The following is a 144,179-nucleotide window of genomic DNA, read 5'->3' as shown; positions in this document are numbered from 1 at the left end:
TCTCTGGTTAGTTATCACTTCTGGTTGGTTATTTTTGGGTTCCCAAGATAGTTCTTGTGCTTACTGATTGGTTTTCCTTCATTATCGACATGATTCTTAGCATGTGGATCCATATTGGGTCTTGTCCGATGTTTTTTTGCATGTGGCTGACCTTCCTGCTGAACCACATCACTTGGTTGTTATTTTCCAGAAAGTTCTTAAATTTTAAGGCTAACCTAATTAGACATTTCATTTTCCCTGCATTGGTGAATGTAATCATTTGAGGCTGACCCAGATATGTTCTAGTGGGTATAAATATGTGTTATGTAATTCATTTGTAGGGGGAGAGAAAGTAGAACTAAGAATAAGGATTGAGATTCGCATGTTGTGATCCGATTGATTCTTAGAGTCCTAGTTGGATTGTATTTGGCTTGAAGCCTGCATGTAACCAATTAACTACTGGATGTTATTTCATGATAATATGAAAATTGCCAAATAATTTCCGGAAGTTCTAAGGCTGTAATATGATTTGTTTATGTTAATTTGTTATGTTTTCTTACTACTTTTGATGTGTCTCTCTTGCTACATAAGCCGGTTGACTCTTTTGAGGGTTTTTACTGATCATGGTTGCATCAAAAGGGAAAAACAAAGGTTGAAGAGGTTAGAGAGCAACATAAGAAGATGTGGGTTAAGAAGGAATATTCAAATGCATAGAATGGCTCCACACTCGATACCGGTGTTGGAACCTCATCCGATAACTAAGGGATTTGGACCTTAGGGGGAATATTTTCATGTAGATTCTTAAAATCCCCTCTTGAGATCTATAACTGGCTGTAGAATGTTGTAGATGATTAAGATTAGTTGTGCAGTTGATATTAGGAAGATTACATGCCTATCTAAGAATCTGGCAATGAATTCTTGGGAAGAATGGTATCCAAAAAGATTTTTGGGTTGTGCATTTATTACAACCTAAAGTTAGTTTTTTGGAGAATGAAAAGGAATTCTTTAATTCATTCTTCACATTGGAAATGAAGAGAGAGTAGGAGAGAAAAGAAAACCAGATTAAGTAGCAAAAATAGAGCTAGAAGCAATCCAAGAGTGATTCCTTGCATCTGGTTGAAATTGAAAAGGTATTTATTCATGTTCAAGCTATTTTTCATACCCTATTTTTTAAATGGCATCATCATCTTGTGTAGAAACTCTGTTGGTAGTAGAGATTACTGATAGGGAAAGGCCAATATTCAAGAAACATCTATTCAAATTGGTAGAATATGATCCAAATGGAGCATTTTCTTCTATGTTGTATGGAGTGTTGCATAACGAGGACATTAGGGTATATATTCACTGCAAGATCAAAGAGCTTGGGAATATAGACATCTTATCATTATAAACTAAGCATATGATGGATGAGATGGGGAACCTGAAGCCTGATTTCAAATCACTACAAGACAATGGTTTTATGCAGTTTGTTCACTTTCTGGTTTTTGATGAACCTGAATGGGTCAAACATGTCTTGAGCTGAATCCATGATGACTTTATATGGCTAGATAGACATCATAAGATCACAAAGCAATCCATTCAACCGGCAAGGTCTGTTTAAATGAAACTAGTAAGATTATTGGTCTGAGACATGTCAAGAACACAATAGTGATAGAGGTATCTAGAGCCCAACATGAAAACCGACCGATGACAATAAGTGATATAGTTGAACATGATGTGATATTTGCTTCAATGGTGACATGATATATGGTGTACCATTCTAGCAGACAAAATTCAGTATCTGGTATTGCAATATATGAAACCTATCAGATACTCAAGGAGGACAAGAAATATGATCTGTGTGGAGTGCTTCTTAGTGAATTAATGAGAAATTTAAAGAAGATTAAACAAGATAAGAAACATGTTTTCAAGTTTGGTTATTTGATTGTCTATTTAGCATTTTACTTTTTGAATGAAATTCCTAGTGTAGGAAAATTTTAGTGGGCTTATGATAAACCAGTGGTAGTTCAAATTAAAGAAGATTTTCAAGGATTGGGTGATATAGTAGCACATAAATCTGCTTTGTGGGGTTATTTCAAATCATTTTAGGCTATGATGCAAATCAGAGAAAGGATTCCAAAGGACATTGTACAAAAATAGGAAGATACCATATTCTTTATGGTAGACAAAAATCAATGCCATATGGAGATAGAAGAACCAAGAATAGTTTGTATCATGCCCATGGGGTATAAAGTAGATTGAAACACACTTGATGCTTATGCACAATATCTTCTAAGTAAACTGGTAGATGAGAAGAAAGAGAGGTTTGGTAGTTATAAGGAGAAAATTATAGATGTACAGAAGAAATTCACTGAGCCCAAAAGGAAGAGGAAGGTTAGAAAAGAGGTTGAAGAGATTGCTAAGCAAATGGGAATAACCAAGGAAGTTGTTCAAAGGGCTAGAGAGAAGAACATTTTGAAAGAGGAGGACATGGTAAAGCCTAAGAAGATAAAACTAGTTCCCACTCCTCCCAAGAAAACCAAGCCAGGGCAGACCAAGTCAGCACCTACCTCTAGTGTTCAGAAGCATGTTCCTCCACCCAAGTTGTTGGCATTTTGAGATAGATATTGCATTAATGATATGTTGTCATTGATGTCAATTGAACCGGTAATGGTATTCATATTATTGTTGATATTGTTGTTTTTGATATTGGCTAGTAACTAGTATGAAGAGATTTGTGGAAGATGTTGTAAACCGGTATGTAAAGTTTGTGAGTTGAACCGATGAACTGGTTTAAAGGGTTAAACCTTTCTATGTAATGTAACTGGTAAACCATATCAGTTGTTAAACCCTAACTAATCAAGTTTGTTGGTTTATTATCTGATAAGCGGTAATGATGGAGACACGTGTGATCATTGTATGAGGATATGTTCAAATTATTTTGGCACGTTTTTTTTTATCTAGGGAAGGAGCAAAGTGGATTGCATCTAATTCACAATGCATGATGAGTTACAAAGTCCGATGAAGTAGTGATCATAGAGCGGATGTAATTTTCTTGAAGAATGTGAAGAGATTGTCATGATTTATAATGGTCAAGATTGTACCGACTTGTTTGTAATTTGGATGATGAGAATTAGGTTTTTGTTGTGTTATCGGCCTAATTGATTTGTATTTAAGGTCGATGAAGTTGTTTGTAAAGGTTGTTGGCAAGATTGATTGAAATTAGTTGAGTGTGTTGTTGCCTAATCGGTGAATGAATCTACACTTTGAGTGAAGGCACATTGAAGCTTAGAAGGATCTAATCAAACAAATATAGTGCAACTCAGTCAGATCAAGAAAACCTGTTGTTTTCTAACAATTACAATAGAAGTGAAATCCCTTAACTAGGTAATCTCTAACAAGATTGGTTAATCATTAAATCCTCTAACAAGGTGGTCCATTAGATTGGATTCTTAAATCCTCCAGCGAGGTTACTCCTAATAGGGTATTGTGTTTTTCATTAAGGCATATTTGTAAATCCCTTAACTGGGTGATTCCTAACTGGAATTAGTTCTTAACAGGACTTATTGTAAAGCTTTAACAAGCTTGACTCCTAACAGGGTGAACTTCAGAAGAGTTCAGATAGCTATCCTTGTGATTCTCATCTCATCGTGGTTTTTACCTATTTGGGTTTTCCACGTATAAACATTTGTGCTAAGTGGTGAATTCTTTTGTGGTTATGATCTTATTTGTTGATTTGGTTAACTTTTGATAAGGCATGTTAAGTAGAAGCATTAAGAGATGAATATGTTGAGTTATGATTAAGCATTGTTGATGTTTACAAGATTGAAGTTGTTTACTGTTAAAGTTGTCATAACAGTTAAACCGGTTGATGTCAAGTATTCTTATGAATATTGATCTTGACTGAGATATGTTTACTTTGTGTGACTGAGTTTGAGTTTGGGAACTTTGTATTAGTTTTTCAATATAATGATTCACCCCCCCCTCTCAGTATTCTACAAGATACTTATTCTTTCATCATACCATCAATTGGTATCAAAGCATCTCAAGTCCTCTTAATCTAAAAGCCTAACAACTTGAGGAAAAGATCTTGTAGATCATGATGAAGAAGGAAGGTCCAAAGTTCAACAAAGATAACTATAGAATATGGAGTGACAGAATGAAGATTTATATTAAGAGTCTTGGTAGTCAGTATTGGGATCATATAGAAAATAAGTATACTACACGTATTGGACCCCTGACTAATGATCAGAAGAAAGAACAACAAGAAAATCACCAAGTATTAGAGGCTATTATCAGTTCCCTGTCTGATGCTAAATATGTAGATGTTCATGGTCTTGAAACTGCATATGAAGTATGGAAGAAATTAGAAGAGATTGATAGCAGTGATGGACATGTTAAGATTGCCAAAGAGGAGAATTTAAAAGGAAATTTTGATGACATGAGAATGTCTGAAGGTGATAATATCCAATAGTATGGTCAAAGGATTAAAGAGATAGTTGGTGAGATAAAGAGTGCAGGAGGGAAAGTGGAAGATGTCATATTAATCAGTAAGGTACTGAGAACCCTTCTACCAGTCTATGATATCTGATTTACAGCTATTCAAGAGCAAAAATCCATTGACAAGACAAAGGTAACTCTTGACTCTATTATTGGCAAACTTATACTTTTAAACTAAATGGCTATGATGGTAGTGTATAGAAATTAGAATCCGCATTGAGAGCTTCTATCTCTAACCCATCTAAGAGAAGAAGTAGAGATACTAGCCATAGGTATGAATCTAGATCTAGCAGAGATGCTGAAGATGAAGAAAACTTAGTGGAACTTGAAGCATTGTTGGCAAAATGACTGCCTAGAGGCACTGGTAAATATAGAGGTAAGCTACCTTTAAAATGTTTTGCATGGAACAAGATTGGTCATATAGAAGAAAATTTCCCTAATGGTGAAAATGAATACATGAGAGACAAATTTAAGAAGTATAAGGGTAAAGTCAAGATAGATTGTCTTGTAGCTATTGACAGTGGTATTACTGATGAAGGATCTGATGATGATGATAGTGAAGATATTGTGATTGTAGCTATTAAGGAAGAAATATCAAATCAGAAGGCACTAGTATCCAAAATGGATAACTTTGATGATTGGATCATTGATAGTGGTTGTTCACATCACATGACTGGTGGTCAGAGAAAATTTATTTCCTTGAAGGAATTTGATGGCAGTGTTGTCAGATTTGGCAATGACTCACCCAGTATGGTTAAAGGTAAGGGAGTTATTTTGCTTAATGGGAAGAGCAGTGATGATGATCTCTATTAGGTTGAAGGCCTAAAGCATAATCTTTTAAGTGTGGCACAACTTAATGATAGAGGATACCCACTGGAATTTAGAAATGGAATGTGAAAAATATTTGACAACAAAGGTGAATTGATTGCAACTGGGAAACAAACTAGAGGTAATCTATTTCATCTCAATCCTAAAGTTAGCAACTATTTGATTGCAAAAATAGATGATAGCTAGCTTTGGTATAGGAGATTTTGTCATATAAATTTTGACAATATTGTTAAAGTAGGCAAGTCTAAGACAGTAAGAGGTCTGCCTCAACTAGACAAACCGGTTAATGCTCTTTGTAAAGAATGTCAACTAGGAAAGATGACTTCTTCAACTTTCAAGAGCAAGTCCTTCTTAGCAGAGCACTTGTTAGATTTGGTTCATATAGATCTATGTGGACCAATAAGAACAAGAAGAATTCATGGTGATTGATACTTCATGATCTTCACTGATGATTGTGTTATCATTTTTTTGACTATTGGGTGATTTTGTTCCCTAATCCGTTATAATCTACAAAAAAAATTGTGCATTGTACTTATTTTTCTGCCTCTGAGGGTTTTTGGTCTAAGGGTTTAAGGTTCTACAATTTACCCTTTTTATCTTGAAGTCCATGCGTTCTATTTCCGTGTTACTTTTTCCACTTAAGTGGAAGGGTCACTCCATTATGAAAAGAGGTCCCCCCTTTTACATTTGTCCTCGGTAGGTCCTTAAATATGTTTTATTTTTATGCCTTCCCCTAAGTTTTATTTCCTTGTAGGGATTCTTAAAGATTGTGCAAGTTCCAACTGATCTGACGGTGCACGTGATCTCGCAAAGGGAAGACGTGTGAAACGTACCTTTTGCAAAGCAGCGAAAGAATGGTGGACCCAAGCATGTGGGTTAAAGAATGAACTTAAAGACCGAACATGTTTCTCGAGATCCAACGGTCCATGTTAATTTGTGAAGTAAAGTTGCTAGAGATTTATCTTTCGCGAAGTGGCGAAAAGATGGTGGGCTCCAAAAGGTAAGTAAATCCTTCAGTTAAAAATCAATCATCTCCAAGAAGATCTGATGGTCAGCGCTATTTCGCCTAGCAAAGATGTCCAAATTTTACCTTTTGCAAAGTGGGGAAAAGGTAGTGGGCCCAGCGAAAGGGTTACTTGTAAGGTAAAAAGGGTGTATCTTGAGATATATCCAACAGTCCATGCTATTTCATTGGGTGAAATAACATGAGGTTTATCCTTTGCGAAGCAATGAAAGGATGGTGGGTCTGACAAATAGACTATTCCTGGTTTTTAAAGGTTGATCAACTTGGAGTTGATCAGACTGCCCATGTTGATTCGTAGCCAAAAGAAACATGAAGTTTACTCTTCATGAAGTGGTGAAAAGGAGCTTGCAGTTATGTGGCGGATGATGTGGTAGAACAGTTCAACGCCTAGCTAAGGTGAAAGGGAATCTGTCAGATAGACACCTGGCTCCAAAGGATTGTGAAGGGTCGACTCCGATTCAGTGGTGATGGTGATGAAATTCATGGCTAGGTAAAACACGTGGCAATTCAGATGTGGAGTCCGATGGAGTTCTTGAACGAATGAATGGCTAACACATAGGATTTATTTGTCAAAAATCAATAAGGCAAATGGATTCCACACAGAGGGCCCACTTTGAAGGATAAAGGATATTAAAGGCCACACATCTCAAAAGTGATCCAACGATGAGCGTTGTTTCACAACCTAAAGATGCAAGGTTTTTAAACTTCACAAAACAGTGAAAACCATTAGCCGTAACGACTTCATGTAGTTAGTTAAAAAGACTAGTGGTCACCGTGGATAGTAAATATCGAGCGGATGGTAGATCTAACGGCCAACGTTGTTTCTCATGAAAGAGATGCGTGATATTTATGCTTTGTGAAATAGAAAAAGGAAGGTGGGGCCCATTTTTAAGTAGGAGGACCCAGGTAAGGTAAGAAATGTGCATGTTCTTTAGGATCTGATGGACGACATTGTTTCACATGGAAAAGATGCGAGGTTTTAAACCTTCGCGAAATAGCAAAAAGCCAAGACACTGAGAATTTCTTTGTGGTCTATTGGAGCCTTTTTTCAAATTCAATTGTGAATTGATTGCTCAAGCATGTGGATTAATGTTTCAATTCAATGCTTTGTTTCCGTGTTAAGCCTCACATCAACTAAATTTTAGTGTCATTTCAAAGAGTTTTGCAGAGGAACCATTGCGCAAAGCAAATTTCTTCAGGCAACAAGTAAGTTTTGCACATTGTTTAACAGTTAAAATTCAAATTGATATCATTGGGTGCTTAAATTCTCAGAGGTCTATTTAAGTTCAAATTGAAATAGTTGTAATTCAAAGATGGCACCTCGAAGAGATTTCACAAGGAAGGTAAATTGTCAGGATAGAGCTATATGTGATGATTTCCTAGAACAATTAACCATGTCTACAAATGTCACTACTAAATTGAAAGAATTAGTGCCCAAGGCCCCCCATCTAAGAATTGGAGACAGTTTATATGACAAAGGGAACTAGTTAAGGGATTCATAGATAGGAATATCAAGTTGGGGACTCTTCAAAGTGGGATTTGGCCAAAGACATTCCCTTCCTCCAATGAACAGTATATGGGAGTTAGATGTGGGAAAGCTCATAGTCCCGAGGGTTTTCATGGATGTAGATTTGTTAACCCAGATTGCAAATAATTATGACCCTGTTGCCAGATGTGTTAGAAATGTAAATGGGGGAGCTTTAATTGAGATAAATGATGATGAATTTAGGAAGGTGTTTAAACTCAGTGAGGTATCAAATTATTTAGAGCCAATCAATTTTGATACACTTGCACAGGTCTACAATGTGCAGAGAGATCACCTCAGGAGTGGCCCTTTGAAATTTTTTTTGGTCAAAATAGGAGGATTAACTATTGTAGGCCCTAGTACCATGGAACCCTTCTCTTTAAATCTTTTTACTCTGAGGGCTGAAGGGATGTATTCATCACTATGTCAGATTTTTGGGGAAGATGCTGAAACCACCATGCCAACTCATTATATGCTAATGATAGCAAAGATTCTGAACCCCTCTCTGGCAGTAACTTTTGATTTTGTACCTTATCTCACTGATGCAATCCATGTAGGGCTAATAGGGATTAAAAATGGTAAGGTAGATAGACCTTTTGGGTGGTACTCTCTTCTTATGCACATGTTTTTGTCTAAAGGTGTTGATTATATTGCCAAGGAAATGGACCTAGTTAAGGAGAAGGATAATGAAGAGATGCCTACACAATTGTGGTGAACAAACTTGTCTTGGGACAAAGAGGATGCCAGTTACTTGAAGTTTGATAGATGTTTTGCATCTAGGCTTAGGATCCCTTGTGCTCACAAACCCCTAGGATCCCTAAGGCTCTTTTAGAATTTCTTAGGCCTAAAGAATTTGTTGAAGCTATCAAGATTATTCACATTTGGGGTGATATATATTTGTAGACACCTAAAATTGGTCAACGCTTGCGGAGTCATACTTTAACATTTGTGCATTGCCTCATTTTAGGTTTTTGCGTCGCATTAAAATTTCTCCTATGATTCGTACTTGGTTTTTATCATTTGCGAACATCGAGTCTTTCTTCTACATTCTTCATTTATCTCGCTCTCGAATTTGGTCTTGTCGACAACAATCTCCAATCATGATTTTGATCAATTTTATCCTATTGCATCAATGTGCGTGCTTATTTGTCATCATTTTGGACATCGTCAATCCTAATTAGGGTTTTGTCCTATCAATCTTGCGATTGATTTGTCATCAATCATTGTCCTCTTATCAATCTTGTCGATTTATCATCAATCCTTCAATCTTGTCATCTTAACGATCGATTTGTCATCAATCGTTGTCATGTTCGACCTTGTCATTTTGCGATCAATTTGTCATTGATCATGGTCATTTTCAATATTGTCGTTTTGCAATCTATTTTGTCATCGATTCTTGTCCTCTTGTCAATCTTGTCATTTGGCGATCGATTTGTCATCGATTGTTGTCTGTCTCAATTATGTCAATTTGGATCAATTTGTCATTGTTCCTCGTCAATTGGCGTATTTATTAATCAAATCATTTATCACATTGGTCATTTATCAATCCAAAATCAAATCGAATCGAGTCAATTATCTTTCATCAAGACCTAATTCATCTTCTAGGGTTTCGTGATTTAATCATTTAACCTTGTGTGTGTCATTTCTTCCTTTAGGATTAATAAATTGTTTATTTATCCTAAGTCTTCTCATTGCAATTAAATGTTCATTTAATTGGCTAATTATTCCTCCTTGTGAATTAATTAATAAATGATAAATTATTAATTAATTTACCTAATTTCTAATTTTCATCAAATTTCTTAATTCCTAAATTCCTCATTTTCTAATTTCTTAATTTTCTAATTCCTAATTTCAATTTCCTCCTATTTCTCTCCTAAATTCATGGAAATGACATAGAAATTTGTCATAATTTGTCATAATTGACAATCAATCAATCCTTGCATAGAAATTTGTCATAAATTGTCATAAATCCTTGCATAGAAATTTGTCATAAATTGTCATAAATCCTTGCATAGCAATTTGTCATATACATGTCATAAGTTTGCTATTCTTGATTTGAATTTCCATTCGAATCACTATCATGCTAATCTTGTCATCTCTCCAATTCTTTTATAAATTGGATGATCTTCATCAATCAAAGCTAATTGGTAATCAGACTATCGAATTTATGCTTCTAGTACTCTTGATCAAAAATCCCGTCTACTTGCTTTCAATTGTGTGTACACTTGTAGGTGAGATCCACAACTATTTGGAGAGGAAAGAAGAACAATGGATCCGCATGAAGGAGCATTCAAATCGTGTCTATGGTTTGCATAATTTCTTTGCTTTTGAATGTTTTTGTTTCATGTCTCTATTGAGTGTGTCTTAGGATAGATTCATTGCAATAAATGCATTTGTGATTGAGCTATTATGTTTATCTTGTTTTGTGATGATTTCCTATTTCCTAACCTACATTAATTGGTGAACCCGACATGAACACTAACCATCTAACCCTTTAACTATGTTTTGGAGTGCTTTCAAGTTGATTTTGTAGGCCAAAAACCCAAAAACAGGGTCGTGCAGGGTTTTCTGGAGACTTCTGCGCCTGTGTCCTTCATCCCGTGCTTGTGTTGAGCATTCTGCGCCTATGTAGAAGACATTCTATGCTTGTGTCCTACATTCTGCGCCTATGTCATGGGTTCTGCACCTGTGTAAAGTCTAGAATAGAGGTAAAAATGCAATGTTTTGCTTAAAAATTTGTTTGGTTTTTGCATTCTATTTTCTATTTTTTGGCTTTTGGTACTAATTATCTATGCAGAATATTGACATATGCATGGCAAAGACAATAAATCAAACTACTAACATGTGTTATGCAGAATCGATAGTCAAAGACAACAAATCAAACTTCTAACTCGAGTTTTTTGCAGGTTGCCTTGGAGAAACAACCAAACTTTGTGTTTGTGTTTTTTAATTAGGCACTTAGTGATTTTTAAATAGGTTGGAATGAATGTGTTTGTGCTTTGATTGATTGAGTGTGACTAGGAGAGTATGCTCTCATCCTTCTTAGGGTGATCAGAAATCCAGATCTTCGATACCATTCTCATGTTTTTGATTGTGTGTCTCCTTTAGAGGGCCTGCCTTCCCGACCACTTTGCTTTTGCAAGCAAGTGATATTCGTGAGAAGGGAACAACCCAAAGTGAGTACAGCTAGAATACCTTGGCATTCTAACTCACTATAAACAAATACCTAATGGGCAAAAGCTTTGAAGGAAGGGTTACGTGGGAATTGTAGTTACTTGGGAAGTGATGACCCTTGAACTCTTTCTCATATCAACATCTAAGTAGGGCCTCAAGGTCTAAATCGTGCTTGCACGACTACATTTGTTTTATATCTTGGTGGGCTTAATGTCTCAATCATGCTTGTGTGACACCAAGGAGTAACACTTAACAGAAATCCTTACTAAACACCTTGTATTTAGAGGCCAAAAATCCTTCTAGTTGCTTGAGAAGGACAAGTTCGGATACTTGGAAGAGATACTAAGTTCGCCATGGGGAGATTTCCATGGGGACTGATGCTTGGCTGCCCTGAGAAGTGAGTACCGTGGAGGGGAGCCCGTGGGGTCAAGCATCTATGTATTCTCCTTGAATCCCATAACAAGTCTACCTCTCAAGTACCTAATGTCCTTACCTACCATAAGAAATGTGTGAATGAGCATGATTGTCTTGAGTCTAAGTTGAAATATCTTGTATTCTTTGCTTGTCAAAAGTTGAATTGCATCTCATTTCAAAAACAAGGTAAAAACACAAGAACATTTCATCCAACAAAGTTCAAAACACCTTCAAACATGGCTATCAAACATTGTTCAAAATCTTGTCTCAACATTCATGTCACTTAGATTTAGGTTCATCCTAGGGTTGCATTTTGCAAAGTTCATTGTCAAGTACCAAGGTTAGGTTTCACCTAAGTCATATTCTTTTGCATATCCATAAAAGTCATCCATTTTGCAAGTGTCCTCTTGCATTAGAGTAATACCATTGTCATACATTTGCATTTGCATAACCTAGGTCTCTTCATCAAGCTTAGGTCATTATCATATCATATTAGGGTCACTTGCATAGTAATTGTCCCTTAGCATATAGTGTCAAAACTAGGTTTTGTCATACTTGAGTAATCCAAATCTTTGATAAACCCAAGTCATTGTTAAGAAGTCTAGACCTTATCAAACCTTTTCTCTTTTTGTCATTATTGTCATTTGGTCAAACCTAGCTTAGTATCCAAGCATATAGGTGAGACTTTGTCAATTTGTCTTATTGTCACTGGGTCCTTTTGTCCTTTGAGGTCTAGACATCATTTCAATTTCCTAAGGGTCTCATTTTTAGAATTGCATTCATGAGTTTGTAAAAATCTTCAAAAACAACCAAAAATAATAGATTGCATTCTTGCCATAGATTGCATTTTCACCTATTTAGTTTGCATTTAGTTGCATATCATATATTATCCTTGAAAAATTCCAAAAATATTGCATTTGCATAGTGACATGTTTATTGAAACAAGGTTCCAAGCACCAATGATGCAACAAAGTTTGATGTATCAACCGACAATGCAATCGAATTTTAATCCAAGGCAATCACAATTATATCCAACCCAACAACACAGCAACAGTGATCAAACTTTCTATGATGAAACAAGTCTCCAAATACAAAAACTAGAGGAGAAACTAGCTCAAGAAGAGGAGATATTGGAACAAAGAGTGAAAAACATTGAGAAGAGTAGATCACAAATGTCCAAAATGTTTCAAAAATTTCCAGGTCGAAATCTAAAGATTGAGCCAATTGATGTAAGATCTCTTCTTGAACGATCAGACATACTAGCTCTCCTCTCCCAAATAGAGATGATGAAACAATTTCAAGAAAGGAGACAACATCAATTTCAACATTATGTGCCTCCATAACAAGAACAAGAAGGTGTTTACTATCAATTAGATTTTCAACCAATACAACCAATGGTTCAACCTATGGTCCAACATATACAACCAATACATCAAATGGTCCAATTTCAACAATATGTCCAACCAACTATACAATGTCCACAAATGGTTCAACCAATGGTGGAATATCAATGTCAACAACCACAATCACCAAACATTCAAAAACAAAGGTTGCAACACACACCAACCCAAGTTTCAAACATGTCAGAACAATTGAACCAAGTCCAATATCAAAACATGACATAAGATCAAAACCAAATTATTTCCAAACAAGTTCAAATTCCAGATACAACCATGTCAAAACCTCGAAAGAAAGGTGGCTTTATTGCAATGCTCTTAAGGAAATTACCAAGTGAGTTCTTTGAGGAAGATCAAGATAATACAACTATGTCTAGCAATTCCTCATCCCCCCATAAACAAATTGACTCTTCGGTGGCATCTATCCCTACAGCTTTAGAAGTTTTGCAAGAACCTTCCATATTGTCCTCATCAAACAATACACCCAAGGATGAAATTAGCCAAGGGCTATCCATAATTGATTGCCAAAATAATCCAATTCATGATGCACATCCTTGTCTTTTATCAGAAATACAAGACCCAATGCCACCATGCACTTTATTGCCATTACCTAATTTAGAGGACCCCATTCGAAGTCCCTCTTCCTCATGTTCAAGCATTGATTCCTTGCCAGAATCCATCACAAATGTTGAAAGTGCATTTCCTTCATGCCAAAACATTGATTCCTTGTCAGAATCCTCCATGCATATCCAAAGTCCAACCTCATGTCAAGAGGATAATTTAGAGCATGAAGAAACGTGTCTTAAAACAAATCAAGATCAAGATCTTGAAACCTTATAATCCCATCCAATTGTTGACCAAGATCCCATTTCGCCAGACACTCATGATGATTCCCCTATTCTTGTCCATCATATCCAAAGTCCTATTGACACTCCATTCCTCGAGAAAGATCAAGATATCCCAATTCATCCAATCCCAAACGATCCCCTTCCATTTCATGAACACAATGTCCTTTCAAATCCCATTGACATTCCACTTCCTGAGAAAGATCAAGATATCCTTTCCATCCTTTCCGATGATCCCATTGAAAGTCAAGAGCAAAGCACCTTTAAAGAGGAGTCCAATGATCTTCCTCCTTGTCAAGATCAAATTATTCCTTTAAATCCTCCACAAGATCCACTTGTTCCTCCATCTCCTTGTCTTAATGCTCCATATACACTCCAAGATCGCATTTCTTTTGATGATCCCATTATTTCTCCCATTTCATCTCTTGAAGAGCCTATCATTGTACCATGTCCACTACACAATCCTAGTCCCCCTCACGATCCTAATCCCACTCATGATTCTAACATGTCAGTGCAAGATGTTCATGAACCCTCGACATGCACAATGGGTTCTTCCACTTTGGTGAAATCTGATCCACTTCAGGATCTCATTATTTCTCTCATATCATATCCACCTCATAGTGGACTCGCGTCTTCTTCCCAAAGAAAAGAGTATCCTACAAATCAAAATATTCATAAAGGCAAAGGGGTTGACCTTCATGAGAAAGAACCCCTCCATATCAAAGAAGATCTTAAGGGTCATGTCTACACAACTCACTCTCAAGATGTTGGTATCCCTCCATCAAAATCAAAACATATCCCTTCCCCATCATACCTTCCATCCATCTTAGGTCCTTATATCCCTTTGTCCTCTATGCAAGGTCAGCAAAGGCACACATCCTTGAGTAAATTTCATCAATCCAAAAGAAATCCATTTCATTCCTATCCATCCTTGCATTCCTTTTCCCCTCAAAGCAATTTGGATGCCAAGTATAAAAGTCATCAGTCTAGCAATCCACATGTATTCAAGGATCAACATGTCCAATATAATCGACATGTCAAAACAAAGAACAAATTGATCTATAAAGAAAAAAAAATATCCAAAAGGCCACAAAGGCCCATTGCTAAAAAACAAAATTCAAAATCTATATGGGTTCCTAAATCCCTTGTGCAAGCAATGCACTCCAAGGAACCACAAAAGCATAAAAAATCAAAAACCATGTGGATCCCTAAGCAACTCCTTGAAGCACAAAAGCCTAAAGAAACATCCAACTTGGCATCCAAAGTTTCTATTCCTCCATCCAACCATCTCAAATTTGTTCCTCCATTACCTTCTTCATCCATTTTGGGCCCTTATGTCCCAAAATCCATAGCCTTTCCTCCATCCAAATCTCACAATCTGAGATCCATTTTTTCTCCATCAGACCATCACCCCTCAAGGTGTGTGCCAATGTTGATCTTGCCTTCATCTCCATCCACTGAAGCCCAATTCTTCCAATACCCTACCTATTATCCAATGCATATTTTCCATCCTTCCATCCCTTTGATCCAATCCTTTGCATAAATCCTTGCCTTAGTTTCATCTCTTTTTCCATGTCCTTATCCTACCAATGTCTTTGAGCATACTTTTAAAGGTCATGGTACATTTTTTTCAAGGCTACTATCCAAACAATAATATGCTTGAGTCCTTCTTCCATCCCCTATCATGTGTCCATCTTCTATTGAAAATGTCAAAATCCAAAAAAATCAAAAAAAGTGAAAAAAAAGAGACAAAAAGTGAGAAAAGAAAAAAAGTAAAGGAAAAATAATTCGTCCACTGGTGAAAACCTGGTAAACAGGCACCTTGGGCAAGTACCGTGATGAAACCTGACAAACAGGCATCATGTGTAATTTATGAACTTCTTGCACACTACACTTGGGGGCAGGTTTTATCCTATCATATCCTTTTGTCCTTCATTGTTCCATTATCCTATCGAACCCCTGTCATTACCCTTCATATCCTATTGTCCCTCATGTCCATTTCTTCTTTCCACCTTTGATCTTTACAAGGCTAAGGATCATCATGAGCATCATGCATCTTGTTTGCAGCTTTTAGTCTATCATAGCTTTTGGTCATTTATCCATTTGCTTATTATAACCTTTCATCCATATTCCCTAGCTTATTGCAACTTTCTGCCACTATCCCTTAGCCAATCCCAACCTTCAGTCCATGTCCCTTATCCATTCTTGGTCTTGCTTATCCTATCCATATCTTATCACTATCCATACACTCTTTTTCTGTCCCTTGATCTTGATCTGACATAAGGACCCAAAATTTAAACATGGTTTCAAAAACCTCTTGACATGTCCCTCATGCCATGTCACTGCTTTACATTGTCATATCCAGTCTCTTGTCCCATCACGCAATGGCCCTTGGAAATTGCATCTGTATTGTCTCCATGATCAAAGGCCTTTGTCTTCCCTCTATCCACCATCATTTTAGCAAGCCTATTTATTCACCTGTCATATTCCTTTCCTTGCTAGACACTAGGGGCAAAATCATAAAAATTGAAAAATGTCCTGAAATAATTCAAAAAAAATTGAAAAATGTCCTGAAATAATTCAAAAAAAATTGAAAAATGTCTTGAAATAATTCAAAAAATTTTTTAAAAATGTCCTGAAATAATCCAAAAAAAATTGAAAAATGTCCTGAGAAAAATCCCTAAAAAATCAAATAAAGTCCTGAAAAAATTCAAAAAAAATTGAAAAATGTCTTGAAAAAATCCTAAAAACTCAAATAAAGTCCTAAAAAAATTCAAAAAAAATTGGAAAAAGTGAAAATCCCTAAAAAAAATCATAAAAAATGTCCTGAAAAAATCAACAAAAACATTTCAAAAACATTAACATCCAAAAACACGCATTTTGCAATAAAGGATCTCTTTTTATGCATAGACAGCTCACTAAGTATACATCCAACACCTCGCAATCGCACCTTGTGCTTTAATGAAATCACGCTTAAACAGATGAACTTTTTACTCAAACCAAACATTCAAATTGATCCAAATTGTCATATCAATCAAATATTACCATCAAAATCATTTGTCCTTGGCTCTACTATCATGGGTCTTATACAGGGTGTGGTATACTCGAAACCAAACTGTGTCCTATCTTAGACGGGGTACCACATGTCCTAAAACCAGACGGCATGATTGTCCTATCAACGCTTTCAACTTTTGACAATGAAGATCAATGTGTTTGTTTGATTTGTTGGAATTTGTGCATCTTATCTTTTTTGATTTATATTTGGCTTTGGTCATGTTCCTATGTTGCTCGATGATGTCACTGAGTGATTTAGAGTGATCGGGATGGATCATGGTCCCTTTTCTTGATTGTGATTATTGTTTGTCTGTGATGTGTCTGTCTTTTGCAAAAGGGGTTGCATTTCAGCTTTGGCCTTCAATGCCATGATGCTACGCATCCATTTTGCTACATAAAAATAAAGGTTCTCACCTACAAAGTGCATTACTGAAAGCAAGTTTTCTTCATCTTTAACTATCTTCTGTCTCATTTTCTTCTTACTAACATTTCTTCCATCAGTTCAGATAGTCAGTTTGGTTTAGTGCTCCGATTTCCCCGCACACATATGCTACATCCTGCATCCATTTTGTTAGTACATTTGCATTACATTCGCATCATATCAAGCATCTTATCCATTTCATATTATAAATGCATCAAAAATGCATAAGCAAAAAAATATATACATCCATACATATTCCACAAAGGTACATAAACAGTGCATAAGTCATCCATACAGGGAAAATCATATAAGTCATTTGCATCTCATCATATCGATGCATATCATATCATATGTCACAATAATATCAGAGTACAAAATCGGACTGTCTGTCCTAAGTATGGCTCGCAGGCTGACTACAAAATGTCAAACTACATAATGTCTACTGTCTGTCTAAGGAGCACGTGCCTCTGTCACTGGATTCTCCCTCAGTCCTCCTCATCCTTGCAATGTCTTGCGGATGATGTCCCTCTTGGTCCTGGCTGTGGTGGTCTCATCGGTCCACTCACCCCCATGCTGCTCAATGACCTCCGAGAGCGTGCCCTGCTCTCTGTCCTCGATCGTGCCCGATATGAAGGTGCTCTCTGCTCTGGTGGAACTGCACTCTCATATAGTGACCTCCAATGGCATATCTCCTCTCCAGTCTCTACCAGCATCTATCCTAGCTCCCGTACACTAGCATCCCGAATCGACCCAATATACTCCGTGACTCTCTGTTCCTCTCGTTGTGCCTGAGCAATCGCCGCATCTCGAGTCGCTGTGAGTCTAGCTATCTCCACTCTGAACTGATCATGCTCTCTCTCTAAAGTCTCAATGTGATCCTGCTGACTCGCTATGGTAGCCCTGAATATCTCCATCTCCTCTGTCCTAGCTGTCTCTGGCTCTATGGGTATGTCCTGTAATGCCTCCTGCTCCCCATCCTCATCTCTGTCCTCCTCATCCCCGCCATCCTCATCTCTATCGTCATCCCCATCATCATCCTCATCCTCATCCCCATCCTCATCCTCCTCATCCTCATCATCTCCCTCCTCCTCTCCTGTGAGTGGGAAGTCCTCCTATCGCCTCGGTACTGGAATATCCGGATCTATCAATGGCACTGGCCGCCATCGTGCAAACCATCTATCATACTCATCTGTCGTCCCAGCGTCCACCACCTCTGATCTCCACTCCCACTGTCTCTGTTGTAGCTGTGAGAAGTCCGCATATGCTGTGTGTGGCTGAATCATACTCCCCCACTGACTCGTCTCTCTATGAGATCGGGCAAAGTGTGCAGTCCTCCTGGGTACATCCTGCCTCTCTCCAAACTATCATCTGACTCTCTCTGGTAGGTACAACTCAATTACTCTTTGGCAATTCACTGGTCACCCAATTAGGTACCTCTCCTATCTACAATATGGTAGCTCATCATTGTCATCTGACCATCCCAAACAATCACGATATGGCCTCCATGTGAACTCTCTTAGTCTATCTAGCTCATGTCGCCAATACAATATATATCCAAAAGGACCCTGTCTCAATGCTCCCCCATAGCAATACACATATGGTTGGTGTGGTACTACCTGTCTATCTGTGATCAGTCGACATATAGCTATGTGCTCAAATGCCCATACCTGTAGCAATGTGACTCCACAGCTCAATGTCTGCACTCCCTGATATGCTATCTAATGCAGCTTAAAATAGAGCATCGCCAGTACACATGGTCCCCATGCGTACACTGTCCCCTCTGTCGCCATCCGCTCTAGAACTCTTCCCCATCCAATAGGGAATCCATGTCCTCGTCTATCCCCTACCAGTAGACATGCTATCACCACTGCTATCACCACATATTGTCGATCATACTCTGATGCCATGGTCTCCCAGCCAATCTCCCTCTCGACAATATCTAGATCATCTGCGTCACACTCAAACAATCTGCACAATGCCTCTCTCCCTGTCACTAGGTCATACTCTATCATCTCTCCATGAATCAGAATGCGGAGGATATGCCATACATCCTCCAGTGTCACCGTCACCTCTCTAGTCGCCAGATGGAATGAGGAAGTCTCTGAATGCCATCGCTCTGCCAATGCGGTCAGCAGTCTTGTGTTTGCCCTAATCTCAGGCATGAATGTGACATAGTATATCACAAGTCCTGCTAAGGTATCTCTCTCTATGCTCCTGAGTCTATGTCGTAGCATGAAGCAATCTGGTCAGTTTTCCTGTGTGATCAACGGATACTGTCGACTCTGCATCACAATTGGGGCAAATTTTGTCAGTTTTAGGGTTTGCTCCTATGGGTTGCATTTCCTCATTTTCATGTCTAATCAGGGTGTTTTTCATCTAATTTGACCTATCCTATCCTTGTCCCCCCTTTCCGGATCATTTGCATGTTATTTTGACCAAAATTAGGGTTTTCCATGCACTCTTGCGCCTGTGTCAAGGAACCTGCGCCTATTTCAGGTAACCTGCACTTGTGTCTCCCTACACAAGTGCAGAAGACCCTACACAAGCACAAGATTCACCCTACACAAGCGTAGAAGTCAGTTTCTGCATTTCCTGTGGGCCCCGCAATGTCCTGCAAGCAATCAAAATTCATGAAATTGAAAACATGGGTATTTGAGATTCATACCACTGCTCTTGCATCATCCGGTCATCTGAATGTGCGTATGCGTTCCCCGAGGTGATCCGCCATTGGAATGTTCGCCATCTATCTACAAGTGTCCTTGTCTAGAGCAACAAATCCTCCTCTTTGTCTCGTGCAAATGAGCAATTTTCACTCTCTTGGTCTCATTTATAGCTCTTTGTCAGTGCATAGATGGACGTGCATACTCTCCATCTTATGTTGGTTGTGGTCTTTTGCATCTTCAATTGCTTGTCCTTCATGCATCCGGTATCCGATTGTCAGTCCGTTTGATCCTATCGTCTCCTATCATTTTTATTGATCAATTGGCCTCTTTTCTCGACATTTCCGGCCAATTCCTCGAGGGGGCATGCATATGTCATTGTCATTGTCTGGGGCATTTTCATTACTGTTCTTTGAAACAACGCTCAAAATCGCATTGTCTCAAAGAGGGGCAAAATGTAGACACCTAAAAATGGTCAACACTTGCGGAGTCATACTTTAACATTTGTGCATTGCCTCATTTTAGGTTTTTGCGTCGCATTAACATTTCTCCTATGGTTCGTACTTGGTTTTTATCATTTGAGAACATCGAGTCTTTCTTCTACATTCTTCATTTATCTCGCTCTCGAATTTGGTCTTGTCGACAACAATCTCCAATCATGATTTTGATCAATTTTATCCTATTGCATCAATGTGCGTGCTTATTTGTCATCATTTTGGACATCGTCAATCCTAATTAGGGTTTTGTCCTATCAATCTTGCGATCGATTTGTCATCAATCATTGTCCTCTTATCAATCTTGTCGATTTATCATCAATCCTTCAATCTTGTCATCTTAACGATCGATTTGTCATCAATCGTTGTCATGTTCGATCTTGTCATTTTGTGATCAATTTGTCATTGATCATGGTCATTTTCAATATTGTCGTTTTGCAATCTATTTTGTCATCGATTCTTGTCCTCTTGTCAATCTTGTCATTTGGCGATCGATTTGTCATCGATTGTTGTCTGTCTCAATTATGTCAATTTGGATCAATTTGTCATTGTTCCTCGTCAATTGGCGTATTTATTAATCAAATCATTTATCACATTGGTCATTTATCAATCCAAAATCAAATCGAATCGAGTCAATTATCTTTCATCAAGACCTAATTCATCTTCTAGGGTTTCGTGATTTAATCATTTAACCTTGTGTGTGTCATTTCTTCCTTTAGGATTAATAAATTGTTTATTTATCCTAAGTCTTCTCATTGCAATTAAATGTTCATTTAATTGGCTAATTATTCCTCCTTGTGAATTAATTAATAAATGATAAATTATTAATTAATTTACCTAATTTCTAATTTTCATCAAATTTCTTAATTCCTAAATTCCTCATTTTCTAATTTCTTAATTTTCTAATTCCTAATTTCAATTTCCTCCTATTTCTCTCCTAAATTCATGGAAATGACATAGAAATTTGTCATAATTTGTCATAATTGACAATCAATCAATCCTTGCATAGAAATTTGTCATAAATTGTCATAAATCCTTGCATAGAAATTTGTCATAAATTGTCATAAATCCTTGCATAGCAATTTGTCATATACATGTCATAATTTTGCTATTCTTGATTTGAATTTCCATTCGAATCACTATCATGCTAATCTTGTCATCTCTCCAATTCTTCTATAAATTGGATGATCTTCATCAATCAAAGCTAATTGGTAATCAGACTACCGAATTTACGCTTCTAGTACTCTTGATCAAAAATCTCGTCTACTTGCTTTCAATTGTGTGTACACTTGTAGGTGAGATCCACAACTATTTGGAGAGGAAAGAAGAACAATGGAGCCGCATGAAGGAGGATTCAAATCGTGTCTATGGTTTGCATAATTTCTTTGCTTTTGAATGTTTTTGTTTCATGTCTCTATTGAGTGTGTCTTAGGATAGATTCATTGCAATAAATGCATTTGTGATTGAGCTATTATGTTTATCTTGTTTTGTGATGATTTCCTATTTCCTAACCTACAATATTTATACCCTATCTCTACTGTGTTCAAAGTTTATGGTTTCATAGGCACCCCATACTTTCTCCCCTATCAAGTCCCATTGAAGATAGGAATTACAGAGGTCCTGAGGCAAATCAAGGGTGTGCAAGAGGCAGAATTAACAAATAGGGGAAAAGGGACCATTTTCCCAACTATCACCATGGCTCATCAATTTGTAATCATCAAGGGTGGTTGGGAACACTTTGATAATTTCTTTCAACCATATAGGTTGTCTACTACAGTATCAAGGTTGTTGACCCTAAAGATTTCTTCAATGGTATGTTCAGAAAGAGAGTAGTATGCAAAGGCAGAGCTCACCAGTTCCATTTTCTTGAGGATCTGATCAAAAGTGAATTCAATTTAGATGAAAAGGAATTGAAAAAAGAAAAATGGATAGCATACAAAAAGGCTCTTGATTTTATCCACCAATTTGGTACTGGTTATGATCCTCTATCTAGTTTTACTCCCTTTGAGGATAAAATTAAATTCTTAATTCTTTATTTTGAAGACTTAATGCAAACTCTGAAGGAAAAGAGGGAAGCTATAATAAGAAATGATCCTAAAAAGGTTAAAGTAGTTCTATCCAAGCCTGCCTTTGCTAAAGCCATCCCTCCAGGTGATTATGTAATGCATAAGAAACCAAGGTACAATGTTCTAGTACTGGTAACTGGTGAGCCCTTTACTTCAAAAGGGAAAAGAGAAATAGAAGATGTCATTGATATACAAGACTCCCCTAAAAGGAAAAGGGTGGTAAAAGAGGTGCAAACAAGTGAACCTTTATATTCTCCATTCCAGTCCCCAATCCATGTGGGAGATGAACATGCAGTGGCTGAGCAGTTATTGTAGTCAGGGAGACTCGAGCAGATTGCCTACACTTATGAGGAAACACAAGAGGGAATGCTTGAAGAGCCACCAAGTGCTGAGATGAACTTGACTGCAGATGAGTTCAAAGGAAAGGAGTTAGACCCTACTATCAAACAAACCAATGAGGAGTTCCTAGCTGATAATAATTTTTTTACAACATGATCCTTTATGCAATTTATTTGGAAACAAAACATTGAACAATTTAAAGCAAGATGTGAGAAGAAAAAGAGTGAGAAACCCCACAAAGATGCAATTGTAGTGGAGGAGGAAGTGAAACAAGAAATGATGGTAGAGTTCAAAACCATTACTCCTAAAAAGGGGGGAGAAATGGTATCAAAGGCTGGTGTGCTAATTATTCTTGAATGGGACATAGTAGATGCCTTCGTGCTTGAAGCAGTCAGGAAAGAAACTAAGCCCATGGAAGGAGTCACATTCAACAAGGACAATGTTGCTTTGGTCATGTGGTCCTTAAAGAGGGATGAGATCAGAAGAAGGAAGGGCACTTTAGAGTCCAGCTACCTTGGAGGTATGATTGTCGAGAGAGTACAAGACATAGGGGTGGTAGAGGCTGCCAGCACAGTTCTAGAAACAACCAAATTCAGTGTGGTAGTGGCTGAGAAGGAAGCTAAGGAGAAGGTAGATCTCCAGGTAAAATTACAAACAATTTTAAAGGCTTATAATGATGCCAAAGGAGAGATAGCCAACATAGATAACATCATTGCTAAATTACAGTCAATTGGCAGGGAAATATCATAAAGGTGAGCCCTCTACTCTAACGATTGCATCTTCTCTAGCAAGACCTCCACCCACCAGTCCCATGATTGAATTTCCCTCTTCTCCTATGTCTTCTAGTTTTCAACCAGCTAAAACCTTACAAGATGAATTAGAAATGTTGAAACAGGCTTAGGCCCTATTTGCAAGAAAATATGAGGAAAAGGTCAGGGGCACAATTTTGAGTTTTGCTGACACAATAGGATCCTCTATTTTACACATTAATATGCAAATAATTTTGGATATATTGATTGAGCTGAATGGAGACAAGGCTACTCTGGAGCCAATTTTGAATAAGTGGATGCCTAGGGAGGTGGATTTAGAACTTATGTGTGCATCTTATGATGAGGCAGGGTCTGATGCAAATATTACATCCACTTGTGAGTTAGTAAAAGGCATGACTAGGCTAGTAGAAGGAAGATCTTGTGTAGAGAGGAAGGCTAACTTATACATGAAGGAATATATTGAACATAAGTTTGAACTGTTTCCTGGGGGTTTTGTCAGTCCAAATTAGTTGAAGGACAAACAGGTGTGGCTTGATGAGCTAGGAGCTAATTTGCCCCAAAGGGTGAATGAAGTCATCAATATAGATGACACATCTTTGTTTATCAAAACAATTGAAGAAATAGAGAAGATAAAGTCACATTATGGTTTTTTGGAATCAGAGGTTAAGAAAATAAGAAACACATGGAAAAGGTTGGATAAATTGAAGAAGAAGATTGCCAGTTTCTCCTGGCCTAGTGATGACGTGTTCCAAGAGTAGACAAGAAAATACACTGTGCAAGAAGCAAAGATTCAAGAAGATGTTGCAGCGAAATAAAAAACTAAAAGGCCACTAGGATTGAAAATAACTTGTAACTTCTTTTTGAAGAAAAATTGTAGTTGTAACAAACTATTCTTAGGAAAGTCCGAAGCTTGTGTTGCATCCATATTATTTTTAATGGATACTAGGACTTAACGATAGATCATCACAAGAATTTGTAAAGAGACTCTGCTGAAATATATCTAGGGTTTTCTAGTTCTCTTAGAAATTACCTTGAGTTATGTAAGATTTTTAAAGTGAATATGAATATATAGATCAAAGTTTTTTTAGGCCTAAATCTTTGTTGTCTTCTGGTGTGCATTCATTAGTTTGCTGGTTTCATTTGAATAATTTAGGGTTATTCGATTGAGCATGGATTGTAAGACAATCTTATAGATATATTTCTGTCTTTTCTCTTCAGGAGAGGAATTAAACATGCAGGAAATATTTTTGTCAGTAAATCAATTGTCTGCTGTTTAGAATTCGATAAATGGTTTTAGTTTAAAGGGAAAGAACTTATATAGATGTCAGGCATGTATAAGGTTTATGAAAGCCAAAGTGATGAAATGTATGAAAATGTTCAGATTTGGAACTCTTGTTTAATTTGGGTGAATCTGTAGCCTGGAGAAGGCACTGATATCATTTGTGGAATTCTCTCTATCTTTCTTGGGATCAAGACTGAAGATGAGTATAAGTTTTCTTTAATGTTTTAGTTTTATTGAGGTGATGTAGTCCATAGGTTTTTAGCATTGGTTTATTGTGGATTTCAATTTAAAAGTGTGAAAGTATTCACAAAAAGGTATACCCACCTGACCTTTGGATAAGTTCAAAGTGTAGAAGATTTTGTTGAAACCTTGTTATATGTTATTCTAGAATTCTATTTTCTTGGTGTCCTCTTCATATGCAAATAGAGTTATCAAATTTTCTTACAGGGAGGATAGGAGGGAATCAGAATTTGAGAACAACAAAAGTGGCAACTTTGTTGGGGAAAGTCATAGTGTGAATTTGTTATATGGATTGGCGCTTGTGTTAGCTTGAAATTTTGTTCAAATGTATGTGTGTTTGGTCATTGTAGTAGGCCGTGTTATCCCTCATCTGTGTTATTTCTCTTTCTCTAAAAATCTTCTTTTTATCTAATCCCCTGCAAGTGATTTGTCAAAGCTTGTTTTCTTATTTTCCCATATTTTTTTGGGTGGCAACTCTGACATAAGATAACCAATGCTCTTGAATAAGCATAATTAATTTTAAGGAAAACAAGTATAATGTAGAGAGAAAGGAACACCAGATCATTTATGAGGAAAAATCCTCATGAGATGTTGCAAGAAAGACTACCTGAGCAGGCATGAAGAGGCCAAAAAAGATCAGTTGCACATGAGCCATCTAGTGTTGCCTAGGTACAAAAGGGCATTCATACGGGTAAGTCATCTGATAGACCCATATATGCAAATTCAAATTCTTCTTCTCGTGAATCTGAGCAAGACATTTTGGGTTTCCATTCTAGTTTGTTTGGTAATAATGAGGATGTCCAATTATTAAATTAGAGGATCTCTCATGCTAGTTTATCTGGGAAGGATAGGAATAGTTCAAATGTTAAGATGGATTATGTACCTAGAACTGTAGATGGAAACATTAGTCTAATCATTATAGATTAAGTCAATATATTGGATTTAGAAGAGATCTTCCCTGATGAGGATAAGGTATCCCAAGAAATTGAGGTTCTCAATAAAAGAGTTCATCACTTGATCTCCCTAAGAGCACAGAAAGAAGCAAATAAAGAAAAGGAAGTGAAAGCTAAATTGATTGAGAGGGATAGGCTTCTAAGATAGATTGCTGATCTTGAATTATTCACCCAAAAGAAAACTAAGAGTGAGGATGAAGGTCTAGCCATCAGAGAAAATTTTACTGCCAAGATCAACCCTGCACACAAATTTGTTGTACAACCTAGTAGGGAGGTCCTTAGTGACCCACAACCTATTAGAAATAATGTTGAAAAAGAAAAATAGAAGTGCATGGAAGATGGTTCTGGGTCCAATACTACAACAAAAATCTCTCATATGTTGTCTGCACATGAGAGAGAGATAGATAGAATGAGGAAAGAGAAGGAAGACCTACAAAGGGAATTGGAAAAGGTTTAATTAGAAGAAACCAATAAAGAGGTTAAAAGAAAAATTAATTATCTAAAGGCTCCTCCCATAATTTTTCCTTCAACAGACCCAAGTAAACCTTTACCTCAGCATGCCTCACTCCCTCCAATCAAAATTCAATCAACCCTCCTTGTGAACACTGTTCCAGCTAATCAAGTTCCTATTACCAACCAAAGCAACCAAGCCTCTCCAACTCATGGTCCTAATGTGAGAATGAATGTGGGTAATAACCTTGCTGCGAACCAGTTCTAGAGAAGACCCATTAACCTAGAGTTGTACATGAATCTCTTCTTTGATGGAATCCTAGGGTACCCTAACCATGTTCCTACTGAATTGAGGGATAGGCTTCATAAGTTTGCCGACAATAATGCTATAAGTGTAGAAGAGCACCTAAAATCTTTTGGTGACCTGATAAATGACTATGAGATTGTAGTTGAAGATGTTATCATGAAATTATTTGTACAATCCTTGGTGGATGATGCAAGGGATTGGTATAGAGGTATGCCTGTGAATAGCATTAGCTCTTGGGAGGATTTTAAGAATTGCTTTCAAGAACAATATGGTGATAAAACAAATGTGAGTTTCATGCTCAATGAGTTCAATAACATTAGGAAGTCTGATAATGAAATTGTCATAGATTTCAATGCAAGATTTCAAAAAGCAATGCATAGGATTTACCAAGTGATGAGACTAGATGATAACATGTGTCTGAACACCTATTATAATGCTTTTGATTCTAAAATGGCTTACATTTTGAGGGATAAAAACCCACATAGCCTAAGAGATGCTTTTATAATTGCCATCAATGTGGAAAGTAATAGGAAAGAATCTGGAAAAGTGGGAAGGAGGATCCATGGAAGGTTGTGGCAAGAATCAAAACAATAGCCCAATAAAGTTTCTAGGGAAGAAGATAAAATAGAAAAGCTGATGACTGCTATGAAAGATCTTACTGCTAAGGTAAGTAAAAATGATAAGCCTCATTAGAATTAGCAAGATAGGCCTCCTAGATTACATGATATGCCTTACAACACTACTTGGAAGGATGGAAAACCTCATAATGATAAGTTAAAAAATGCCTCAAAGCCAAGACACCCTAGATCCTTTGAAAGGAGAAAATGTACACAATATGGAAAATACTCCTTGGTGCATGGCCTGTGATGGACCACATTCTCCTCACCAATGTGTTGTAGCTCAAGCCCTTGAAGAATCCATGAGAAAATAGGGTGAGCCTGATATTAACATGTCTGAGACTGTTATTGAAAGTGATAATGAGTCTTCACAAAGTGAATCTAGTGAGTGTAATGTGCTAAATTATAATAATTGTTACCAAAGGAAGCTACAAATTGACTGGCATCCCGCTTTAAATATGGTAACCATTGAAGATGAAGAAGTTCATCTTAGAAGACCCAGTGATGAAGAGGTAAAAAATATTACTAAGGCTTCCATAGCCAAGGCCAAGCACAACTACAATCTGAGAAGTAGTAAATGGGATGGAGATCAGGGTGAACCTAGCTCCTTGTTTATGAAAGATGTATCTCATAAAAGGATAGCAAGTAATGGCACCTTGCCTCAAGATGGTCATACAAAAGGTGACCAAGCCAAAGATGTAGTCAAGAGGGCAAATAATAACACTACTAGTGATTCACAAGGGACTGTGATAGCTAAGAAGGCAAGTCAGCCTAAAGTAGAAAAAGCCAAAATGAATAATGAGTTAATTAATAGTTTCAATTTTTATATGACTCAAGCTCTGACCCAAATGAAGGTTACAGTCCCATTGGTAGAACTACTAAAAATAAAAGAACATAGAGAAGCTGCTTTATCTTTATTTTCTAAAATGTCTGATAATGGTGTAGCTTTGCCTACAACTACCATGAAAGATGAAAAGGATCATGAGTTGCAAACTCCAAAGATATATGTGGGAACAACTATTACCCAAGAACCTTCACAAGTTGATCCTTTCTATGTAACTTTGTTAGTGAATAACAAATTAATTAAGAACTGTATGATAGACTCTGGTGCTGCTGCAAATGTGATGCCATATGGTGTCATGAAAGAATTGGGATTATTAGTAAATAGTATTTATGGGAAGTGCTATGCTATGGATAATAGAGAAGTACTTGTGATAGGTACAATGAAATATGTGGAGGTAAAGATAGCAGCATTTCCTGAAGTGACATATAAGATGGATGTCATAGTAACTGATACAAAACCTCATTATGGCATGCTACTATCCAGATAGTGGGCTGCAATAGTGGGGGGAAATGTTCAGTTAGATCTTTCATATGCTATAGTCCCAATAAATGGAAGCTAGGTTAAGTTGTATAGAGAACCACGTGCCCCTAGGGTAATTGAGAAGATAGACGCTAGTATGTTAAATTGTATGATTAATGTAGATCTTGATAATTTCATAATGCAACCAATTCTACCTCAGTTAAAAAATACAGATTCTATTGTGACTGAATTGGAATCTCAACAACAAGGTTTGTGGCACATGTATTTTGATGGAGCTTTCTCTAAGGAAGGATCTGGAGCAGGAGTTCTTTTTATGTCCCCATCAGGTATAACTTTCAAATACTCTTTTTTGTTAGCTTTCCAGTGTACAAATAACACCGTTGAATATGAAGCCTTGTTATTGGAGCTTGAAGTTGCAAAGAAGCATGGGATTTAGTCATTAAGAGTATTAGGGGATTCAGAGTTAGTTGTTTCTCAAGTTAGATCTAAGTATGCATCTAAAAATGATCGCTTAAAAAGATATAAACATGCATTTTGGGATGTGATCGAGCATTTTTGTGCATTTTCTATTAACTGGATAGAAAGATTAAAGAACATCATGGCTGATTTCTTAGCTAATGTTGCATTATAAAATGATGATGTAATGCTAACTAGTGTATCTATAGTTGAGATAAAAGCTAGGCCTATTATTCTTGATAACATATATAATTGGCAAGTGGGAATGGGTGCAAAGTGAAAAGGAGCGGGAATCCCAAATTTCAAATCTAGGAATGGTGGACATCCTGGGGAAGGCGAATTTCCTAGGGAAGGCAAATTTCCTGGAGAAGGCAGTGTTGGCAATATAACAAGGATATTGAGAAGGTTGTTGATGATTATGGACATAACTAATTAAAGATGTTTTACTGTCTTGATATTATTATTTTGTCATTGATGTCAAGAAATTGATTTTCTAATTCAGTATGATGTTGCCATATCTTAAGAAATATGATATGAAGATTATAAAGAAGTCGGTAAAGACAAAGGAAAGAATATGATGAATAAAGGGATAAGTTATTCAATGGGCAACTCTACCGAGCTAGACAATGATGAGATCTTGATGTTTTATATTGTTTTAACATCATACATATGTTGTAAAATGTAAAGGTTAATACTACACTATGTTATCAGCCAAAGAACCTAGTCGATAAACCCTAAGGTTATCACAGTCGGTTAATGAAGATAGAATGTCTACCGAGTAAAGTTTAGTATTCACCAAGTTGTAACCGAGCTATAACAGAATGCATTAAATGGTTACATGTGATATTTAATGAAAGAAGTTGATGAGCTAGAGTAGATCAATGATTGGCAAGCCATGGAAGAAGTTTGTTAACAAATCTAAGGCAATGGAAAGTTGGCAAGAAGATCTACAGCTCAGATTGAACCGCATTACCCTAACACAAGTTCCAAGATGATTGTGCAAGTTCTGAGGTAGGGTAAAACATTTTTCAGATCATAAGATACAATGAACCTGGACAAGATTGAAGATCTGATGGCTATGATTGATCATGGGAAATGAGATCAACGAGATTAAGCAGTTAGATGATTGTTTATAAAGAGGAAACTGTTGATAAATAATGAATGCGGGCAAGTGTATGCATAGGGATGCTACATAGTGATCACCGAGCACAGAAGCTTGAAAACCTATTGGAATAATAGAGTATTGATGCCTAGCAGATAGACCAGAATAGTTCTATGTCTAGATTGTATTGAACAAATAAGAATCTGCTTTAGCATTTTAGATGTAAAGTTGTAGATAGATTGTATTGCTGATAGCTTGTGAAAGTAATAGGAAATCTCTTAACTGAGTGGACTTAATAGTCTTATAAGTAAATCCTCTAACAAGGTGACATTCTAAATGAGTGTTTGAAATCCTTTGACAAGGTCACTTCTAACAAAGTCAAGATCCTAACAGATCTGAGGGAAATCCCTTGGCTGGGTCACATCTAGCGATGTGTTTTGTAATCTTTAACAGGATTGGCTTTTAACCGAGCATACTCTAGAAGAGTATATTTCTTAGTGGGTCCAAAATCCCATAATGGTTTTTCCCTATTTGGGTTTCCACATTAAATCTGGTGTTATGAGGTTTATATTGTTCATATGCTTTTGAGTTTACATGTTTGACAGTTTTTATACTATGACTGATATATGTTACCGACGTTGAATCTTATGTTTTTATTAATGATTAAGTTTGTATGATTCACCCCCCCCTTCTCATCTTGTTGGCTATCCGATCTGTACTTATATTAAGTATCAGAACTATAAATTGGTATCAGAGCTTTGGACTCCGAAAGGAAAGTTTAAAGGCACTTGAGTTAAAGATCCAAAGATGTATAAGAGGGATGCACCTAAGCTGAATAAGTCAAGTTTCTCTACATGGCAGAAAGCGATGAAGCTACATCTATCAAGAGTTGGAGAATATGCTATATACTATTTGGGGAATGATTTTGTTGCACCGAGCACCTATCCATTGACTATGGAAGAGATAAAGGCAAAGCAAGAACACATTCAAGCAATGATTGAAATAACATCTGTATTGACCGATTCTAAGTTTAATGATCTAGAAGGCTGCAATGATGTGAAGGCTATGTGGACTAAGCTCATATCTATATATGGAGGAGATGAATATGTTTAAAGAGAAAAAGTTGATAGTCTAAGAGGACAACTTGAATCTATGAGGATGAATGAAGGTGAGAACATAACCTAGTACAGTACAAGACTAAAGGAGACTATAAATCAAATCAAAGGAGTAGGAGGAACTATTGAAGAAAACGATGTGACAAGTAAGTTGTTAAGAACCCTTCTACCTGCCTATGCAATCCGAGTCTCTGTAATCAATGAATTGAGGTCTGTACCTAATATGCCAGTTTCCTTGGATGCTACTATTGGTAAGCTACATGCATTTGAGCTAAGTAATTTTGATAACAGTGGGTCATCGGTAAATAAAGTTGAATCTGCATTTAGTTATTTTCATCTGAATGAATCTAATGATTACAATGAAAGAAAGTATAAGTACTCTAGAGGAGATCATAGTGGAGCAAGTGAAAGATTTCAGAAGAACATGGAGGAGGTACACAAACTATATGAAGAAATCAGAAAGCAAGAAGAGTTTGAAGCACTATTGGCCAAAAGGTTACCAAGAGGCAAAGGTAAGTATAAGGGAAAACTACCCTTGAAATGTTTCAATTGTGATAATATTGGACATATGGCTTCTAACTATCCTGACAAAGAGTTCATTGAAAAGAGAGATTACCGAGATGACAGACAAAAAGATAATCATTACAGAGGTCATCGAGACTTCAGAAGAAGAGATAGAAAGACCTGCTTAATTGCTGATGAGGAATCTGAAGATGATAAATCAGATGAGACTAATACAGAGGAAGTTGTTTATGTGGCTATCAAGGATGGATCAGATGAAGAAAGGTATGAAGAAAAAGCCCTAATATCTCACATAAACATTAATGATTCTTGGATTATAGATAGTGGATTCTCACATCATATGAGAGGAGATAAACACAAGTTTGTTATGTTAGAAGATTATGATGGAGGCTATGTTAGATTTGGTAATGGTGCACCATGTCTGGTAAGAGGTAAAGGATCCATAACACTTCTTGATAAAGCAAGATGCAATGATGTTTACTGGGTTGAAGGTTTGAAATATAATTTGTTGAGTGTAGCATAGCTAAACAACACAGGTTACCGAATAGAATTTCAGAAAGGAATTATCAAAGTTCATGACAAGAGTGGAAAGTTAGCTACTACCGGGACACAAACAAAAGGTAATACATTTCACCTTGACTCAACTCACAATAAGTTTTTGCATGCAAAGATTGATAACACCTGGTTATGGCATAAAAGGTTTTGTCATGTTAATTTTGATAATCTGATCAAGATAAGTAAGAAGCATAGAGTAAGAGGTCTACCGAGTCTTGAAAAACCTGAGAATGCTATGTGCTGAGGATGCCAAATGGGCAAGATGACAAGATCTAGATTTACAAGTAAGTACTACACTTCTAAGGGAATTTTAGATCTTGTACACACTGATCTTTATGGTCCTATGAAAGTTCAAAGTTATTATGGTGATAAGTATTTCATATTATTTATGGATGATTATTCAAGGATGATGTCAGTAATGTTTTTTAAGGAAAAATCAGAAGCTTTTCAAATGTTTAAGTGGTACAAGGCTAGAGTTGAAAATAAAATAGGAAGACAACTGGAATGTCTTAGATCAGATAGAGGAGGAGAGTTCACTTCTGATGAGTTCAACCTATTTTGCAATGATCATGGTATTAAAAGACAAGTCTCTATACTGAGGACTCCACAACAGAATGGAATAGCTAAAAGAAGAAATAGATCTATTATGGATTGTGCTAGAACACTGATGATTGAGAAGAAGGTTCCACAAAAGTTTTGGAGAGAAGTAATAAGCACAGCTGTTTACACCTTGAACCAAGTTCAATTGAAGAAAGGTACTTTGAAGACACCTTATGAAATCTGGTATGGCAAGAAACCTAATGTAAGTTATTTTAAGATCTTTGGAAGCAAATGCTATGCTCATAAAGATGATAGAAATGGCAAGTTTGATTAGAAAAGTGAAGAAGGAACATTTCTAGGATATTCTTCTAGAAGCAAAGCATTTAAATGTCTGATCAAATCATCTAACAAAATAGTAGAAAGTGAAAATGTAAAAATTGATGAATTTGCAGAAAGAACTGATGACAGGAATTCCAAAGAACCAGAAGACTATGATGAATTTGTCTATGTCCAACTGAAAAGTCCTACCGAGATAACTATTGAAGGAAACGAGGAAGATATCTAGTTAGCAAGTGATGAAGAGGATCATACAGAGCCTGTATTAGCCAAATATGTCAGACGACATCATGCACCAAGTTAGATTATAGGAGATAAGGATGATCCAGTGATGACAAGTAACAAACTAAGATAGAACACATGTTTGATATCTGAATTTGAACCAAGAATAGTAAAAGAGGCATTCAACAGTGAAGATTGGATAAATGCTATGACTGAAGAGATTGATCAAATAAAAAAAAATGACACATGGACACTAGTCCCAAGACCTAAGGACAAAAATGTAATCGGTACAAAGTGGATCTTCAGAAACAAGCTAAATGAGAAAGGAGAGGTCATTCAGAACAAAGAAAGATTGGTTTGCAAAGGTTATGCCCAAGAAGAAGGAATTGATTATGGTGAGACTTTTGCACCTGTTGCTAGACATGAAGGAGTTAGAACATTGTTGGCATATGCTTCTTTCAAAAACTTCAAGGTATATCAAATGGATGTCAAATCTGCATTTCTGAATGGAATATTAGAAGAAGTTTTCATTGAACAACCTGAAGGATTTATTGAAGAAAATAATAAAGATCAGGTATGTAAATTGAACAAAGCTTTATATGGTCTGAAACAAGCACCTAGAGCATGGTATAAAAGACTACACTCTTATTTGATTAAGATTGGTTTTATAAGGACAAGTGAGAACAACAACATGTACATGAAGAATGATGAAAATGGAATACTAATCTCAACCATATTTGTTGATGATATTATATTTTGTGGAAATGACTCTTTATGCAAGAACTTTGGTAATGAAATGAGCAAAGAATTTGAGATGTCATTAATTGGTGAGATAAAGTATTTTATAGGCTTACAGATATTGCAAATGAAAAATGAAATTTTCATTACTCAATCCAAATACATAAAGGAAATCTTGAAGAAATTTGGCATGGAGGATTCAAAGCCAGTAAGTACTCCTATGACTATAAACTGCAAACTATCAAAGAATGATGAATCTGCATTTGTTGATGAGACACTCTACCAATCCATGATTGGAAAACTACAATATGTTGTTCACAATAGGCCTGCTATAGCACATGCAGTAGGTATTGTTGCAAGATTCTCTGCAGATCCTAAGGAAATACACATGACAACAATCAAAAGAATTTTCAGATACTTGAAAGGCACTGAAGCTTATGGCTTAGCATATCAGAAAGGAAATGATTTTGATTTGAAAGTCTATACTGATGTTGATTGGGCAGGCAACATTGATGATAGGAAAAGCACAAGTGGAGGAGCTTTCTTCTTAGGAGAAAGACTAGTGAGTTGGCCTAGCAAGAAACAAGGATGTGTTTCTTAGTCAATAGCCGAAGCTGAATATGTTGCTGCAACAGTTAATTGTACCAACATTGCATGGATCAAACAATTGTTGGAAGGTATAAATGAGAAAGTTACCGAGCCAGTAACTATATTCTGTGACAATACTAGTGCCATTAATATTTCAAAGAACCTTGTTATGCACTTTAAGACAAAGCACATATCTATCAAATATCATTATCTTAGAGAAGAAGCTCATGAAAAGAAAGTGGTGTTGGAATATGTTAACACAAAGGAACAAATAGCTGATATCTTCACCAAGCCACTACCAAAGGACACTTTTGAATATCTCAGAAGTAAGTTAGGGGTCCTACCCCTATCTCCTACTCACTGACCGAGTTCAATAAAAGCATCACTTCGATGAATCTATTGAATATCTTTTAGGGAGTTGATGCTGGAGTGATACACTTTTAAGAATGCTTTTCTAAAAGTGTACTAGAACAATATTGGGATAATATAGAAAATGATACAAGGAACAGGAATTGTAATCAAATGCTCTAACCAAGACTTAGTTGATACACATCAGCAGGAAATAACTTCTTATAGAAATAACTTATGTTTTAGTTCTTTTCTTTTTGGCATTGTTGTCAAAGGGGGGAGAAGACTACAAGGGGGAGAAGACCTACCCAAGGAGGAGAAGACTACTAGGAGGAGAAGACTTGAGAAGATTGAGAGAAAACTAGAAGAGAAGTCTGATGTATGGGGGAGAGCATTTCACCATTTTAGAATCACAACAATCTGAATTCTTAATGGTCAAATCAATTGGTTTTGCCATCAATGCCAAAGAGGGAGATTGTTGACAATATAACAAGGATATTGAGAAGGTTGTTGATGATTATGGACATAACTGATTAAAGATATTTTACTGTCTTGATATTATTATTTTGTCATTGATGTCAAGAAATTGATTTTCTAATTCAGTATGATGTTGCCATATCTTAAGAAATATGATATGAAGATTATAAAGAAGTCGGTAAAGACAAAGGAAAGAATATGATGAATAAAGGGATAAGTTATTCAATGGGCAACTCTACCGAGCTAGACAATGATGAGATCTTGATGTTTTATATTGTTTTAACATCATACATATGTTGTAAAATGTAAAGGTTAATACTACATTATGTTATCAGCCAAAGAACCTAGTCGGTAAACCCTAAGGAACCTAGTTGGCAAACCCTAAGGTTATCGCAGTCGGTTAATGAAGACAGAATGTCTACCGAGTAAAGTTTAGTATTCATCGAGTTGTAACCGAGCTATAACAAAATGCATTAAATGGTTACATGTGATATTTAATGAAAGAAGCTGATAGCTGGAGCAGATCAATGATTGGCAAGTCATGGAAGAAGTTTGTTGACAAATCTAAGGCAATGGAAAGTCGGCAAGAAGATCTACAACTCAGATTGAACCGCATTACCCTAACACAAGTTCAAAGATGATTGTGCAAGTTTCGAGGTAGGGTAAAACATTTTTCAGATCATAAGATACAATGAACCTGGACAAGATTGAAGATCTGATGGCTATGATTGATCATGGGAAATGGGATCAAGGAGATTAAGTGGTTAGATGATTGTTTATAAATAGGAAACTGTTGATAAACAATGAATGCGGGCAAGTGTATGCATAGGGATGCTACATAGTGATCATTGAGCATAGAAGCTTGAAAACATGTTGGAATAATAGAGTATTGATGACCAACAGATAGACCAGAATAGTTCTATGTCTAGATTGTGTTGAACAAATAAGAATCTACTTTAGCATTTTAGATGTAAAGTTGCAGATAGATTGTATTACTATTAGCTTGTGAAAGTAACAGGAAATCTCTTAACTGAGTGGACTTAATAGTCTTATAAGTAAATCCTCTAACAAGGTGACATTCTAAATGAGTGTTTGAAATCCTTTGACAAGGTCACTTCTAACAAAGTGAAGATCTTAACAGATCTGAGGGAAATCCCTTAACTGGGTCACATCTAGCAATGTGTTTTGTAATCTTTAACAGGATTGGCTTTTAACCAAGCATACTCTAGAAGAGTATATTTCTTAGTGGGTCCAAAATCCCACAGTGGTTTTTCCCTATTTGGGTTTCCACGTTAAATCTGGTGTTATGAGGTTTATATTGTTCATATGCTTTTGAGTTTGCATGTTTGACAGTTTTTATACTATGACTGATATATGTTACCAAGGTTGAATCTAATGTTTTCATTAATGATTAAGTTTGTATGATTCATCCCCCTCCTCTCATCTTGTTGGCTATCAGATCTGTACTTATATTAAGTATTAGAACTATTAGGCAATTTTTCTGGGATTGGAACTGGCAATCAGGCAAGAGGACAGGCATCTCAAGGGTCAAAAGAGGACAAGGAAATAGTCAAACCAGGGGAGGATAAAGATTCTAAAACTAGGGACCCACATGACAGAGGTAAAGGTAAAAAATGGTCTTTTCTCTTTGGAGTGAAGCCACTAGCTAAATCAGGGCTCCCGAAAAATACAAATATCTCAAATCCAGTTTCAGGGCTAAGTGTTATTTCTGTATTGGATAAACTGGTAGATCTGATTGTAGCAAGTTTAACCATGATTTTAGTGGGACAATTTTATGGCTTTAGGCCTAACATTGATGTTGTTAGGAATTTCATAAGTAGGAAACGGATTTTAAAAGGTCAAGTAGATGTGGCAGCGCTGCCTAGGGGGTTATTTTCCTTTTCTTTTAACTTTGAAGAATATATGAATAAGGCTCTATGTGAAGGTCCATGGATGTTCAACAAGTCAACTTTGCCTCTTCAGAAATGGGTCTCAAACCTCACCCTTGATGATTCCTTCTTTGTTTCTGTGCCAATTTGGACATGCCTCCCACGTCTCGCATTGGAATTCTGGAATGAAGAAGTCTTTAAGGGTATTACAAATTCATTTGGAGAACTTCTTTCAATTGACTCGATGATAGTGACTAAATCAAGGTTGGTCTTTTCTCGCATCTGTATAAATGTTAATCAAATGATGGATATGCCCCAATCTATAGATATCATTTCTAAACTAGGAAATTGGACCCAAGCTATTGAGTATGAATCACTTCCATTTGCCTGTTTCCATTGCATTAAATCGGGGCATTGGGAAAAATCATGTCCACTTAAGAAGAGTAAGGAAAGAAAGACTGATAGCAATGTCAAGTATAAAAATATTTGGCAAATGAATGATAAAAAAGGAGACTCATCACCTGACTGTGATCAAAATAAGGATGTAACGGAACTAGTTAATGAAGTCAAGAAGGCTAAGAACAGTAATAATGAAAAACAAGATTGTGTCTTCTCTAATAACCAAATAGAGAGTTATAAAGAAGGGGAGCAAGGTATAGAGTTGAACAACAAAAATAACCCAGGGGATTAGGAGGTTGGATCTGTTAGTCAAGAGAAGGAAGAGGCAAGTTCCAATGAAGTTGTACCTGTTTCTTCTTTCTCAAAATCAATCAAGGAAAACTTTACTGAAGCTCAAGAGTTTAACCCTTCTGATATTGAGCCCTTAATGCTTTTAACTAATAGAAGCCCAAAGCCTCCTCTATGTAAAACCCCATCACATAGTATGATTATGGATATCCTACAAGGGAATCTCTGGATTCTTGGTTCGAAAGAAGGAAAAATGAATAAGGAAGAACTCAATGGAGGGATCTCAACTAGAAGCAGGAATAAGAAAAAGGAAGATGTTAGAAGCTAGAACAAAAAGAAGGGAAGGCCATCTCTAAAACATCAAAGGGAACAGGACAGTTGGAAGAACTGCGCTAATGGAACACAATGTTCCATCGAGTCAGCCCTATCTCCGGTTAAAGTATGAAGATAATCTCTTGGAATATCAGAGGGCTAAATGCCCCTCATAAGAAGGATGTGTTACAAAACATCATAAGAGATCATAAACTGGATGTGGTCCTCATTCAGGAAACCAAGATGTCTAAGGAAAAAGTGGAAAAGATTAAAAATTTTAAGAATAATGGTGTCATGGGATCTAGCTCAGAGGGAGCTTCTAGAGGAACTGCGATTTTTTGGAACCAAAAAACCATCAAAGGTAAGGAAATTATCTTTTCTTTTAATAGGAATTCAGTGCAGATAGAGCATTTTAAGGATAACTTTGTTTGGGTGTTAACTAATGTCTACGCGCCTAACACCAAAACTAGGAGAGTTAAATATTGGAGAAGCCTTGCCGATGACAGACTTAAGTTTGCTGATCAAAGCTGGATTATAATGGGAGATTTCAATACTCCGCTAAAAGAGGAAGAGAAGATGAGAGACCTCCCCTTGCATCTTGATGGGAAATAAGACCTTATGGAGTTCATCAATGATCAAGCTCTTATAGATGTGGATCTTCAGGGCATTAACTACAACTGGACTAATAGAAGAACCGGACCTGACTTGATTCAAGTAAAGTTAGATAGAACTTTAATTTCTCCTGAGTGGTTAACCAAGTATAGCTTCTCCCTTTCTTCTATTATCAAAATTGGGTCAGACCATTATCCTATCTCTTTTACTGCCAACTCATTTTCAGCTAAGAGAAACTTCCCTTTCAGATTTGAAAAAGTGTGGTTATCCCATCCCTCTTTGGAAGCTTGTGTTGCTGATTGGTGGAATTCTAAGGTTGAAGGTACAACTCTCTTTAGAATAGCTAAAAAGCTCAATATTTTAAAGGCTAAAATTAAAATCAAGAACAAAGAGATTTTTGGGGACATTTTCAAGAGTAAAATTCAAATTAAAACTGAAATAAAAGATATTCAGGATAGAATCCAAGAGTTTGGGCTATCTGAAGAACCTAGGGTGGCAGAAAATGTTCTTTTGACTAAATACCACACCATTATTTCTAATGAAGAAACGTATTGGAGACAAAGATCAAGAGCCCTGCTCTTGAAGGAAGGTGATAAAAATACCCAGTTTTTTCACTTAACTTCTCTTAAGCATAGGGCGGCTAATAGGATATCCAGATTATCCTGTAATAAAGGGATCTTAATGGAGGATAATGATATTAGAAAGGAAGCTCTAGAGTATTTCAACACCCTATTGGGAGAAGTGGATAACTTGGATATCAGTAATCAAAACATCCTCTTGCAAGCTATTCCTTCTACCCTGACTGTTGAAGATAATAACTTTTTATCCTATATTCCCTCTAATCAGGAAATCAAAAAGGTGGTGTTTTCTTTTCAGGGAGATAAATCCCCTAGACCGGACAATTTTCCTATGTTTTTCTTCCAACATTTTTGGCACATCGTGGAGGCTGACATCTGCAATGGTGTTAAAGAATTATTTGGCTCTAGAAGGCTCCTAAAGGAATTGAATGCTACCTTCATTGTCTTTATCCCAAAGATCCCAGGTGGTGATTCTCTCAATAAGTTTAGACCCATTAGTCTGTGCAACTCTATGTACAAGATTTTATCCAAGGTTCTGACTTCCAAGTTGTTGGAAATTCTTCCAAGAATTATCTCCATCTAGCTTAATGGCTTTATCCCTGATAGATAGATTTTAGATTCCATCATATCTATTTATGAAAATATCCACCCCCTGAAAGTGGTGAATAATCAGGGTTTCTTCCTGAAGTTAGACATGGCTAAAGCTTTTGATAGAATAAACTGGCAGTTTCTCCTAAGGATCATGAAAGAATTTGGTTTTGGTGAAAAAGTTATTCAGCTTTTCTCTCAACTTATGGAAACTTCCTCTTCTGCTATTATTGTCAATGGTTCCCCATCTAGTTTCTTGAAAAGCTCTAGAGGCCTTAGACAGGGGGACCCCATATCCCCTATCTTGTTTACTATTTTAGCTGAATTCTTGGGTAGATTTATTCTTAAAAATGTGGAAGATGGCAATCTTAGGGGTCTTAAACCATCTTCATCCAATGTCACTTGTTCTCATGAATAGTTTGTTGATGATTCTATTACTATGGGGGAAGCTTCCATTTTGGAAGCTAAAAATATGAAGAAGGTGTTGAATACTTATGAATCTGCCTCTAGTCAAAAAATTCATTGGGATAAAAGTTCTCTATTCTTCATCAACACCCCTATTCAAAGGCAACTAAGGATTAAAAGAATTCTTGGCTGCAAAATTTTTGAGCTTCCCTCTTCTTATTTGGGGCTTCCTCTGTGTATTAAGCCTAAGGATTCTTTCTAGAATAAGCTGGTGGATAGATTTAACTCAAAACTTGTTGGTTGGAAAGGGGTTGTCCTTAGTCAAGTGGGCAAAGTTACTCTGCTTAAAGCCACTCTCCAAAACCTACATGTTTATGCTCTCAGTTTGTTCAAAATCCCTAGAAAGTTTGTGGAAGCTATTGAAAGAATCCAAAAAAAGTTTCTTTGGTCGGGGCTGGAAGTCAAAAACAAAATTCCCCTTATTGCCTAGAATAAAATCTGTTCTCCTAAGGCCTCAGGTGGGTTGGGTTTAAGGAATATTAGTTCCATGAATAAGGCTTTATTAGCCAAACAAATATGAAGAATGAAAGGGGAGGAAAGAGAATGGAACTCTATCTAGAAAAGAAATATCTTTATATGCAACCTTCTGAGGAAGAATTCTTAGATGATTCTTTTATTGTTGAGGGTTTAGCTATATGGAATGTTGTTCAATCAGCTAAAAGTTGGGCTGCTGCTGGACGAATTTGGAACCTTGGGGATGGTAGGAGAATAAGATTTTGGGAAGATAGGTGGATATTGGACAAACCTCTGGAGGAAGTTCCAATCCTTAATGAATGGAAATATTGGTCCAAAAGCAGGTTTGGAGAGCTGGTTAGAGACTACTAGAGAGATGGGAATTGGATTGATTTTAGCCAGTAGTGTCCAGAGCTTAAGTTCCTTCAGATAGCTCTCTCTGCTAAAGTTCCTAGAGACAACAAAGATGACAGATTGATATGGAGGGAAACCCCGGATGGGAAATATTCTGTTTCCTCAGCTGTGGCTATCCATAATGAATTTGTGGAAGAAATTCCTTTTTGGGCTAAAGTCTGGAACAAGAAGTTAGTTCCTAAGGTTAATATCTTTTTTTGGATTTTCATCCAAAATAAGGTTTTAACCTTGGACAACCTTCAAAAGAGAGGCTTTGTTTTTCCTAATAGGTGTTCTCTTTGTTGTAGGGAAGAAGAGTCTACTTGCCATATTCTTAATCAATGTACTTTTAGTTAGGAAATTTGGAAAATCATCTTAAGCAGGTGGAACTTGAGCTGGGTTTTTTCAAACTCCCTAGGGGAATCCTGGCAGCAATGGCATTACCCCAATTCTAATCCTAAGATTGTGGAGACTTGGAGACTTACTCTTCTGAATGTTATCTGAAATATTTGGAAAGAGCGCAACAATAGGATTTTTAGAGATAAAAGTGTTATTCCTGAAGTGGTGGTGGATAAAATTATAGGAGTATATTTGAATGTATCTATGGTACTGATTATGGACCAGCTGCTAAAGAAGACTTCAAAGATAGGTGGAACTTCTCTACTATTACTACTAGCAAGGAGAAGGGAAGAGAAGGTCTTGTTTGGTGTTTTACTCCTCAGGGGTGGATTAGGGCTAACTTTGATGGGGCCTCTAAGGGGAATCCGGGTAAAGCTGGATATGGGGGCATTGTCAAGAATTTTGCTGGAAGTTGCTACCTTGAACACCTTAATTATAGCTAAGAATCTTAGTCATGATAAATTATGGCTTGAGGGAGATTCACTTAATATTATTAAGTGTTTGAAGGGGGAGTTAGAGCCATCATGGTCAATTGAAAATATTATCATGAAAGCTAGGGAAATTATAGCTAGTTTTAAAGATATAATAATCTGACATGCCTTTAGAGAGAAAAATATGGTGGCGAACTGTCTGGCTAACCTAGGTGTTAATTTTGATTCTCAAATGATTTGGCATGGGGAAGATTTCAACATAAATATTAAAGAGCTCCTTAGAAAGGATAGATATATGGGGAGGGAAGGACCGCATAATCATGACAGGGATTATGAATAATTTATGCCTTGATGGTAAGGTAATTATTACCTGGCAAAGCGATAGATCCCCAACCATTTTTTATAATATGCCGCACGCTTTGTGGGTCACCCAGTTCAAAATCTTGAGTATCTACAAAAAAGAAGTGCGTAGTTTGAAGAGGAATAGAGCTGATAATCTGAATTCGAAGATGGGAGGAGATTTAAGGAGGGAGGAACCAGATAATACGTCAACATGGAAAGTGATGCTAAAAGTGTGGGCAAAGCTGGAAAAGGGTCCCTCATGAGCTTTATGGAGAAGCTAGTGGATTATGAGAAAGGTAGGGTAAATCTAGCCATTTCCAAAATTTATGAAAATTGGTGTAATGGGTCCTTTAAAATCTATGGGGTTAAGTTCAAGCTGGATGTGGGACTCATAGCTACTATGACTAGCATGCCCCATATTAGGCTTAATTTTTTTAGAGACCTTAAAGTCTCCGACAACATGGTTAATCTATTCCCACAAAAGGAAAAAGATGGATAGAATTGGCAAAGCCACAGGGGGTTACTATGAAGCTACTAATATCAAGAAAATATGGGGTTGGGTTTTGAATGCTATAATGGAATATATCACGGTTGAGGGCCGATTCTCCAGAGCCCACACCTACCACTTTGTTCTTTTAAACCATTTCAGACATGACAAAAAGGTATCTCTGCCCTACTACCTTTTTAGGTCCCTTTCCAGGTCCCTCAATAAACACAGTAAGAATCCCTCAAGTCCGGTTCTCCATTACGGGCTTTTGTTGCTTATTTATGAGTATTGTAAAACCCTCACCTTGCTAGAAAATAAGAGGTTGTCTGCCTCTTCGAGGAAGAGAAAGATGGAGGGAGGTGATTCCAGCAAGGAGAAGGCATCTTCTAGCAAAAAAAGAAAGAGGGCCCCTGGGATGGAAATAGACGAAATTGAAAAAGAAGGCAGTGAAATGGAGACGGATGATTCTAATGGTGAAGATAGCTAGAAAGATGAGGAGGTGGGAATTGAGGAAGAAATTGGTGATAATGAGTCTGATAATGAAAGCCCTATCCACAGTGATTACCTTGGCAAGGACAACAACCATCCTATGGAGGATGTGGAATACAAGGATAATGAGGAAATAGATGTGAATTCTAAGAGGGAAAGGAACAAGGAACCTGAGAAGGATATGACTAAGGGCAGTTTAAGCAAGGATAAGGAAAGTGTGGGTAAAGGGTTATTCCTAGATAACCTTAAAAAACTCACTGAGGCGAGACTGGATTATGATAGATGGACCTATGAAATCTTGAAGAACTTGGAAAAAAAGGGAAAAATATGGATGAGAAGAGGGAGGATGACGATAGGGAGCAGATAAAATGGAAGCAGGATATGGAGGAGAAGGTTAAATCATTGGAAGAAGGGAGAGAGGCGATGAAACATTTGTTGGGAATTATCCCAAATATCCTGTTAGCTGTCACTAAAAACTTGGAGGATATTTCTAAGGTCTTTGATCATACCAACTCTCCTAAACTGGTAGTGGAACTTGACATGGATGATGAGACTATCCAGATTGGCAATAGTGAAGCTACTCTGGTTGGTGGTGCTGCTAAGAGGACCAAGGTGAGTGTCAAGAAAGTTGTGGTTGCTTCTGCTAAGGATCTCCCAAATCTTAGGGATAACATCAAAGATCTACATGGGATTAGCAACACCTTGGCTAATGCTCTGAAAAAAATTAATTAGTCTCTCTTCTTGGGTATGGCTGGTTTTGCTAGCTTTGTGGGGCTTTAGCCAGTTTTCTTTGGTTTTCTGCTAGCTTTTCGTTGGCTTGTTCCTTTTTGTCTCTTGTTTCTTTTTCTGTTAAGCTCCGTTTGAGGGTTTTGGGGCCCCTTCAAAACCTATTTTTACCTTAATCAAAAACATATATAATTGGCAAGTGTTTGCGGATGATGAAGATATTCTCAAATTCATATAGTGCATTGATGAATATGATGGACAGAAAATTGATCGCAATGCATTAGTAGAAGTGGTGGAAAATAGAGAAATAGTGTTTGGTAATGACATGGTCTAGTTGGAAATGAATGAAATCCCCAGAGGATTGGTAGAATTGGAAGGTATGTTTAGTCATAGTGATAGCCATTTGCATCAACAGTCAACCACCAAATTAGAAGAATTAGAGGAAGTGAATTTAGGGATAGAATCATCCCCTAAGTTGGTCTACATTGGGAAGAACTTGTCTCCTCACATTAAAGATAACCTTATTAATTTATTGAGAAAGTATAAAAATGTTTTTGCTTGGTCTTATGAGGACTTGAAGGCATATAGGCAAGATATTTTTCAACATGAAGTCCCTTTGCATCTAGATGCTAAACCTTTTCGATAGAAGCAAAGACCTATCAACCCCCTTTTGGAAACTAAAATGCAGCAAGAGTTAACCAAGTTGAGGGAAGGGGGGATCATTAAACCTATATGATATTCATCATGGGTGTCTAATTAGTCCCGGTTAGAAAGAAGAATGGGGACATAAGGCTTTGTGTTGATTTCAGGAACTTGAATGTTTCTTCCCTAAAAGACAACTATTCTTCTCCCAATATGGAGGCGATGTTGCAAAGAGTAAATGGTTGTGACCTATTGTCTATGATGGATGGTTTTTCAAGATACAATCAGGTATTAGTGAAGGAGTCTGAACAATTCAAGACTGCGTTTACTACCTGTTAGGGGACATATGTATATGTAAGGATGCCATTTGGTTTAAAAAATGTTGGAGCTACCTTTCAGAGAGAGATGGATGTAGCATTTAAGGAATTTATCAACATTATCATGGTTGTGTACTAGGATGATTTAACATGTTTCTCCAAAAGGGCAGATGATCACTGCAGGCATTTGGAAAAGGTTTTCAACAAAGCCCTGGAGTTTGGTGTCTCTTTAAATTAAAAAAAGTGTCATTTTATTGTTACTAAAGGGAAGTTTCTTGGGCACATTGTCTCCAAGGAAGGGGTTAGGATAGACCTTGAGAGGATTGAAGCCATAAACAATGTACCTGAGCTAAAGAGTGTCAAAGGTATCTAGTCTTTCTTGGGCAAGGTGAATTTTGTTAGAAGGTTCATTCCCAACTTTGCTGAAATAGTCAAGCCTATTGTTAGATTGCTTAAGATACAAATTTTTATTGGGATGAAGAAGCTTCCAAGGCTTTTGGTTAAATTAAAAGGGCTATTCAGGAGGCACCAGTGTTAAAATCCCCTGATTACAGTAAGCATTTTTTCTATTTTCTTTTGCTTCTTATCATACAGTGGCTGCAGTCCTTCTCCAAAACAATGCTGAAGGATATGAACACCCTATTGCTTTTTATAGTAAATCTCTACAAGTTGCAGAGCTGAAATATGAAATCATGGAGCAGCAATTATATGCTTTGGTTAAAGCTGTAAAAGCATTTAGACCATACCTTGTGAATGCACAAGTAGTTGCTTATGTCCCACATGCAACTATCAAGGACATCTTATCTCAGTCTGAGGTCACTAGTAAAAGATGCAGATGGATGACTAGAATTCAAGAGTTTGATCTAGAGATTAAGATTACTAAATTGGTAAGAGGTTTAGGTCCTGCTAAGTTAATGGCTGAATTAAATCTCCTTGATGTTGAAGTGAAAATGTTGAAATTGAGAATATCTTGGTCACAAGTATTGAGACACAACCCTGGTATTCAGAGATAGTACATTTTCTAAGGGATGCAACATACTTGGAGGGAATGACTCCCAAATAGAGAAGGAAATTAAGGCTACAATCTCAAAAGTATATCCTTATTCAGGGTGATTTATATTAGCAAAATAGAGATGGGGCATTGTTGATGTGTTTAGATAAATCCCAAGCTAGAAAGATGTTGACTGAAATGCATGATGGAGTATGTGGAGGCCACTACTCTGCTAAGACCACAGCTGGCAAGATAGTTCGGGCTGGATACTATTGGCCTACTTTGTTCAAAGATGCCCATGAGTATGTCCGGAGGTGTGACTCGTGCTAGAAATTTTCTTCCAAGTTAAAGTACGAAGGAGCTTTGCCTCTTAACCCAGTTACAATGGAAGCCCCTTTTGTCCAGTGGAGGATTGATTTTATTGGGGAAATAATTGAGAAGTCAGGAAGAGGTCACAAATGGATCATAGTGGCCACTGATTACTTCACTAAGTGGATTGAAGCTATACCTACTAAAAGAGCCACTAGTAAAGTTGTCATTGAATTTTTGATGGATAAAATTATAACAAGATATGATGTTCCTATGAAACTGATAATGGACAATGCTATGAGTTTTAGATCAGAAGAGTTCACTGAATTTTGTACCAGTCATGGAATAATCATGTCTTATTCTTCACCATACCATCCACAAGGTATGGACAAGCAGAATCCAGCAACAAAAGGCTTTTGAATATTATCAAGAAAATCCTTGAGGAAAACAAAAGGTCTTGGGATCATAAATTAAAATTGGCCTTATGGGCATATAGGGTTAGTGTTAAGAAAGAAATTGGTGTATCACCATTTGAATTGGTTCATGGCACACAATCTAGGGTGTCATTCAATAACCTTCTTCTTGCATACAAGTTCCTACAAGCTGAGGATATGGAGTTGTGAGAACCCATGGAAGACAAAATGATTCAAATGGTGGAAGTGGAAGAAATCAGGACTTTAGCCCATAAAATAAATTTGAAGATTCATTTGCAATCCAAATATCTGTTTGACAAAAGAACCACATTAAGGAAGTTTCAAATTAGTGCCATGGTTCTTCAATGGAATGCAAGAGGGCAAGATAAAGGAAAACACAAAAAATTTGAGTCACTATGGATAGGCCCTTCTATTATTTGTGATCATAATGGAAAAGATTCATATTTCTTGCAGACAATGGATGGTGAGGTACAGGAATTCCTAGTGCATGGACAATTCCTGAAGCATTACTTCTCTTAAGTCCATGCACAGTAGGTTTTAGTCTGTATATAATTAGGTTTGTTTCTCTTGGTTGCTTTTGGGCTTGTTTTTTGGTTTGTTCTCCAAAGTTTAATGTGTTCTTGCATTGATCTTGCAATCAACCATCCCTAGTCAGAGCCGCTGTTATCATTTTTTTTAATATTGGGTGATTTTGTTCCCTAATCCGTTATAATCTGCAAAAAAAATTGTGCTTTGTACTTCTTTTTCTACCTCTGAGGGTTTTTGGTCTAAGGGTTTAAGGTTTTGCAATTTACCCTTTTTATCTTGAAGTCCATGTGTTCTATTTCCATGTTACTTTTTCCACTTAAGTGGAAGGGTCGCTCCACCGTGAAAAGAGGTCCCCCCTTTTACGTGTTGGCATTTTGATAATTATGTTGTGATTGTCATTGATGTACACACACTTGCTATGAAATCACTTTGAGAATGTATGAATTATGCTCAACCAATAATTGTTCCAAACTGGTATCACGTTGTAGTCTTTAGACTATTATTGTTATGCAGAAAGTGTTTACCAATCTCAAGTGGTATAAAGACCCAACTGGCATAGAGAGATCAAGAAGTTTAAGGATATCAAGCAGAGCAGAGAAAAGGAGCCAGAAGCATCAGTTATCTTTTTCCTAGTCTTCAATTTTTGTCAACCGGTAATCCGTTAAACCAGTATTACTCTGAGTCACCAATCGGTAACTAGAAAGTTAGACAAACTGGTAATACTCTGTGATGAGTTACAAACCAGTATATTTTTGTGATGAGTTACCATCCACCGACACTTTGACGGTGTTTTTGTGTCATGTTATCAAATGTGTCTAGATACAATGAACCTAGGAACTTGTAATGAAATCCTATTGGACCAACATGAATCAGATTCCTTTTAAGGACATCATGTCTAGGGTTTTGAGAGAGAGAGAGTATGCGAGTATAGCTGTTAGGTTTTGTAGTGGTTGAAAAAAAACATCTTGAATGTGCGATCTTAACTGAGAAGATAAAGTCTATGAATTGTAATAGAGTAAGGAGTTATTGAAGACTAAAGTAATGCTGAAATGCATTAGCTATGAGCTTCAATGGATCTAATCAAGCAGACTGTGCCATTTTCTAGATCATTCACTTGTTGATTACTCACATCTTTGACAAGTTAGAAACCCTTAACTGGGTAGGCCCAAAAAGCCTTTGTAAATCCTCTAACAAGGTGGTTCACATTTGTGGATCTGAATCCTTTCACAAGGTAGTCTTTAATTGGACTTATCTCCTAATAGAGATTGAGATTCCTAACAAGATCTATTCTAGTAAAGAACATTGTATGACCTTAATCGGTTTGACCTTAACCGGTCTGGTTACTATTTTGCAGATAGTTACTTGTGAGTTTCATCTCACCATGGTTTTTCTCATTTGGGTTTCCATGTCAAAATCTCTTGTGTTATGGTGATTGTTCTTTTGTGGGTGAATGCATTATTTTCTATTTGGTTTCCATGTGTGTTAACCGATTTGTTTGCTAAACTATTTTACCGGTTTACTGCTAGACTATTAAAGTGTTTAAGTATAGTATTTTTTGGTATACTAATTCACCCCCCCTCTTAGTATTCATCAATTGGTATCAGAGCCAACCTTTCTATAAGTCTAACCACTTGGAAAGAGATATGGGGGAATACACTGTGAGGGAGCTTACTCATTAGCTCACTTAGTCTAAGCAAGCCTATGATGAACTTATGGTCATATATAAGGCCTCTCAGGCAAAAAGAAGAGAGCATGCTGAAAAACTAATGGAGCTAATTGAAAACTGTTCTTTTGATGAAGCAAACATGGAAAACCTAATTCAAGAAGTTGAAAAATTGAATGAGTCCAATGCCAACCTAAGAAGGGAACTTGAAGGCCTAACTATCAGAATGTGTCAAGAGCTTGAGAACTGGAGGAAAGCTGAAGATCTAGTAAAAGACAAATATCATAAGATTGTAGGTCCCAGAGACAACTGGGAGGGGGGGGTGAATCAGTTGTCTAATAAATTCAAACCAAAAACTTATTAACCAACTTAATGCTTAATACTGGTAAATTAGTTAAGTATGCCGATAGACAGTGTTAACAGTAAATTGCTATACCGAAAAGAATTAATGCATGAAACATAAGCACAAAGTCATCCACAACACATGACACCAATATTTGTACGCGGAAATCCTATAAGGGGAAAAACCATGGTGGGAAACCTTACCCACAATCAGATGATACTACTATAGATAGTAAGTGTACAAGAGGGGTCTGCACATGCAGAAAGGCCAACAGCCTAGAGCACACTGCTCAATCACAAGTGGGAGTCACACTGACTATAGTTGGATGGTTAAATCCACTAAGAATGTACTGCACAAAATAGCATCTTCATATGCTGGATTCAGTGCTGGTTTAATGCTGATATGCTTCTACAAAAACCTAACTTCACCTTCAAATGATGTCTTTGTGTATGCCTCTACTTTATCTTGCATATATCTTTTCTTAAATCTTTTTTGCATTCCACACTTGATCTTACAAATAAGATCTTACATTTATACCATACCCTAAGACCAATTTTAGTAGGTCATCTCTACAAGATATTACAATAAAAACATTTTACAAACAATACAATATCCGATGCAATAACTAATTGAACATGTCAACTTAATGCATTTACAACAATAATAAATCATCTCCATAGCATGCCATGCTGATCTAGAAAAGATAAACCTGACAGTGTAACCCTAGATAACTTGGACCTTTTTGTCGGTAAAAGCAAATATGTAAATAAGAATATACCAATGATTATTTCTTCAAAATAAAGTGTCCACACGATATCTTCGACATTACCAAGTGTCTTCCATGTCATTGCTGGTACCGATGAATATTATATCCTACCTGTTAATCATATACCAGTAACTATTGCACAGTTTAGTGTTTGCCAGTGAATGTTGCTAGATCTCCAAAGTAGGTGTATTTAGTAGGTGTTGACCTCAATGACAAAACCATACCAAAATACCAAAAATCTCCCCCTTTGGCATTGATGGCAACACAAGATGGAAAAACCATCAAAGTGCCAAAACAGAAATGCCAAGTGTAAAACCAAGAATCTCCTCAAAGTGACAATCTCTCCCCCTAGAAGGAACATGAGTTATTTTATGTTATCCTGTACCAATTTTCACCATGGATGTCTCTCCTTAATTGATAATGTGTTTTTTCATATATCTCTCCCCCTTTGACATCAAATGCCAAAGCTATAAAATTTAAGTCCATACAAAAATACCAACTACTCCCCCTGAGAAGTAGCTTCCTCATCAAATACCAGAATAAAAGATTTGTCCATTTAATTATGTCGGTTGATGACAATCATCAACTATCTAAGTCTCTATCGGTGGAGGTATGACTCCAAGCTGATCTCTGAGATACTCAAAAGTTTCCTTAGGCAAAGGTTTTGTGAAAATATCTGCAAGCTATTCTTTAGTATTCACATAAACCAATTTTATCTCCTTTTCTTTAACTTCTTCCCTTAGAAAAATCAGTTTGATAGAAACATGTTTTGTTTTAGAATGTAATACTAGATTCTTAGATATATCAATAGCTGCAGTGTTATCACAATATATAGTAATAGGTTCCTTGCATTTTACCTTTATGTCTTTCAACATTTGCTTAAGCCAAAGTACCTGTGTACAGTTTGTTGTTGTTGCAACATATTCTGATTCTGCTGTTGATAAAGATGTACAACTCTGTTTCTCACTTAATCAAGAAGCTAATCTCTTTCCAAGAAAGAATGCTCCTCCAGTGGTGCTTTTTCTATCATCCACATCTCCTGCCCAATTTGTATCTATGTATGCATATAGATCAAAATTTTCATCTTTAGGATACCATAATCCAAGATTTTTTGTGCCTTGTAAGTACCAGAAAATCCTTTTTACTGTTGATTCATGGTTTTCCCTAGGATTACTCTGAAATCTAGAAACTATACATACTGCATTCATAATATCAGGTCTGGTTTGTGTCAAATATAGTAGACCTCCTATCATAGATTTGTATGTAGTTGGATTAATAGGTGTAGATTCATCCCTTTGAGATAATTTTTCATTTGTAGTCATAGGTGTGCTTACCGGTTTAGAGTTCTCCATCCCAAATTTCTTAAGTAGTTCTTTCAAGTACTTAGATTGACTTACAAATATGCCTTTATTAGTCTGTAAAATCTGCAATCCTAAAAAGAATTTTATTTCTCTGATCATAGACATTTAAAATTTTTACTACATTTCAAGAGAAAATTCTTTGCATAATTCATCTTCTCCTCCAAATATTATATCATCAACAAATACTTCCATAATCAAGATGTCATCATTAGTTACTTTGTAATATAAATTGCTATCTGCATTCCCTTTAGTAAAACCAATCTTTAAAAGATACTTATCCAATCTTGCATACCAATCTCTTGGAGCTTGTTTTAATCCATACAAAGCTTTTCTTAATCTACAAACCATATCATTGTCATCTGTCAAGGAAAATCCATCAAGTTGTTCAATATAGACTTCCTCTTCAAGATCTCCATTCAAAAATGCACATTTAATATCCATTTGATAAACTTTGTAATCCTTGTGAGCTGCAAAAGCCAAGAATAATCTAACTGCTTCAATTCTGGCTACCAGTGCAAAGGTTTCATTGTAATCAACTCCTTCTTTCTAAGAATATCCCTTACACACTAGTCTTACTTTATTTCTGACAACCTTACCATCTTCATTGAGTTTGTTTCTAAATACCCATTTGGTTCCAATTACATTTTTATTTTTAGGCCGAGGAACTAAAGTCCAAGTATTATTTTTCTCAAATTGTCCTAATTCTTCTTCCATAGCTTTAATCCAAAATTTATCTTCACACGCCTCATTGATAGATAATGGTTCAATTTGAGAAATAAGACATACCTCTTCATTTGCCAATCTTCCTCTTGTCATGACTCCTTTAAATTTGATTCCAATTATCTGATCTTCAGAATGATTCAGTCTTACATACCGGGGTGTCTTAGTCTGTTGTTGTTCTTCAATTACTGTGGAATCCTCTAATGATACCGGAGTAACTAGATCATCATTCTGTACCGGTGGATTTATTATAGGTCCATTTGTCATAATTTTTGTTTCTGGTTCAGAGTCTATATACCTTGAAGTTCCTCTAAATTGTTCATCAATCTTTACATTTGTACTCTCAACAATTTTCTGTAATCTTTTATCAAAACATCTATATGCTTTACTCTTAGATGAATAACCAAGAAATATTCCTTCATCACTTCTAGGATCAAACTTGCCAATATACTCATCTCTTCTAATATAACATTTACTTCCAAAAATTCAGAAATACTTAAGAGTAGGAGTATTACCAAACCATAGTTCATGAGGGGTCTTACTGGTTTCACCTTTGATGTGAACTTTGTTGAATGTATAGACAGAAGTTCTTACTGCCTCTCTCCAGTATACATGTGGTAGATTTGCTTCTGATAACATACTTCTTGCTACATCCAAAATAGTTCTATTTTTTCTTTCAACAACTCCATTCTGTTGTGGTGTCCAAGGTGCTGATAACTGTCTTTTGATTCCATTTACTTCACAGAATGTATTAAAATCTTTAGATGTGAATTCTCCTCCTTGATCTGATCTTAAACATTTAATTTTCTTACCGGTTTCATTTTCAACCATTGCTTTGAATAGTTTGAACTTCCCAAGTGCTTCTAATTTTTCTCTGAGAAAAGTAACCCAACACATTCTAGAATAATCATCAATAATTAGCATGAAATATCTATCACCTTGTAAGCTTTTAGTTCTAGTTGGACCACATAAATTAGTGTGAATTAAATCAAGGGCATTATTGGATTTTTCTGGAATACTGTTGAAATTAGCTCTAACTTGTTTTCCAAATTGATATTCCTTGCAAATTGTATTATGAGGTTTCACAATTTTAGGTAGATCTCTAACTGCCTTAGAAGTACTGATTTTTACCATGCAATCAAAATTTACATGACATAGTCTTTTATGCCATAGCCAACTTTCATCTATATGTGCAATTAAGCATGCCTTTTCACTATTATTCAAATGAAAGATATTACCTCTAGTCTGATTACCGGTTGCAATTTCCAAACTAGTTCTATTCATGATTTTGCATTTTCCATTTTTAAATTTTAACTGAAAACCTTTCTCAACTAATTGACCAACACTTAAGATTATGTTTTAATCCTTCAACATAGTAGACATTGTCAGTGTTATGTTTACCATCAAGACATATTGAACCCTTACCTTTGATTGAATAGGCTTTGTCATCTTTGAATCTTACTAAACCACCATTGTATTCTTGAAAGCTCAAGAATTTACCTTTGTCTCCAGTCATGCGATGTGAGCGTCCCGAGTCGATAATCCATTCATCCTTTGATTCAACTTTAGCTGCTAGGGCTTGTTCTACTTGTTGAGCAATAGGTACTGGTTGATCTTTTGTTATAGCAATAAAGACCCATCCATTGCCTGTTGGATCCTCCTTAGAATCATCAATCACACCTTCATCAGCAATGTAACAGGATTTATCTTTGTTTTTCTTAAATCTGTATCTCTGATATTCAGGATTAGGTTTGTATGTTCTTCTAGCTTCTTCTCTTAGTCTAGCATGTCTATCAGGGTATCTTGAAGCCATATGACCAATCTTATTACAGTTAAAACATTTAAAGGGTGCTTTACCTTCATACTTACTTCCAATTGGACCTTTTGGCATTTTTCTTGCAAATAGTGCCTCAAGTTCTTCAAGCTCTTCATTCTCCTTCCTAGTTTCTTCAAGTTCTCTTGCATAAAAGGCTCTCCAGTCTGATTTGTCAAAGGATGGAGCAGATGATGTTGATGCTTTGAAGGCCAAATCAGTTTTTATAGTAGTAATAGGACCAAATTCCTCAATTTCAAAAGCTGAAAGTTTTCCAATCAATGTATCCCTAGTTACTGATGTATTAGGCATTGTTCTCAACTCATTTATAGTAGTAACCTTCATTTTATATGCTAGTGGAAAACCTCTGAATATTTTTGAAACAATCTCATCTTCACTCAAGGTTCCTCCACAACATTTGATACCTAAAACAATTTCATTTACTCTTTCTATAAAAGAAAAAATCCTTTCATCTTCTTCCATTTTCAGATGTTCATACCTGACTCAGAAGCTTTCAAGTTTTGCAATTTTGACTGTGGATTCCCCTTCATTCAGTGTTTCCAAATGATTCCAAATAGATTTTGCAGTGGACCTATCTGATAATCCCATGATTTGTTGATCTGATAATGTGCTCAAGAGTGCTTCTCTTGCTTTGCAATCATTTTCTTCATCTTTAGCTAAAGTAGTGGGTGTAGTCTGACCAGCCATAGCAGTAGTATAACCATTCTTAGTAACATCCCAAATGTCTTTACCAATGTAATTCAGATGTGTCTCCATTCGGATTTTCCATATCCCATAGTTGGTTCCATCAAGTTTAGGACTATCCTTTTTAAAATAATTAGTAGACATTGGATCTCCTCAAGTTGTTTAAACTTCTGCAAAAAGAGGACTAGGCTCTGATACCAATTGTAGGTCCCAAAGACAACTGAGAGTGGGGGGGGTGTGAATCAGTTGTCTAATAAATTCAAACCAAAAACTTATTAACCAACTTAATGCTTAATACCAGTAAATCAGTTAAGTATGTCGGTAGACAGTGTTAACAGTAAATTGCTATACCGGTAAGAATTAATGCATGAAACATAAGCACAAAGTCATCCACAACACATCACACCAATATTTGTATGTGGAAACCCTATAAGGGGACCACGATGGGAAACCTTACCCACAATCAGATGATACTACTATAGATAGTAAGTGTACAAGAGGGGTCTACACATGCAGAAAGGCCAACAGCCTAGAGCTCACTGCTCAATCACAAATGGGAGTCTCACTGACTACAGTTGAATGGTTAAATCCAATAAGAATGTACTACACAAAATAGCATCTTCATATGCTAGATTCAGTACTAGTGTAATGCTGATATGCTTCTACAAAAACCTAACTTCACCTTCAAATGATGTCTTCGTGTATGCCTCTACTTTATCTTGCATATATCTTTTCTTAAATCTTTTTTGCATTCCACACTTGATCTTACAAATAAGATCTTACATTTATACCATACCCTAAGACCAATTTTAGTATGTCAGCTCTATGAGATATTACAATAAAAACATTTTACAAACAATACAATATCCAATGCAATAACCAATTGAACATGTTGGCTTAATGCATTTACAACAATAATAAATCATCTCCATAGCTTGCCATGCTGATCTGGAAAAGATAAACCTCCCGGTGTAACCCTAGATAACCTGGACCTATTTGCCGGTAAAAGCAAATATGTAAATAAGAATATACCAATGATTATTTCTTCAAAATAAAGTGTCCACATGATGTCTTCGACATTACCAAGTGTCTTCCATGTCATTGCAAGTATCAGTGTACATTATATCCTGCCAGTTAATCATATACCGGTAACTATTGCACAGTTTATTATTTGCCGGTGAATGTTGCTGGATCTCCAAAGTAGGTGTATTTAGTAGGTGTTGATATCAATGACAAAACCATACCAAAATACCAACAAAGATCTCCAAGCTGAAGTAAGAGATCAGTGCACTTACCGCTCATCTTCATGGAAGCAAAATGGAAAAAGAAGAAGTGTAAGGTGAACTAAACATGGCTATCTTTGAGAATGCAACCTTGAAGGAATCCAATGCTGCCATTTCCAAAGAACTCACTGAGTCAAAGGAAATACTTGCCAAATTCAATAAGAGCTCTCTATCAAGCTAGAGTAGAAGCTTGAATCAGCTAAACCAGTAAAGAATACCAATGGACTTGGTTTCTTTGAATATGAGGACGGTGAGACCTTTGGAACAAAAAGTGGAGCATCAAAGAAACAACCGGCATCAAAGGATAAAGGTAAGCAAAAGTTCAAACCTATTTGCTTTAACTATCTCAAGGAAAGACACACTGCTAATGTATGTAGAAGCAAGGCTTACAATAATTTTCCTTATTTTCTAAACGATAAGCCTAGATCCAATAGATTCAATAGTAATTGTTATGCATGCAATAAGTTTGGGCATAGAGGATTTGAATGCAGGTCTATCATGCACAATACCAGAAGGTATCCTCAAAGGAATCAATGAGTTTTTCCTCAACCCTCTGCAAACCAGAACCCAAACCAGTTTAATACCTATAGTCATCAGTCAAGTAGTGGTGGCTATCAAGCAGCAACCGGATGGAGAGAAATCTATGTGATTTGTCATGGTCATGGTCACACTACTGCAACATGTAGAAAGAAGAATGGAAACATGAATAATGGACCTTGGAGAGCACCTGGAATAGTTTGCTATCACTACAACAAACCGTGTCATACAACAAGATTCTACAGAGCAAGAAAGAGTATATCGGATGATATACCAGTCAATCCTGAAGGAAAAATTAATGTTGAATTTTTTCAAGCAGATATGAAGAAAACCTGGAAGAAGAAGCCAGAAGAAGTGATTCAAGAAGAATCGGTTTCGGCACCCAGTGTGGAAGTCACTAAACCGGAAAACTAAGCATCAAAAAAGATTAGGGGGAGCAAACAGTGAAATATATTGAACCCCCAGTTGACACCAGTAAAAGACCTTAACTAGTATGAGATACCTGTCAGATTGGCAGAAGACCGAAAATGGTATAAGGCAAAATTAGGGTTTACACCCTAATAGTGGAGCATTTATTATGGTAGGTGGAGAATCTGTTTAAAAGGAATTTTCAAATCATTTCTCACTATCATTTTTTGAGCAAAGAAGTTTTCAAGTGCAGAGCGAAGAAAAGCGATTTACATTGTGATTCAAAGAATTTATCAAAATCCTAAAGAAGAATCTGAAGAAAACATCTGTTGGAGAAGTGTAGAACACAAAGCGGTGTTTCAGCAACCAAAGGAGTGTGTAGTGAAGTTCAAATTGTGAAGCCCTAAATTTTGATCTACGAAGGTATTTTTCAAAATTCTCTGTTTATCATGGCTTCAACATCACATGCTAGATCTAGTGCACCCATTGATTCTGTAGACTTCATTCAATGGAAGGCAAAATATGATGCCCTATCTCAAATACCCACTAGTGTCATAGTGGAAGAAGGCATTTCAGATTTTATTGACTACAAGATTGAAGACCTAGGATCTCTAATGATCCATTCCTAGTTGAGTCTATTCTATGGAAAGGATAAGAAGATTAAAGTAGAATTTAGCATTCTAGAAAAGAAGAAACTTCACAACGCAGCCTATTTTCTTCAAGAATTTTTGGATGATCACATTCGAATTAATTTGAGTAGAGTACACAGTGATAAGATGTACTTGGAGTGAATGGATGATATCACACCAGAAGCAATTCATGCCATCACTAGTTTCTGCAACATTGGTGAAGTGCCATCCCTAAGAAATATTAGCAAGACAGAAATAACTAAGAACACCAGTTCTATGAGTGATTCACGGGGAATGACTGTCAATTCAATCAAGGATGATCTTGTCAAATATGCATGTATGGTGATAGGATACCGGACATTCCATGCTAGCAGAATCAACTATGTCTCTATTGCAGTGATAAATACTGCCTATAGGATGATCAAGGAAGATGCATCATTTGATCTATGCACTGGTATGCAAAGACAACTTCTATTGAACCTCAAGTTGATCAAACAGGACAATACCCTAAAATTTAAGTTTGGACAACTATTGGTTGGGTTGTTCTTCTACTTCCAAGGCTATTTTATAGGAGTAGGTGATATTCAGTGGTCTGCTGACCAACCGGTGACAAAGAAAATTAAGGAAAGCCCACAAGTGGTAGAAACTGGTTATCTGGAAGTGCTGAACAAATATTTTGATGATTTCAGATGAAAAATGAACCAAAGAGTAAGAATATCTATTGATATTGTCAAAAAGTATGAGGAGGACATCTGCTTCACCATCAAAGTTGATGAGTGCATAATGGAGGCAGTTGAGCCTAGACAGGAAGAAGTGGAACCAATGGGATATGAGGTAATGTATGACATGTTAGATGGGTATGCCTCTACCCTAATCGCCTCGCCCCTTGATACAAAGGAAAAGAGAACCAACACCTATTTGGAAAGGGTTACACCGGTTCAAGAACCCTCAGTAAAGAAGGGAAAGACAGTGCCTTCAACATCGGCACCTATTACTCCAGCAAGTCCCAAAGTGACCAAGCGGTCACCAGTAAAGAAGAAACCAAAAGTGACAGCTACCGAAGTCTTTGAGAGGAAGTGGAAGAAAAAAAGCAATACACCAGACTCAGAGGACACTGTCTCTAAAGAACAGCCTAAGAAGACCAGGCAAATGAGGAAGAAGACAAAGAGTGAACCAGCAACATCTGCACCAGTAAATATTGATATTTCTCCTTACAAACCTTTGACACATTGTCAAAGAACAATTAAGAATATTAGAAGAAAAGTACTTGGTGATTTGAAAGAGTGCTTTGATGATATTAATGATGATGAAAAGAAAGAAGTTGAACAGGAAGTTATCAATTATTTATGTATTAATGACTGGTGGCCATCAAAAATTAAATCTAAGACGCCTGATTCTTTGTATAATTCCTTAGACAACAAGTGGCGCATTGCCATAGAAAAGGAACTAGAAATAAGAGAGGAAGTATTTGCACAATACTTTCTTGATGTGCCTAAAATAGAATTGTATGAAGTGGTGGAGAGATCTAAGGGCCTCTTCTTCATGAGAAGAAGAAGACTCCTGTTATTGGAAGGAAAAGTTCTAGAAGTGGTCAAAGATACCCACTCCCTTGCTCAATCAACTTTAAGACTACATGAAGTGGTTGAAGCCAACAGGAAAGAAGAGCAAGAATCGGAAATCACTCAACTAGATGAAGTATACAAGAGTGAAGCAGAATCAGTCACCACTCAAATGGAACCGATTGATGTTGATGACTTAAATGGTGACAATGTTACTCCGGATGCACCAGTAGAAATAGAAGAAAAGGAGAAACAAGAGGAAGACAAGAGAAAGTAGGTAGAGGAAGAAAAGGAGAAATAGGTGGAAGACAAGAGAAAACAAGCAGAGGAAGAAAAGAAGAAATAGGAGAAAGAAAAGACAAAACAAGCAGAATAGGAAAAGAAGAAAGAGGATGAGAAGAAAAAGAAAGAGGAAGACAAGAGAAAAGAAGAGGAGAATAAGAAATAAGAGGATGAGAAGAATAAGAAGGAAGCAGAAAAGGAAGAGGAGAAGAGAAAGGAAGAGGAGAAGAAAAAGGAAGAGGAGAAGAGAAAGGAAGAGGAGAAGAATAAGGAAGAGGAGAAGAGAAAGGAAGAGGAGAAAAAAAAGGATGAAGATGAAGAGAAGCGGAAAGAAGAGGAGAAAAAGAAGGTAGAAGAAGACAAGAAAAAATGCAAAGAGAAAGAAGAAGCGGCACAAAGAACTCAAATGGAGACTCCAAAGGCAACCGGTAGTCAAGCCAAACCGGCTGACATTACCAATCCTATTGACCTCCAGTCTGCAAACGAATAGGAGCTACTGCAGAGCATTAAGATTGCTCAAGAGAGATTGGATGCTCTAAGGAGGAAAAAGGAGGAAGATGTTATCCAAACTACGGTGGAAACACTCACCAATTTGATACTTGGTACAAACCTCCCCAGTACCGATTCCTCACTTGCCCAATTAAAGCTTCTATGTATAGTTGTGGAAGACCAGGTCCAAAGCCTGGAAGAAGTTGCAAAAATAAATACCAAAAAGGAGCATGAAAAGGCTCTGAACATTCCCTTGGTGAAGAAGTTGAATGAGCTTCGGCCAGAACTTCAAAAGGCACAAAAGGACGTCAAAGATGCAATGGATGAGGGCAATCTAATACTCAACAAGATTTGTCAACCTCATTTATTTTGTGATGATGTGCTCACTCAGAAGGACAAACTGCAATTTGATATGCAGTCATTTATTAGCACCTTCAAGATGCCATATGATTCTTTCTCCACATATGGACAAACTGCTCATCGGTTTCAACTTCAGTCTAAAAGAATAGAGGCAGAGATAAGCAACCAGACACGTAATTTGTAGGAACTTCAACTGGTCCTACTGCCAAGACTGCAAATTCTCCAGAAATGCTACCTCAATATAGATGCCATAACGGTTACTCAAGAGATGAGTACCATGGATGCCATGGAGGAGTAGGTTTATCAGATGCAAATGGAGAATGAGGTTGCTACCTCATTGCTTGAATCATGGTCTTTATCCATGAAGACATTTATTGTAGGACTTTAAATCAGTTTTTGACAAATTTCACTCTCTATTGTTATAAACTCTTATTTTGTTAATGCTAATAGAATAGGGGTTATTCAGCTGTACTTTGTCATTGTTGGCAAAGGGGGAGTAGTATACTTGAATTAAAATTTTGATGGGGAGTAGTATCTGTATTTAAATTTTGATGATCATGTCTATCTTGTAAGAAAGTAGTATACATTGTCTTGTCTGCAAAAGGGATAGTGTATATGATTAGGGGGAGTAATTTTGCTTATGGCATAATTTTGTTGTAAAACACTTAGATGTCAAAATTTTTCCTAAGTGTTGCCATCAATGCCAAAGGGGGAGATTGTTGGAATTTTGATGATTATGTTGTGATTGTCATTGATGGACACACACTTGCTATGAGATCACTTTAAGAATGTATGAATTATGCTCAACCAGTAATTGTTCCAAACTGGTATCATGTTGTAGTCCTTAGAGTACTGTTGTTATGCAGAAAGTGTTTATCGATCTCAAGCAATATAAAGACCCAAGCGGCATAGAGAGATCAAGCAGTTTAAGGATTTGAAGCGGATCAGAGCAAAGGAGCCAGAAGCGTCAGTTATCTTTTTCCCAGTCTTCAATTTTTGTCAACCGGTAATCCGTTAAACCGGTATTACTCTGAGTCAACAACCAGTAACCAGAAAGTTAGACAAACTGGTAATGCTCTGTGATGAGTTACCAACCGGTATATTTTTGTGATGAATTACCATCCACCGACACTTTGATGGTGTTTTTGTGTCGTGTTATCAAATGTGTCTAGATACAATGAACCTAGGAACTTGTAATGAAATCCTATTGGACTGACATGAAATTAGATTCATTTTAAGGACATCATGTCTAGGGTTTTGAGAGAGAGAGAGAGTATGCGAGTATAGCTATTAGGTTTTTTAGTGGTTGAAAAAAAACCGGTTGAATGTGCAATCTTAACTGAGAAGATCAAGTCTGTGAGTTGTAACAGAGTAAGGAGTTACTGAAGATTGAAGCAATGCTTAAGTGCCTTAGCTATGAGCTACAATGGATCTAATCAAGCAGACTGTGCCATTTTCTAGATCATTCACTTGTTGATTACTCACATCTTTGACAAGTTAGAAACCCTTAACCGGGTAGGCCCAGAAAAGCCTTTGTAAATCCTCTAACAAGGTGGTTCACATCTGTGGATCTGAAATCCTCTCACGAGGTAGTCTTTAATCAGACTTATCTCCTAATAGAGATTAAGATTCCTAACAGGATCTATTCTGGTAAAGAACATTGTATGACCTTAACCAGTTTGACCTTAACCGGTCTGGCTACTATTCTACAGATAGTTACTTGTGAGTTTCATCTCACCGTGGTTTTTCCCATTTGGGTTTCCACATCAAAATCTCTTGTGTTATGGTGATTGTACTTTTTTGGGTGAATGCATCATTTTCTATTTGGTTTGCATGTGTGTTAACTAGTTTGTTTGCTAAACTGTTTTACAATCATAAAAGTGTTTAAGTACAATATTTTTTGGTATACTAATTCACCCCCCCTCTTAGTATTCATCATTACGTTTGTCATAGGTAGGTCCTTAAATATGTTTTATTTTTATGCCTTCCCCTAAGTTTTATTTCCTTGTCAGACTTTCTAAAGATCATGCAAGTTCCAATTGATCTGACAGTGCGCGTGATCTCGCAAAGGGAAGATGTGTAGAACTTACCTTTCGCGAAGTGGCGAAAGAATGGTGGAACTAGGTAGGTGGGTTAAAGAATGAAGTTAAAGACTATAACGCCCCGCCTAGAAACCCAAAAGGGTTAAAGCTAAAACAAACTCAAGGAGTGCAATATTTTTTTATTTTTTATTTTTATAATAAGACACAACATTAAGATACATTGAGTTATCTAAAGCTTCGATAACACAACGGGAGACCTAAACAAACCTAAAGGGTTTCCCAACGTAATTATGTAACTTAACACGTAACTCAATTCATGACATTAGATCCAATTAAGAAGGTTATCTTAATTACATATTTGATGAATACTAAGAGGGGGGGTGAATTAGTATACCAAAGAGTACTGAACCTAAACACTTATATAGTTTAGCAGTAAACCGGTATAACAGTTTTACTAACAAACCAATTAACACAAATGCAAACCAAACACCAAAAAAGCATTCACCCACAGAAGCATAATCACCATAACACAAGAGTTTTTAACCTGGAAATCCAAATGGGAAAAACCACAGTGAGATGAAACTCACAAGCAACTATCTGCAGAATAGTAACCAGACCGGTTAAGGTCATACAATGTTCTTCACTAGAACAGATCCTGTTAGGAATCTCAATCTCTGTTAGGAGATAAGTCTGATTAAAGACTACCTTGTGAGAGGATTTTCGATCCATAGATGTGAACCACCTTGTTAGAGGATTTACAAATGCTTTTCTGGGCCTACTCAGTTAAGGGTTTCAGACTTGTCAAAGATGTGAGTAATCAAGAAGTGAATGATCTAAAAAATAGCACAGTCTGCTTGGTTAGATCCATGATAGTTCATTGCTAATGCATTTTAGCATTACTTCAGTCTTCAGTAAATCCACACTCTATTACAGCACACAGACTTGATCTTCTCTTCTAAGATTGCACATAGAAAAACTCATCAACCACCAAAAACCCTAATAGCTACATCTCCTAAAACCCTAGACATGATGTCCTTAAAAAGGAATCTGATTTTATATCGGTCCAATAGGATTACATTTCAAGTTCCTAGGTTCTTTACATCTAGACACATTTGATAACACGACACAAAATCACCATCAAAGTGTCGGTGGATGGTAACTCATCACAGAGTATTACCAGTTCATACAACTTTATCGATTACCGGTTGGTAGTTTATCATTGAGTAATACCGGTTCAAATATTAAACCGATTACTGGTTGTCCAAAAATGAAGACTAGGAAAATGATAACTGCTGCTTCAGTTCCTTCGTACTGCTTGAGATCCTCAAACTGCTTGAGGTCTTGGGATTGGTACATACTTTCTACAAAAACCGATAGCCTAGAGGCTATAATACATAATACCGGTTTGGAACACATACCGGTTGAGCATAACTTATGCATACAAAAAGTGATCTCAAAGCAAGTGTGTGTCCATCAATGACAATCACAACATCATTATAAAAAATGCCAACAATATTATTACTTAAAACATGGATATAATTTGTTCAGTAAATTAACATTATAGATAGTTGGATGCATTCATCCATTAAGGTTGAAGATGAGGTTAACATGAGGAGATTTACCCAAGGAAGTTAAAACATAGATAACATGTGAATTCATCCATTAAGGTTAAAATATCGCTAATATGATGAGGTTCATTTATTAAGGTTAAAATGTAAATAACCTAATGAGTTCATCCATTATAGTTAAAATATAGCTAATAAGATGAAGTTCATTTATTAAGGTTAAAATGTAAATAACCAATTGAGTTCATCCATTATAGTTAAAATATCGCTAATAAGATGATGTTCATTTGTTAAGGTTAAAATGTAAATAACCAATTAAGTTCATCCATTATAGTTAAAATATCGCTAATAAGATGAAGTTCATTGATTAAGGTTAAAATATAAATAACCAAATGAGTTCATCCATTATAGTTAAAATATAGCTAATAAGATGAAGTTTATTGATTAAGGTTAAAATGTAGGTAGTCAAATGAAGTTCATCCATTAGAATTACAATTTAGGTAATATGACGAGTTCATCCAATAGTTTTTAACCATTCATTATGTTCAAACTTTTCCTTAACCAAATACCATGCATTTAATTTCATTACATGCTTTAATTTCTTCATAACCTAGTGAGTTATTTCCATGCATACTTAATTGCATTATCAATAACTGAAATTGATTACATTCTATTATTCAAATCTACATCCTTTCATGATCCAATTTATTGCATTTAAGAGACGACTGCATACATGCATTATGATAAATCTCATCCAATCCACTTATACATTCTATCAAAGTGCCATCCATACATGCTAACACCAAACATGAAACATAAAAACAAAAGCATCACATAACACCAAATTGATATCAGAGTTCACCCTAAAAGGGATACATCTTCGGGTCTGCTCAACTGCAAGACCCCTCTAATCATTAACTAAGTTAAGAATACATAAGGTTCATGTCATTTACAATCCTGCCATTTAGGCGAACATAACCAATATACAAACGACCATTTTGGTCAATAAAAACATAATGATCCCTACATAGAAATGGACCCAACTTAACATATTAAAAGCAAATACAAAGGTCCATTGCTTGACAGTACTCTAACTAGAGACCTAACCCGCTATGGTCAACCACAAATCAACACTCGACACCCACATAAAAGATAAGACTAGATATAACACCATCACAAGCAATGGTCAACTCAAGACCGAGGGAAAAAGTAGGTACCCCAATTCAATCCATATGACAAGGTCCAACAATTCAAAATCACAGATTTGCCATTTCTTAAGCAAATGCAAACACAAAAAATTAAACATTCAAATGCAGGAATTGAAAATGACCATCTACTTCCATATTGTTTAAATGTTACATTTGATCCAGTTTTCTAATAGATCTAAGTTGTTTTCTATCTGTCTACTTGTCTAAAAACATGACATTTATGGTTTAATAACTCACTGTATTTCATTAACATCATACAATAACATAATTATGTTATTATGAGTTTCCAAACAACAATCACAAGAATATAATTAAAGAAACATTGATCAACTAAAAATATGATATGCATTTTCAAATAAAACATAATTTCCATTTTGATCTAAAACGATAATCAAATCTCATCTCTTGCAACACACATAGACTTTCCAAAAAAACGGAAATATAAATTTTAAAAGAAATAAACTCGATGATCATTTCCCCAAATATTGATACCTCCTTGCATACATATAGGAAAAATAGCAATTAAATATTAATTAACATATATATATATATATATCCACCATTAATAAAATATATACTAATTAATAATTAACAATAACCTTACTAATTAAGTATTAATTAATATATATATGCATATTAATTCCCAATTAATACCATACATACTAATTAATAATTAATGATTAAAAAAAACATGCTATTTTAAAACTTTTAATAAAATATTTAAAAAAACTTTTTTGTTTATTTAACCCACATTGTATCAAGGCAATTGTATTTTTTTTATTTAAAAAAAATATAAAAAAAAATTAACCGAGGGGCCCACCTACCTCCACGGGAGTGGAGGTTGTGCCCTAGCCGCAAAGGCTGCAGCCACCATGGTGGACGTAGACCCGCGGCCTCCACGTTGTGGGCACATGACTCTGTAACCACCATGGTGGACGCAAGCATCTATGACTGCCATGGGGCCGTAGGTCTCTGCAGCCGCCATGGGGTCGCAGGCTTCTGCGGCCGCCATGGGGTCGCAGGGCTCTACGAAGGGTAGGGGGCACGGGTTGAGCCTCAACCCTGCAACCCTAAAATCCGCCATTAAAATTTTATTTGCAAATTTCATTTTTTTGATATTTTATTATACATTTAATAATAGATTTACAAAAAAAGGAACAAACCCTAGTTCGATTTAATATTCATAGTCTCAAAATAGAGACTTCAAATAGTTTCTAGAATGTCCATGGATAAGAAAGGATTAAAATTTCTAGAATAACCAGGTCTAAAATAGTCAAAATTTCCTCAAATAACTTACAAATTTTGGGCATTAATTTTCATTTTCCCCTTTTTTTTTCCTTTCAACAAAGGAAACAAAATAAGAATCCTACCTCTCTTCGCATTCCTGGCAAGATTTTGAAGAAGAGCCCAACCTATAGCTGTAGAAATCCTTCATTCCCAAAATCCCCAATTTTCTCCGTCCAAAAATATTTTTTCTCCCAAAAAAAATCAACAAAACTAAAAATATTTTCCCACCTAGGTTAAATGGAATAATATTTGACCTAATCTCCTAATTTTGAATTTAAACACTTTTTAAATAAAAAAAATGAAAAATCATTATTTTCAACTATTCAAATAATCTAACTTGCTTTTCTAATTAAAATTAAAATGCTTCTCTCTCATTTAATTTTAATTTTCTCAATATTAACAAAGCTAACATTTATATTTCGGAATATTGATGAGGGTAAAATATTTTAATTAAATTAAATTCCCCAAATCAATCTTTCACACTATATCAAATATATATATAAATTAAACTTTATTTTCTAATAAAAATTGATTTTCTTAAATAATTAAAATTAACCTTTCTATTTCAAAAAGCAAAGGGATTAAATTATTTATATTTCGAATAACTTTAAATCTTCCCTTTTCAAAATGCATAAACTAAATAAATTCACGATTTTAAATTAACCATTAAATTAAACTTGCTACAACATATATAGAGTGATCCTTTTAATTAATGATTAATCACATAAAAGAACCTATTTATTTTAATTCCTCAATTACTAATGCATAAATGAACACATTAAATCAAATTAAATACTTAGGACAAAATACTCAATTTTTACCACACACAAGGTACACAAACCAAGAAAGCCAACCAAATACATGACCCACAAACCCAAACAAAAAGGGAAACTGACGGACCGTAGGTGACGCTCACTTGAGCATGACTAGGGTAAATGAGGGTTTTATGACCACCTAACCCAAAGTCTAAGGGCGGAAGAGGTATACTCAACCATGTGAATCCAGGTGAAGACAAACCTCGCACCACAATGATACTGTACCTGCAATCTCCTGTAACCAAGAGTCACACAAGCATACATATATATATATTTAATGAAGGTGTTAGCTCGAGATCAATAACAAGAATTAGGGAAACAATTAAACTTACATAAAAATCGATGCGAACGCACATTAACAGGTATGCACAATAATCATAATATCTAACTACAACATTACATTGCGGTAAATCAACCATTCAAGAATGCCACATAAAAAAAGTCAACCAAGGTCAAACTAGTTTTACAAAGTTGACTAGGGTAGGGGCACTACAAAGACCAAACATGTTTCTCAAGATCCAATGGTCTGCATTGATTCGTGAAGTAAAGTTGCTAGATATTTATCTTTCGTGAAGTGGCAAAAAGATGGCGGGCCCAAAAAGGTAAGCGAATCCTTTGGTTAAAAACCAATCATCTCCAAGAAGATCTGATGGTCAGTGCTATTTGACCTGGCAAAGATGTCTGAAGTTTACCTTTTGCAAAGTGGCAAAAAGGTAGTGGGCCCAGTGAAAGGGTTGCTTTTAAGGTAAAAAGGGTGCATCTTGAGATAGATCCAATGGTCCGTGCTATTTTGCTGGGAGAAATAGCATGAGGTCTATCCTTCGAGAAGAAGCGAAAGGATGGTGGGCCCGACAGATAGTCCCCATTTTTAAAGGCTGATCAACTTGGATTTGATTGGACAACCCACATTGATTCACAACCAGAAGCAACATGAAGTTTACTCTTCGTGAAGTGGTGAAAAGGAGCTGGCGGTTACGTGGCAGATGATGTGGCAGAACAATTCAACTCCTAGCTGACGCAAAAGGGAATCTGTCAGATAGACACATGGCTCCAAAGGATCATGAAGGGCCCACTCTGATTGAGCGGTGATGGTGATGAAATTCATGGCTAGGTAAAACACGTGGCAGTTCAGATGTGGAGTCTGATGGAGTTCTTAAACGAATGAATGGCTGACACATAGGAGCTATTTGGTGGAAATCAATAGGGAAAGTGGATTCCACGCAGAAGGCCCACTTTGAAGGATAAAGGATGTTAAAGGCCACACATCTCGAAAGTGATCCAATGATGAGCATTGTTTTGCAACCCAAAGATGCAAGGTTTTTAAACTTCACGAAACAGTGAAAACCATTAGTGGTGACAACTTCAAGCGGTTAGTTAAAAAGACTAGTGCTCACCGTGGATAGTAAACATTGAGCGTATGGTAGAAGATCTAACAGCCAACGTTGTTTTGCATGAAAGAGATGCATGAGATTTATGCTTCTCGAAATAGTGAAAGGAAGGTGGGGCCTATTTTTAAGCAGGATGACCCAGGTAAGGTAAGAAACATGGATGTTCTTTAGGATCTGATGGACGGTGTTGTTTCACATGGAAAAGATGCAAGGTTTTTAACCTTCACAAAATAATGAAAAGCCAGGACACTGAGAATTTCTTTGTGGTCCGTTGGAGCCTCTTTTCAAATTCAATTGCGAATTGATTGCCAAAGCATGTGGATTAATGTTTCAATTCAATGCTCCATTACCATGTTAAGCCTCACATCAACTGAATTTTAGTGTCATTTCAAAGAGTTTTGCAAAGGAAACATTGCACAGAGTGAATTTATTCAGGCAACAAGTAAATTCTATACATTGTTTAATAGTTACAGTTCGAATTGATATCATTGGGTGCTTAAATTCTCAGACGTCTATTTAAGTTTAAATTGAAATAGCTATAATTTAAAGATGGCACCTTGAAGAGATTTCACAAGGAAGGTAAATTATCAAGATAGAGTTATATGTGATGATTTCCTAGAACAATTAACCATGTCTACAAATGTCACTATTAAAATGAAAGAATTAGTGCCCAAGGCCCCCCGTCTAAGAATTGGAGATGATTTATATGACAAAGGGAACTGGTTAAGGGATTCACAGATAGGGATATCAGGTCTGGGACTCTTCAAAGTGGGATTTGGCCAAAGAAATTCCCTTGCTCCAATGAATAGTATATGGGAGTTAGATGTGGGAAAGCTCATAGTCCCTGGGGTTTTCATGGATGTAGGTTTGTTAACCCAGATTGCAAATAATTATGACCCTATTGCCAGATGTGTTAGAAATGGAAATGGGGGACTGTTAATTGAGATAAATGATGATGAATTTAGGAAGGTGTTTAAACTCAGTGAAGTATCAAATTATTTAGAGCCAATCAATTTTGATACACTTGCATAGGTCTACAATGTGCAGAGAGATCACCTAAGGAGTGGCCCTTTGAAAGATTTTTTTGTCAAAATAGGAGGATTAACTATTGTAGGCCCTAGTACCATCGAACCCTTCTCTCTAAATATTTTTACTCTGAGGGCTGAAGGGATGTATTGGTCACTATGTCAAATTTTTGGGGAAGATGCTGAAACCACCATGCCAACTCACTATATGCTAATGATAGCACAAATTCTGAACCCCTCTCCGGTAGTAACTTTTGATTTTGCACCTTATCTCACTGATGCAATCCATGCAAGGCTGAAGGGATTAAAAATCATAAGGTAGACAAACCTTTTGGGTGGTACTCTCTTCTTATGCACATGGTTTTGTTTAAAGGTGCTAATTATTTTGCCAAGGAAATGGACCTAGTTAAGGAGAAGGATGGTGAAGAGATGCTTGTGCAATTGTGGAGCACAATCTTGTCTTGGGACAAAGAGGATGCCAGTTACTTGAAGTTTGATAGATTTTTTGCATCTAGGCTTAGGATCCTCTTGTGCTCACAAAACCCTAGGATCCCTAAGGCTCTTTTAGAATTCCTTAGGCCTAAAGAATTTGTTGAAGGTATCAAGATTGTTCACAATTGGGGTGATATATATTTATGCCCTGTCTCTAATATGTCAAGAGTTTATGGATTTAGAGGCACCCCATACTTGCTCCCCTATCAAGTCCCATTGAAGATAGGAATTGCAGAGGTCCTGAGGCAAATCGGGGGTGTGCAAGAGGCAGAATTAACAAATAGGGGAAAAGGGACCATTTTCCCAACTATCACCATGGCTCATCAATTTGTAATCACCAAGGGTGGTTGGAAACATGTTGATGATTTCTGTCGACCATATAGGTTGTCTACTACAGTATCAAGGTTTGCTAACCCTAAAGATTTCTTCAATGGCATGTTAAAAAAGAGAGCAATATGTAAAGGTGGAGCTTATCAGTTCCATTTTCCAGAGGATCTGGTCAAAAATGAATTCAATTTAGATGAGCAGGAATTGAGAAAAGAAAATGGATAGCATACAAAAAGGATCTTGATTTTATCCACCAACCTGATAGTGTTTATGATCCTTTGTCTAGTTTTACTCCCTTTGAGGAGAAAATTAAATTCTTAATTCTTTATTTTGAATACTTAATGAAAACTTTGAAGGAAAAGAGGGAAGCTATAATTAGAAATGATCCTAAAAAGGTTAAACTGGTTCTAGCAAAGCTTGCCTTTGCTAAAGTCATCCCTTTGGGTGATTATGTGATGCATAAGAAGCCAAGGTACAGTGTGCTAGTACCAGTAACTAGTGAGCCCTCTACTTCAAAAGGGAATAGAGAAATAGAAGATTTCATTGATATCCAAGACTCCCCTAAAAGTCAAAGGGTGGGAAAAGAGGTGCAAACAGGTGAACCTTTATATTCTCCATCCCAGTCCCCAATCCATGTGGGAGATGAACATGCAGTGGCTAAGTAGTTGTTGCAGTTAGGGAGTCTTGGGGAGATTGCCTACACAAATGAGGAAACACAAGAGTAAATGTTTGAAGAGCCACCGAGTGTTGAGATGAACTTAACTGTAGATGAGTTCAAAGGAAAGGAGTTAGACCCTACTATCAAACAAGTGAGTAAGGAGTTCCTGGCTGATAATAATTTTGTTACAAGATGATCCTTTATGCAATTTGTTTGGAAACAAAACATTGAACAATTTAAAGCAAGATGTGAGAAGAAAAAGAGTGAGCAGCCCCACAAAGATGCAACTGTAGTGGAGGAGGAAGTGAAACAAGAAATGATACCAGAGTTCAAAACCATTACTCCTGAAAAGGGGAGAGAAATGGTATGAAAGGCTCGTGTGCTAATTCTTCCTGAATGGGACATAGCAGATGCCTTAGTGCTTGAAGGAGTCAGGAAAGAAACTAAGCCCATGGAAGGAGTGACATTCAGCAAGGACAATGCTCCTTTGGTCATGTGGTCCTTAAAGAGGGATGACAACAAAAGAAGGAAGGACACTTCAGAGTCCAGCTACCTTGGAGGTATGATTATCAAGAGAGTGTAGGACACAAGGGTGGTAGAGGTTGCCAGCACAATTATAGAAACATCCAAATTCAGTGTGGCAGTGGTTGAGAAGGAAGCTAAGGAGAAGGTTGATCTCCAGGTAAAATTAGAGACAATTTTAAAGGCTTATAATGAGGCCAAAGGAGAGATAGCCAGCAGAGATAGCATCTTTGCTAAATTACATAGTCAATTGGAAGGGCAATATCAAAAAGGTGAGTCCTCTACTCTAATGATTTCATCTTCTCTAGCAAGACCTCCACCCACTAGTCCCATCATTGAATTTCCCCCTTCTCCTATGTCTTCTAGTTTTCAACCAGCTAAAACCTTACAAGATGAATTAGAAAAGTTGAAACAGGTTCAGGCCCTATTTGCAAGCAAATATGAGGAAAAAGTTAGGGGCACAATTTTGAGTTTTGCTGACACAGTAGGAGCCTCTATTATACACATTAATATGAAAAGAATTTTGGATATATTGATTGAGCTAAATGGAGACAAGGCTACTCTGGAGCCAATTTTGAATAAGTGGATGCCTAGGAAGGTGGATTTGGAACTTATGTGTGCATTTTATGATGAGGCAAGGTCTGATGCAAATATTGCATCCACTTATGAGTTAGTAAAAGGTATGACTAGGCTAGCAGGAGGAAGAGCTGGTGTAGAGAGGAAGGGTAACTTATACAGGAAGGAATATACTGAACATAAGTTTGAACTGTTTCTTGGGGTTTTTGTCAGTCCAAATCAGTTGAAGGACAAATAGGTGTGGCTTGATGAGCTAGGAGATAATTTGTCCCAGAGGGTGAATGAAGTCATCAATACAGATGTCACATCTTTGTTTATCAAAACAATTGAAGAAATAGAGAAGATAAAGTCACATTATGGCTTTTTGGAATCAAAGGTTAAGAAAATAAGAAACACATGGAAAAGGTTAGATAAATTAAAGAAGAAGATTGCCAGTTACTCCTGGCCTAGTGATGACGTGTTCCAAGAGTGGACAAGCAAATACATGGTGCAAGAAGCAGAGGTTCAAGAAGATGCTATAGCAGAATAACAAACTAAAAGGCCGCTAGGATTGAAAATGACTTGTAACTTCTTTTTGAAGAAAAATTATAGTTGTAACAAACTATTCTTAGGAAAGTCCAAAGCTTGTGTTGCATCCATATTATTATAAATGGATACTAGGACTTAAGGATAGATCATCATAAGAATTTGTAAAGAGACTCTGCTGAAATATATCTAGGGTTTTCTAGTTCTCTTAGAAATTACCTTGAGTTATGTAAGATTTTCAAAATGAATATGAATATACAGATCAAAGTTTTTTCAAGCCTAAATCTTCATTGTCTTCTGGTGTGCATTCATTAGTTTGTTGGTTTCATTTGAATAATTTAGGGTTATTCGATTGAGCATGGATTGTAAGGCAATCTTATAGATATATTTCTGTCTTTTCTCTTCAGGAGAGGAATTAAACATGCATGAAATATTTTTGTCAGTAAATCAATTGTCTACTTCTTAGAATTTGATAAACAGTTTTAGTTTAAAGGGAAACAACATATATATATGTCAAGCATGTATAAGGTTTATGAAATTTGAAGTAATGAAATGTATGAAAATGTTTAGATTTGGAACTCTTGTTTAATTTGGGTGACTCTGTAGCCTGGATAAGGCACTGATATCAGTTGTGGAATTCTCTCTATCTTTCTTGAGATCAAGACTGAAGATGAGTATAATTTTTCTTTAATGTTTCAGTTTTATTGGGGTGATGAAATCCATAGGTTCTTAGCATTGGTTTGCTATGGATTTTAGTTTAAAAGTGTGAAAGTATTCACAAAAAGGTATACCCACTTGAGCTTTGGATAAGTTCAAAGTGTAGAAGGTTTTGTTGAAACCTTGTTATATGTTATTCTAGAATTCTATTTTCTTGGTGTCCTCTTCATATGCAATGAGAGTTATCAAATTTTCTTACAAGGAGGATAGGAGGGAATTAGAATTTGAGAACAACAGATTGTTCAAGGATGATGTGGGTCACATTGTTGAAGGATAAGAATGAAGCTTTTGGTAAATTCAAGGCATTCAGAGCCTTAGCTGAGAAAGAGAGTGGCAAAAAGATAAAATGTCTAAGAATAGATCAAGATGGTGAATTCACTTCTGTGGAGTTCACTAAGTATTGTGATGATAATGGTATCAATCGGCAACTTTCTACACCAAGGACACCACAATAGAATGGTATAGCAGAGAGAAACAACTGGTCAATGGTTGAAGCTACTAGGACTATGTTGATACAAGGAGGTGTAACAAAAACATTTTTCAAAGAAGTTGTAAGTAAAGTTGTCTACATAATGAACCGAGTTCTGGTGAAAAGGGTAAGGACAAGACCCCATATGAGTACTAGTATGGGAGATCACCCGATGTTAGCTATTTTAAGATATTTGGAAGTAAATGTTTTATTAAAAGATGTGATTACATAAGCAAGTTTGAAGCTAAGAGTGATGAAGGCATGTTTCTTGGCTATTCCACCAAGAGTAAGGCGTATAAATGCTTCAACAACTAGACACAGAAAAATGTTGAAAGTGTTGATGTTCACCAGTTTTGAGAAGAAGGATGAAGATCCTTGCATTTTGCTTTTGGAACCTAAAATTGTTAAATCAGAAACTGGTAAAGCAAATCCTGTTGTACTTGTTCAACTAGAACAAATGAATTCAAAGGAAGATGATAATGAAGAATCTGAACCTGAAGAGAATGATCATGTTATTCCTAGGTATGTGAGACAAAATCACAGTCCTGAACAGATAATTGGGGATAAGGATGTCAGTGTACTAACTAGAAGTTGAATAAGAGAGAACTCTTGCATGATCTCCACCTTTGAACCTAGAAGTGCTAAGGAGGCATTTGATGATGATAATTGGGTGAAAGCTATGGAGGACGAGTTGGATCAAATTGAGAAAAATAACACTTGGACCCTGGTACCCTGATTGGTAAACAAGAATGTTATAGGTACTAAATGGGTGTTCAAAAACAAATTAAATGAAGATGGTGTTGTAGTTCGCAATAAGGCAAGATTAGTATGCAAAGGTTATGTGCAAGAAGAAGGAGAAGACTATGGAGAAACTTTTGCACCAGTAGCAAGACTGGAATGTGTAAGGACATTACTTTCATTTACAACTCATAAGAAGTTCAAGGTATACCAGATGTATGTTAAGTTTGCATTCTTGAATGGGATACTAGAAGAAGAGGTTTATATAGAGAATCTTGATAGTTATGCATTGACAGATAAGGAAGACATGGTATGAAAATTACATAAAGCTTTGTATGGATTAAAGAAGGCACCCAGAGTATGGTATGCACGGCTTCATATTCATCTAATGAAGATAAGCTTTACTAGAACCAGTGACGACAATAGTATTTATCTCAAGTCTGAAGGAGATGAAATCTTGGTCAGTGAAGTATTTGTAGATGACATTATATTTGGAGGTAATGATGACATGAGTAATTGTTTTGCAGATTAAATGAAGAACTAATTCAAGATGTCATTAGTAGGGAAATAAAAAATTTCATAGGCTTACAGATACAACAGATGAAGAATGGTATTTTCATTACTCAATCAAAGTATGTGAAAGAGGTTTTGAAGAACTTTGGTATGAGTGACTGTAAACTAGTTGGAACCTTAATGGTTACAGGTTGTAAATTATCCAAGGAAGATGCATCTAAGTTTGTAGATGAAAAAGAATACAGGTCAATGATTGGCAAATTACACTATGTTTTTCACAATCAACCAGATATTGCCCATGCAGTTGGTATTGTTGCTAGATTCTAGAAGAATCCAAAGGAGGCACATCTGATGGCAGCCAAGAGAATTTTTAGATATCTGAAAGGTCTTGTTGACTATGGGTTATGGTATCCATATGGTGGAAATTTTGATTTGAGAGCATACACAGATGCTGATTGGGCAGGAAATATTGATGACCAGAAGAGTACGACTGATGGAGAATTCTTTCAAGGAGGAAGGATAGTTTCATGGAGTAGTAAAAAGCAAAGTTGCACTTCACAATCTACTACTAAAGTTGAGTATGTAGTAGCTTATATGAATTGCACACAAGATATGTGGATGAGGCACATTTTGGAAGGTTTGAAGATGGAAATCTCAGAACCAATAAAGATTTTGTGTGATAATACAAGTGCAATAAACATTTCTAAAAATCATGTTTTGCACACAAGGACTAAGCACATTGAATTGAAATATCACTTCTTGAGGGAAAAATTCAAAGTAAATATGTTATCTTGGAGCATGTTTCTACCAAGGAGCAACTTGTAGATATCTTTACCAAACCTCTACCTAAGACCACTTTCAAGTATCTTAGAAGTTAATTGGGGTTGTCCCTCTTGATGAAGTTAGTTGAGCATGATGTTGATTGCATCAGTCCCTGAACCACTTGCAGAATTTTACATGGATTGATGAAGAAGTGGATGTATTCCATAGGGGGAGCATCAAGTTGCAGAATGATGTTGATGCACAGTGAGAGAAAAATTACATGTTTTACTTTCACTTTGACATTTTTGTCAAAGGGGGAGAAGACTTATGTGATTGAGGAGAAGAATTATGTGTCTGATTAGGTGAACTAGCGGCAGGTTGAAGACAAAAAACAACAAGGTGAATACTTGGTAATGTAAACTAGGATTCCTATTCACCAATCTTAGTAGCAATCAGAAGCATTGATATTTGTATTTCCATAAATGCCAAAGGGGGAGATTGTTGGCATTTTTGCATAGATATTGCATTAATGATATGTTGGTGTAGACACCTAAAAATGGTCAATGCTTGCGGAGTCATACTTTAACATTTGCGCATTGCCTCATTTTAGGTTTTTGTGTCGCATTAACATTTCTCCTATGTCATCCACTTGGTTTTTATCATTTGCAAACATCGAGTCATTCTTCTACATTCTTCATTTATCTTGCTTTAGAATTTGGTCTTGTCGACAACAATTTCCAATCATGATTTTAATTGATTTTATCCTGTCGCATCAATGTGCGTACTCATTTGTCATCATTTTGGACATCGTCAATCCTAATTAGGGTTTTGTCCTCCTGTCAATCTTGCGATCGATTTGTCATCGATCGTTGTCCTCTTATCAATCTTGTCATCTGGCAATCGATTTATCATCAATCCTTATCATTTTCAATCTTGTCATTTAACAATCGATTTGTCATCGGTCGTTGTCATGTTTGATCTTGCGATCGATTTGTCATTGATCATGGTCATTGTCAATATTGTCATTTTACAATCTATTTTTTCATCGATTCTTGTTGTCTTGTTCGATCTTGTCATTTTGCGATCGATTTGTCATCGATCGTTGTTTGTCTCAATTATGTCAATTTGGATCAATTAGTCATTGTTCCTCATCAATTGGCACATTTTATCAATCAAATCATTTATCACATTGGTCATTTATCAATCCAAAATCAAATCATGATCAAGTCAATTATTCATCTTCTAGGGTTTTATGATTTAATCATTTAACCTGGTTTGTCATTTCTTCCTCTAGGATTAATAAATTATTTATTTATCCTAAGTCTTCTCATTGCAATTAAATGTTCATTTAATTGGCTAATTATTCCTCTTTGTGAATTAATTAATAAATGACAAATTATTAATTAATTTACCTAATTCCTAATTTCTAATTTTCATCAATTTATTAATTCCTAAATTCCTCATTTTCTAATTTCTTAATTTTTCTAATTCCTAATTTCAATTTCCTCCTATTTCTCCCCTAAATTCATGGAAATGCCATAGAAATTTGTCATAATTTGTCATAAATTGTGTTGGGAGTATTTAAAAACTGAGCCAAGTTTATAAGCCTATTTCAAAATTTTGCTCTGCATGTCAGAAAAGTACCTAAATAAGTCAGTTTGAATGCCTAGTTAGCAAGGGGGTAAAATGGAGCCAGTTGATTTTCAGAGGGTAAGGCTCGGGATTCATCTCCCACACCTTTCATTTGGCCTATTTAGTGTGTTGCAACTTTCAAAATTCAGTTTGGAGAAGTTTATCAAGTACCCGTTTTGAGGGGTGAGCTGAAAGTGCATTCTAGGCACAAGTGCAAATTTTATTAAGTAGCCTACTTTGGGTGTTTATATCTTTTGCCCTGTTGATCGTCATGGAGAAATTCAAAATGGATTCAATTGTATGCATAAAAGTGAGTTACCCTGCAAAATTTCAAGTCTTGACGAATCCGTTTGCTCCGTTTTCATAGCCAAATCCATTTGTAGTTTGTGATGTTTGCACAAATGTAAAAATGTTCTGGTGAGCGTCATGTCAGAATGTTTGTTCCGGGATAATGTTGGTATAAATGGTGAGCTACGTTTCAAATTTCAAGGCTCTACCAATCCGTTTGATCGGTTTTCAAAAGAGCTCATTTTGCTATCAAATTCAGTTATCCGCACTCCCAGTGTTAGATCAGTTAATGTAGCCGTTTTGGTGAGTGCGCCGTTTACATCCTGTCAGTCGGGTGATCGAACTGAGAATTTAAAGATTTAATATGTACTTAAAGGTACCTATGTTCCAAATTTGAGGACCTACGGAGGTCGTTTGATATTTTTGAGAAAGGCATCATGTGTTGCCAGAACATTGACTTCATCAGGTCCGCAGTGTCGACAAAGCCAGTTGGCCGTTTTCGGAAATTAATATCTCTTCGCTCGGGACTCATCTTGAGAAACCGTTTGGTAGATGTCATCCTTGTATATCAAAGTACATGCCTGTCAGATGGCGAGCTCCAGAAAGGTGTTTTGACAGGTTTGAAAATTACGTCTTCGCGATTAAATGCGAAAAATGTGGCGTAATTGCCTGAAAGTTGCAAAATGCAATTTTATGATCCGAAAATGGTGCCGATCGATTCCAGAGGTATGTTTGAGGTTAGTGAAGCATTCCAGAGGCCATTTTCTTGAAAACGAAATTTTTTTAGTCAGACCCACTTTGGGGCCCGACTTGGCTCATGCCTGCGCATTAATTTTGTGCCAGAATGGTTTTCATTTCATGGAATTTCAACTTCTAGACATAATCGAGGAAGTGATTAATGCTATTGGCTTACTCAAGGTTGAATGTTCTACAGTGGTGTATTAGAGATTCCAATCTTTTTAAAAAAAACAAAAACTTATGCAATGGAAGCCGATGGTCTTGGAATAGATGTTTGAAAGATCAAAAACTCCATGCAATGGCATTATGGTAGCTGGAGTGTGGTACGTGGGTCTTCATGTGTGCTCTTTGATTGCAAGTGTGGTGTGGATCTCCTTTCCTTAGTCTTTCCTATTATGTAGAGAGCAAATTTGGGAAAATAAATTGAAATCATCAAGCAAATGCAACATGGCAGATTTGATGCCAAATCTCCCATACAACATGTAAAAACCCAGCCAAAGCAAAGAAGTGGCAGCATGGCATGTAAGGAAATGTAAAAATTTCAAACCAAATGCAAATTTCCTCCTCTCTACATGCATAAGTAAAGGGCATTCAAAGTTTCAAACAAATGCACAGACCGTGGCAGCTGGGAAAGGTTTAATAAACTTTAAACTTAATGAAATTGCAGTTGCATACCAGCACTCTCCCTCCCACGTGTGAGCAGCACCAAGGGAACTTCAACAAATTGTAAATTGGCAATCTTCTCCTCCTTGCCATGAGCTTTTGGCAGGTGTGTGAGTTTTTGTGAGGTGGGTGACTGTAGAAGGAGGTTTAATGGCATTCAAAACCTTCAATTTAATGCAATTAGCAGCAAATAGAAGCTTCAGCCAATGCAATGTTTGGAGTGTGTTTGGAGTGTGGAATGTGGTGTAGCTTTGCAATCTTCCCCTCTTCTCACGTGCTGGCAGTGAGCAGCATGTATAAACCTCCAAGCCAAGTGTGAGCAGCAGTTTGGCAACCCCCTTTCATGTGGTATGTGTAAAGCCACATAAAACATAAAGGATTTAAATACAAACAAAATGACATTGGCAGGTGTAAAGCTTGTTTGCACGACCCTGCCAGCATCGTTCCCAGCCATGGTATTCTTAAAAGGCCATTTGGAATACTCAATTAATGCAAAAGTCTCAAAAAAAACCTCCAAAAACGCAGCTCCAGGCCTAATCGCTTTGTCCCACATGCGCTGGGGGAGGGACGTTTTCAGTGTTTATATGCAAAAACGAATGGTATTATAGTGTCTAAGCCTTAAAGGCTTTTGACACAAGGTGCCCATGGGCGCCCAAGGCGGGCCCACGTGCGAGCACGCTTCCCGAGGTGAAGGAAGAATTGATTGGACGAAGACAAAGTGGATCCCACGTAGGCACGCTTCCTGAGGCAAAAAGCAAAATTTTGCAGACGAAGGCCGAGTTAAAGAGCGAGCAAGTTCGAGAGAGATCGACGGCTCGCGCTATTTCGCAAAGGGAAGATGCACGCGAGTTAAACCAGTGAAATAGCGAGGATGAATGTGAGCCGTCCACGTGGCACGTAGGTGGCGGGTACAGCCAACAGTCCAGCACGCGGGTCCCGGTGAGGTGGCGATGACGTGGCATGCAAGCAAGCGGCCAAGTGGCAGTGACGAAGCAGATGACGTGGCGATGATGAGGTGTCATCCCAGGTGGCGTCCGGTCAACCCCATCAGCCAATCAGAGGCCGCCACGTGGCAAGGCGTCAGAGCACAAATGGAGGCAAAAATCAAATTTTAAATGAATAAATGATATAGTTTAGACTATATTGAAATTCGAAATATTTAAATGATGGATCCATGATGAGAATTAATTCGCCCAGGGTCCAATTTTTGGCCAAAGTATAAAGTATTATATATCGCCGGAAAGCTCTCGGAGCGAGGAATCTGATTATGAAGTTAATTTTGACAAATGTGAGATATTTTAGAAGCAGTTTCCACGGGAACATAATTCAGTTAGAGAGGAGACACTTGGCAATTCAGTTGCAGATTTGATTTTCTTCTCTCCTCTTTTTATTCCGAATTCTTCTCAGTTGTAAGGGTTCCAGAATTCTGTGAGAATGACTCCAGTTTTCATGGCTTCCAATTTTGAGCATTCTTGAAGATTGTACAGGGCAGGGCTTTTCCTTCAGTAATGGAGTTCAATTCTTGTTATAGGTGTTTTTAGTTGCAGGGTCTTGTGTATGTAAGGCATACATAAATTCACACATGATTGTCTCTAGATTTGTATTTCCATTTTATCAAATCAGATCCTCAAGGAGGATGAAATTTGTTATCTCAAGGAGATAGTTATGATTGTTTGTAGGGATTCTTCAAGGAAGGATTTAAATTCTACAATAAATCATAAAAAATGGAATATAGTTTCAAGATCTGATGATTTTGTGAATGATCTTAGTAATGCATTTATGCATGAATATTTAATAATGAAGATGGATTTGCAATCGAAGCTTTCATTTATAGTTTGATGTATGACTCTGTTTCCCTTGGATAAGGCACTGATCTTGCAATTAAAGGGGTTCTCAAACCAATTTAAAATCCAATCAGAATACCTTTAGTTTGTGTTATGTTTTGAAATGTTTCATCTATCTCATGCTCAAGTATACTTGAGTTTTATGTGTAGATCTAGCCCCTCTGCAATAAACTACTTGTTTTGGAGCCTTAGTGAGATCTATCTGTTTATGTTGATGCTCTCATAGATGTGTAATAGGTTTAATTCTAAGCATCAAAGGTATACCCGCCTAGGTTTTGCAGAGCCTGAAGAGTAGAAGGATTCATATCCTTGTCATGTTGTCCAAGCCCTGAAGTTCTTCATAGATTGAATTGGCTACTTCATAGATCAATTGCAGGTGTTCTTGGGTTATCACTTTTGGTGAACAACAAAAATGGCGACTCTGCTGGGGAAGCTGAATAGAAATTGCCTAATTTCATATCCAGCCAGTCTGTCCATTGTGTATGCACAGAGTGTAAAGTGGTTTTATGTTGAAGAAAATGCTCCTTGTTCTGGACCTGCAGAGTGATATGTGTATCATGTCATAGTTTATGAAGGAGTAACAGTGAATGCATGGTTGAAAGTTGTAAGAAGTTCTCTCAGCCATGTGTGAAATTTTTTCCCAATTCCTTATTTGGGTGGCGACTCTGTGGTTCATACCAGTGTTAAATAGCCTGGAAGAGTGTTGATTGCAGCGAGATCGAAGGAGTAACAAAGAATTGAATAAGTGTTGAGTGGCGTTCTGCTGTTCAAACTATCCTCTATGCAAGAGGTGGCGACTCTGTGATAAAAGACCATGCTAAAGGTGAAGTAAATCTTCAGATCTACAAGTTTTATAGCTGCAAATCTTCAGGTATTTTCAGAGGTTTCAAATGCAAAACAATTTCTTCTGAAAATTCGAATTACTAAAATAGTTTTCCCACTCAGTGAACAGCACTAGTCTAGAGGGAAAGAAAGGATTTCGAATTAATTTGCATATCTATTCTACTGAAATATCCAGAGTGTATGTTCTTCTGTTATAGTATGCAAATTTGGAAAAGTTCTGTGTCAAGCAATGTTATGAACAGTTTCAGTATAAGGATACTTGCTTGAAGTTTTCTATCCAAGATTTTATAATCATTTGTGAAAGTAAGAGAAATGAATAGTGAAGTTTTTCAGTCTTGCGTATTTCCACATAATGCCATGCCTAGTAAACCAGAACAACCATCTAATAGGAGAAGTTTCATCATGAACCATTATGCTGCTCTAAATTTCAGAGATATTCCGGGTTATCCAAATCCCATACCCACAGAAATTAGAAAGTATTTGCCAATTTTCAGTGGGAAGAAATCAGAATCAGCATGTCAACATGTTAAAAGATTTTCAGATTTGATAGAAGAGTTTGAAATTTGCCAGGAAGATGTATGCATGAAATTGTTTATTCAGTCGTTGAAAGAGGATGCAAGAGATTGGTTCTCTTTTTTACCAGTGAATTCTATTACCTCATGGGAAGAATTGATTTCAGATTTCATGGATCAATTCGATGAGAAGGTGAGTGATTCCGACTTGTTGAAAGAATTCACTTATATACAAATCAGGAAAGATGAATTGGTACCAACATTCAACATCAGATTTTCACAAGCATTGGCTAAAATTTCCAGAAAGTATAAGTTTGATGATATGGTATGTCTGGATATTTATATGAGTGCTTTTGGTAGGAAGATGGGTTTCCTATTGAGGAACAAAGAACCTAAGACTTTGTATGAAGCCTTTAACACGGCTAGGGACATTGAAAATAATTTGAAATTCGGGATAGCCAAGAGATCTGTGTCTGTTGTAGTCTCTTATCAAAATGCCTTCAATGGCGAAATACCATGTGAAGCTCAACCAATCATTCCTTGTTCAGGTACATCCAGCTCCGCAGTTCCGAATGGTCTCATTGATGCATGTGCTTCAAATTTGAATGAGAGTCAAGATCCTCCACTGTTAATGTCGGTCTCTTCTCACAGTGATGATGGAATGATTAGTGTGCAATGTTGTGATAATGCTGATGCGAAGATTGATATATACAAGGGATATGTACCATTTGATTTGTATGCCGGTTATGCTAACTATGTGACTGCAAATTATCAAGTTAATCATGCATCTCCAAAGGTTAACAATAATGAAAATTATGGTAATGATGACCATCTATCTTTAAATGTTGCTGATGTATTTGATGTTCAAATACCAAATACTGAAGGATTACCAAATGTTGTTGATTATGTAAGTGAAGTTGTGAAATATGATGAAAATCAGATTTTTGTTAAGTCTGATAAATCTGAAAATGAAATTGTGAATGATGTTGATAATGTGTTCAGTGCAAGTATACCCAGTGATGAATGTGTTTCAGAGTGGGGTGGTGTTGCTGATTATGAGGATTATGAGTTTTATTCCCAGCACCCTGAAGGTATGCAAGTGAACAATGAAGATCAATTTCAGGGTGAGAACGATCTTGGCACAAGTGTTTCACTTTCTTTTGATCAGCAAATGAATGCCAGTTATTCAACTGAAAGTGGTTATGAGAATTCTTATTATTCATCTTGTGAAGATGATGTAATAGAGAACCAAATTATGTACCTTAGTTATGAATCTGAAAACGAAAGTGTTTTTGAAGATAAGAATGTATGTGACAGTGCTGGTAATGTTCTTTTTTCAGATTTAAATGAACCCACACTTGAATGCTTTCAGAATTTCAAGCACCATGATGAGGATGTGAATGTTGACAAAACGCTTGAAACGAATTTGGAGTTCTTTGCTTTTGATACAAATATCCATGGTGCTGATTTCATTGATGAGAATGATGAAGCTTCCCCTGGTGCGGAACAAATTTGTAATGCCAATGTAGTTCTGAACATCAGTAGCATGGGTTGTAAGAATTTAATTCATGATGAAGACAAGAGGCATGGGTTATGTTATGACTTTTTCAGACCACAAATGGAAGTGTTTCAGGTAGACATAAGTCTGGATGAAGAAGATTTAGCTGAGGATTTGCTTCAGCCAGAGGTATGCATTCTTTTTCATGAATGGGATGTTGAGAATGCGGAGGTTTTCAATTGGATAAGCAAGGATAGTGTGAGGTGTGATCAGCATAGTGGAGTATCACATCCGGATTGTAATATTCATGTTCCTTGTTTGCATCAGTTGGTTTGTAGTATCCCTCATTCTATTGATTTAAATGATAATAAGGTGTGTGCTGATGAGTTTTACAATGTTGAAAATGAATGTTTTACTTTTAAAGTTCAGCATGATCATGTCCTTGAAAATGGTAGAATTGATCGGGATAGTGAAGGGTATTGCAACTTGAGGGAAAACCTTTATGGTGAGTCGCCTCATCGTTTTACTTGTGTTGAAGTAGTGTGTGATTACAAAGTTCAGAATCAGATAAAGGGTAAGCACACTAGCTATTTCAGTAATGAGACAAGAGAGGTGGATTTTAAGAGTTATGCTCAACTGTTACTGGAAGGTGCCTTTGTTTGGATCATGGTATCAAGCGATGAAAATCAGATTTTTGACAGAGGTAAATGCTAAGATTGATTGAGCAGCTTGTACTCAGTTTTAAGCATGTTTGTATCTCTTGTACAGTCGTTTTGCTTCAGTTGTGTGGTTTTCAATAAAGTGCCCTGCTGTTTGGGTAGAATAAGGAAGCCCTGTTTTGGAAGAGAAGAAATGAGAAGAGAAGAATGATCCATTTTCGGGTGGTCTGCTTAACCAATGATATCTGGATTCTTGTGTTGATCTTGCAATCAACCATCCCCAGTCAGAGCCACTGTTGGGAGTATTTAAAAACTGAGCCAATTTTATAAGCCTATTTCAAAATTTTGCTCTGCATGTCAGAAAAGTACCTAAATAAGTCAGTTTGAATGCCTAGTTAGCAAGGGGGTAAAATGGAGCCAGTTGATTTTCAGAGGGTAAGGCTCGGGATTCATCTCCCACACCTTTCATTTGGCCTATTTAGTGTGTTGCAACTTTCAAAATTCAGTTTGGAGAAGTTTATCAAGTACCCGTTTTGAGGGGTGAGCTGAAAGTGCATTCTAGGCACAAGTGCAAATTTTATTAAGTAGCCTACTTTGGGTGTTTATATCTTTTTCCCTATTGATCGTCATAGAGAAATTCAAAATGGATTCAATTGTATGCATAAAAGTGAGTTACCCTGCAAAATTTCAAGTCTTGACGAATCCGTTTGCTCCGTTTTCATAGCCAAATCCATTTGTAGTTTGTGATGTTTGCACAAATGTAAAAATGTTCTGGTGAGCGTCATGTCAGAATGTTTGTTCCGGGCTAATGTTGGTATAAATGGTGAGCTACGTTTCAAATTTCAAGGCTCTACCAATCCGTTTGATCGGTTTTCAAAAGAGCTCATTTTGCTATCAAATTCAGTTATCCGCACTCCCAGTGTTAGATCAGTTAATGTAGCCGTTTTGGTGAGCGCGCCGTTTACATCCTGTCAGTCGGGTGATCGAACTGAGAATTTAAAGATTTAATATGTACTTAAAGGTACCTATGTTCCGAATTTGAGGACCTACGGAGGTCGTTTGATATTTTTGAGAAAGGCATCATGTGTTGCCAGAACATTGACTTCATCAGGTCCGCAGTGTCGACAAAGCCAGTTGGCCGTTTTCGGAAATTAATATCTCTTCACTCGGGACTCATCTTGAGAAACCGTTTGGTAGATGTCATCCTTGTATATCAAAGTACATGCCTGTCAGATGGCGAGCTCCAGAAAGGTGTTTTGACAGGTTTGAAAATTACGTCTTCGCGATTAAATGCGAAAAATGTGGCGTAATTGCCTGAAAGTTGCAAAATGCAATTTTATGATCCGAAAATGGTGCCGATCGATTCCAGAGGTATGTTTGAGGTTAGTGAAGCATTCCAGAGGCCATTTTCTTGAAAACGAAATTTTTTTAGTCAGACCCACTTTGGGGCCCGACTTGGCTCATGCCTGCGCATTAATTTTGTGCCAGAATGGTTTTCATTTCATGGAATTTCAACTTCTAGACATAATCGAGGAAGTGATTAATGCTATTGGCTTACTCAAGGTTGAATGTTCTACAGTGGTGTATTAGAGATTCCAATCTTTTTAAAAAAAACAAAAACTTATGCAATGGAAGCCGATGGTCTTGGAATAGATGTTTGAAAGATCAAAAACTCCATGCAATGGCATTATGGTAGCTGGAGTGTGGTACGTGGGTCTTCATGTGTGCTCTTTGATTGCAAGTGTGGTGTGGATCTCCTTTCCTTAGTCTTTCCTATTATGTAGAGAGCAAATTTGGGAAAATAAATTGAAATCATCAAGCAAATGCAACATGGCAGATTTGATGCCAAATCTCCCATACAACATGTAAAAACCCAGCCAAAGCAAAGAAGTGGCAGCATGGCATGTAAGGAAATGTAAAAATTTCAAACCAAATGCAAATTTCCTCCTCTCTACATGCATAAGTAAAGGGCATTCAAAGTTTCAAACAAATGCACAGACCGTGGCAGCTGGGAAAGGTTTAATAAACTTTAAACTTAATGAAATTGCAGTTGCATACCAGCACTCTCCCTCCCACGTGTGAGCAACACCAAGGGAACTTCAACAAATTGTAAATTGGCAATCTTCTCCTCCTTGCCATGAGCTTTTGGCAGGTGTGTGAGTTTTTGTGAGGTGGGTGACTGTAGAAGGAGGTTTAATGGCATTCAAAACCTTCAATTTAATGCAATTAGCAGCAAATAGAAGCTTCAACCAATGCAATGTTTGGAGTGTGTTTGGAGTGTGGAATGTGGTGTAGCTTTGCAATCTTCCCCTCTTCTCACGTGCTGGCAGTGAGCAGCATGTATAAACCTCCAAGCCAAGTGTGAGCAGCAGTTTGGCAACCCCCTTTCATGTGGTATGTGTAAAGCCACATAAAACATAAAGGATTTAAATACAAACAAAATGACATTGGCAGGTGTAAAGCTTGTTTCCACGACCCTGCCAGCATCGTTCCCAGCCATGGTATTCTTAAAAGGCCATTTGGAATACTCAATGAATGCAAAAGTCTCAAAAAAAACCTCCAAAAACGCAGCTCCAGGCCTAATCGCTTTGTCCCACATGCGCTGGGGGAGGGACGTTTTCAGTGTTTATATGCAAAAACGAATGGTATTATAGTGTCTAAGCCTTAAAGGCTTTTGACACAAGGTGCCCATGGGCGCCCAAGGTGGGCCCACGTGCGAGCACGCTTCTCGAGGTGAAGGAAGAATTGATTGGACGAAGACAAAGTGGATCCCACGTAGGCACGCTTCCCGAGGCAAAAGGCAAAATTTTGCAGACGAAGGCCGAGTTAAAGAGCGAGCAAGTTCGAGAGAGATCGACGGCTCGCGCTATTTCGCAAAGGGAAGATGCACGCGAGTTAAACCAGCGAAATAGCGAGGATGAACGTGAGCCGTCCACGTGGCACGTAGGTGGCGGGTACAGCCAACAGTCCAGCACGCGGGTCCCGGTGAGGTGGCGATGACGTGGCATACAAGCAAGCGGCCAAGTGGCAGTGACGAAGCAGATGACGTGGCGATGATGAGGTGTCATCCCAGGTGGCGTCCGGTCAACCCCATCAGCCAATCAGAGGCTGCCACGTGGCAAGGCGTCAGAGCACAAATGGAGGCAAAAATCAAATTTTAAATGAATAAATGATATAGTTTAGACTATATTGAAATTCGAAATATTTAAATGATGGATCCATGATGAGAATTAATTCGCCCAGGGTCCAATTTTTGGCCAAAGTATAAAGTATTATATATCGCCGGAAAGCTCTCGGAGCGAGGAATCTGATTATGAAGTTAATTTTGACAAATGTGAGATATTTTAGAAGCAATTTCCACGGGAACATAATTCAGTTAGAGAGGAGACACTTGGCAATTCAGTTGCAGATTTGATTTTCTTCTCTCCTCTTTTTATTCCGAATTCTTCTCAGTTGTAAGGGTTCCAGAATTCTAAGAGAATGACTCCAGTTTTCATGGCTTCCAATTTTGAGCATTCTTGAAGATTGTATAGGGCAGGGCTTTTCCTTCAGTAATGGAGTTCAATTCTTGTTATAGGTGTTTTTAGTTGTAGGGTCTTGTGTATGTAAGGCATACATAAATTCACACATGATTGTCTCTAGATTTGTATTTCCATTTTATCAAATCAGATCCTCAAGGAGGATGAAATTTGTTATCTCAAGGAGATAGTTATGATTGTTTGCAGGGATTCTTCAAGGAAGGATTTAAATTCTACAATAAATCATAAAAAATGGAATATAGTTTCAAGATCTGATGATTTTGTGAATGATCTTAGTAATGCATTTATGCAAGGCATTAATGCATGAATATTTAATAATGAAGATGGATTTGCAATCAAAGCTTTCATTTATAGTTTGATGTATGACTCTGTTTCCCTTGGATAAGGCACTGATCTTGCAATTAAAGGGGTTCTCAAACCAATTTAAAATCCAATCAGAATACCTTTAGTTTGTGTTATGTTTTGAAATGTTTCATCTATCTCATGCTCAAGTATACTTGAGTTTTATGTGTAGATCTAGCCCATCTGCAATAAACTACTTATTTTGGAGCCTTAGTGAGATCTATCTGTTTATGTTGATGCTCTCATAGATGTGTAATAGGTTTAATTCTAAGCATCAAAGGTATACCCGCCTAGGTTTTGCAGAGCCTGAAGAGTAGAAGGATTCATATCCTTGTCATGTTGTCCAAGCCCTGAAGTTCTTCATAGATTGAATTGGCTACTTCATAGATCAATTGCAGGTGTTCTTGGGTTATCACTTTTGGTGAACAACAAATTGTCATAAATCCTTGCATAGAAATTTGTCATAAATTGTCATAAATCTTTGCATAGAAATTTGTCATAAATTGTCATAAATCCTTGCATAGCAATTTGTCATAGACATGTCATAATTTTGCTATTCTTGATTTGAATTTCCATTCGAATCACTATCATGCTAATTTGATATTTTTCTCCAATTTCTCTATAAATTGGATGAATTTCTTCAATCAAATCCTTGATCCTTGATTCTTAAACCCTAATCAGACTATTGAATTTCTAATCACTTTGTCAAATCACGCTTCTAGTATTCTTGTGTCAATGTCAATTTTGCTTTCTCAATTAGGTTTATGCACTTGAAGGTGAGATCTACAACAAAAATATTTGGAGAAGAAAGAAGAACAATGGAGCCGCATGAAGGGAACATCTGGTTTGCATAATCTTTTTACATGTTTTATCTTTATGTCTCTACTGAATGTGTTTAGGATAGATCATTGCAATGAATGCTTTTGTGATTGAGCTAATGATTAGTATTTTGATATGTTTTGTGATGATTTCCTATTTCCTACCTCACATTAATTGGTGAACCCGACATGAAAACTAACCATCTAACCTCTTTATGGTGTTTTTGAGTGCTTTCAAGTTGATTTGCAGGCCAAAAACCCAAAAACAAGGTCGTGTAGGGTTTTCTGAAGACTTCTGCGCCTGTGTGAAGCAACCTGTGCCTGTGTTGAGCATTCTGCACCTATGTTGAAGACATTGTGCACCTGTGTCTTGAGTTCTGCACTTGTGTAAATTCCAGAACAGAGGTAAAAATGCAGTATTTTACTTGAAATTTGTTTAGTTTTTGCATTCTATTTTCTGTGTTTTGGTTTTTGGTACTAATTATCTGTGCAGAATCTTGGCATACGCATGGCAAAGACAATAAATCAAACTACTAACATGTTTTATGTAGAATCGAAAGTCAAAGACAACAAATCAAACTTCTAACTTGGGTTTTGCAGGTTGCCTTGGAGAAACAACTAAACTTGGTGTTTGTTATTAATGTTTTAGGCACCTAGTGATTTCTAATAGGTTGGAATGAACATGTTTTTGCTTTGATTGTTGAGTGTGACATTGGAGTAGGAGAGTATGCTCTCATCCTTTTAGGGTGATCAGAAATCCAGATCTTCGATACCATGCTTTTGTCTTTGATTGTGTGTCTCCTTTAGAGGGCCTGCCTTCCCGACCACTTTGCTTTTGCAAGCAAGTGATAATCGTGAGAAGGGAACGACCCAAAGTGAGTACGGCTAGAATACCTTGGCATTCTAACTCACTATAAATAAATACCTAATGAGTGAAAGCTTTGAAGGAAGGGTTACATGGGAATTGCCTTTACTTGGGAAGTGATGACCCTTGAACTCTTTCTCATATCAACATCTAAGTAGGGCCTCTTGGTCTAAATCGTGCTTGCGTGACTACATTTGTTTGGTATCTTGATGGGCTTAATGTCTCAATCATGCTTGCGTGACATCAAGGAGTAACGCTTAACAGAAATCCTTACTACACACCTTGATTTTAGAGGCCAAAAACCCTTCTAGTTGCTTGAGAAGGACAAGTTTGGATACTTGGAAGAGATACTAAGTTCGCCATGGGGAGATTTCCATGGGGACTGATGCTTGGCTGCCCTGAGAAGTGAGTGTCATGGAGGGGAGCCCGTGGGGTCAAGCATCTATGTATTCTCCTTGAATCCCATAATGAGTCTACCTCTCAAGTACCTAATGTCTTTGCCTACCATAAGAAATGTGGAAATGAGTATGATTGTCTTGAGTCTAAGTTGCAATATATTGTATTCTTTTCTTGTCAAAAGTTGAATTGCATAATTAATGTACGTTAGGAAATAGAAAATCATCACAAACAAATATAAACATAAATCATTTAGCTCAATCACAAAAGCATTCATTGCAATGATCTATCCTAAACACATTCAATAGAGACATAAAGATAAAACATGTAAAAAGATTATGCAAACCAGATGTTCCCTTCATGCGGCTCCATTGTTCTTCTTTCTTCTCCAAATAGTTTTGTTGTAGATCTCACCTTCAAGTGCATAAGCCTAATTGAGAAAGCAAGATTGACATTGACACAAGAATACTAGAAGCGTGATTTGACAAAGTGATTAGAAATTCAATAGTCTGATTAGGGATTTAAGAATCAAGGATCAAGGATTTGATTGAAGAAATTCATCCAATTTATAGAGAAATTGGAGAAAAAGATCAAATTAGCATGATAGTGATTCGAATGGAAATTCAAATCAAGAATAGCAAAATTATGACATGTCTATGACAAATTGCTATGCAAGGATTTATGACAATTTATGACAAATTTCTATGCAAAGATTTATGACAATTTATGACAAATTTCTATGCAAGGATTTATGACAATTTATGACAAATTATGACTAATTTCTATGTCATTTCCATGAATTTAGGAGAGAAATAGGAGGAAATTGAAATTAGGAATTAAAAAAATTAAGAAATTAGAAAATGAGGAATTTAGGAATTAATAAATTGATGAAAATTAGAAATTAGGAATTAGGTAAATTAATTAATAATTTGTCATTTATTAATTAATTCACAAAGAGGAATAATTAGCCAATTAAATGAACATTTAATTGCAATGAGAAGACTTAGGATAAATAAATAATTTATTAATCCTAGAGGAAGAAATGACAAGCAAGGTTAAATGATTAAATCATAAAACCCTAAAAGATGAATTAGCAATGCGAGAATGACAATTAGGTCTTGATTGAAGATAATTGATATCGATCATGATTTTGAATCGATAAATGACCAATGTGATAAATGATTTGATTGATAAAATGCGCCAATTGACGAGGAACAATGACTAATTGATCCAAATTGACATAATTGAGACAAACAACGATCGATGACAAATCGATCGCAAAATGACAAGATCGAACAAGACAACAAGAATCGATGACAAAATAGATTGCAAAACGACAATATTGACAATGACCATGATCAATGACAAATCGATCGCAAGATCGAACATGACAACGACCGATGACAAATCGATCGTTAAACGACAAGATTGAAAATGATAAGGATTGATGATAAATCGATCGCTAGATGACAAGATTGATAAGAGGACAATGATCGATGACAAATCGATCGCAAGATTGACAGGAGGATGAAACCCTAATTAGGATTGACGATGTCCAAAATGATGACAAATGAGTACGCACATTGATGCGACAGGATAAAATTGATCAAAATCATGATTGGATAGTATTGTCAACAAGACCAAATTCGAGAGCGAGATAATTGAAGAATGTAGAAGAATGACTTGATGCTCACAAATGATGAAAACCAAGTGTGTGAAAAAGGAGAAATGTTAATGCGACGCAAAAACCTGAAATGAGGCAATGCGCAAATGTTAAAGTATGACTCCGCAAGCGTTGACCATTTTTAGGTGTCTACATTTTGCCCCTCTTTGAGACAATGCGATTTTAAGAGTTATTTCAAAGAACAGTAATGAAAATGCCCCAGACAATGACAATGACATATGCATGCCCCCTCGAGGAATTGGCTGGCAACATGCAGAAAAGAGGCCAATTGATCGATAAAAATGATAGGATCGAACAGACTGACAATCGGAGATCGGATGCATGAAGGACAAGCAATTGAAGATGAAAAAGACCATGACCAACATAAGATGGAGGGGGTGCATGTCCATCTATACACTAACAAAGATCTATAAATGAGACCAAGAGAGGGAAAATTGCTCATTTGCACTAGACAAAGAGGAGGATTTGTTGCTCTGGACAAGGACATTTGTAGATAGATGGCAAACATTCCAATGGCGGATCACCTCGGGGAACATGTACATACATTTAGATGACTGGATGACGCAGGAGCAATGGTATGGATCTCAAATACCCATGTTTTCAATTTCATGAATTTTAATTGCATGCGGGACATTGCGGGGCCCACAAAAACTGCCAAAAATTGACTTTTGTGCCTGTGTAGGGTGCATCTTGCACTTGTGTTAGGTCTTCTGTGCTTGTGTAAGGGTACACAAGCGCAATTTATGTGACACAGGCGTAGGAGTTAAGACACAAGTGCAATTTTGCATTTTTTACTCAATTTTAGTTCGAAACTGCATGCAAATGATCCGGAAAAGGGGGATAAGGGTAGGATAGGTCAGATTAGAGGAAAAAAACACCCTGATTAGACATGAAAATGAGGAAATGCAACCCATAGGAGCAAACCCTAAAACTAACAAAATTTGCTCCAATTTGTGATGCAGAGTCGACAGTATCCGTTGATCACACGGGAGAACCGACCAGATTGCTTCCTGCTACGACATAGACTTAGGAGCACAGAGAGAGATACCTTAGTAGGACTTGGGATATACTATGTCACATTCATGCCCGAGATTAGGGCAAACACAGGACTGCTTACCACATTGGCAGAGCGATGGCATTCAGAGACTTCCTCATTCCATCTGGCGACTGGAGAGGCGACGGTGACACTGGAGGATGTATGGCGTATCCTCCGCATTCTGATTCATGGAGAGATGATAGAGTATGACCCAGTGATAGGGAGAGATGCATTGTGCAGATTGTTTGAGTGTGACGCAGATGATATGGATATTGTGGAGAGGGAGATTGGCTGGGAGACCATGGCATCAGAGTATGATCGATGATATGTGGTGATAGCAGTGGTGATAGCATGTCTACTAGTAGGAGATAGACAAGGACATGGATTCCCTATCGAATGGGGAAGAGTGCTAGAGCAGATGGTGACAGAGGGGATAGCGTACGCATGGGGACCATGTGTACTGGCTATGCCCTATTTTCAGTTACATCAAATAGCATATCAGGGAGTTCAGACATTGAGCTGTGGAGTTACACTACTACAGGTATGGGCATTTGAGCCCATAGCCATATGTCGACTGATTACAGATAGATAGGTAGTACCACATTGACCATATGTGTACTGCTATGGGGGAGCACTGAGACAAGGTCCTTTTGGATACATACTATACTGGCGACATGAGCTAGATTGACTGAGAGAGTTCACATGGAGGCCATATCGTGATTGTCTAGGATGGTCAGATGACAGTGATGAGCTACCATATTGTAGACAGGAGAGGTACCTGATTGGGCGACCAGTGAATCGCCAGAGAGTGATTGAGTTGTACCTGCCAGAGAGGGTCAGACGACAGTTTGGAGAGAGGCAGGATGTACCTAGGAGGACTACACACTTTGCCCGATCTCACAGAGAGACAAGTCAGTGGGGGAGTATGATTCAGCCACACATAGCATATGCTGACTTCTCACAGCTATAGTAGAGATAGTGGGATTGAAGATCAGATGTGGCAGATGCCGGGATGACAGAGGAATATGAGAGATGGTTTGCATGACTACGGCCAGTGCCATTGACAGATCCGGATATTCTAGTACCAAGGCGACAGGAGGAATTCCCACTCACAGGAGAGGAGGAGGGAGATGATGAGGATGAGGAGGATGAGGGTGATGATGAGGATGGTGGAGATGATGAGGACAAAGATGAGGATGAGCCAGATTTAGGCAAGCATGAGGCATTGCAAGATATACCCATAGAGCTAGAGATAGCTAGGACAGAGGAGATGGAGATGTGCAGGGCTACCATAGCGAGTCAATAGGATCACATTGTGACTTTAGAGAGACAGCAGTATCAGTTCAGAGCAGAGATAGCCAGGCTCACAGCGGCTCGAGATACAACAGTTGCTCAGGCATAGCGAGAGGAATAGAGAGTCACTGAGTATATTGGGTCAATTCGAGATGCCAGTGCACGCGAGATGGCACAGATGCTGGTAGAGACTGGAGAGGAGATACGCCATTGGAGGACACTATATGAGAGTGCAGTTCCACTAGAGCATAGAGCACCTTCATATTAGGCATGATCAATGACAGAGAGCAGGGCACACTCTCGAAGGTCATTGAGCAGCATGGGGGTGAGTGGACCTATGAGACCACCACAGCCAGGACTAGGAGGGACATCATCCGCAAGACCTTGCAAGGATGAGGAGGACCGAGGGAGCACCCAGTGATAGAGGCATGTGCTCCTTAGATAGATAGTAGACATTATGTAGTTTGACATTTTGTAGTCAGCCTGCGGACCATACTTAGGACAGGCAGTCCGATTTTGTACTTTGATATTATTGTGACATATGATATGATATGCATCGATATGATGGGATGCAACATGTTATGACTTATGTTATTTTTCCATGTATGGATGACTTATGCACTATTTATGTATCATTATGGAATATGTATGGATGTATATTTTGTTTTATGTGTTTTTGATGCATTGATAATATGAAATGGATAAGATGCCTGATATGATGCTCGATGTAATGCAAATGTACTAACAAATGAATGCAGGATGCAGTATGTATGTGCAGGGAAATCGAAGCACTAGACCAAACTGACTATCCGAACTAACGAAAGAAATGTTAGTAAGAAGAAATGAGATAGAAGACAGTTAGAAATGAAGAAAAAATTGCTTTCAGTAATGCACTTTGTAGGTGAGAACCTTTATTTTAATGTAGCAAAATGGATGCGTAGCATCATGGCATTGAAGGCCAGAGCTGAAATGCAACCCCTTTTTGCAAAAGACAGACACATCACAGACAAACAACAATCACAAAAAAGAAAAGGGACCATGATCCATCCCGGTCACTCTAAATCACTCAGTGACATCATCGAGCAACATAGGAACATGACCGAAGCCAAAGATAAATCAATAAAAATATAAGATGCACAAATTCCAACAAATCAAACAAACATCTGGATCTTCGTTGTCGAAAGTTGAAAGTGCTGATAGGATGATCATGCTGTCTGGTTTCAGGGAATGTGGTACCCCGTCTAAGACAGGACACAGTCTAGTTTCGAGTATACCACACCCTGTATAAGACCCATGATATTAGTGACAAGGACAAATGATTTTGAGGTTGATTGATATGACAACTCGGATCAGTTTGAATGTCTGGTTTGAGTAAAAAGTTCATCTATTTATGCATGATTTCATTAAAGCACAACGTTGAATTGTGAGTTGGTGTATGGATGCTCAGGGATCTGTCTTATTCACAAAAAGAGATCCTTTATTGACAAAATGCGTTTTTTTGGATTTTAATGTTTTTAAATGTTTTTTTGGATTTTAATGTTTTTAAATGTTTTTTGTGTTCATTTTTTTTAGGACTTTTATGATTTTTAGGGATTTTCATTTTTCAATTTTTAGATATTTTTTTCAGGACATTATTCGATTTTTTTGAAGATTTTTTCAGGACATTTTTAAATGTTTAAGTTCCAGTGATCGATCATGACAAGGGAAACACACCCAATGCGCATCTGAAGGACATGCATAGACCGGGACCAAAACATATGTACAAGCAACTGGAATATGCAAAACAATGATGTTGACCAATAATAGGCCTGGAATAGGACATTGGGTCAAGACAAAGATAGACATGAGAAACCGGCAGAGAAAAAGCATAGCTTAGAGGTCATGATAGATGACAGAGCAACGATCTCATTTTACACATGGCGCCTGTTTGCTAGGTTTTCACCAAGGTACTTGCCCCAAGCGCCTGTTTGCCAGGTTTTCACTAGAGGGCGAACCATTTTTCTTTGCTCTTTTTGTTCTTTTTCCTTTTTCCTCTTTGTTCATTTTTTTGTTTTTTTGTTTTTTTTATTTTTTTGTATTTTTTCTCTTTTTTCATTTTTTTGTATTTTTTATTTTTTATTTTTTTTGTATTTTTTCTCTTTTTTCATTTTTTTGTATTTTTTGTATTTTTGATTTTTTTTGTATTTTTTCAGGATCATATTTGAAGAAGTACTGATAGAAAATTATGCCCAGTACTTGCGAAGATGCATGCTGTTTATAGGATCGGACAAAGGTTCACCTTCTGGGGTAGCAAGTTGATATGCCCTCGAGCCATATGTTGTAGTTACTATGAAAGGACCAACCCAATTAGGTTCAAATTTACCTTTGATGATGTCAGTAGACTGTGCATTCTTAGGGTTTGCCTTTAAAACTAGGTCTCCCACTTCGAAGTGTCACCCTTTGACCTTCTTATTATAAGAGCGACGGAGACGGTTTTGATATGCTTGCAAATGTGTCAGAGCTGTCTGACGTTTCTCATCTAACATCTCAAGCTGATGCAGCTGAGAGACTCTGTGTGTCTCGTCATCAATCAGATGTTGCAAGGAAACATGCAAGGAAGGAATCTCCACCTCCAAAGGTAAAATAGGTTCCACACCATACACCAAGGAATAAGGTGTGGTGCTAGTAGGTGTGCGAATAGAAGTACGATAGGCCCATAGTGCTGGATTCAACTGTGCATGCCAATCTTGACCAGTGTCATTGACAACCTTCTTCAAGATCTTGATAATGGTTTTATTTGATGCTTTGGCTTGACCATTCCCTTGTGGATAGTATGGCAAGGGGAACCCCATACTGGCATATGATATAATTCAGCAAGAATTTTGAAATTTGGACACCCATGATATACGTCATGGGGATAGCCTTGATCCATTTTGTAAAATACTCTGTGGCTATAATGATGAACTTGTGTCCATTTGCAGATGTCGGGTGAATCTTGCCAATAAGATCCAATCCCCATTGAGAAAAAAGCCATGGAGATATGACAGAATGAAGCTCTTGGGCTGGTGCATGAATGTAGTTTCCATGAATCTGGCATTTGTAGCACTTCTTAACAAAATCATGAACATCTTTTTCCAGAGTGGGCCAATAGTACCCAGCACGAATCAACTTTTTAGCTAAGCTTAGACCATTGAAATGACCCCCACATATACCATCATGAACCTCGTGTAAAGTCATTTGTGCTTCATCAAAATCCAAACACCTAAGGAGGGTATGGTCAAAGGAACGACAGTAAAGGGTGTCGGCGATGATGACATATTTGGTTGTCTGTTGAATAAAGGCTCGGCGTTGGTTAGCGGAAAGGTTGGGTGGTAAGGTTTGGAATTTCAAATATTGATATACGTCATTGTACCATGGGGAGTTGGGACCAACAAGAATGCACATCACATCCGCCATCGGAATGTCAAAAGATGGAACCAGCAATTGTTCAACTAAAAATTCACATTTGTCCATATTGTTTGGCATATTTAACATGGAGGCAATCGTAGCCATTGCATCTGCCGACTTATTTTGTATTCTTGGAACTTGACTGAAATGGATAGCTGTGAACTTGGTCTTGAAGAAATCTACCATATGCTTATAGGGAATAAGCTTTTCATCTTTTGTTTCATAGTCATCATTTACTTGTCGGATGACTAATTGAGAATCTCCATAGACTTGCAAATGCGTGATGTTCTAGTGGACTGCTACTCGGAGTCCTGTAACTAGTGCTTCATACTCTGCAATGTTATTGGTATAGTGGAAAGTTATCCTGTAGGACTTTGGAATAGCATCACCTTGAGGGGTGACAAACAAGATGCCAGCTTCAGATCCAAACTTAGTATGGGACCCATCAAAGTATAACTTCCATTCATTAGAGGATGTGAGAGCAAAGAATGATTCATCTAGAAACTCAGTCAACATGGGATGATAATCAGAAATAGGAGCCTCTGCAAGTTGATCTGCTATGACTTGTCCTTTTATGGCCTTTCGCTCCATATACTCAATGTCAAATTCACTGAGAATCATGACCCATTTTGCTAGGTGACCTGTCAAAGCTGCTCGGCTAAGCAAATATTTTAAGGGATTAATTTTTGCAACCAACAATGTTGGGTGGCTTAGCATATAATGTCAGAGTTTCTGTGTTACAAATACCACTGCTAAGCATGCCCTTTCAATAGTTGAATAATTTAGCTCATAGCCTACCAGTGTCCGGCCGATATAGTAAATGGCTCGCTCTTTGCCGTTCTCATCTTGTTGGGCCAAGAGAACTCCTAATGTCGTTTTAGTTGCAGAAATATACAATAAAATGGCTTTCCATCTATCGGAGGCATTAGAATAGGTGGCGACAACAAATATTCTTTAAGACCTTGAAAGGCTGATTGACATTGCTCAGTCCATTTGAAAGTGACACCTTTATGCAATAGATGTTGGAATGGATGACATTTGTCGACCAACTGAGCTATGAAGCGGCAGATTGACTGGAGCTTTCCTTGTAGACTTCTTAATTGCTAGAGATTTGAAGGTGGAGGCATATCCATTATTGCTTTGACTTTGGCAGGGTCGACCTCAATGCCTCAGTGAGAAACAATGTATCCTAGTAACTTGCCAGCTGTGACACCAAAGACACACTTCTTTGGATTGAGCCTGAGTTTGTAGGTCTCCATTCAGTCAAAGATCGGGCCCAGGATGGCCAGATGACTATCTCTGGTGATAGATTTGCATAACAAGTCATCAACATAGTCCTCCATCAAAGTGTGCATGAAATCATGAAAAATTGTCGTCATTGCTCTTTGATATGTTGCACCTGCATTTTTAAGACCGAAGGGCATCACGTTCCAATAGTAGGTACCCCAAGCATAGGTGAATGCTGTCTTATGCTGATCTTCAGGAGCAATGCGAATTTGGTTATAGCCAGAGAAACCATCCATCAATGAAAGCATCTCATATCCAGCCATCATGTCCACTATGATGTCTATGTTTGGCAATCGAAAATCATCTTTAGGGCATGCTTTATTGAGATCCCTAAAATCTGTGCAGATTATGATGCCCCCAGTTACTTTGCTAACTGGTACTAAATTTGAAATCCAGTCTGCATAATCAATTGGTCTGATGAAGCCCACATCTAGCAATTTTTTTAGTTCCACTTTGACCAAAAGAGCCACCTGAGGATGCATCTTTCTAAGTTTCTATTTGACAGGCTTAGCATCAGGTTTTAGTGGTAAATGATGAAGAACCAATTGGGTTGTTAGGTGTACCCGAATTGATTTCCTCGGTCATTTCCACTAGCAATGTTGATTTGTCCTGACTTGATAGGGGTATGTCCACTCTTCCACCTTTGGGTGCCTCAGAGAGGTTTTCACCTGCAGGTACGTCTTTTATTTTGACTTTTGTATGATCAGAGAGTGCCTTACGGTTTTCACCCAAAGATCTATTTTTTGTTTTTTTACTATTTATTTTCTATTTTCATTTTGATGACTGGAAGAGGGAGTAGACTCTCCAAAATATGCCATGGAATCCAGGTCAATAGCAAATCCGTCCTTATGATCACCTTGTGGTATGCCTTCCCGTAGTCCAAGGAATTCTGCAATTGCTTTGTCATTTTGAAAACAGTCCAATGTGAGCGGTTCTTGTTGGTCATGTTGGATAAGCTCGGGGTAGATGAAGGGCATGTCATCATCAGTTGTAAGGAGAGAGAGGGCTGATATGGTAAAGATATGAACATCTGTAGTGTCACTATCTGAACTACTTGTATCGGATTCGGAGCTTGGATCCCAAAATGTCTCTATCCAAGCATGAGGACAAGTTTTAGGAAGAGGAGTTATTTCATGTTTGTCTTCCATAGGCAAATTATCAGGGTCAATGAAAATATTATCGAGGGCATAGGAGCTAGAAGAAAAAGAACTCCACTCCCATTCATTGGAATTAGTCTCGGGTCAGGTATCCTCAGGTGTTATTTCATTGTCAGAATCATGCCCTTTTCCACACGTGGGCACTTTGGTAGATGTGGATCCAATTCGCAATGGTACAAAACCTAACCCTAAAGTTGGAGGCCACCTCTTGGGTATGACAGGTTCTAGCCTTCCATTGTTGTTCAGGCCTAAGCCACTGCAACCATCATATCCTTTCTTTTGTAGCATAGTAAATCCTTTTCCATATTGTTCCACTAGCAATCTGACAAGTGGGGTCTCAGTTGGATCTTTATAAAGCTAATCTATGACATCATCATCTACAGTTTCCTTGTCAAGTTCTCCCCATCTTGTAAATGTAGTGGGAGGCTGATATTGAATAAAGACCTTAGGTTCCATTTGCAATAAATGTGGTTTGCCATATGGTTTTGGAGATATTGGCAAATTCCCGATGAGGAATGTCTGATCCATTGAATATTCTCCACATCCTTGGTCTTGTATCTTCAATTTTCCTTTGAAAACATCTAACAATTGATTAGGATCCACATAGCTATGTGATTTGGCCTCTCTATTGACTGGGACTTGCTGTTGAGGGGTATCCTTTAGCGGAGCACAAAATTGGAATGGATTAGGATCTCCCGGAATTGTTATCTCAGTTCCATTGTAAGGATATTTTAAACATTGATGATAGGTGGATGGAACTGCTTTCATTGCATGGATCCATGGACAGCCAAGGATCATATTATAAGGGAGATAAAGGTCGAGGACTTGCAGGAAAGCATTTTCTGTCACTGGACCAACTCTGATAGGCAATGTAATTATCCCTTTGGATGGGCACTCAGCATCATCATAGGCTTTAATTGTTATTCTTTTTGAAGCATCAATTTCATTTTCTGTATATCCAAGGCCAATGACCACCCTCAAGGTACAAATATTAAGACCTGCTCCGCCATCTATCAATACTCGTCGGATTTTGCAGTTATGAACAAAGACTTCAAGGTGTAAAGGATCATTGTGAGGGAGCTTATCAGGTGAGATATCATTGTCAGAAAATGCGACATTTTGGGAAATAGCTAAATGTCCAATCCGGACTTGAAACTGGTCAACATCAATATCTGTCAGGACAATGGACTCAATTAAAGCTTTATCCAGGACTTTATGATGTATGGGGAACATTTTTAATAGCTCAAGAATTGATATTTGGGCAGGTGTCTTTCCTAGATGATCCAAAAGATTATACTAACTGGCAGGAGTTGGCTTGGGAGGAGCTGTAGGAGCTCCTTTCAGGACTATTTTGGATCGACGAGTGGTAACTGTGCAAGAAGGATCTTGTCCCTTTATTCTCAGGGTAGAAGCATACTCAGTGGATGCACGAAAACAATTAATGACATTATTATAACCAGAACTTGCATAATTTTCTATTTGGGCAGAGTTGGAAGAAGACGTTTTACCCTTGTCATGATCAAGCAAAGGAGTTTTGAAAATAGTATGATCAGTGTTAGAGGTCGGATGGGGTGGATCTACCTCAATTACTCCTTTCTCTAATAAATCTTGAATCATGTGTTTCAATTGAAAACATGATGCAGTTTTGTGTCCTTTGGACCGATGATATTCACAGTACGCATTATCATTCCACCAATGCAGTTTTACCACTGGTTCTACCTTGATATCTGGTAGCTTAATAAATTTTTCTTGTATCAATTGTCTCATTACTGATTCAATAGGCTCTCCCAATGGCGTAAATTGTCGAGGAGGCCCATCCCGCGATTGGAAGGGTTTGCGCTGCTAGTTTTGTTGTTGGCCTTGTTGTTGGTTATATTGTTGAGTATGCTGTTGTTGAGCATGCTATTGGTATTGCGGCTGTTGAGTAACATTGCTCATTGGTGCTTGATTTTGTTCCATAGTTGACATATTAGGAACACTCAATTTCTTGATCGTGAATGGGGGTTGATTTGCATTCACCGCTCTTGCATCAACAACTCCATTAGTGACATTCTTGTTCTTATACCAAAATCTATTTCTATCCGCCAAATAATTGGTGTTTTCATTGTCTTTATTGAGCTTGATAATTCCTTTAGCTACCAGAGCTGTTTCAATGCTCATTCCCTTCTTAATGAGTTTCTCTATAGTACTGGAACTTTTCAATTTTAGCTCATACATCATTTCTGGGACCAAATTCTGGATAAACAGATTCACTTGTTGTTCTTTGGGTATATCAAGAGAAGAACGACTATACAAGCTTCACCATCGTTGCAAGAAAGTCACTAATGATTCACCTTGCTTTTTCTTGGTGTTGCATAAATCTGACATGGTCACATCACTGTCGATGTTGAACGCAAAATGAGATAAAAAATTTTGAGCCAATTCAGACCAAGTCTTTATATTTCCTGGCAGATGTGAATACCAATCCATAGCTTGTCTCACGAGACTTCATGCAAATAAGCGCATTAAATACGTCTCTTCATAGCTTACCTCAGTACATGCCGTGAAAAAAGCTTGAATGTGATCTTTTGGATTGCCATTCCCTTTATATTTCTCAAATTTAGGTGCCTCAAAATGCTTAGGGAATGGAGGCATGTGTACACTCTTGTCAAATGGATTAGGACATAAATCTTGATCTGTATACAACTTCTTTGTTCCTTTAGTTTCTAATGCGTCAACTTTTCGTTGCAACTTCTCAAGTTGTTGCGCAATTGTATCAGAATTTAGAGGTCCATCATTAGTCCCAATTGGTATCCTTTATCGATACATCGCATTTCTGATCGGTTGTTGATACTCTGAAATGGCCGTTTTTGGTGTTTCCGGCATATAAAGTTCTTGGTACATCGCTTGTTGTTGCGGTTGTGCTATGCCTTGATATTGACCTTGTTGTTGTGCTTCTTGGAGCCTAGGTTGATATTGCAATTGAGTAGGTTGTTGATATTGCACAGGCGCCAATTGCGGTTGTGAAGTAGGATAGCTTGTTTGCGTTGGCACATATTGTGGCACATGTTGGTGTTGAGGCTGACGGATCGGAATTTGTTGACTTTGTGCCAATTGTTGTTGTGGTGTATATCCCATCATTTGTAAAAAACTTTGTTTAGGTGCTTTTCGTTGCTTCTCCTTAGGATGGGGTATAGCACTTGCATTAACTTGTTGTGTTGTTTGTCCAATCCATTGTGATGGTTGCAAGTTTGCATTAACTTGTAATGGTGCCGAAGGCACTGCAATTTGTTGTCGAATGCGAAATTGTTGTTGTTACACATTCGATTGTACCTTTTGTATATTACTCAATTGTTGCAACAATTGTTATTGGTGCAAACCACTATTTGTAGCTCTTTGTGTCGCCATTATCGAAGGATTGGTTGCAATAGTGTTCGGTAAAGATATTGAACTTAACGAGACATAAGAACTTTGTTGCATCGTGGAATTATTTTGGACATTGGTGACATTAGGCATTCCAGTTGTGAAACTTTCCTGCATCTTAGATTTTGATCCCACTTTATGCATGTAAGGAACCACTTCTTGTTGAGGGACAACTGTCAATATTTGGGTGTTCTTCATTTGATCTTGTGTTACAGGTGTTGTGTTGAATAGTGGATTATTTATTGTCTCAAATGGTGACTTTTGAGGAATAGTCACTGTCAATGCCTTTTAAGCACGTTTACTCATCAATGTAGGTTGAGTTGCTTGTTGTGCATTTTCTTCATTTGGATGTAGGGAAAAACTTAACAACTCCCCACTTTGTTGTTCTTGCACATTGATTTGGTCACTTGAAGATGTCACATTACTCATCATGTTAAGATACTTTTGTGGAAACATCTTAAAGACCTTGTTCAAGAACTTATCCATCTTTTTTGTTATCTTTGGATCTTGAAGGAACATGTCAACATCATCAGAAGCATCAGAATCGGAGGAAGAATCTGGTTGGACATTTGGATTCATTTCTTGTTGGATGCCTTGATCTGAACCAAATCCTTGCGAAAGAGTTTATTCTTCATATAAAGTTTGATTTTGAATATCATGTTGCAGGTGTGGTTGATTCAAATTGAAAGGCACACTTCCTCTTGGAGTTGGTGGAACACTCCCATGTCCTAGTTTCATAGGTACAAACACTGGTTCATATAATGGAGGTGGTCCAAGTTGAACCATTCCATATGGTGGTAGAGATGTGTTTGATGAACCTTCAATTTGTGCTGTTTGACTAGTTTGAAACTGCGAATTTGCTATGTTGTCCATGGGTTGATACATTGGTTTGCCCATCTTTTTAGATTTTTATCTTGTCTCAACCGGCATGTCACTTATGCAAATGCAATGTTTTTGGAATTTTCAAAGATAATGTATGCTATGCAACTAAATGCAAACTTGAATAGATGAAAATGCAATCTATGTTTTTGGTTGTTTTTGAAAATTTTTAACAAACTTATGAATGCAAATCTAAAAGAGACCCTTAGGAAATTGAAATGATGTCTAGACCTCAAAGGACAAAAGGACCAAGTGACAAAAGGACAAAATGACAATGTCTCCCCTATATGCTTGGATACTAAGCTAGGTTTGACGAAATGACATGGATGACAAAAGGACAGAAGGTTTGATAAGGTCTAGACTTCCTAACAATGACTTAGGGTTTATCAAAGATTTGGATTACTCAAGTATGAAAAAACCTAGTTTTGACACTATATGCTAAGGGACAATTACTATGCAAATTACCCTAATATGATATGATAATGTCCTAAACTTAATGAAGAGACCTAGGGTATACAAAGTATGACAATGGTATGACTTTAATGCAAGAGGACATATGCAAATGGATGACCCTTATTGATATGCAAAGGAGTATGACTTAGGTGAAACCTAACCTTGGTACTTGACAGTGAACTTTGCAAAATGCAACCTAGGATGAACCTAAATGTAAGTGACATGAATGTTAAGACAATATTTTGAACAATGTTTGCTAACCATGTATGAAGATGAGTTTTAAACCTTGTTGAACTTTTTGTTGGATGAATGTCTTTTGTGTTTAATCTTATGTTTTGAATCAATTTGTTTTGCTTTTTGAAATGGGACACAACTCAACTTTTGACAAGTAAAGAAGACAAGATATTTTAACATAGACTCAAGACAATCATGCTCATTCACACATTTCTTATGGTAGGCAAGGACATTAGGTACTTGAGAGGTAGACTCATTATGGGATTCAAGGAGAATACATAGATTCTTGGATTAAACACAAGAGACATTCATCCAACAAAAGTTTATCAAGATTCAAAACTCATCTTCAAACATGGTTAGCAAATATTGTTCAAAATCTTGTCTCAAGAAGCATGTCACTTACATTTAGGTTCATCCTAGGTTGCATTTTGCAAAGTTCATAGTCAAGTACCAAGGTTAGGTTTCACCTAGGTCATACTCCTTTGCATATCAATAAGGGTCATCCATTTTCATATGTCCTCTTGCATTAAAGTCATATCATTGTCATACATTGCTTACCCTAGGTCTCTTCATTAAGCTTAGGTCATTATCATATCATATTAGGGTCATTTGCATAGTAATTGTCCCTTTGCATATAGTGTCAAAACTAGGTTTTTCCATACTTGAGTAATCCAAATCTTTGATAAACCCTAAGTCATTGTTAAGAAGTCTAGACCTTATCAAATCTTTTGTCCTTTTGTCATCAATATCATTTGGTCAAACCTAGCTTAGTATCCAAGCATATAGGGGAGACTTTGTCATTTTGTCCTTTTGTCACTTATGTCCTTTTGTCCTTTGAGGTCTAGATATCATTCCAATTTCCTAAGGGTCCCTCTCTTAGATTTGCATTCAAAAAGTTTGTCAAAATCTTCAAAAACAACCAAAAACATAGATTGCATTTCATCTATTCAAGTTTGCATTTAGTTGCATAGTATACATTATCTTTGAAAATTCCAAAAACATTGCATTTGCACAAGTGACATGCCTGTTGAGACAAGATCAAAATCTAAAAAGATGGGCGAACCAATATATCAACCCATGGACAACACAGCAAATTCGCAGTTTCAAACTAGTCAAACAGCACAAATTGAAGGTTCATCAAACACATCTCTACCACCATATGGAACGGTTCAACTTGGACCACCTCCATTATATGAACCAGTGTTTGTACTTATGAAACCAGGACATGGGAGTGTTCCACCAACTCCAAGAGGAAGTGCGCCTTTCAATTTGAATCAACCACACCTGCAACATGACATTCAAACTCAAACATTATATGAAGAACAAACTCTTTTGCAAGGATTTGGTTCAGATCAAGGCATCCAACAAGAAACGAATCCAAATATCCAACCAGATTCTTCATCTGATTCTGATGCTTCTGATGATGTTGACATGTTCCATCAAGATCCAAAGATAACAAAAAAGATGGATAAGTTCTTGAACAAGGTCTTTAAGATGTTTCCACAAAAGTATCTTAACATGATGAGTAATGTGACATCTTCAAGTGACCAAATCAATGTGCAAGAACAACAAAGTGGGGATTTGTTAAGTTTTTCCCTGCATCCAAATGAAGAAAATGCACAATAAGCAACTCAACCTACATTGATGAGTAAACGTGCTTCAAAGGCATTAACAATGACTATTCCTCAAAAGTCACCATTTGAGACAATAAATAATCCACTATTCAACACAACACCTATAACACAAGATCAAATGAAGAACACCCAAATATTGATAGTTGTCCCTCAACAAGAAGTGGTTCCTTACATGCATAAAGTGGGATCAAAATCTAAGATGTAGGAAAGTTTCACAACTGGAATGCCTAATGTCACCAATGTCCAAAATAATTCCACGATGCAACAAAGTTCTTATGTCCCGTTAAGTTCAATATTTTTGCCGAACACTATTACGACAAATCCTTCGATAATGGTGACACAAAGAGCTACAGATAGTGGTTTGCACCAACAACAATTGAGTAATATACAAAAGGTACAATCAAATGTGCAAACAAGTAATGTGCAACAACAACAATTTTGCATTCGACAACAAATTGTAGCACCTTCGGCACCATTACAAGTTAATGCAAACTTGCAACCATCACAATGGATTGGACAAACAACACAGCAAGTTAATGCAAGTGCTATACCCCATCCTAAGGAGAAGCAATGAAAAGCACCTAAACAAAGTTTTTTAGAAATGATGGGATATACACCATGACAACAATTGGCACAAAGTCAACAAATTCCGATCCGTCAGCCTCAACACCAACATGTGCCAAGGCAAACAAGCTATCCTACTTTACAACCGCAATTGGCGCCTGTGCAATATCAACAACCTACTCAATTGCAATATCAACCTAGGCTCCAAGAAGCACAACAACAAGGTCAATATCAAGGCATAACACAACCGCAGCAACAAGCGATGTACCAAGAACTTTATATGCTGGAAACACCAAAAACGGCCATTTCAGAGTATCAACAACTGATCGAAAATGCAATGTATCGACAAAGGATACCAACTAGGACTAATGATGGACCTCTAAATTCTGATACAATTGTGCAACAACTTGAGAAGTTGCAATGAAAAGTTGATGCATTAGAAACTAAAGGAACAAAGAAGTTGTATACAGATCAAGATTTATGTCCTAATCCATTTGACAAGAGTGTACACATGCCTCCATTCCCTAAGCATTTTGAGGCACCTAATTTTGAGAAATATAAAGGGAATGGCAATCCAAAAGATCACATTCGAGCATTTTTCATGGCATGTACTGAGATAAGCTATGAAGAGACGTATTTAATGTGCTTATTTGTATGAAGTCTCACAGGACAAGCTATGGATTGGTATTCACATCTGCTAGGAAATATAAAGACTTGGTCTGAATTGGCTCAAACGTTTTTATCTCATTTTGCATTCAACATCAACAGTGATGTGACCATGTCAGATTTATGCAACACCAAGCAAAAGCAAGGTGAATCATTAGTGACTTTCTTGCAACGATGGCGAAGCTTGTATAGTTGTTCTTCTCTTGATATACCCGAAGAACAACAAGTGAATCTGTTTATCTAGAATTTGGTCCCAAAAATGATGTATGAGCTAAAATTGAAAAGTCCCAGTACTATAGAGAAACTCATTAAGAAGGGAATGAGCATTGAAACGGCTCTGGTAGCTAAAGGAATTATCAAGCTCAATAAAGACAATGACAACACCAATTATTCGAGGGATAGAAACAGATTTTGGTATAAGAACAAGAATGTCACTAATGATGGAGTTGTTGATGCAAGAGCGGTGAATGCAAATCAACCCCCATTCATGATCAAGAAATTGAGTGTTCCTAATATGTCAACTATGGAGCAAAATAAAGCACCAATGAGCAATGTTACTCAACAACAGCATGCTCAACAACAACATACTCAACAATATAACCAACAACAAGGCCAACAACAAAACTAGCAGCGCAAACCCTTCCGATCGCGGGATGGACCTCCTCGACAATTTACACCATTAGGAGAGCCTATTGAATTAGTAATGAGACAATTGATACAAGAAAAATTTATTAAGCTACTAGATATCAAGGCAGAACCAGCGGTAAAACTGCATTGGTGGAATGATAATGCTTACTATGAATATCATCGGTCTAAAGGACACAAAACTGCATCATGTTTTCAATTGAAACACATGATTCAAGATTTATTAGAGAAAGGAGTAATTGAGGTAGATCCACCCCATCCGACCTCTAACACTGATCATACTATTTTCAAAACTCCTTTGCTTGATCATGACAAGGGTAAAGCGTCTTCTTCCAACTCTGCCCAAACAGCAAATTATGCAAGTTCTGGTTATAATAATGTCATTAATTGTTTTCACGCATCCATTGAGTATGTTTCTACCCTAAGAATAAAGGGACAAGATCCTTCTTGTAGAGTCACCACTGGTCGATCCAAAATAGTCCTGAAAGGAGCTCCTGCAGCTCCTCCCAAGCCAACTCCTGCAAGTCAATATAATCTTTTGGATCATCTAGGAAAGACACCTGCCCAAATATCAATTCTTGAGCTATTAAAAATGTCCCCCATGCATTGTGCAGTCCTAGATAAAGCTTTAATTGAGTCCACTATCCCGACATATATTGATGTTGACCAGTTTCAAGCACGGATTGGACATTTAGCTGTTTCCCAAAATGTCGCATTTTCTAACAATGATATCTCACCTGATAAGCTCCCTCAAAATGATCCTTTACACCTTGAAGTCTTTGTTCATAACTGCAAAATCCAACGAGTCTTGATAAATGGCAAAGCAGGTCTTAATATTTGTACTTTGAGAGTGGTTATTGGCCTTGGATATACAGAAAATGAAATTGATGCTTCTAAAAGAATAACAATCAAAGCATATGATGATGCTGAGCACCCATCTAAAGGGATAATTACATTGCCTATCAGAGTTGGTCCAGTGATAGAAAACACTTTCTTGGAAGTCCTAGACCTTGATCTCCCTTATAATATGATCCTTGGCCATCCATGGATTCATGCAATGAAAGCAGTTCCATCCACCTATCATCAATGTTTAAAATATCCTTACAATGGAACTGAGATAACAATTCTGAGAGATCCTAATCCCTTCCAATTTTGTGCTACGCTAAAGGATACCCCTCAGCAGCAAGTCCCAGTCAATAAAGAGGCCAAATCACATAGCTATGTGGATCCTAATCAATTGTTAGATGCTGTCAAAGGAAAATTGAAGATACAAGACCAAGGATGTGGAGAATATTCAATGGATCAGACATTCCTCATCGAGAATTTGCCAATATCTCCAAAACCATATGGCAAATTGCATTTATTGCAAAAGGAACCTAAGGTCATTATTCAATATCAGCCTCCCACTACATTTACAAGATGGGGAGAACTTGACAAGGAAACTGTAGATGATGATGTCATAGATTGGCTTTATAAAGATCCAACTAAGACCCCACGTGTCAGATTGCCAATGGAACGATATGGCAAAGGATTTACTATGCTACAAAAGAAAGGATATGATGGTTGCAGTGGCTTAGGCCTGAACAACAATGGAAGGCTAGAACCTGTCATACCCAAGAGGTGACCTCCAACTTTAGGGTTAGGTTTTGTACCATTGCGAATTGGATCCACATCTACCAAAGTGCCCATGTGTAGAAAAGGGTGTGATTCTGATGATGAAATAACACCTGAGGATACCCGACCCGAGACTGATTCCAATGAATGGGAGTGGAGTTCTTTTTCTTCTAGCTCCTATGCCCTCGATAATATTTTCATTGACCCTGATAATTTGCCTATGGAAGACAAACATGAAATAACTCCTCTTCCTAAAACTTGTCCTCATGCTTGGATAGAGACATTTTGGGATCCAAGCTCCGAATCCAATACAAGCAGTTCGGATAGTGACACCACAGATGTTCATATCTTTACCATATAAGCCCTCTCTCTCCTTACAACTGATGATGACATGCCCCTCATCTACCCCCAGCTTATCCAACATGATCAACAAGAACCACTCACATTGGACTGTTTTCAAAATGACGAAGCAATTGCATAATTCCTTGGACTACGGGAAGGCATACCACAAGGTGATCACAAGGCAGGATTTGTTATTGACCTGTATTCCACAGCATATTTTGGGGAGTCAACTCCCTCTTCCAGTCATCAAAATGAAAACAGAAAAGAAATAGTAAAAAAACAAAAGAATAGATCTTTGAGTGAAAACCGTAAGGCACTCTCTGATCATACAAAAGTCAAAATAAAAGGCGTACCTGCGGGTGAAAACCTCTCTAAGGCACCCAAAGGTGGAAGAGTGGACATACCCTATCAAGTCAGGACAAATGAACATTGCTTGTGGAAATGACTGAGGAAATCAATTTGGGTACACCTGACAACCCTAAGGTCATTCATTTTTCTGCTTCTCTCTCACAACAGGAAAAGATAGATTTTGTCAATTTCTTTCTTGAGAAGAAGATTAGCTTTGCATGGTCCTATGCAGATATACCTGGCCTTGATCTAGAATTGGTTCTTCATCATTTACCACTAAAACCTGATGCTAAGCCTGTCAAACAAAAACTTAGAAAGATGCATCCTCAGGTGGCTCTTTTGGTCAAAGTGGAACTAAAAAAATTGCTAGATGTGGGCTTCATCAGACCCATTGATTATGTAGACTGGATTTCAAATTTAGTACCAGTTAGCAAAGTAACTGGGGGCATCAGAATCTACACAGATTTTAGGTATCTCAATAAAGCATGCCCTAAAGATGATTTTTCATTGCCAAACATAGACATCATAGTGGACATGATGGCTGGATATGAGATGCTTTCATTGATGGATGGTTTCTCTGGCTATAACCAAATTCGCATTGCTCCTGAAGATCAGCATAAGACGGCATTCACCTATGCTTGGGGTACCTACTGTTGGAACGTGATGCCCTTCGGTCTTAAAAATGCAGGTGCAACATATCAAAGAGAAATGACGATAATTTTTCATGATTTCATGCACACTTTGATGGAGGACTATGTTGATGACTTGTTATGCAAATCTGTCACCAGAGATAGTCATCTGGCCATCCTAGGCCCGATCTTTGACTGAATGGAGACCTACAAACTCAGGCTCAATCCAAAGAAGTGTGTCTTTGGTGTCACAACTGGCAAGTTACTAGGATACATTGTTTCTCACCGAGGCATTGAGGTCGACCCTGCCAAAGTCAAAGCAATAATGGATATGCCTCCACCTTCAAATCTTCGGCAATTAAGAAGTCTGGAAGGAAAGCTCCAGTCAATCCGCCGCTTCATAGCTCAGTTGGCCAACAAATGTCATGCATTCCAGCATCTATTGCATAAAGGTGTTTCTTTCAAATGGACTGAGCAATGTCAATCAGCCTTTCAAGGTCTTAAAGAATATTTGTTGTTGCCACCTATTCTAATGCCTCTGATAGACGGAAAGCCATTTTTATTGTATATTTCTGCAACTAAAATGGCATTAGGAGTTCTCTTGGCCCAACAAGATGAGAACAGCAAAGAGCGAGCCATTTACTATATCAGCCGGACACTGGTAGGCTATGAGCTAAATTATTCAACTATTGAAAGGGCATGCTTAGTAGTGGTATTTGCAATGCAGAAACTCTGACATTATATGCTGAGCCATCGAACATTGTTGGTTGCAAAAATTGATCCCTTAAAATATTTGCTTAGCCGAGAAGCTTTGACAGGTCACCTAGAAAAATGGGTCATGATTCTCAGTGAATTTGACATTGAATATATGGAGCGAAAGGCAATAAAAGGACAGGTCATAGCAGATCAACTTGTAGAGGCTCCTATTTCTGATGATCATCCCATGTTGACTGATTTTCTAGATGAATCAGTCTTTTCTATCACATCCTCTAATGAATGAATCAGTCCTACAGGATAACTTTCCACTATACCAATAACATTGTAGAGTATGAAGCACTAGTCACAGGACTCCTAGTAGCAGTCCACTAGAACATCACGCATTTGAAAGTCTATGGAGATTCTCAATTAGTTATCCAACAAGTAAATGATGACTACGAAATAAAAGATGAAAAGCTTATTCCCTATAAGCATATGGTAGATTTCTTCAAGACCAAGTTCACGGCTATCCCTTTTAGTCAAGTTCCAGGAATGCAAAATAAGTCGGCAGATGCAATGGCTACGATTGCCTCCATGTTAAATATGCCAAACAATATGGACAAATGTGAATTTTTAGTTGAACAATTGCTGGTTCTTTCTTTTGACATTCCGACGGCGGATGTGATGTGCATTCTTGTTGGTCCCAACTCCCCATGGTACAATGATGTATATCAATATTTGAAATCCCAAACCTTACCACCCAACCTTTCCGCTAACCAACGCCGAGCCTTTATTCGACAAATAGCCAAATATGTCATCATCTTCGACACCCTTTACTGCCATTCCTTTGACCATACCCTCCTCAGGTGTTTGGATTCTGACAAAGCACAAACTGCTTTACACGAGGTTCATGATGGTATATGTGGGGGTCATTTCAATGGTCTAAGCTTAGCCAAAAAGTTGATTCATGCTAGGTACTATTGGCCCACTCTGGAAAAAGATGTTCATGATTTGGTTAAGAAGTGCTACAAATGCTAGATTCATGGAAACTACATTCATGCACCAGCCCAAGAGCTTCATTCTGTCATATCTCCATGGCCTTTTCCTCAATGGGGATTGGATCTTATTGGCAAGATTCACCCGACATCTGCAAATGGACACAAGTTCATCATTATAGCCATAGAGTATTTTACAAAATGGATCAAGGCTATCCCCATGACCTATATCACAGGTGTCCAAATTTTAAAATTCTTGCTGAATTATATCATATGCCGGTATGGGGTTCCCCTTGCCATAGTCACAGATAATGGTCATCCCTTAAAGAATAAAGATGTCAAGGAACTTTGTGACAAATTTCATATCCAACACCGTTTCTCCAATCCATACTATCCACAAGGGAATGGTCAAGCCGAAGCATCCAATAAAACCATTATCAAGATCCTGAAAAAGGTTGTTAATGATGCTGGTCGAGATTGGCATGTTCAGTTGAATCCAACACTATGGGCTTATCGCACTTCTATTCGCACACATACTGGCGCAACACCTTATTCCTTGGTGTATGGTGCGGAAGCTATTTTACCTTTGGAGGTGGAGATTCCTTCTTTACGTGTTTCCTTGCAACATCTGATTGATGACGAGACACACAGAGTCTCTCGGCTACATCAGCTTGAGATGTTAGATGAGAAACGTCAGACAGCTCTGACACATTTGCAAGCATATCAAAACCGTCTCCGTCGCTCTTATAATAAGAAGGTCAAAGGGCGACACTTCAAAGTGGGAGACCTAGTTTTAAAGGAAAACCCTAAGAATGCACAGTCTACTGACATCATCAAAGGTAAATTTGAACCTAATTGGGTTGGTCCTTTCATAGTAACTGCAACATATGGCTCGGGGGCATATCAGCTTGCTACCCCAGAAGGTGAACCTCTGTCCGATCCTATAAACAACATGCATCTTTGCAAGTACTGGGCATAATTTTCTATCAGTACTTCTTCAAATATGATCCTGAAAAAATATAAAAAAATGAAAAAAGAGAAAAAATACAAAACAATGAAAAAAAGAGAAAAAAAGAAAAAGAGCAAAAAGAGCAAAAAGAGCAAAGAAAAATGGTTCACCCTCTAATGAAAACCTGGCAAACAGGCGCCATGTGTAAAATGAGATCGTTGCTCCATCATCTATCATGACCTCTAAACTATGCTTTTTCTCAGTCAATTTCTCACATCTATCTTTGTCTTGACCCAATGTCCTATTCCAGGCCTGTTATTGGTCAACATCATTGTTTTGCATATTCTGGTTGCTTGTACATATGTTTTGGTCCCGGTCTATGCATGTCCTTCAGATGCACATTGGGTGTGTTTCCCTTGTCATGATCGATCACTAGAACATTTGCATTTAAAAATGTCCTGAAAAAATCTCAAAAACATTTAAAAATGTCTTGAAAAAATTTTCAAAAAAAATTGAAAAATGTCTTGAAAAAAAAATCCCTAAAAAATCATAAAAAGTCCTGAAAAAATGAACACAAAAACATTTCAAAACATTAAAATCCAAAAACATGCATTTTGCAATAAAGGATCCTTTTTGTGCATAAGACAAATCACTGAGCATCCATCCAACAAACTTGCAATTCAACGTTGTGCTTTAATGAAATCACGCATTAACAGATGAACTTTTCAATCAAACCAGACATTCAAACTGATCAACATTGTCATATCAATCAACCTCAAAATCAATTTGTCCTTGGCACACTATCATGGGTCTTATACAGGGTGTGGTATACTCGAAACCAGACTGTGTCCTGTCTTAGATGGGGTACTGCATGTCCTAAAACCAGACAGCATGATCATCCTATCAACACTTTCAACTTTTGACAATGAAGATCCAGATATTTGTTTGACATGTTGGAATTTGTGCATCTTATCTTTTTATTGATTTATCTTTGGCTTCGGTCGTGTTCCTATGTTGCTCAATGATGTCACTGAGTGATTTAGATTGATTGGGATGGTTCATGGTCCTTTTCTTTTTTGTTGTGATTGTTGTTTGTCTGTGATGTGTCTGTCTTTTGCAAAAAAACAAGGGTTGCATTTCAGCTCTGGCCATCAATGCCATGATGCTACGCATCCATTTTTTCTACATTAAAATAAAAGTTCTCACCTACAAAGTGCATTACTAAAAGCAAGTTTTTCTTCATCTCTAACTGTCCTCTGTCTCATTTTCTTCTTACTAACATTTCTTCCATCAGTTCGGATAGTCAGTTTGGTCTAGTGCTCCGATTTCCCCGCACATACATACTACATCCTGCATTCATTTGTTAGTACATTTGCATTACATCGAGCATCATATCAGGCATCTTATCCATTTCATATTATCAATGCATCAAAAACACATAAAACAAAATATACATCCATACATATTCCATAATGATAAATAAACATTGCATAAGTCATCCATACATGGAAAAATAACATAAGTCATAACATGTTGCATCCAATCATATCAATGCATATCATATCATATGTCACAATAATATCAGAGTACAAAATCGGACTGCTTGTCCTAAGTATGGTCCGCAGGCTGACTACAAAATGTCAAACTACATAATGTCTACTGTCTATCTAAGGAGCACGTGCCTCTGTCACTAGGTGCTCCCTCAATCCTCCTCATCCTTACAATGTCTTGTGGATGATGTCCCTCCTGGTCTTGGCTGTGGTGGTCTCATAGGTCCACTCACCCCCATGCTGCTCAATGACCTTCGAGAGTGTGCCCTGCTCTCTATCCTCGATTGTGCCCGATATGAAGGTGCTCTCTGCTCTGGTGGAACTAGACTCTCATATAGTGTCCTCCAATGGCGTATCTCCTCTTTGATGCAAAAGACCTAACACAAGCGCAAGATGCGCCCTACATAGACGCAAAAGTCAATTTTTGCAGTTTCTATGGGCCTCGCAATGTCCCACAAGCAATCAAAATTCATGAAATTGAAAACATGGGTATTTGAGATCCCTAGCACTGCTCTTGCATCATCTGGTTGTCTGAATGTGCGTACACCTTCCCCGAGGTGATCTGCCATTGGAATGTTTGCCATATCTCTGCAACTGTTCTTGTCCAGAGCAACAAATCCTCCTCTTTGTCTAGTGCAAATGAGCAATTTTCCCTCTCTTGGTCTCATTTATAGATTTTTGTCCGTGCATAGATGGACGTGCACCCTCTCCATCTTATGTTGGTCGTGGTCTTTTGCATCTTCAATTGCTTGTACTTCATGCATTCGGTATCCGATTGTCAGTCTGTTCGATCCTATCATTTTTATCGATCAATTGGCCTCTTTTCTGCATGTTGCCGGCCAATTCCTCGAGGGGGCATGCATATGTCATTGTCATTGTCTAGGGCATTTTCATTACTGTTCTTTGAAACAACGCTTAAAATCGTATTGTCTCAAAGAGGGGCAAAATGTAGACACCTAAAAATGGTCAATGCTTGCGGAGTCATACTTTAACATTTGCGCATTGCCTCATTTTAGGTTTTTGTGTCGCATTAACATTTCTCCTATGTCACGCACTTGGTTTTTATCATTTGTGAACATCGAGTCATTCTTCTACATTCTTCATTTATCTCGCTTTAGAATTTGGTCTTGTCGACAACAATTTCCAGTCATGATTTTAATTGATTTTATCATGTTGCATCAATGTGCGTACTCATTTGTCATCATTTTGGACATCGTCAATCCTAATTAGGGTTTTGTCCTCTTGTCAATCTTGTGATCGATTTGTCACCGATCATTGTCATGTTCAATATTGCGATCGATTTTTCATTGATCGTGGTCATTGTCAATATTGTCATTTTGCAATCTATTTTGTCATCGATTCTTGTTGTCTTGTTCGATCTTGTCATTTTGCGATTGATTTGTCATCGATCATTGTTTGTCTCAATTATGTCAATTTGGATCAATTATTCATTTTTCCTCGTCAATTGGTGCATTTTATCAATCAAATCATTTATCACATTGGTCATTTATCAATCCAAAATCAAATCATGATCGAGTCAATTATTCATCTTCTAGGGTTTTATGATTTAATCATTTAACCTGGTTTGTCATTTCTTCCTCTAGGATTAATAAATTATTTATTTATCCTAAGTCTTCTCATTGCAATTAAATGTTCATTTAATTGGCTAATTACTCCTCTTTGTGAATTAATTAATAAATCACAAATTATTAATTAATTTACCTAATTCCTAATTTCTAATTTTCATCAATTTATTAATTCCTAAATTCCTCATTTTCTAATTTCTTAATTTTTCTAATTCCTAATTTCAATTTCCTCCTATTTCTCTCCTAAATTCATGGAAATGACATAGAAATTTGTCATAATTTGTCATAAATTGTCATAAATCCTTGCATAGAAATTTGTCATAAATTGTCATAAATCTTTGCATAGAAATTTGTCAGAAATTGTCATAAATCCTTGCATAGAAATTTGTCATAGACATGTCATAATTTTTCTATTCTTGATTTGAATTTCCATTTGAATCACTATCATGCTAATTTGATCTTTTTCTCCAATTTCTCTATAAATTGGATGAATTTCTTCAATCAAACCCTTGATCCTTGATTCTTAAACCCTAATCAAACTATTGAATTTCTAATCACTTTGTCAAATCATGCTTCTAGTATTCTTGTGTCAATGTCAATTTTGCTTTCTCAATTAGGTTTATGCACTTGAAGGTGAGATCTACAACAAAACTATTTGGAGAAGAAAGAAGAACAATGGAGCCGCATGAAGGGAACATCTAGTTTGCATAATCTTTTTACATGTTTTATCTTTATGTCTCTATTGAATGTGTTTAGGATAGATCATTGCAATGAATGCTTTTGTGATTGAGCTAATGATTAGTATTTTGATATGTTTTGTGGTGATTTCCTATTTCCTACCTCACAGTTGGCATTGATGTAAATTGCACCAATAATGGTGGTGTTCAAAACATAGTCTTCTATGCAACACTTATCTTTTCTCCTTCACACTTCCAAAAGATCAAATCACTTTCTCACATAGACAACTCAATCATACACAATCATGATCATAGACACACATCTTACATGATTATTAGATTTATTTATATGAGACATCAACCTATATTTCAAGGTTGGTTAAACCCTCAATACAAATTACAAGATAATAACCTCACATGCTGCAACAACATATATGGACCAAAACAATATTGACTAAGACATAGTCTCGGCCCAAATCAATACAGTGAACATGCAATTGTCAGACACAAGATGCCACTAAGAGGGGGGGTGAATTAGTGGTTTCCAAAACTCTTAGCTATTTAATCCTAAGAGTGAGCATTGGTTAGAAATGCAAACACTAAGTAAACCTACCAGTGAGATAAAGCAAGACATCACAATGCAACCACACAATGGCACATCACATGACACTGATATATACGAGGAAAACACAAGATGGGAAAAACCTTGGTGAGAAAAGTTGTTGGAGTCTACTACTCCAATCCAGCATCATAATGTAAACAATGGTTACAACATTTAGGGCACCAACCCAAGGAGCACCACCCCTACTGATTTAGGGCACCAACCCCTACTGATTTAGGGCACCAATCCCTACTGATTTATGGCCACCAACCCCTACAATGAGCTCCAACTTAGTGATTACAAAACATACATCAAAATAATAGTTGTATCCTCGTTACAAATGAGTTTTGTAACTGTTGTTCATCAAAATTGATTAACCCAAGTACACCTGCAATTGATCTATGAAGTAGCCAATTCAATCTATGAAGAACCTCAGGGCTTGGACAACATAACAAGGATATGAATCCTTCTACTCTTCAGGCTCTGCAAAACCTAGGTGGGTATACCTTTGATACTTAAAATTAAACCTATTACACACCTATGGCAGCATCAATAGAAACAGATAGATCTCACAAGGCTTAACAACTAGGAGGTTACTGTAGATGGGCTAGATCCACATTGGCATCTCAACTAAGTTGAAGCATGAGATGGATGAAACATTCCCACATAACATAAAATAAAGGTAGATATTTTGATTTTGATTATTAATCTTTGAGAAAACCCCAAAATTTGCAAGATCAGTGCCTTATCCAAGAGCAACAGAGTCATACATCAAACTGAAAATGAAAACCTCTATTGCAAATCCAATTTATTAAGAAAGATATCCCTGTATTAATGCCTAACATTAATACATTCTAAACTTAGATAGAGGATTATACATATCCGGACTTTATCATGAATCCAAAATGGTTGCTCATAGAATTTAAACTCTTGCTTAAAGAGTACCTGAAAACAACCCTTACACTCCCACTTTGAGAGGACAAACCCAAACTCCCTTGAAGACTGGATTTATTGAAAACAAAGAATTCTTAGAGACAATCCAATAAACTGTATATATGCCTTACATATACATGACCTGCAACAAACATTTATAGCGAGAAGATACTCTATTCTATGGAAAAGGATATTGCCCTGTACAATTTTGAAGAGAAATCGGAATTGGAAGACATGAAATCTAGAACCCTTCCTCCTAAATTTGGAACCCTTACAATTGAGAAGAAATGGGAATAAGAAGAGGAGGGAAAAATATTAGGTCTGCAACCAAAATTGCCAAGTGTCCCTTTTTCCAACTGAATTTCATTTCCTTTCTCCTTCCCGTGGAAAATTCTCTCAAAATATTTGTGAAATTTTTCCAGGATCAAGAGCTTAATGAAAAGTACAATAGAGACAAAATATAGGATAAGAATAAATTGTATTCTCATCAATAGATAAATGATCAATTGTTCCATTACATACAATGTAGATGAGCTTGCTTATATAGGCAAGGCATATGGATATGTGAGCACACAAACATGACATGTGGCTCAATAAGAAACAAGGGTAGGTAGGAAATAGGTGTGGGTAGGTAGGAGAAATAATATAATAGTCCACATGAGGTGGATCACCCACTGAATGTGGAGTGTAACAACAAGATCAACACCATAAAAGGTGGAATTTCTCCTACACACACTATCCCAATGTGGCACAAACACCCAAGTGTCTCATACGCAAACTACTATGAAATGCATTTCCTAAGTAAACTTAAGTATTGTGTAATAATATCCAAGATGAATAATTATTTACACCAACACCCCTCCTTAAGTGCAACTTAGGGGAATGCACTTAAGTCAACAATGCAACTAAGCAATGCAAGATGGGTCCTAGCTACTAGGCCATGTTAGGTACCCATGTACAAATGCAAATGCATGAAAACCAATGCAATGAAATCTCTCACAAAGTGGAGAAAGAGAGAAAAAACCAATGGGAAAAAACCCTCCCCCAAAAGAGAGATGAAAACTAGATACAAAGAACTCTCATAGAAGTATGTGAAGGACAAAACCCCATGTGAGGAAAAAGTCCCCCCCATATGAGAGAAGAAGAGAAGCTAGGAAGCTCCCCCTCAATGTGGAATCTGAACCAATGATAGAAGCTTGATGTATGAAGAAACTGCTTCATGAATGACGAACAACATTCCTCCCCTTCAGAAGAAACAAAACCAAAGGTGTATCCATGAAGTCTCCCCAATCATGAAGGGAAGATGTAAGAAGAAAACTCATGATGAAAGGAATCTCTGAAAACTACTCAAGTGTCCCCATGTCAATACTGAAAGATACCCCCTCCAAAGGTGGTAAATTGTGCCACACTGCTGAAAAAGGCACTCCAAGATCTAGTGGAGATGGATGTAGAACATGTCCCAAAGACTCACATGTCTCCTCAAAAAATAAAGAGACCTCCTCCAACTGTTGTACATAAGTATCCACAATCATGTCAACCTCAAAAGAATGATCATGTAGAGAATGAACAAGAGGGTCAGAGTGTTCCCTCGCAACAATCGAAGAAGGATCACCTTCATCAAAGAGAAGATGAATGTCATTAATGATGTCTCCCAAACTTGCAATCCAGGATTCCACAAACAAACCTGCAATGTTTGTCAAGTAATCATCCCATGAATCTGAAGCTAGAAGACAATGAATATCCTATTGCACTGAATCACATGAAGGAAAAACTATCGCACTATCTGCATCATCAGGTGCAATAGGTGATGTGATATCAATATGAGGAGATGAAATACAAGGCTCAAGAACATGGTCACATGTGAGAATCCCCATGTTTAAGTGTCCAAAGTTCTCCTCAAAAACTAAACCATCACAAGAAGTGTGATCATCATGTGTAGAATCATCAAATGTGAAATCCTCATCATCAAAAAATCTAGAAAGGAGTATAACCGAGATGCGTGATCAACCACCCTAGTTGCAATGATAAATCTAGTCTCCAAGTCTCTAATGAAAACTGACTCGGGTGTGAGCTCCACAGCTCTCTTAGTTGTGCCATGTGTGATTTGATAGATAGAAAGGAGATTGTTTGTCAAGTGGGGTACACACAACACATCATTGAAGGAGTTATCCCCAATGTCAATAGATCCTTTCCCAATCACATCCATGTACGTATGATTGGCCATCAAAATCTGCGGCATGTTGCAAGGCTCAAATGTAGAGAATATAGACTGTGAAGATGCCATATGATGAGAAGCCTATGAATCTAGAAGCCATCTCTCTAAATCATGACTGATAGTAGCACATAGAGCTTTTCCTTTTCTTGTCCCAAAAGAGTGAGTCTTCCCACTTGTAGAAGCCATGAATGCTTTCCCTTTTCCTTTTGAATGTGAGGAAGTGGAAGTTGATGAATCATCCTTCTTGCAGACATTAGGCAAATCAATGTTATGCTTTTTGATGATATGTGTGAGCTCATCAATCTTCTTAGAATGGCAACGGCGCCCCTCATGACCAAAATTTTTACAATAGGCACAAGTAGGTCTCTCCCTCTCTGGTGAGTTATCCCTCTTGGAAGAGGATGAATCTCCTTGTTGTGGAGAAGATGGTGCTTTGTCCTTAGGCTTTGATTGCCATTTTTTCTTGTTTGAGTTGTCCTTTCCTTGATTTCCTTTGTTCCCTTGATTTGCCACTAATGCTTGAGACTTAGAAGCCTTAAGAATGCCCATGCTTATCAACTTAGTTTATTCCATCATCAACATTTCATTGAAAGAATCAAATGTAGGCATTGTGTAGCTTGAACCCATTGTCATCCTATGGGTTTGGAAACTAGAAACAAATGCTGCATATTCTTGTGGAAGCTTGCCTATCAAGTTGACTATCAATTGAGTATCCTTCTTATCAATGTCACAATCTTTGAGTTGTGCCCTCAACTCATTTGCCTTAGTGACATAATCTTGTATAGTATCAAAGTTCTTGGGATCCAACATGGTGAGATCACTATCAATTTGATATCCTCTAATCTCATCAACTTGGTCATATAAGTCTTGAAACTTTTGCCAAGCATCTTTGATTAGAGTACACTTCTCAATATGAAAAATGAGATCCTTTGATACATACTTTCTTAAGGTACCAATTGCCATGATATTTTTAGTGAGCCAATCCATGTGACCAACTGGATCAACCTTAGGATCAGCAGGAGCAACAATAGTTCCATCAATGTAATGAGTTAGTCCTTTTTCCATAAGTTTACTCCATGCATCAATTTTCCAAGTAGCATAATTATGAGGAGTTAAGAGAGGAAACTTAGAAGAACCCATAGCAGCTAAAAAGGAAGGAACACAAGAGCACAAAAGCACAAGAGACACCCCCCCAAATTCACTCAATCAAAGTAACCCCCCAAAAATGATGATTTTGGCACTTTATATGTAGTGCGTGTACAATAGGGCACTTGCAAACAATGGCAAGGTGGAATTATGATTTTGTTTCACAACTGCCCCAATAGGCTGAGAACTTCAAAGCAAAAGATCAGAAAGATAGATCTATGCAATACAAATGCCAAATTGGCCAAATAAGACCATATGATAAAAGTACAATTTCTACCCACAATTACTACAAACTAATAGCATATTCTAAGAGTAGACAAAAAATAATGCACTTTAAAAAAAAACGGCACCTAAAAAGGAGTTCGTCTGAGCCCGAACGGAGACTTGGAAGTTGCAGAAATGGGGATTGGACAGGTACAGTCACCAAAAACTGAGAATTCTGAAAAATATGTCCATCAAAAATAGAAAATAATTCCACCACGTAAAAATACACGAAATTCTAGCACATTTCAAAAAAAAAATTGCACCAAAAAAGGAGCAAAACTGAGCAAGATATGGCCATTTGATGTTGAACTGCAAAATCAAAAAGCTCAATGAGAGGGGCCTGCAAAATTTTTGAAAAAATGATGATGTCAGCGGATTGCAGGGTTAAATTTGACGGTTGTATGACCATTGCCCAGACTTCACGGCTGACTAGGTGCTGACGTGGCATTGACTGTGCAAGTGATTTGGCAGGTGATGTGGCAGTGCTGACGTGGTGCTGCTGATTGGGTAGAAGGCACGGATCCCAAAAAATAATATCAATTTTTTTTATTTTATTTTTTAAAACAAATTTTCAAACTAGAAAATAATTTTTTTTTTGAAAAAAAATCCAAAAATTCCGTACCGACCTCCCAAATTGGGTAGAAAATTTCCTCCACACCTAAAAATCAATTTTCACCAAAATAGGTCGAATTTATACTCAATTTTTATGGAAATGGCCTCCCGGATGCAATGGTGAGGTTGAAAATGCTTTAAGATGCCTCCAAAAATGCAGTCCCTCAGATCCAAAAATAGATGCCTTCCACAATGTCTCCAAAAACCAATCAATGAAACCCCAATGTCTCTGATACCATTTGAGATTTTGCCAAGATCAAGAGCTCAATGAAAAGTACAATAGAGACAAAATATAGGATAAGAATAAACTACATTCTCATCATAGATAAATGATCAATTGTTCCATTACATACAATGTAGATGAGCCTTCTTATATAGGCAAGGCATATGGATATGTGAGCACACAAACATGACATGTGGCTCAATAAGAAACAAGGGTAGGTAGGAGAAATAATATAATAGTCCACATGAGGTGGATCACCCACTGAATGTGGAGTGTAACAACAAGATCAACACCATAAAAAGTGGAATTTCTCCTACACACACTATCCCAATGTGGCACAAACACCCAAGTGTCTCATACCCAAACTACTATGAAATGCATTTCCTAAGTAAACTTAAATATAGTGTAATAATATCCAAGATGAATAATTATTTACACCAACAATATCCCATATTTGTTAAAACTAACTGCATGATTCGATTGCCTATCTTGAGAGCTTTCCGGTGATATATAATACTTGATATTTCGGGCAAAAATTAGCCTTTGAGCGAATTAATTTTGAATATGAATCTATCATTTGAATTTTTCAATTTTCTATATAGTTGAAACTATATATTTAACTTTGATATTTCACCTTTTTTTGGTTTGATGCCCTACCACGTGGTAGCTTGTGATTCGCTGATGGGATCCACTGGGCCCCACCTAGGATGACACCTCATCCTTTGCCACTTCTCTAACTCGTCACTGCCACTGGATTGCTTGCTTGTATGCCACCTCATTGCCACCTCTACGCCACGTCATTGCCTTGTTAGCGAGACCCGCGAGCTGGACCTCCACCTAGACTTGCCACACCACCTTTCACCCTTTTGCGAAGGGTAATGGGCATGCATCTTCATCTCACAAAATCACACCCACTATTGGATCAACCAGAACTTGCATGGTCTTTAACCTCCATTTTTTTGCTTGAGCTTTTTGCCATTTCATGAAGCTTAACCGGCGAGCATCTCCGCTTCGTAAAATTGCACGCACCGTCGATCTTCATGGAACATGCTCGATCTTTAGTCTTTTTGTTGCTTCATGATGCTTAACTCTCACACATATTTACCCTGTAAAACAACGCACGTTGTTGGATCTCCTGCAACTTGATCACTGGTTAAGCTACCCTTTCTCTGCAAAGCTCACCTTGGGAACCATTCCTGCATGGGGTCCACCTAGTCGCCACTTGTCGGTCTCCTTGGTTGCCTCAAGAAACATGCCCATGCGCGTAGGATCCACTTGGGTGCCCAATCGACACCATCCATCAAAAGCCTTCAAGCTTTGATATTATACTTGTGTGGAGTGTTACTTAAAAATATCAAAAATAATCCCTGCCCAGCCACTGTGGGATAATACATTTCTCCTGGTACTGTGTATTTTTGAAGATTTTCATTCCCAATTTGTTGTTCATTGAGTTTAGATGCCTTTTTAGAGCACCAAGCCATACTACACAAGCAAGGGGACTGCATTTTACCAAGGAGGACTGCACTTTACCAAGGAGGACTGCACTTTACCTTTGAAAGTTTTTTTAACTTTAGACTTTCACCAATTTCTATGCAGGAGAAGATGGACCTAGTTTTACACCTACCATTTGCATTGGCTATGTTTTAGATGCTGCCCTCTTACCCCACGTGCTAGGGAAATGCTTGGGCTTTACACCTACCCTAATGCCATTGGCATTTGCTTTAAAACCTCCCCACTCTCCCACTCTCCATGAAGGAGACTAAACTACTAATTGCATTGGCTTGAAAGTTTTTGACAACCATTTCATCCATCACATGGAGGGGGATTGGATAGCTTGGAGCTTCCATGACATTTTTCTTTCAAACCATGCAGCGAGAGAGAAGGCCAATCACATTTACTTGAAACTTACTCTAAACACCTCTTTTACTAGCTATGTGCCAAGTCAAACATTCTAACAAAATTATCTGATGCCAGGGATGCTCCACATTAAACTCCACACATCACACAGGGGTTGAACTGGTGTTTGCATTTGCTTTGAGGATTCAATGTTGCCTTGGTCAACCACACAACCTGCATCTCCTTTAATATTTATAACTGCTGCTCAGAAACCACATAGAGGGGGGGAACATGAGGGGAAATTTGACTGAGAACCATTTACGTGAGAGTTTCTGCATTATCTTTAATAGCCATCATGTGGAGGGGAGTGCTAGTTTGTAACTATCAGCAATTACATTCACCATAAAATTCTAATGTCTCTGCAACATTGCCTTCCACCTTTCAGCTCACGGCATGGGGAGAAATTGGGTCTGCAACTGCTGATGTGCATTTGTTCTGGTTTCTTTTGCTAAAGTCTATAGACTCTTTAAACTCCATGCAGAGGGGAAGGAATATTGACTTTTATGCCAATCATTTATATTAGCAGAAAAGTTTCTAAAGCCCCTTTCATTTACTTGAAAGTTTCCAATGGCTTTTTCACTAGCCAATTGCATTTGATTGAAATTTTAAAACATCCCTTCCAAAAACCATGCAGGGCGCATATTGGAATTACACCTTGCTTTATTCACCATAGTAACAAGACACAAAGGATCATAATATAGACCGAGCTAGCGGTAATAGCATTAGCATGCATGAAGAACACTTTACCATAAAATTGATGCACGGGCATGAGCCAGGTCAGGCCCTAAAGTGGGTCCGACTAAACTTTTTTTCATTTTCATATAGCAGACCTTCAAAATGCTTCAGGAACCTTAAACATACCTTTGGAAATGATTGGCACTATTTTCGGATCATCAAACTGAGTTTTGCAACTTTCAGGCACCTGCACCACATTTTCTTTAATCGCGAAGACGTAATTTTCAAACTAGTCAAAACACCTTTCTAGACCTTGCCATATAATAGGCGTGTACTTTGATATACAAACATGAACTCTACCAACCATTTTTTCAAGATGAATCCTGAGTGAAGAGATATTAATGGTCAAAGATGATCAACTGGCTTTGTCGGCACTGCAGCCTGATGAAGTCAATGTGTAGGCAACCCTTGATGCCTGTCTTAAAAATATCAACCGATCTCTGTAGACCCTCAAATCTAAGGCATAGGTACCTTGAAGTACATATCAAATCTTAGAATACTCAGTTCGATTGGGAAGCTGACTGGGTGCAAATAGTGCACTCATGAAAATGACTACTTTAACTAATGTAGCAATGAAAGTACAGAACACTGAAACTGATGGCTCAAGAAAAACTTTTGAAAACTGATTAAATGGATTGGTAGGAGCTTGAAACTAGAAACATAGCTTTTCATTTATACCAACAATATCTCAGAACAAACATTCTGACATGACATTCACCGAGGCATCTTTTAAACTTATGCAAAATAGGGCTCCGACTAGTAGCTGAAACAGGGACTTGTCAAAAAACACACTGCATATTGACTCACATTTATTCATATAATTGAATCCATTTTGAATTTTACCATGATGATCAATGGGGCAAAAGATATAAGCACTCAAAGTAGGCTACTTGGTAAAATCAACATTTGCACCTAAAATGCACTTTCAGCTCACCCCTTGAAATGGGTACCTGATAAATTGATCCAAACTAAAATTTGAAAGTTTCACATCATTGCATAGGCCAAATGAAAGGTGTAGGACATTCTTCCCAAGCCTTACCCCTTGAAAATCAACTGGCTCCATTTTATCCTCTCTCTAACTAGGCCAATCAAATTGACTCATTTTATGATCATTTGGACATGCAGAGCAAAATTTTGAAATGGGCCTCTAAACTTGACTCAAATTTAACGAGTCCCAATAGTGGCCCTGACTAGGGATGGTTGATTGCAAGATCAACACAAGAATCTGTTGGGTCTCAAATCAACAGATTGGATGGGTTCTAAGGAAATGCCAACTCCTATGATCAAACCCTCCAATTGACTTGGCCAACTTATAGAGTGAACCTATTTAGTTACTAACTCTCTCTCTTTAGGCTCTGCAGGACCTAGGCGGGTATACCTATTCACTGAATGTCTCCAATAAACAGTGCTTTTTATAGCAGATATGTTATCCTATTCTGATATCTCCTGATCTTGAAATGGCATGAGTTCCTTGAATGGAGATATAGCAGACGAGTTCAAGATTGTTATTTTGCTTTGTGTTTCTTAATTACTCCTATAGCTATCGAAATAACTAATTATGAAAAGAAATGATGAGTATAACTTGAGATTTTAGCCAGTGCCTTCTTCACTGCATGGGTTACAGAGTCATTACAATTTTCTTCAGGACTTGTAGTGCGAATCTGTGAGACAGTTTTTTAAATCATCCCTTATGAACCTCTCAGTTACTATTTCTTTCAAAACCAAATGAATGCTTATATTATGTGCTGATTGAGTGAATTTAACCCTACCCTTAAGGGACCAGTCAATTAAGCTTTGCAAGGAACAATTACAATCCGCAGGCAAAACTTTTGTTGCAACATTATAACCTAAAGCATAGATTTGATCTTAAGAATATGAATAACCTTATCTTTATCAGATAATATCACAGACGATTGCCAAAAGAAAATGAAATAATCCACAACACAAATGCAGGGAAACAATTGATCAAGATTTGTATTCCATTGAAGTTCGTTCACAAAAGACTTACAGGCCGTCGTTCTTTTGCTCTTAATCCTATCTAATATTATATGTCCTTACATTACAAAAATCATTCTCATATATGTATGAGGACAAAAGTTTTTCACGAAGAGACACGACTTTTCAAAATATTAGTCGTTAACTCGAGTGTTTCTAAACTTAAGCAAAAAGAGATTCAAAAGCCCCAAATGATGAATGTAATCATCGTCTTTGAATGTCCTGATTCGAGGCGTTTGCTTTTTTAATTCATCCCCTAGCGTCAGGTACTTGAATATCATCTGGTTGACGGTAGGGGCCATATCCTTACTCCGATCAATTTCTGACAAGGCCCAATCCTTGACGCTGACAAGTTCCCTTCGCAAATCCTCCAAGGTTATTACCTCTCCTTCCTTGTAGACGGAAGGCATTCCAACAGGTTTTTCATCATCTAATTCTTTTAAATCTCTTCTCAGCATATCCTCGAGTTTGACATGATTATCCATATACGCGTTACCCTCAGCCTTTTCTTCTGGCGTCATGGAATCATCATTGCTTAGCACCCCCTGCAATTGTGCTCTTAACCGTTCATGCTCTGTTAGCGCTTTTATTGTTCCATTGTAAACTATCCAATATGGTTTGACCTGTAAGAGCATGGTGTTAAACCGATGTCCTATGATGTCATTGACCAATTTGTCCATCTTTTGCTGGATATTGTCTGCGCATTTATTGGCTTTCTCTGCCTGATATTTCCAGTACAGGGCATCAGAGACGTCATCCAAACTGCGTCCTGCGGGGTATGAGGTGTATTCGCTGATAGGAGTCCCCGTTTCTAATTGCAATACCTTTGCTTGCAGCTTCTGATTTTCCTCCTTGGATTTTTCATACAATCCCTTGTATGTAATGTTCTCTCTGACCAGAAACTCTGTCTGGTCCAAGTTCAATCTTGCAACATCCAGGTTGAGCTTTGCAGTGACCCTAGGATCAGTCTTCCCAACCTGATGAACCATGAGATGCCCAAAGGTTTCTTCTATATCCACAATGATTGGCCTCTTCCCTTTTGGATATAGTGCCCACTATAGGAGAGCCTTTTTGTCTGGATCATATCTAGAGCCTAGGAACAGTTTATCTACCTCCTGGGGCAATACCTGCTGATTCAAATCTTGTTTCTTCAAAAAGCCATCAAATAAGAGTGCTGAGTTGATATCCCAACCAGAGAAGATGATCACACCTGCCTCTTTTAATAATTTCCTCCCTTTTTCAGGAGTCATATCTTTCATGAGGATATCAATTTCATCTTGTAATCTCTTCATCTGTTCTTCCTCTGGTTTTCCAGCCATGCTTCGTTTGACATGAGCCCCTTTGTATTGATATAGAAATGAGAGGAATTCCCTAGAGGAGGCGAATCCATCATCAGCAATGAAGTCCTCATGCTCAGTCATTCTTATGTCAACAACATCTTTGATGTTGATTTCTCCTGTGTCCATGTTCATTTCTGTTTCAAAACCAGGAGGATAATCCTCTCTAGGAGAATCAGGTGGGATACTACTGGCGGTTGATTTTGGTGACATGTGAGCTAGGGGCTGACTGTCCCTTTCAGTATTAATGAAGCGAAGGAATTGTGAAGGAACTCTATGCATAATTTCAACTTCATGTTGAAGCAGCCTTTTAGCTACCTCCAGAGGATCTTGGAGATTTCCAATTAGGTCTCCATCTATCATTCCCCTTGCCCTTTTCCATTTGTAGGCCTCCCAGACTAACTCACTCTTTCCTTTTAAAGCTTTGGCCTCCTCTCGCTCAAGGTTCTTAATTAGGTCGTCTGGCATTTTGGCCATATGTATCCCAGCTTTGAGTTTCTGTGAGGCTCTGGCAGCTCTTATATATCCTTCGGGATCAAAATTCTCCCTAGGCTCACCCAGAGTCATGCCATAGTAATTTAATTTATTCTGTAATAAATGATAACTCTTCGAACTTTTGACAATGAAATCAGAGAAAACTAGTAGACCTGGAACAATAGATTGTTTACCAAAATCAGTTAAATGTTTAGCACTGACAATAGACAATTGCCTTATAATCTCCAAGCTAGCCACTCTGTCTGGCACCGTAATTGGAAGCATGTGCGGTTGCCCTTCATATCCAAATACCCTTATCTCTGTGTGATTATCATGGCAATACCAATCACCCCAATTATGTTCAATCTGTGATTCTGGAGAGAAATCCTTTGGCCTGAGGAACCTCTTAATTTCCGGGGACAAAGTATAATCCCTACGTTGTCCAAAAGCTGCACTGAGAGGTTTCACAAAGTATTCTTGAAAATGCCAATATTGGTTGTTCATAAACCTCTGGTCTCATGCTGATACCCACAACTGAACCGGCTTCTTTAGACCATTCTTATCATAAGACCTGATGCTGAACTCATCCGGCCAGAAGTTAATTTCTTGTCCACAATAAAGAAGAATATGCATTAGCATGGAGTATAATGAAAAGTGAACATTCACAAGGTCTCCTTTCATTTTTTCCAGCCCATGATTCAAGGTATCCGCAACATAAGTAGCAAAATCAAATGACCTAGGGTCTTTTGATTGAATATCAGCACACAGAACCATAATCCCAACATCCATGAGTGGATGAGCCTCTATGCCTAGTACTTGGGCTGCAGTATAATACGTATATTTGAAATATGGATGGAAGTGGTTGACATCAAATGGCACCTTGTCACTTTTGCCAAACTGAACAAATGACCCACCCACTTTTGGCCTGTGAACAGGTAGCCTCCAAGTCCTGTAAATATTTTCCAAACTAAAGAATTCCTGTGAAAGTTTCTTCATATCGATGCTTTCCTCGACTTCCCAGTCTAGATCAAAAACCATATCGATAGTCTGCTTGTTGATTACTACTAATGTATTCCCTCTGTAATCACATATGGTTTTAGTTCTCGGGTTGTAGCAATTTACCAGAGCTTTCATTAATTCTACGTCTACAAATACATTTGGAACTACTAACTTGCCTAAGTTCCTCTTCCATAGATTACTAATGGGTTCGGGTGCATCCCTTCTTTTGTAACCAAACAAAAATAACTCATGTCCTCTTATCTCAGTCCAAATGTCTCCTAGATTTTCAAATTTGTCCTCTAATCCTTCTTCTTCACTTTTAATCTTTTTGGACCTTACACTAGACGATGGACACTGGTCTAACAAGTCCTGAGTCAAAGCTCTCCCTTCTTTCTTCTGTCTCTTGGGCTTCTCTTCAGGGTTTAACTCTTTTCCTTTCCTACTCTTTTTAGAAGAAGAAGACGAAGGTTCCATAGTTACAGTAAATAAGAGAGACAACACTTACTTGGTAAAAATGCTCAACTCTTCTGGTTATCGTTTGCAAATCTCTGCAAGTTCTTCACAGCTTCCAATTTCTTAGCATCGATCTGATTCTTACGAAAATTCACTCAGTTCAATTGTAATTGAATGGGCAACTTGTGTATAGTTAATGTTCTGCATCTGTAATAGCTACTCAAGTGTTTTAAATTTAATTGCAGATGTGACACTTTTCAACTGGGCCTTTAATTCCTTCGCGGGAAGTACAGTCCGCTCAAAGTGCACGCGTTTCAAATTATCGATGAAACCCTTGTCTTCGGCCGAGTGTTTGAATCTTCCATCGAAAGCTCATTCTCTTCGATAATATTGTTTCGGTGAAAAAATTACGTCGAGAAGCCGCTTTTAAGACTCATCGAAATCACTTTTTCATCGATAGTCCCCCTTTTCGACAAGTTGCTCGTGAGTTTCATCGATGCCTTACTTTCGATGAGTTTCTTTCTTCGATGAAGGCATGTGAGTGTTCATCGATATCCCCCTTTTCATCGATATCCTTTTTATCGATGAAACATCTTTTCTTTTGTTCGACACCACGTTCATCGATGAAACTTGCATTTCGATGAATGTCTCTTGAGTTTCTTCGGTAACGATATTCCTTCGAAATCACCTTTTGCCTTTTCACTTTTTGCTTTTACCTTTTCGATGAAACCTGGAGTATCGATGAGCGGTTTTTTGCGTTCATCGAAGGTAACTTCTTGCCGAAACACCTTTGTTTAATGCTTTATATGCCCTGTGTCGATGAAAACGCTCTTTCGATGAAACTTCTCCTGCAGTGCTCAATACAGCTTACTGGCCGAAATATCCATTAGTCCTCATGCTTATGGAAACATATATTATTATTTTTATTTTTATCATATTTTTTTTTAAAAAAATAGTGCTCAATAGCGGCTCTGACTGAGGATGAAAGCATTCTGAACTATGCCTTCAAGAATCCAGAATCTCTGGTTAGCGCAGATATGATGGTATTTACAATGGAAATGGATCCTACCCTACTGTACAGGTGATGCAGAGTGCTTCAGGAGAAGAAGTTCTTTAAGAACTGCCCATGTACTGGCAATTCTTGGACCTCCCCTGTCACGTTTTGGAGCAAATAAGAATCCTCCCCCCCTTTTTCTATGATCACATATGGGCCGATCCATAAGGCTTCAAATTTACCATGCTTGCCTTTGTCTTGACTCCTGGCATTCCGCATTAAAACCCAGTCTCCTACACAAAATTTCCTGTTAGATGTCCTCTTGTCATACAACCTCTTCATTTGATTTTGAATCCTGATATTTTGCCTTTGAGCTTCTGCCCTGACTTCATCAAGTTCTACTAGCTGCATTATTCTTTCTTGTGATGGATCTTCAACATCTATTTCTTCTTGAATCATAAATCTATGTACTGGTAGAAGATTATCCAAAGGTAGTCTGGCCCTTTTGCCATAAACCAATTCAAATGGAGACTTTCCTGTGGATTTTTTCACAGTTATCCTGTCTGCCCATAATGCAAGATTCAACTTTGAGTCCCATGCTTTTTTGTTCTGCCCCAGCATCTTTTTAATGATCTTCAGGATGTTCTTGTTGCTTGATTCAGCTTGCCCATTCCCCTAGGGGTGATAAGGAGAAGAATGTGATATCTTAATGCCATATTCATCACAAAAATTGTTGAATTCCTCTGATCTAAAAGACATGCCATTATCTGAGATGATTCTTGCAGGAACACCAAATCTAGTAATAATGTTCTCCATTAAGAATTTTATCACCACCTTGCTAGTGGCCTGTTTGGTAGGTATTGCCTCCACCCATTTGGTAAAATAATCTGTAGCAACCAATATCCATCTGTGTCCTCCACTTGATTTTTCTGATATTTCCCCTATAAAGTCTATTCCCCACTGTTGGAATGGTTCCTCAGTCAACATTGGTCTCAACGGGAGTGATCCTTGATACTTTGTTTTGCTTGAGAACTTTTGACAGGCTTCGCATTTTCTGACATATCTATAGGAATCATTGAAGACACATGGCCAATAATATCCGGCTCTCAATATTTTATGTGCTGTAGTCTTAGCTGAGAAATGGCCACCACAAACCCCATCATGCATTTCATGAAGAACCTTGTCTGCCTGGTAGTTGTCCAGACACAATAACAATATCCCATCTCTATTTTTCCAATATAAGTCCCCATTGATAATCACATACCTTGCTGATTTTAACTTCAAAGCTCTCTTCTGACTATCGGTCATAGCATCTGGACACTTTAAGTGCTTAAGGTAATACATGATATCAGTGTACCATGATGTTTTCTCAATACTGAAATTAGCTTCTTCCCATCCAACCTGATTCACATCAGACTCTTCAATTTCAGTTCCTGTCATGAGTTTGGCCAGTCCTTGTCCTTTGATAACCTGTGAAATCTTAAGCTCAATATTAAATTCTTGTATCTGATTGATCCATTTGCATCTTTTGCCCATGACCTCAGTTTGTCTGAAGATATCTTTTACTGCTGCATTGGGGACATAAGCAATAACTTCGGCCCCTACTAAGTATGGCCTGAATTGTTTTACTGCTTTGACCAGAGCATAGGCCTGCTTTTCATTTATTTCATATTTTACTTCTGAAGGGCTTAAAGATTTGCTAAAGTATGCAATGGGCTGCTCATATCCCTCTGAATTTTTCTGTAACAACACTGCTGCTATAGTATGACAAGAAGCAAATGAAAATATCATAAATGGTTTGCCAAAATCTGGGGAAATTAGTACTGGTGCCTTAGAAATTGCTCTTTTAATAGCCACAAAGGAATCAATTGCTTCTTCAGTCCAGTCAATTTTTGCCTCTTTCTTCAACATCCTTACTATAGGTTTCACTATGTCTGCGAAATTCAAAATGAACCTTCTCACAAAATTAATTTGTCCCAAAAATGACTGAATGGCTTTGATAGTTCGGGGGATGGGAACCTCATTAATAGCTGCTACCCTTTCAGGGTCAATTCTCACCCCCTCCTTGGATACTATGTGTCCAAGTAGTTTTCCCTCTTCAACACCAAAGTGACATTTCTTGGGATTCAAGGAAATTCCATATTCTAAGGCTTTTTTAAATATCTTCTCAAGGTGTTCACAGTGATCATCAGCTTTCTTCGAGTACGCAGTCAGATCATCCTGGTATACTACCATGATTATATCAATCAATTCTGCAAAAGCCACATCCATTGCCCTTTGAAAAGTAGCTCCAGCATTGGTCAATCCAAATGGCATTCGTGCATAGACATAAGTGCCCCATGGAGTTGTGAAGGCTGTCTTATATTTTTCAGTTTCTCTAACTTTCACCTGATTGTAACCTGAAAATCCATCCATCATGGACAGCAACTCACACCCTGTTACCTTCTGCAGCATATTATCCATATTTGGCAATGGATAGTTATCCTTTAAAGACGATATGTTTAAATTCCTAAAATCTACACATAATCTAATATCCCCATTTTTCTTCCTGACTGGTACCAAGTTAGAAACCCATGTGGAATATCTGCATGGTTCTATTATTCCTGCATCTTTCATCTTTATAATTTCTTCTCTCATTTTTGGTAGCAATGTAGGATTAATTGGTCTCTGTTTTTGCCTAAATGGCTTAGCTTCTGGCTTAAGTGGTATCTCATGTTGAAAGAGATCTTCCCTGTAAGCTTTGAGATCCTCATAAGACCATGCAAACACATGTTTATATCTTTTTAACAAGATTATCAGTTGTTGCCTCATAGTAGGAGTCAATTTTTTTCCAATAAAAACATTCTTGGGGGCTTCTTCATTTCCTAGATTGATTTGTTCAACATCACTTTCTTTAACAGCTGACCCTCTGGTTTCAATTACATCTTGAGCATTAAAAGTTCTCTCTAATGCTACCAGGCCTCTTGGTAATTTATTTGACTTCAGTTGTATAATTTCATGTCCAAATAAGGTCTCCTTACCTTCAGTTTGTTCCACAAAGTCATTAAAATTTATAGCTTGAGCCTGATAATGATCAGCACACCGTAAGAAGTTCAGCAGATCTGCATCATCTTGAAACACTTGCCAATTATACAAGTTGTCAGGAACAGATGGTCTCACTTTCATCTCCACTTCAGATATCCCAGTTAGCATTATATCATTACCTTTTAGTGCAATATTTGCTAGAAAATCTGCCATGATGTTCTTTGATCTATCTATCCAGGTTATCTGAAAAGCATCAAAAAGCTCCATGGTATCCCATACAGCATTCCTGTATTGTTTCAGTCTTAAATGCTTCGAGGCATATCTCTCCTTTACTTGTGAGACTATTAATTCTGAATCACCAAAGACACTTAGCAACTTGATTCCATGTTTGACTGCTATGTTAAGACCAGTGAGTAGGGCTTCATATTCAGCAATGTTGTTTGTACATTCAAATAACAACTTGAAAGAATATTTGTAAGTTTCTCCTGTAGGTGAAATAAAAAGGATTCCAGCCCCACTCCCTTCTTTGCTACAAGACCCATCAAAGAACATCTTCCATATCTGACCATTATTTTCAGTTAGACATGACTCAATGGGGATCCACTCTTTAAATTTAGGTTTTGTCAACTGTACCTGGAAGTTGTCCATATCAGTTTGTAAAAAACATACTTGGTTCACTGTTTCCTCCATGTCTTCTATGATATATGTGGACCAAGGCTCCCTGTTAATTTTTATTTCCTGTCCATTTATTGGAATCGTAGCATAAGACAAATCCAGCTGCACATATCCACCAATCATATTCGACCATTGTCTAGACAACAACATTCCATAGTTTGGTGGAACATCTACCACCGTGATATCTGTTTTATATGATGCTTCTGGACAGGCTGCTAATCTGAACTCTACATTCTTCATGACACCAACCACTGGGAATGATCTATTGTCCATGGCATAGCACTTTCCAAAGGTAGTATCAACTTCCAATCCTAATTCTTTCATCACCCCAACAGGCATGACATTTATGGCTGCTCCTGAATCAATCATACAATTCTTTACCCTTTTGTTGTTTATCACCAAAGTGAGGTAAAATGGGTCTACTTGTGTTGGGTTTTTAGTTATAGTGGACCCTAAGTATATAACTGGAGCCATTTGTTCATTACTGCCACCTGTTGGGACTTCTCGTTTCTGTTCATTAACCTTCCCTTCTTGGACACCTGAAATCATCTCCAAAGTTTTTTCCCTATATTCAGGAAACCTCATGATTTCCATTAATGGGACAGAAACTTTTAATTGTGTTAGTGCAGCTGAGATATCAAACGAGGTAGATTGCTGTGATGAAAGAGTTTTTACCGTTTCTTTCTTTTGAACATCAGGACCCTGATTACCATCTTGCTTAGCCTTAGTTGCCTTATTCATTCGCTTAAGTGCTTCATCGTTTTCTTTCATGAAAAGACTAGTAGGTTTACCTTGCTCTGGATTCACCATCCTGCTTCTTAAGTCATAAGTCCTTTTTGCTTGTGCAACAGCATAAGCTGTAATTTTTCTTTTCTCTTCTTCAGTAGGGACTCTGAGTTTGACACTTTCATTTTTGCTAGTGGTCACAGGTAAAACAGAGCACTGATCAATATTTATAGAGTCTGACCTTCCTTCCTGACTAAATGACATCATATTAATAGTTGAATCACCCACATGATCTTCATAGCTATCCTCTTCCTCTTGCAACCCTTTTGCTACTACACACAAAGAGGAAGCGTGTGGCATATTGCAAGCATAGCACCACATGTCATCGTCTTGAGTATAATTTACTGCTCTTTTTAAAGGATCTGGAATTTGTTGATTGTCTCTGTGGTTCCTTTCTACCGGTTTTCCATCCTTCCATGTAGTGTTATAAGGCATGTCATGTAGTCTAGGTCTCTCAGGACGGTAGTATTGCTGCTTCTCTGTTTTGTTTACTCTTACAGATAAATCTTTCAGGGCATTTAAAACTTTGTCAAGCTTATCTTCATCCCTATTGGCCTTGGGTGCTTTAGGATTGTACAATCTTGCATCCTCTCTTTTTCCAACCTTACCAGCAGCCTTTCTATTGTTCTCTATAACAATGGCATCTTTCATAACATCTCGGAGATCTCTTGGGTTTCTGGTTCTCAACTCATAGTTTGTTTTGCTGTCATAAGCATTGATATAGTACAGAATGCTTACTTCAGGTACTAGTTTCATCCTATTAGGGATTTTGTTCAGAACCCTATTGAATCTTTTGTTAAAGTCAATTACTGATTCATTTTGCTCTTTCTTAATGCTGATGATTTCATGCAAAGCAAACTCAGGACTATTATGGTCTCCATATTGTTCCAGGAACATTTCTTTGAATTCTGCAAGATTTCTAATGGATGCATCAGGCAACGTTCTAAACCAATCTCTCGCATCTTCTATTAATGACTGCATAAACAACCTGATCTTGACATCCTCATATGGCAAACCAAAATCCTCAATTACTGCATCAAAGGCTTTGCAATGAGCCTCACCTGAAACTGCATTACTTCCTGTGAACTTTGGTATTGCTGTCCTGATTTCATTTGGGATGGGATATGGATACACCATCATTCCTGAAAAATCAAACTGCCTCATTTGTTCCATATTTATTAGTCCATGCCCTCCATGAGGATTCACAAAGTTCTGGTTCATATTACCATACAAGGGCATTTGGTTTTGATAAGGAGGAGGGTATTGATTCTGGTGTTGATACTGAAACTGATTAGGGGGTGGATGTTGGTTATAAAATTGACCAGGAGGTGGATACTGATTGTGAGGGATGAAGCCTGTATGTGAGTTTTGCTGGACTGGTGGTGCACCTGATTGCACATGATCATCCTTCTTGTTACCAAACAAAGGGTTCTCATAAGCTTTGAAATCATTACTCTTTGTTCTACCCACTCCCTGAGCATATGTTTTCTTGTAGTTGTTTACATCTTTATTAAAGTCATCCTCACCAACATTTATGCCCAACTTGGCACACAGTTCCAAACATTCCTGAGTCCTTCCTGAATCTCTCATCTCAGCAGCTGCCTCCATCATTTGTCTAGTTAAATCTGTAAATCTATCTGCAGGATCTGCCATACCTGATCCTGATGGAGGTGGTGTATATTGTCTGCACCGTGCTTCATGATTTTCAAAACCAGGGGGAATTTGGCATCGCCCCTTTTGAGCTTTATATGCCGCAACCAAATCTTCGTTCATCGGGCTTGAAGTTGTTGTTCTATCTTGTTCCTTTAAGGGCGAGTGTTGGCTACTTTCATGTTTATACTGGTTGTATCTTTCTCTCATGGAATCATTCATGGGTTCTTTACTTTTATTCTTTCGTTGAGGGAAATCTAATTGGGATAAAGATTGTCCTTTCGCAACCGATCTTGTCCCGTGCATTGAAATTCTTATTTCAGAGTCGCCACCTCTTTTCTAGAGGATATGAATTCTTTTTGTTTCCTCTGAGCTCTTTCCCACAGCAGAGTTTTAATAATTCTTCCCCAGCAGAGTCACCAATCTGTTGGGTCTCAAATCAACAGATTGGATGGGTTCTAAGGAAATGCCAACTCCTATGATCAAACCCTCCAATTGACTTGGCCAACTTATAGAGTGAACCTATTTAGTTACTAACTCTCTCTCTTTAGGCTTGCAGGACCTAGGCGGGTATACCTATTCACTGAATGTCTCCAATAAACAGTGCTTTTTATAGCAGATATGTTATCCTATTCTGATATCTCCTGATCTTGAAATGGCATGAGTTCCTTGAATGGAGATATAGCAGACGAGTTCAAGATTGTTATTTTGCTTTGTGTTTCTTAATTACTCCTGTAGCTGTCGAAATAACTAATTATGAAAAGAAATGATGAGTATAACTTGAGATTTTAGCCAGTGCCTTCTTCACTGCATGGGTTACAGAGTCATTACAATTTTCTTCAGGACTTGTAGTGCGAATCTGTGAGACAGTTTTTTAACTCATCCCTTATGAACCTGTCAGTTACTATTTCTTTCAAAACCAAATGAATGCTTATATTATGTGCTGATTGAGTGAATTTAACCCTACCCTTAAGGGACCAGTCAATTAAGCTTTGCAAGGAACAATTACAATCCGCAGGCAAAACTTTTGTTGCAACATTATAACCTAAAGCATAGATTTGATCTTAAGAATATGAATAACCTTATCTTTATCAGATAATATCACAGACGATTGCCAAAAGAAAATGAAATAATCCACAACACAAATGCAGGGAAACAATTGATCAAGATTTGTATTCCATTGAAGTTCGTTCACAAAAGACTTACAGGCCGTCGTTCTTTTGCTCTTAATCCTATCTAATATTATATGTCCTTACATTACAAAAATCATTCTCATATATGTATGAGGACGAAAGTTTTTCACGAAGAGACACGACTTTTCAAAATATTAGTCGTTAACTCGAGTGTTTCTAAACTTAAGCAAAAAGAGATTCAAAAGCCCCAAATGATGAATGTAATCATCGTCTTTGAATGTCCTGATTCGAGGCATTTGCTTTTTTAATTCATCCCCTAGCGTCAGGTACTTGAATATCATCTGGTTGACGGTAGGGGCCATATCCTTACTCCGATCAATTTCTGACAAGGCCCAATCCTTGACGCTGACAAGTTCCCTTCGCAAATCCTCCAAGGTTATTACCTCTCCTTCCTTGTAGACGGAAGGCATTCCAATGGTTTTTTCATCATCTAATTCTTTTAAATCTCTTCTCAGCATATCCTCGAGTTTGACATGATTATCCATATACGCGTTACCCTCAGCCTTTTCTTCTGGCGTCATGGAATCATCATTGCTTAGCACCCCCTGCAATCGTGCTCTTAACCGTTCATGCTCTGTTAGTGCTTTTATTGTTCCATTGTAAACTATCCAATATGGTTCGACCTGTAAGAGCATGGTGTTAAACCGATGTCCTATGATGTCATTGACCAATTTGTCCATCTTTTGCTGGATATTGTCTGCGCATTTATTGGCTTTCTCTGCCTGATATTTCCAGTACAGGGCATCAGAGACGTCATCCAAGCTGCGTCCTGCGGGGTATGAGGTGTATTCGCTGATAGGAGTCCCCGTTTCTAATTGCAATACCTTTTCTTGCAGCTTCTGATTTTCCTCCTTGGATTTTTCATACAATCCCTTGTATGTAATGTTCTCTCTGACCAGAAACTCTGTCTGGTCCAAGTTCAATCTTGCAACATCCAGGTTGAGCTTTGCAGTGACCCTAGGATCAGTCTTCCCAACCTGATGAACCATGAGATGCCCAAAGGTTTCTTCTATATCCACAATGATTGGCCTCTTCCCTTTTGGATATAGTGCCCACTGTAGGAGAGCCTTTTTGTCTGGATCATATCCAGAGCCTAGGAACAGTTTATCTACCTCCTGGGGCAATACCTGCTGATTCAAATCTTGTTTCTTCAAAAAGCCATCAAATAAGAGTGCTGAGTTGATATCCCAACCAGAGAAGATGATCACACCGACCTCTTTTAATAATTTCCTCCCTTTTTCAGGAGTCATATCTTTCATGAGGATATCAATTTCATCCTGTAATCTCTTCATCTGTTCTTCCTCTGGTTTTCCAGCCATGCTTCGTTTGACATGAGCCCCTTTGTATTGATATAGAAATGAGAGGAATTCCCTAGAGGAGGCGAATCCATCATCAGCAATGAAGTCCTCATGCTCAGTCATTCTTATGTCAACAACATCTTTGATGTTGATTTCTCCTGTGTCCATGTTCATTTCTGTTTCAAAACCAGGAGGATAATCCTCTCTAGGAGAATCAGGTGGGATACTACTGGCAGTTGATTTTGGTGACATGTGAGCTAGGGGCTGACTGTCCCTTTCAGTATTAATGAAGCGAAGGAATTGTGAAGGAACTCTGTGCATAATTTCAACTTCATGTTGAAGCAGCCTTTTAGCTACCTCCAGAGGATCTTGGAGATTTCCAATTAGGTCTCCATCTATCATTCCCCTTGCCCTTTTCCATTTGTAGGCCTCCCAGACTAACTCACTCTTTCCTTTTAAAGCTTTGGCCTCCTCTCGCTCAAGGTTCTTAATTAGGTCGTCTGGCATTTTGGCCATATGTATCCCAGCTTTGAGTTTCTGTGAGGCTCTGGCAGCTCTTATATATCCTTCGGGATCAAAATTCTCCCTAGGCTCACCCAGAGTCATGCCATAGTAATTTAATTTATTCTGTAATAAATGATAACTCTTCGAACTTTTGACAATGAAATCAGAGAAAACTAGTAGACCTGGAACAATAGATTGTTTACCAAAATCAGTTAAATGTTTAGCACTGGCAATAGACAATTGCCTTATAATCTCCAAGCTAGCCACTCTGTCTGGCACCGTAATTGGAAGCATGTGCGGTTTCCCTTCATATCCAAATACCCTTATCTCTGTGTGATTATCATGGCAATACCAATCACCCCAATTATGTTCAATCTGTGATTCTGGAGAGAAATCCTTTGGCCTGAGGAACCTCTTAATTTCAGGGGACAAAGTATAATCCCTACGTTGTCCAAAAGCTGCACTGAGAGGTTTCACAAAGTATTCTTGAAAATGCCAATATTGGTTGTTCATAAACCTCTGGTCCCATGCTGATACCCACAACTGAACCGGCTTCTTCAGACCATTCTTATCATAAGACCTGATGCTGAACTCATCTGGCCAGAAGTTAATTTCTTGTCCACAATAAAGAAGAATATGCATTAGCATGGAGTATAATGAAAAGTGAACATTCACAAGGTCTCCTTTCATTTTTTCCAGCCCATGATTCAAGGTATCCGCAACATAAGTAGCAAAATCAAATGACCTAGGGTCTTTTGATTGAATATCAGCACACAGAACCATAATCCCAACATCCATGAGTGGATGAGCCTCTATGCCTAGTACTTGGGCTGCAGTATAATACGTATATTTGAAATATGGATGGAAGTGGTTGACATCAAATGGCACCTTGTCACTTTTGCCAAACTGAACAAATGACCCACCCACTTTTGGCCTTTGAACAGGTAGCCTCCAAGTCCTGTAAATATTTTCCAAACTAAAGAATTCCTGTGAAAGTTTCTTCATATCGATGCTTTCCTTGACTTCCCAGTCTAGATCAAAAACCATATCGATAGTCTGCTTGTTGATTACTACTAATGTATTCCCTCTGTAATCACATATGGTTTTAGTTCTCGGGTTGTAGCAATTTACCAGAGCTTTCATTAATTCTACGTCTACAAATACATTTGGAACTACTAACTTGCCTAAGTTCCTCTTCCACAGATTACTAATGGGTTCGGGTGCATCCCTTCTTTTGTAACCAAACAAAAATAACTCATGTCCTCTTATCTCAGTCCAAATGTCTCCTAGATTTTCAAATTTGTCCTCTAATCCTTCTTCTTCACTTTTAATCTTTTTGGACCTTACACTAGACGATGGACACTGGTCTAACAAGTCCTGAGTCAAAGCTCTCCCTTCTTTCTTCTGTCTCTTGGGCTTCTCTTCAGGGTTTAACTCTTTTCCTTTCCTACTCTTTTTAGAAGAAGAAGACGAAGGTTCCATAGTTACAGTAAATAAGAGAGACAACACTTACTTGGTAAAAATGCTCA

This window comes from Cryptomeria japonica, chromosome 8, assembly GCF_030272615.1.
Source record: "Cryptomeria japonica chromosome 8, Sugi_1.0, whole genome shotgun sequence".
Classification (NCBI taxonomy): Eukaryota; Viridiplantae; Streptophyta; class Pinopsida; order Cupressales; family Cupressaceae; genus Cryptomeria; species Cryptomeria japonica.
The sequence above is the reverse complement of the archived record's forward strand: the minus strand, read 5'-3'. Positions refer to the sequence as shown.